Source organism: Tasmannia lanceolata, unplaced genomic scaffold (genome assembly GCF_043159265.1).
Source record: "Tasmannia lanceolata isolate RefF3 unplaced genomic scaffold, GAP_Taslan_0.1 ptg000007l, whole genome shotgun sequence".
Taxonomy (NCBI): Eukaryota; Viridiplantae; Streptophyta; class Magnoliopsida; order Canellales; family Winteraceae; genus Tasmannia; species Tasmannia lanceolata.
In genome coordinates, this window is record NW_027518684.1 from 20,782,719 (window position 1) to 20,926,897 (window position 144,179).

Here is a 144,179-nt window from a genome sequence, read left to right on the forward strand (position 1 = left end):
TCCCACTCGGCCACTCCCACCCTCTGTGCCCCTTTTCCTGGGATTCGATTTCTGAAGAACACAAGTGAACAGAGCCTACCGAAAAAAATTGGGGAAATATACAGGTACACCCCCTCAACTTTATGACACATTCAATGATAACCCTCTCTAGTTTCAATTTCACCAACGTGACTTTTCAATATGTATAAGGTAGACCCCCTCTTTTGAAACACAATCAATGCTAATTAAGATCTCATCTCTAGTTGGTCGACTAGAAAACCTTCTCTAGTCCGCCGACCAAAAACACGGTGGGCCTACATTGTTTGGATGATACAAAGAATTCATTTAATGGGCTAGGATATAGATGGGTGTGCCCAAAAATTCAGCTTCATAGGATAATCCTAACCCTTCGATCAGTGGACGGACTGTCGACTGAGGGCGTATTCTTTATACCCATTGAAAAGTTTAGGAGTGTAGTTGATGAGTTTGAAACTACAAGGTCATCGTTGAATGTGTCACAGAGTTGAGGCGTGTAACTGTATTTTTCGCAAAATTTGAGGGCCGACAAACATGGATTTATAGAATTTTTTTTTCAATAAAAATTAATTTGTCAACATTTTGAAAACTAAATCGAATATTCTCCATGGGAGTTATTTTTTCCAGTGATCGTGCCTGTTTGGTTGCCAAAATGCTGGAAGAATGATGGAGTAGTGGTGGGATTTGAATTCCCGGACACCGTTTGGTTGCATTTGAAAAAAAAAAAAAAACCTCTTTTTGACCGGGCGACGTGGGAACCTAAAGAAAATCTAATGCAATTCCTCTAAATCGTAGGTCTTTGGAAGGAAGATTAAGTTGAAACGACACCTCTACCAAAGATCTCCTTCGGCGATACACTAGCGAGAAAAGACGTTGCAAGGAGAGAGACAGGAAAGCTTGGAAAACAGCCGTTGTTGTTCTCTGAACTCACAATCGAGCTCGTCTTCCTTCCCCTCTTCAGCAAAGCTGGGAAAGAGAACCCCTACCGGGTAAGTTCGAATCATTTTTTTGCAATTTTTTCGCCACAAGGGTTGCGGAAATGGGGTTCACATTTGGGCAAACCGAAACCCTAGTTTATGAGTTTGTGTTCTTGAAAACCCTCACTCAAAATCCATGCAATCGATGGATGGAACATCTCCGAAACCCCATTTTTGAAACCCTTGTTTCTGAAATTGTGTTCTTCAAACCCTCTTAGGACATGCAATTTTGTTTATTTTCTCTGTTTTATGAGTTGAAAAGGGTAATTTGTTGGCTTTTTATCTATTGTCTCTATTAAACTGGGTTTCCTAGATGGAATAAACCCTCTTTTCGGTGCATGTTTTCCCTTTCACGTGAAGACTCGGCCATTTTTTGGGGGTTCTCCCTGAATAAACCCTCTTTTTGGTCCAGGTTTTTGAACTACTAGTAAAAGTGCACGTGCGTTGCACGTGGAACTACTACGGTATTTTACAACATATAACTGCAAAAAACAAGTTTATTTTACAATGTAAAGCTTCCATCTTCCCCAGCTGGTAGGCATTTAAACATTGATGGAGATAACTACATTCATAAGATGTGGCTGCAACAACTCCAAATTAGGCCATAAAATCTTGTTAAAGTGCAATGCAATCTTCTAGTTCTCAATTCCAATTTCGCGGTCCATGACGCTGCTTCTTTCCATTTAGGCAGCATCTGCTCCAAATGTTTTAACATCTTCAACTATTTTTATTCCATCATGTCATCCAGCAATGTCTGTCACCTTAAAAATTCATAATCCATATTAGAGAACACTAATAAAGAGAGAATACAATTATTAATTCACACCTGTGATTCCAAAAGAAAACTATAATCATCAATAGTTTTTGTTTCCAATCATATAGTAGGTACATCTTGGGACATCAGAACTGATCACAAGCACTTTCAATAGTTATAGTAGGTACATCTTGGGACATCAGAACTGATCACAAGCACTTTCACTACAACAGAGGACTGAATAAAATAGTTTATATGAATATTGTCCAAGAATTTTTCAGAAGATTGATAATTTTTTTTAAAAACATGTTTATTTTACAAAATAAAGCTTCAGTTCATCTGTTCCTTCTCACTGTCATGGGCCAACCACGCATTGAACAAAGACGGGATGACGAGTTAGCTTCTAAAGATTCAAGAAATAGCTGCATTCATAAGATATTCGTAAGATGCAGCTACAACAGCCCAAAAGCTACACACTCGGCTAGAAAACCATGTCAAAAGTGCAATGCAATCTTGTTCTATGGTCCAATTGCACAGTATGACTCGTCAGGCACCATTGGGAAGAAGAAAAAATCAGCTTTGTGTAAACCTCCTCCAGCCAATACTCTCAAACTAAATGTTGATGGTAAATGGCATCAATGGCATCATCATTTTTGTGTTTTCAGGGCCAATTGGTTTAACGAGACTCCACCGACTCAGGCTATCCATCTTGGCATAAGCATATTTAGGGAAGAGATGGAAGGTAGTAAAATAGAGGTGGAAAGTGATTCATCTAATGTAGGTTCAAGGTAAGATCGTAGGTCCCTGGAGATTATCTAGGTTTTTGGATGAAATTTCTACGATGTATGATGATGGGTTTATTTCTTTTATCCATATTCCTAGAAGTGCTAACGATCTTGCAGATCGATTGGCCAAATCTGAAGCGCTGCAGGATTCCTTGTATGTCGGGCAAACTTTGACGACGTGCATTTGTAATCTCGTCTCTATTAATATATCTATCTTTAGCTCAAAAAAAAGTAATAAAAAAAAAAAAACAGTCTACGACTGCGTTCAGAACTCCAACCTAGACAGCATTGATTGCAGCATCTACTTCAAATGTTTTCCATCTTCAACGGTTGACCTATACTCCATTGTGTCGTCGGAAATCTCTGTAACCTGAACGGCCGTATTCCATATTAGTGACCTTGAAAGGCCGTAATTCATATTTAGTGAATATTAATAAACAACGCATGCAAAATATGACACCATAAGCTATTTGAATTCCTTTAAGCTTCTCCAATAGACATGGCTCGTTAAGGTGCACCATACCCCAAACCTGTCGGCAGTAAGCATTAACTGTCTCGGGTATCCAATCAATTAATCCCCCAAACCAACCAAACCGGGGAAGGTTAAACAATAAAGGAACAAGTCTCTCTATTTTCTCTTTAGGGAGATTCAAAATATGAACATGGAATCAGATCATTGAAATATTCATTGGATCTAATTTGAATGAAACTTGATTGATCAGTTCCTTTTAATGATTCAATAAAATAAATGAGCTTCAATTATCCAATGGATGGCTTTGCTCTTTCTATCAATATATGAGCTTCAATTATCCAATGGATGGCTTTGCTCTTTATTGGCATGTAGCACATCGCATAATTTGATATCTATTAATCCAAAGGAAGGATACAATAACATGTTAATTTAGAAGCAGAACCTATAATGTCTTTCAGAAATTTACAAGAAACACATTACATCATTTGAGATCATCAAAACCAAAGGATCCAATAAGGAGTTAATTTAATAGTTGAACCTATAATGCCTTTTAGAAATTTAGCCGTCCATTTGACATGGTTCTCCTAACACAAAATTCTATAATTCTCCCCGAGATGTACACCAGGAAGATGAAGAGGGTGCTAAGGCGCCTGCCACTAGAATGGCATTTCATATTTCCCAGATTATAATTTTTTTCCTGTTACAGGAGGCCCTCCAGATTCTCTTGCACCAAACAATACCTGATTTTCAGTGATTCTGCTCTTAACCACGGCAGAGAACTAGTTAGTGTTGGCTTTCCTTGTCATGATCATGGATATTGCCATGGTGAGCCACTAGCATATTTCTATTTTCATCTTTTCTTTTTTATTTGCTTAACATTTCTGTTATCACATAAATACATGCTCGCTATTGGAAGCAACAAACATAGTGGTTGTTGGATGAGCAACTTGTATTATAGTGAATGAGGATTCATGGAATTTTTGTTGGGTCTTCATTTTTATGATGCGGGAGTGAATTTGAAAATATTCATGAGTGCCCATTGTTCACTTGTTTAAATACTATACCTACTACTGAGAGAGAGAGAGAGAGAGAGTTGGGCATCATAAATAATTAAATATATCCAAAAAAGCAATTATTTTACACCAAGTAATGAGTTACGGCACGTAAAAAGGTAACAAGAATACGTGCTGTATTTCCAATCAAATTTTTAAGGAAATAAATCTAAAGAAACCTTGAATTTTGCTAGAGTCTCACCTCTCTTTACCATTTCTCTAATTAAAGGCAGTTGATCCAATAGATCATTTTCAGGAGGCCACATTTCTCATAAGCTGCAAGTTAGACCAAAGTTAATAAGACTTGCACTTATCACTAACCTAAAAGATGAGAAACATAAATAATAACAGCAACAACATCAATAATAGTAAAAATAGATAGTAATAATCGGAGGCAAATGTTCAGAGTCACCCTCTAGATTCACATATTAAATGTATTTCTAGTTTTGATGATTCACCTTTTTCCAAAAATATTGACCCTGTGCAGAAATCAATTGTTGATTGCTATTATAAATGTAGGTACTAAAAATTGAAGATTCTTCGGACTTCTTCCATTAAGGCAGCATTGGATAACCATTATTATGGTTGGCAACTGACAATGCAATATTTCAGTCCAAGCAAGGCCTGTGGAACCATGCCAAATGTGCATAACTCATTATGATTGAAAGTGTTCAAGTTATTGGAGGCATATTTGAGCTTAAAACCAGTAAGATAGGGAAAGTGTATTTCAATTGTTCCAGGCTTCGACCAAAAAAGAAGGAATACAATAGATATTAAGCATGAAGCAACTTACCAACCAACCGAGTATTGCTGAATATTTTCCAAAGCCCTGACAATTCTCCTTGATAAAAGCATGTTGGTGAGCATGGGAGACTTTATTTTTCAGAACTGCCAGTAAATAATCCTCAGGTTAGGAAAATCACAGGATTTCATTTTGGAACTTGAGGGAACAAATTTGAAAAAAAAAGAAAGAAGAGACCCACAAAAGATTTCTGATTCCGTACCTGAAATTCTTTGATCTATATTGAACATATGCTTGGAAGAAGAAGCAAAGGAATTCTTTTTGAAACCAGTGGAGGAGAAGGTAATATCGGAAATGAGACACGGAGAAGGAAACAAAAGATATACCTAGGGTTCTTCTCGTCGAAGAGATATTGGGGCTAGGATTTCCAAGCAAAGAATCCGCCAAAGAGGAGAAAATGAACTGCACACAGATAAAAGAGGGTTTTTTTTTTCTGAAAAAGGGACGCGTGTTCTAGTGACGGAGAAACCAAGATAGGAAAAACACACAAGACATGCAATTGAAAACGCGTGGCCTGGAAAAGGAGATTACAAGTGGCGGTTTTTTGCATGCATCGAAGAAGAGTTGAAATGGCGAAAATGACCCGAAGAAATTGGATATACCGGGAAGAAATAGCAAAGCAGGGGCAGGTCATTACGGCAAAAGTTGGTTGACGAAATTTGAAGGTTTAGGCTTTTAGAATAGTAAGGATTTTTTGTTGTTTCCTGATGTTTTTCCTCCTCATTCTCTGCATACAATGGCCCAATTGATACGCTAACCAGCCCGTTTTTTAACAGTTTTTGGATCGTGCGTGGCGCCCACAACTGACTCCATCTGGCCCGTCCATTTGGTAGGCAAAGCATTCCAATTCGTGGATCGGCCTTCTGTGTTGCATCTGGGCCCCACACGGCACACTTCATATGAGCCGCCCATCTTATTTTGGCATGGGATCTTAGAAGGGTTCAGATGAACCATCGTACATGGGCCCCACTGTTATTTTATGTTTTGAATGGTTTTTGGGGTCTGATGACCGTTGGTATATTCAAAAGAAGGGTTGGAAAAATTAGAACCGTTGGTATCCTCAAATTCATCAAACCAAACACAGATGACTTTTTATTTTCAAGCAAACTCCCTCACAATTCCATGACAACCAAACAACACCAAAATTACACCTACGACTCATCTCCCCCTTAACCCCTATTCTTTCCTTCTCCCGATTGACTTCCCACTCCACTATTCTCCCGCGCACATTTGGAAACCAAAACCGGCCATAAAGGAATTTTCCATGGCAATTATTTTCCAAAATCTAAAATTCTTACTTTTGAAGGAAAATTGAGAAACTACCTAGGCATGGGAATTTTCCACGGAGTATTATTTTTCTTGGAAATTTTTTTACACCCAATGCATAGCATTGGCTGGACCCACCATTTTTACACCATGCATAGCACAGGTGGGGTCCGCCATTTTACAATTGATGTTCTGATGAAATGGGACCCATGCACCATCTCCACCTCAACCCCATGCATAGGGTGTGGCCCATCATTTTACACCTCATGTTTTGATGGGGCGGATCCCACCATCTCAACTAAGACCAAAACATAGGTGGGCCCACCATTTCCCGTTTTGATGGCGTTGGTCCCGCAATTTTACACCATGCATAGGGGTGTCAATGGATCCAGACGGTCTGATGGATCGTCCGAATCCGAACGTTAATGAACGGGATCTAAACATATGAATAGGATCCATAGGCATATTTCGAATCATCAAATATGGGATCCGAAAATTTTTGGATTGTGCATGGGCACACAACAGATGCCCATTGGATATTCACGATCCGAAATGGTTTTACAAAAATACCCTCCAAATTTTGTTAATGCTAACCCTTCTATGAAAGGTATTTTGGTAAAAACCTCTCTTATCAATTAATAAATCGGATGGGAATGCGATTTCACGAATTTAAGTCGTTTTATTTCACACTTTCACGAAGGAAAACAGAGCGGTTTGTTCTTTATGCATCATATTCTTTGATAATAGTTATACATTATATTTGTGTATATAATTTTGATCAGTTTTATTGTTTACAAGCGTTATTATACACATGGATTAAACATAGATAAAATTTTAATTTATTTGAAGAAAATGCATAGAGACACTAATAGTGGACTGCCATTCTATCTCTTTTTAAAAAAATTAATTGTTTACTTAGCTTAGTAGGACATAATAGGACACTCCGATGGACGGTCCGAATTAAAATGGATCGTGATCATGACGTGGAAAGTAGGATCCGAAGAACAATCCAACTCCGACCCGATCGATAAGGAATTTGAATGGATTGTGACTATAACATAGGTGGATCCGACCTGAAGTTGATCTGTTGACACCCTGACCATGCATAGAAGGGGCATGGAATGCCAGCCGCTATAAGTAGGATGCAACATTACAATGATCTGGACCGTTCATCTCGTCAGCTTTGATTACCAACTAGAGTATTACAGCTGCTAATGTGGCAATTCGATGAGCAAGACTTGGAATGTCCTTTTCTCAATTGCTCAGATTTTTTTTCAAGAAAAGGATACTGAAGCTATCACAATGTGCTCAAGGAATTGCACTTCAACTGTAAGACTGTAAATACTCAAATTGATTACATGTGATTGATTTCATAGGATTTACATATGGAAATTAAAAGCTTAAAGGCCACCTAGAGCCGGGTAGATTCCTTTCACTTTCTTCATGAATTTTTTCTAAAGGATTCATTTTAGCCGACCCCAACTAATTTGGGACAAAGGCTTTGTTGAGTTGAGTTGAAAGGCCAAAGGATGGAAGCCAAGTACAGATGAAAATCACACTAATTTACTGGGGATTAGAAGCCTGTAAGTAAACGATTCTGTTAGATTGGGAATGTTCAAACACCTACATTCAAAGAGATCCATTTGAAAACACAGAGTTCAAGGAATTGCTCATCTGTAAATACTCAATTCGTACATGTGACTTGATATGATTTGCCACATAATAAAAACGTATGTTACACCATGGTACACCAAAACAATATTTTCACAGAGTTACAGGAGGTCATGGTCTATGGAAAATGAAAGTCAGTGTGTTCTCTTCTTTTTAAAAACAGGATGCACATTTACATTAGTCTGTCTATTGTTGAATTATAGTCATTCATCCTCGTCCAAATAATGGGCATAGCAGAGAAGTTACTCCAGATCTTTAATTTAGGCAGCCGTAGTTTCTCCGCGGTTTCGGGATCCTCTTCTGATAGCGAAACCTCTCTACTCGATCCAACATGTTCTCCCATTCCTGCAAAATAGACAACAGTTGAAGGTAAATGGCAGAAAGAACAATTTCAAAACAGCAATAGAAAATTCAAAATATTGAAGTTGAGTGTGTTTAAAATATCAAGGATTGACTTGTAGAACTGATAATAGCACTTATATCTCTAGTTTTAATTTAGGCCACGTTTGGATACCAGCAAGATTTAGATTTGAATTTAGTTGATATTTTGAACTAGATCAGATCCTTAGAATTTCCAAATTAGTTACAACATTGCAAAAAATTCCGATTTTCAAATCTTTTCCTGCAAGACATTATTTGGAAATCAACGTTGTGGCAACTTCTGTCACCATCACTGCTCCTTGACGTTGCTTCGGCAGCAGCGAGACATCCCTCCCTCCCTCCCTCTCTCTCTCTCTCTCTCTCTCTCTCTCTTAAAACATGATCATGAAGATGATTGATGTGTTTTGTATCCAAAACTCAAATCCAAATCAAAATACAAATGCATGAAGAGAAGCTTTTTTTCTCACTTTCAAAACTTATGTCTTCCCCAAATCCTGCCCAACGCTTGAAGAGAAGCTTTTTTCTCCATTTTTTCAGCACTATCGCCTTCCAACACATTCTATGCTAGTTGGGCCTTCATCAAAGTACTGGATTCAAAAGAGGTACCATACTTTGGGTTTTATCTACCTTGTTTAGAATTTCTTTTATTATATTTTTTATCATTCAATTAAATATAAAGCCCAAGATGAGTTAGGGACTTACTATTTTTACATTTCATGAAAAATCATCCAAGAATATCACTATCGAAAGAGACCCACTTGATCTCCACCGTTTACAAAATTCAAGAAAAAGAAATTATATAATGGGTGGCAATACAAAGTCGTATTTAAAAAAAAAAAATGTGGTACGGTCACCGTAAGATGATCCAAACCGTCCATTTTGTGGGCCACAATGTAAATAGGTTGTGCCCCAAATAATATTCCCATAGGAAGATCCTAATTAACCATCTGATCTACAGGTGACTGCACATTATGGAAACTTCTATAGATTGGAAGGTTAGGAATTAGGATAATACGAGAAATTATATGAAGGCCGGCGGTATCAACACATAAAGGTGGTACGATAAAGGTACCACCCTTGATATTTGATCTATTGTTGGATCAAAATATCAAAGATGGGATGATGGGTACGTGTTCATAAGGCCTTTCATCATATAATTTTTCAGGATAATACTACGAAATGATTTTTGGTGTACCACCTTTATTTAAAGTGTGACCCGTCAAATTGACGGTTTGGATCATACTATGGTGTGGTCTGTACCGTACCTTTTTTAAAAACACGGGTTTGTACAGCCACTCATCATATAATTTACCTAGGATTTGCTTCGTGGATGGGTTGTTTCATGTGAGAGCAGCCACACATGCTCAGTTTTCAGCAGAATTTTGTCTTTATTCATATTGTGGCTGCTCTCGAATGCAACAGCCAAACCGCGAAATTCCTTTTTCCATGAACGCTAGCAAATCCCAATCTATCTAGATTTGTTTAAGATGATCGCTTGTAAGAAAAAACAACATATTTTTAGAGATTTGCTAAACAAATCAGGATCAGGATGATGATAAATTCGCACCCCCCTGTAGAATAATTCGCACCACTCGTAACAATGATTTTGACGTCAAAAGGCATTAGTCTGCCGCAATTCACGTTACCAGGGGTGCGAATTTATAATCTCCCACAAATTAAACCCCCAAACCCTAATTTTCCCGCCATTTGTTCTCAGCCCTTTTCTCAAGCAATGGCGACAACACCGAGGGTTTAAAATTTCACCGCCCCAAAAACAAAACAAATCTCGAAAACTCAGAAACCCTAATCCGATGGCGATGCAATTGGACTCTTCTTCCTTTCCCATCATCAAATCTGATAAATCCACCCATCTTTTTAATCTATATTTTCAATCTCTACAACCTCTTATTCCATTATTCGGATATTATTCCAAAGTTCTAGAATCAGTGTTTCAATTTTATCCGATTCTGTATATTCCGACTAATAAATGGAAGAAGAATGCCCATCACCACCATCAAAGGTGAGATTTTGTATTTCTCTCTCTCTCTCTCTCTTTTTTTATGTGTTTGATGAATTCGTTACTGTCTTTACTTAATTTTTTCGATTGACTGGATTTCTATGTAATATGTAGTTTTATTAGCTACTGAGAGGAATTAGGGTTTGAATTGTAAGATGGAGATGTTCTTAAATGGGTGGTACATCTGTTGTTTTATGATGATCTTCGAAACAAATTTTGTATATATGTTGATTTCATGTTTGTCTTTTCGTAATTTTTCTGAGATCCTTGAAATAGGTTAATGAGCTTGGGAAAAGCTGTAACTGAGCTGTACATTTCTTGAGGACTACAATTACTCTACCATTGCTCTACTACGTTGTAATAATTATAGCATTGCCATTTGAGTACATTATGACTGCAATCTTATTAGCTCTATCTATCAACTACTTATTCCTCTTTGATTGGTATTTTAATCTTCCCCGTTATTATTTATTAGTAAAGAGATAATTCCTTAGCTGCAGTCTCCGCTCATGGTATGCAGTGAAAACCTATTTGAATTGATGCAAATTTCCCAAGTAATAATTCTGTGGTCCAAAAGAGCAGTTGCTATGTGTACTTTCCTGGAATAAATTAATTTGGTCTTGTCAGCTTAAGTTTACACACTGTAATTTTTGTTTGTTTGAAGTGGATTATATTATGTGAATACTGCTTATACGCATTTGCACCTGTGTTTTTTGTAATTATTTTCATTATGTGGTGGTAATAGAATGGTGTTTTCTTTGTTTAAAGATATTCCACTTTTAGTTCCTAGTATCAGCGACTTGGAATCCTATAGTTTTAGGAGCTTGTGGGTTTGATTGATGATGTTTTGGGTTGATTTGGATTCTAAAACTATGGGTTTGGTTGATGATGTTTTGGGTTGATTTGGATTGTGGGTTGAGCGTAGGTTGGTGGAATCGGGGGTGGCTGGTTTTCTGGACCCACACTTGATGGTTACGTATCCGAGAGACCAGGAATACAAAACTTGAGCGAGATGGCTGGTTATTAGTTTCGCATCAACTGGTTTTGTTAGGGGACTACTGGGCTAGAGCGAGTCTAGAGCCAAGTTAAAGAGTTTTTAGATAATTTACAATTTAGTATTGATGTTGACGATAAAAGGCAGTAAATAATACTATCGCTTAGTGTGTACATGTACAGTGGTCTTCTTATTGTTGCCTTTTCTTTTATTATACTATGGCTACTCGACCTGTGCTTCTTTTATAATGTAAAACACGAAACTCACGTCATGCACTTAGCAGAGGATTCAGCAGCAGCCGGTTGACTTGGAAGGACCATATCGGCTTCTTTATTGTTCAAGTAAGGGTGATAAAGATGGTGTAATTCAGGAAATTGAGAGAGGGGTATCTCCAAATCTAGCAGATTATGATAAGAGAACAGCACTTCATTTGGCATCTTGTGAAGGTTGCACCGAAATTGTTAATTTGCTTATTGAGAAAGGAGCTGATGTCAACTCTGTAGATCGCTGGGGTCGCACTGTAAGTTTTTCAATGAATAAACTTTTTACTTTTTAACAATTTTAGCAGTGGTAAACTATTTCTTCAGGGATTCATATATAGTCTTGAGACATGCCTCTTCATTTTTGGATGTCTATCATTGATCTTATATGGAATATCTAGTCCCATAATGCATTATCTACTTCATCATAATAATTGGATCTCACCTGTTGAGAAAAACCGCCGGGCAATCCGATCCGATCGTGCGCAAATCAGACGGAAAAGATAAAATAAACGAACAAGCCACAAGATGAACACCGAGATTTTATGTGGTTCGGCCAAGCCTACTCCATGAGCGAGAAACACGATCTTCCACTATGAGAAAAACAATATACAAGGATTTCAATGGATTAAACTCAAACCCTTGCTTCTCAAACCCAAGACCGCACACAAGAGATAACCCGAGAGATAAACCTGAAAAAGAACACGAGAAAACCCCGAGATGAAAAACGTCTTCTCCCTTTCTCTCTCTTTTTCTTCTCTCTCCTTTGGCAGCCGACACACTAAAGACGTCTTGCTTTGCCACAACCCAAGAGAACAACACTTCTCTTTTTATAGTTTAGTTTTCCCCAAAAGCTAAAAATAGAAATCTCTATTTTTGCCTTTGCCTTTGCCTTCCCACCTAAACAACCACCGTGGGTGGGAAATAAGGCAACTTTCCCAACAATCTCCACCTTGGCTTATTTCCCAGCCACCTGAAAATTTTCCGTTAATGATGCCACCGGTCCGCTATCACAGCAAACCACCATTGGCCTTCCGAAATACCAGCTACACACCCTCGAATCACCTTGGTTCTGACTCCTCCCGATTCGATCAACACGGCCAATGCACATGTGTAGCTGCCAACCCGTTAACTCACCTAGTCAACCTTGGAGAGGGATCTCGATCCATCCTCCCCAACGCAGGTACCGTCATCCTCTCATGCTTGCCATCATTTTCCTTCAACGCCTTAACCAAGCCCTGTTGAACTAGGATGTCCTTCACCCTCATCTGTCATAGGGTGAAATTGCCCTTTCTGTCAAATCTGTCGCTGTTGAACTGGGTAGAACTCGATTTTACCGCCATCTCAGATTACTTCGCACTTCTCGGTGTAGTGCTCCACCTCGAACAAGAATCTTCTTTGACAGTCTTTCCACCCCAAAAAATTGCTCTAACTGCGATCCAATTACAACACCCACGATCACTCCACCTGGCCTCGACGATCGTTCAACCTGAGCTCTGATACCACTTGTTGAGAAAAACCGCTAGGCAATCTGATCCGATTGTGCACAAATTAGACGGAAAAGATAAAATAAACAAACAAGCCACAAGATGAACACCAAGATTTTACGTGGTTCAGCTAAGCCTACTCCACGGGCGAGAAACACGATCTTCCACTATGAGAAAAACAATATACAAGGATTAAAATGGATTAAACTCAAACCCAAAACCCTTTCCTTGCTTCTCAAACCCAAGATCGCACACAAGAGATAACCCGAGAGATAAACCCGAAAAAGAACACAAGAGAAAACCCCGAGATGAAAATCCTCTTCTCCCTTTCTCTCTCTTTTTCTTCTCTCTCCTTTGGCAGCCGACACACCAAAGACGTCTTGCTTCGCCGCAGCCCAAGAGAACAACACTTCTCTTTTTATAGTTTAGTTTTTCCCAAAAGCTAAAAATAGAAATCTTTATTTTTGCCTTTGCCTTCCCACCCAAACAACCACAGTGGGTGGGAAATAAGGCAACTTTCCCAACATTACCTTTTCTTTTATGGAACTAACCAAATTCCAACATCAACCAGTAAATAATCTAGCGTTTCTCATGTAGTTCAAGAAATCTCTAGCACTTTTTTTTTATTTCTTCATCAAAAAATTGTGCTAATGGCAATAGATCTTTCCAAGATAGTGATTAGTGATAATCTAAAGGGCTAGTTAATCCTCCTTCACTAAATCATGTCATTATTGTTACTGGTATGCACACATTGGCTTTGATTTTCATTTGGACCGAAGCAAGCATTGTTATAATTTTGTTTCCTTGAATCGTCTCATCTTCCTTTTCATTATTTTGTGTACACACTAATACACATTACACACACACTAGCATTCCTGGTCCATGCGATGCATGTCTGTAAAATAGTGGGCTCCACCTATGCAGGAGGGTGTAAAAAATTCCATGGAAAATAATATTCAAAGAAAAAAATCCAATAAGTCTAGTAGGTTTGCAATTTTCCTTGAAAAGAAGAAAAAAATTCTATTTTCGAAAACAATTTCCATGGAAATTGAGTTTACAAAATGCTGGAAAATTTATTTCCTACGGTTGAAACTTCTAATAAAAATTTTCATTGAAAAAATTTAAACGAAATTGTCCATTGAAAAAATTTCAATGAAATTGTCCATGGAAAAAATTTCCAATACAAATTTTCCATGGAAAAAATTTGCTATTAAAAAATGACTGACAATATAGCAAGAGAAATATTTATACAAAATAGTAATAGAAAGAAATGACTCCCAAGTCTACAAATATACAAAATAGTGAGAGAAATAATTATGACAAAAAGGAAAGGGGCTTTATTCATGGTATGGAACCAAGCAAGAATGTACAATAACTCTCACACTTGCAATTTGTGGATGACACAATGGATGGATTACACAAAAACCTAAAGGCTCTGTTTGGTTGCAAAAAGTAGGGAAGACGGCTGAGCATTTCTAGGAATATGAAATACCAAATGTTGTTTGGTTGTCATTTTTTAGCTCAAATCCCATTGAACTACTAGACATGGAAGAGACATCATTATTAGCTTTTTGCTTAGGTGGCGCCTATGTGGCGGGATTGTCCCCTCCCCTACTTTTCCAATGCCAAACCTTGTTTTTGGTAAATTTTAGAGGGGAGAAGAGTAGAATATGAAATGCCATGTGTAATCATTACTTTTTTCTCTCTTTCTCTCTCCTCTTTCTCTCTCTTCTACTATTTATTTTGTTAATGACACCCCTCCATTCTCCCACATGCTTTGACATCTAACCAAACACACTACCAAAATTCCCCAAAATTCCCTCTAATCTTCTCTAGACAAGTCTACACATATCCCACCCTTGTCACCTCCTTGTTAACTACTACTTCAACTAAAATCTCATCTAACCAAACAGAGCCAAAAAGAATTTTCAGGTGCTTTGAAATGGTGTCAGGGTTAAGTTTCCAAAAAAGCATGGTTGCAGGAATAAATATGCAGGCAATGGAGGTGGAGGAGACTCATGCCATGGCTATTGGCTGTAAAGGAGACACCTTGCCTATAAGCTACCTTGGCTTACCGCTGGGTTATGGCATCCTCCAAGCCTCTGTTTCTATGTGGGATCCGGTAGTAGAAAGAGTGGAAAAAAGCTGGCCACTTGAAAAAATCACAATCTATCTCTTGGGGGTAGAATTACTCTAATCAAGGTGGCCATGGCTTACCTGCTGGTCGATTACCTGTTGATGTGTAAAATCCCAATAAAGGTAGCGAAGATAGAAACTACAAAAGGACTTTCCATGGGAGGGAAGAGAGACAAATAGAAGATTGAAACACCTAATGTGGCACGAGAAGGTATGTAGACTAAAGTCACATGGTGGGCTTGGGATCGGCAATTAAGATTAGGGAACAAAGCCCTGATGGGGAAATGCCTATGGCGATTTGGAGAGGAGAAGGATGCCCTGTGGCCCTGCATTGTTGGGGACAAGTATGGGAGGGCGTAGGGGGATTGGGAGAGTAGGAAATCGATCACAGGTAAAATTGTCAGTCTTGCCCTGCTCCTTAGTCTCATTGAAACCCATTGAAACCCAATATCGTTCTCCTTCTTCTAGTGACCATAGAGTGTGTACCCCTAACACTACTGGTTCCTTTTTTGTTTGCTCCTTTTTTTACAAGCTGGCTAGTGCGGCTGGGTCTAGCAAGGCGCTTTCTAGGATTCAACATTCTTTGGCCCCTCCAAGGATCAAGACGTTTGCATGGACAGTGGCAAGTAAAAGAATCAACAAGTGCGAGTGTCTTAAAAAGAAGGAAGTTCCCCTTTGCCAACTTGTGTACCTTATGTATGAAAGAAGAAGAAATTTTGGATCATGTGCCACTTCATTGCCCATTATCACTCAGGATTTGGAGGTCAATCATTAAAAGCTTCAGAATGTCGTGGGTATTGATTTGGAGGTCAATCTAACAGGAAGACGGTATTGCATTGGAGCAATGGACTGTTTGGAGACATGGGAAAAACTATGTGGTGATTTGTGCCATATGCTTTGATATGGCACATTTGGAGAGAGAGAGAGAGAGAGAGAGAGAGAGAGAGAGAGAGAGAGAGAGAGTCATATTTTCGAAGAAAAGAAAAGAAAAGAGTGGGAATGATAATATTGGAGATTAAAATTGATCTCATTTCTTGGGGCACGGGGACCTCTTTACCTTATCTTTATACAGCATGAGGGACATTCTAAGAAATTGAAAAATAATCATTTTGGAAAGAGAGACAGGTAAAATTGACCCAAAATAGCGACTGCTCCAATTGGTTGGGTAAAATTCAATTTGATGGTAGCTCAAAAGGAAATTCGGGGCGAGCAGGGATTGGAGGATTGTTTTGTGACAATGAAGGGAGCATGCTCTTCTCCTTTTGCGGTCCAGCTGGTGTGTGCAATGCCAATGAGGCAGAGGCGACAACTCTCCTTTGGGGTTTGCGAGGGTACGCAAAAGTGCCGACTTCACGAACAATCATTGAAGGAGATTCTGCAAATGTCATGGCATGGGCCATCAAGAAAGTGCCCGGTCCGTGGTAGCCAATATTATTTCTGAAATCCGGGAGTTATGTCTAATTGTAAATCCAGAATTTTCCCATATGAGAAAATCCACAAATGATATTGCCGATTGTCTAGCTAAGAAGGGAGCGGATAGTGACCTGATGGAGAATGACACATTAGTAGGGAATCAGATCTGTCTGCAGCATTGAGCGACGTCTTGTTCCAATTTTGTACTATGGTTGCAACATATCAATGAAACTGTCACATTTTTTAAAACAAAATCTGACAAAATTACAAGAGATATGATTCAGGTAAAGGCAATTGTAAAATTATGCTAGACGAAGTTTATGACTTTTCTCTTTTCATATATACGAAGTTTACGTAGATTACTTCTGAGTGCTTCATGAAGGTCTGTAGGTGAGTTGAGTTCACATTAACATGCCTGGAGTTTTCTCGTTGGTCCTTGAATATTCATTTTCCTATGATTTGTGGACACAAACACGAGTGTCGCGCGTCGACACGAACACGGAGTGTTGGACACGGCAAACCCCCAAACTTTAGAAACGGAGACACGGCTAAAATAGAAAGTATATGTATATGGATTTGTGTGTCCAGTTTCAAACATGGATACGAGTTGTCTAAATGAGGTAAACACAATATTCAATAAAAAAAACAGAATGTCACACTTGAAACGGTATAAAAACATGTCCACATACCCATATGAAGTCTAACACTTCCAGCAATACAAGTAAAAGTGTCCAAAGGAGTGTCGACACCTGCGGACACGCGTGTCGTGTCGGACACAACAGGACACATGAGTCGTCAATAAATTTGAAGTGTAATTGCAAATGTGAAACTAATAAATTTATATGCCAAAATCAACAAGCACAACCCTAACGTCTCCCCACTATGTTGTTATTGTGGTTGACTGGTATGTAATCTTACCTACAGTATCTTTTAACTTTGACGGAAAAGACTGACTTGAACACCTTCCATGGCTTCTTTTAGTGAATTAAGACAATCATAGAAGGTTTTTATCTTTACTCATAACTTCACCCTTTCCAAGAGGGCAACAGTTAGCTTCTTTAGTTTTTTAAGCTTTGAAATTATTTCTCACTGTTCATGGTTGGACAAAAGCGTTGAGAAGTTTCTAAAATTTCTTTATGTTTTAGGAGGGGCATTTCTTTTGTTTTCAAATGAATATAGCTCTTACGCTCATACTTTTGAGACTAAAATTGGGTTCATAAAGTTATGCAAACAGTCATGATTTTGCAAAGCCATCTCAAATCCACGTGTCATTGGTAGGATTTCACCTATATATGTCTAACTTAGCAATTGACCAAAACTGTGCTTATCCAGAATGTTTAAGGAACAGCAGTATCATCATTTGTAAAAAATAATTCACATTCCTAAGCACTTAAAACTATTTCCAGCAAAAGGATGATTTCTGAGACATTTTTTTGGATTCATACAAAAAATAAGTGTTCATATAATTCTGGATTGAATATGTATGCTTTGACATTTTCTTCTTGAAAATTGGACTCTTCTAGCTTTTGACATATGTGTGCTTCTTCTTTTTTCTTGATTTTGGGATAGCTGTTTCCAACTTTGATATTTAATATTTAGTTTCTGCCTCCCAAAGATGTTGAAATTTTATGTTTATGCAAATATAAGTAGAGTAGACTGTAAACTGGATAGTAACACATAAATTTGCAGCCCTTATCAGATGCTCGCAGCTTTGGTCATGATGAGATTTGCAAGATATTGAGGGGCCGAGGTGGAACTGATCCGGTATTTCTTTCTTGAGGATTAAATATTAGAATATGTTGGATGGAAGTGTTTAATGTGGTTTAATATTTTGTGTGAGAAAGAAATGTTTCCTTTTGCCCATATGAAAATCTGCCCTTGCCTACTTTCTAAATGTTCAGTGTATTGATATTAGTCAAAGCTGATCATATATATATATATATATATATACAGAGAGAGAGAGAGAGAGAGAGAGAGAGAGAGAGAGAGAGAGAGAGAGAGAGAGAGAGAGAGAGAATAGAGTTCCTAAGGTGTCACCTCATATAGCTTATATGAGGTGGCGCTCACAAAACATAAATGGCCCTCACATTAGGAACTCTATTCTCATATATAAGCTATATGAGGTGACACCTTAGGAACTCTATTCTCATATATATATATATATGAGAGAACGGTTCCTACACACATGTGTAGATAAGTTATCTACACACTAGCTTAAAATACAATGGGGGCCACGTTATTTGGGTGATCCAAACCTTTCATTTTTAAGGCCCTCACATAGATAGGGTGTCCACAAAAAATCAGATCCATAGGATCATCCCAACCATTCGAACTGTGGAGGCAAAAATTGGACTAATTTGTGAAGGTTTAAAGACATCCATTTTACCTCCACAAATCGTAGGGTTGGGATGATCCTATGGATCTGATTTTTTGTAGACACCCTATCTATGTGAGGGCCTTTAAAATGGATGGCTTGGATCACTCAAACAATGTGGGCCCCCACTGTATTTTAAGCTAGTGTCTAGAGAACTCTCTACACATATGTATAGGAACCGTTTTCTCTCTCTCTCTCTCTCTCTCTCTATATATATATATATATATATATATATATATATATATATATATATATATATATATAAAATGAGGAAATGGTTTGTGAGCAGCTGCTTAGACAAGCTTATCTGAGCAGGAGCTCACAAACCATAGGGGGCACACATTTTTGGGGGGTCCAAAGCATTCATTTGGAAGGCCCTTCCATGGATAGGGTGTGTACCAAAAATCAGCACTATAGGATCATCCTAACCCTGCCATTTGTGGAGGGAAAAAATGGGCAGAAACATGGACACACAGTGTCTGTCCATTTTTCCCTCCACCTTTGATTGGGTTAGGATGATCCTATTGATCTGATTTTTGGTACACACCCTATCCATTGAAGGGCCTTCCAAACGGATGCTTTGGATCCCCCAAAAAATGTGGCCCCCTATGTTTTGTGAGCTCCTGCCAAGGTTTAAAATTTTGGTTTCAGTACCGGTTCGGACCCTGAAATTTTGAAATTTCGGTCGAAATCCGGTACCACAAAGAAAATGGTATTTTATTCAATATGGCCGAAATTTTGGTATAATATTAAAATAATAAAAAAAAACTGGTATTTTGTGTGAAATTTCGGAAAAAACGAAATTTCGGTTAGAAATTTAAAATAAATGACCGTTTCGGTTTTTGGTGGTTTCGGTGTCAGTCTCCACCGAAATCCTAAATTTTGGTCGAAATTTAAAACCATGGCTCCTGCTCATATAAGCTTATCTGATCAACTGCTCACAAACCATTTCCTCTCTCTCTCTCTATATATATATATATATAGAGTGAGAGAGAGAGAGAGAGAGAGAGAGAGAGAGAGAGAGAGAAACGGTTCCTACACATATGTGTAGAGAGTTCTCTACACACTAGCTTAAAATACAATGGGGGCTCACATTGTTTGGGTGATCCAAACCATTCATTTTAAAGGCCCTCACATAGATAGGGTGTCTACAAAAAATCAGATCCATAGGATCATCCAAACCCTACGATTTGTGGAGGTAAAATGGATGTCTTTAAACCTTCACAAATTAGCCCATTTTTTGCCTCCACAGTTCAAATGGTTAGGATGATCCTATGGATCTGATTTTTTATGGACACCCTATCTATGTGAGGGCCTTAAAAATGAATGGTTTGGATCACCCAAATAATGTGGCCCCCACTGTATTTTAAGCTAGTGTGTAGATAACTTATCTACACACATGTGTAGGAACCGTTTTCTCATATATATATATGAGGAAAAGGATTGTACGCTCGACCGTACCTAAGTTAGGTACGGTAGAGTGCCAAATCACATGGGTCCCCCATTTTTGGTGGGCATCTAAACCATTCATTTGCAAGGCCCCATCATAGATAGGGTGCATACCAAAAATCAGCACCATTGAATCATCCTAACCCCTCCAAAACTGGAGGTCAAAATGGCCAGATTCGTGGACAAACACTGTCTGTCCATTTTGGCCTCCACAAATGGATGGGTTAGGATGATCCTATGGAGCTGATTTTTGGTATGCACCCTATCTATGATGGGGCCTTGCAAATGAATGGTTTAGATGCTCACCAAAAATGTGGGACCCATGTGATTTGGCACTCTACCGTACCTAACTTTAGGTACGGTCAAGCGTACAATCTTATTCCTCATATATATATATATATATATATATATAGAGGAAACTGTTGGTGAGCTTAAGCTCACCAAACTTATGGTGAGCTAGCTTGCCCAATCACATGGGTCCCACATTTTGGGGAGTGATCCAAACCATTCATTTGCAAGGCCTTATCATAGATAGGGGGTGTACCAAAAATCAGCTCCATAGGATCATCCTAACCGCTCCATTTGTGGAGGACAAAAAGGGGCAGATTTGTGTCTATCCATTTTTGTCCTCCACAAATGGAGGGGTTAGGATGATCCTATGGAGCTGATTTTTGGTACACCCCCCATCTATGTAAGGGACTTTCAAATGAATGGTTTGGATCATCCTAACAAAGTGGGCCCCCATGTGATTGGGCAAGCTAGCTCACCATAAGTTTGGTGAGCTTAAGCTCACCAACAGTTTCCTCATATATATATATATATATATATATATATATATATATATATATATGGCTGCTCTATATACAGAAGGCATCATTCGCCGACCGGCTTTTGCATGAGAGAGCAGCCACCTCAGAGGAATTAAATGAATAAGACAAAATCTGAGCCTAAATGGCTGCTCTCTCATGCAACAGCTGGTCCAAAAAATGCCTTCTGCGATGGTCCGTAGCAAACACATGGGTCCCACATTTTTAGAGGAAAATGATAGGGAGTGAACCAAAATCAGCTCCATTGGATCATCCTAACCCCTCCAAAAGCGGAGGGCAAAAATGGGTAGATTTGTGGCAAACCGTGTCTGTCCATTTTGCCCTCCACTTTTGGATGGGTTAGGATGATTCTATGGAGCTGATTTTTTGTACACACCCTATCTATGTAAGGGCCTTTCAAATGAATGCTTTGGATCATCCTCACAATGTGAGCCCACATGTGTTTGGGTCCTCAAGCTCATATAAGCTATATGAGCTTCAAGCTGACAATCATTTTCCTCATATATATGGTGCACTCAAGCGCACCATTTGGTTCCAACGCTCAAGCGCACGAACATATTCCTATATATATATATAAATGAATGGGAGGCGTTATAACCACTTAAGCGCACCAAAAAAATGGTTCCTTTCTCTCTCTCTCTCTATATATATATATATGTATATATATATATATATGTATATATATATATATATATAGAGAGAGAGAGAGAGAGAGAGAGAGAGAGAGAGTGAAGCTACACCGCCGGCTTAAAATACAATGGGCCCACATTGTTTTGGTGATCCAAAGAATTCATTTGATTGGCCCTCACATAGATAGGGTGTCCACCAATAATCAGCTCCATAGGATCATCCCAACCCTTCAAACTGTGGAGGCAAAAATTGACAAATTTATGAAGGTTTTTACACGTTCATTTTTGCCTCCACAAATCGTAGGGTTGGGATGATCCTATGGAGCTGATTTTTGGTGGACACCCTATCTATATGAGGGCCAATCAAATGAATTCTTTGGATCACCAAAACAATGTGGGCCCATAGGATTATAAGCCGGCGGTGTAGCTTCACTTTCCTCATATATATATATATATATATATGAGGAAAAGGATTGTACGCTCGAGTGTACCTAACCTTAAGGTACGCTCGAGTGCCAAATCACATGGGTCCCACATTTTTTGTGGTCATCTAAACCATTCATTTGCAAGGCCCCATCATAGATAGGGTGTGTACCAAAAATCAGCTCCATTGAATCATCCTAACCCCTCCAAAACTGGAGGGCAAAATGGGCAAATTTGAGGACAAACAGTGTCTGTCCATTTTTACCTCCACAAATGGATGGGTTAGGATGATCCTATGGAGCTGATTTTTGGTACGGACCCTATCTATGATGGGGCCTTGCAAATGAATGATTTAGATGACCACAAAAAATGTGGGACCCATGTGATTTGGCACTCGAGCATACCTAAGGTTAGATACACTCAAGCGTACAATCATTTTCCTCTATATATATGGGATTTGAGCATATGAGAAAAGTGTTTCTAAGCACGTGCTTAGATAAACTTATCTAAGCACATGCTCAAAAACACATGTGGCCCACATTTTTTTTGGGAGATCCAAAGCATTCATTCGAAGGCCCTTCCATGGACAAGGTGTGTACCAAAAATCAGCCCTATAAGATCATCCTAACCCAATCAAAGTTGGAGTGGAAAATGGACAGACACTGTGTGTCCATGTTTCTGCCCATTTTCCCCTCCACAAATGGCAGGTTATCTACACACTAGCTTAAAATAAAGTGGAGGCCCACATTGTTTGGGTGATCCAAACCATTCATTTGATTGGCCCTCACATAGATAGGGTGTCCACAAAAAATCAGCTCCATAGGTTCATCCTAACCCTTCGAACCGTGGAGGCAAAATATGGACAGATTTGTGAAGGTTTATACACGTCCGTTTTACCTCCACAAATCATAGGGTTGGGATGATCCTATGGAGCTAATTTTTTATGGACACCCTATCTATGTGAGGGCCAATCAAATGAATCGTTTGGATCATCCAAACAATATGCCCTCCACTGTATTTTAAGCTAGTGTGTAGATAACTCATCTACACCTGTGTAGAAACCGTTTTCTCAATATATATATATATATATATATATATATATATATATATATATATATATATATACACATTCAGAGATTTCAATATGCATGTATTGTATATAGTGGCACTTTCGTAAAGATAGTTATGTATATATTGATTGTGTAATTAGCGTGTCTGATACAAAAAAATGACCTTTGGAATAGTCTCTCACAGTGCGACTTTTGATGGATCCTCAAAGGAGAAGAGTCAAAATAGGCCAAAAGGGGTCTGGTTGATGATGCCATATGTTAGAAGTGGGGTCCATATGCCATGGTTTGAGTTGAAAATAAAAATGGGTTGTCTTTCTTAATTCTCTAGAATTGTGGTAAATTTTAATTAATTTTAGGAGCTGATTTGAGTTGTTTTTAGCTGGTACCAACTTGGAAATTGTGTGGGTTGTTTGGAGACACCACTTTCTAATTGATGGGAGACTCATAATCAACTTAGGTAGGGGTGCAACTCGGGTTGGGCTAGACCGGGTTGAGGCCAACCCTAACCCAACCTGCTTCTAAATTTCTCAACCCTAACCCAACCCATCTACCAAAATCGGGTTGGGTTGATGGGTTGGTTCGGGTTCGCCTTGAGCAAAACAGAAAAATACAATAACCCAAAGAAAATAAAGATAAAATTCGAGGACGAAGGTCGGGTTCGGGTTGCTAAGGCCTCCACCCTAACCCAACCCAAAATTATATTGGGTTGGCTTTTCCTAACCCTAACCCAACCCAACCCGAGCCAATATCAGGTTGAACCCGTCGCGTTTGGGTTGAGCCCGACCCAAGTTGCACCCCTAAACTTAGGAAAGATTCTTTTGGGACTGTGTTAGAAGTAGGAAGAGTCTAGAATAGAGGTTTGATTGCTTGAGGAATAAGTTAGGGTTTTAGAATCTTGTATGCATGCGATGTAAAGACATTTTTTGGGGAGTTCTTTATGATTGTGTTGGTAGCTTTTATTTTTTTCTTTGCTTCATTTCACATTGAAAGCAACACTAATTAACGCTCTATTTTTTTCTCCTTTGTTTAGTTACTATTGGGGTTTTTTTTTTTTTTTTTTCGAATGACAACAGATATATTAATGAAAAATAAGACTGAGATGGTCTATACAGAAAGAGAAAAGCGCACAGAGAAAAAATAAAAAAGCAAATAACGAGAGAGATTCAAGGGGGCAAGGAGTCAAACAATTCTAACAAGTCCTTATCCACTCCCTCCTTAGCAAGACTATCGGCGACTCCATATGCTGATCTCCTGACATGGTGAAATATAAAAGATGATGAACCCGTCCAATCATGAATCTCGTCGAAAAAGCAGCAAACCTCCAAGTATGATGAAGGGAGCCACTAAGCCACCGGATAACATTAAGATTAAGAGAGTCCCCTTCTACCGCAACTTTTTTCAGGCATTCTTTATCTAATAGTTTAATTCCTTGTTGCACTGCACACACCTCTGCCTCACTTGCATCCGCATTGCCAATAGGACCCGCAAAAACCCAAAGAAACTCCCCTGCCTCATTTCTTAGAACACCCCCAATACTGGCAGGATTCCCCAAACTAGGTCCATCAAAATCAAGCTTCAAAAAGCCATGAGAGGGGCGGCTCCCAAATCTGCACCAACTTCTACTTTTGCTCCAAACTAAGACAAATCTCCTTCCACCCGTTCCATAGGTCAAAAGCTGATACAAATTTAAAACAAGTAATGATTCTAACCCAAGGTATGGTCAGAGCAACCACCTTAAAGTAGAAATAAGATGAACTCTTTGCATGGTTCTCGAATACTCTAGCATTCCTTTCTTTCCACCGTACTCTTATTATAGCTAAGAAATATACTTTCCAAAGAATTATACCTTTCTTTTTCCATGATACCTGTGACTACCCAAAAAATAGATCTAAAAAGCTTCACAGGGAAGATCCACTCAATCCTGAATCTGCCAGTTTACTCCACACATCCCTAGCTATGCGGCAATGCATGGACAAATGATCCACCGTCTCCCCTGCCTCAGTATAATGCGTGCAATGATCAATAATCAGGATCTCCCTTGTACACAAGAAATCAACTGTCTTAAAAAAGAGCCGCCCATCCAAAAATTCTGATCCCTGGAACTTATTCATGATTATTTTCTTCATGAATTTGGTGTAAGAGGAAATTCTGATTCCTGGAACTTATTCATGATTGCCGAGGATGTATTTATGGTGGAACAAGGATCACTCAAGTTTGAGAACCTAAGCCACTGTAAGGATGTTTTGTGTGTGTGTGCGCGTGTGCGCCTGCCCGCCACTAGTAATCCTAAGGCACACCCCTTAGGTTTATCAAGAGCATTACACCAATGATTGATCCTCAATCCAAACGCAATCAAGGGGCTTTTCTTTATTCATTCATCATCTATAAATATGTCCATAGGCCAACATAAGCCATACATTAAATCTAGAGGGTTCTTACATTGCCTGGACAAAATAGGAAACTCAAGCAAATCCTACGACTAAGTTTTGCCTTAAATTTTAGGTATCTATTTAGATTGAAAAGGGAAACTGACCTAAACTTTGACATTTGGAAAAGGAAACTAATCCTAGGACTTTGACTCTTATTAATGTCAGATACGACTAAACTAGAAACCCCCTATTACAAGGCTCTTTGACTTCTAAAATGACTTCCAAAATAGAAATTAACCTTTAAGTCACTCTTTCACATGGACTCTAAAAAGAAATTAACCTTTAAGTCAATCTAAAATGAAAACTGAACAAGATTTCCTTTTAGAGAATAAAGATGTATTTAAAGATACTATAATAAAGAGATATCTAGAGAAAGAGAGAGAGAGAGATAAACTTCTTTAAATGCCTCCTTCTGTTCCGAATTGGAATATATATATATATATATATATATATAGAGAGAGAGAGAGAGAGAGAGAGAGAGAGGAAAGTGAAGCTACACCGCCGGTGTAGCTAACTTAGCTACACCGCCGGCTTAAAATACAATGGGCCCACATTGTTTTGGTGATCCAAAGAATTCATTTGATTGGCCCTCACATAGATAGGGTGTCCACCAAAAATCAGCTCCATAGGATCATCCCAACCCTTCAAACTGTGGAGGCAAAAATGGACAAATTTGTGAAGATTTTTACACGTTCATTTTTGCCTCCACAAATCGTAGGGTTGGGATGATCATATGGAGCTAATTTTTGGTGGACACCCTATCTATGTGAGGGCCAATCAAATGAATTCTTTGGATCACCAAAACAATGTGGGCCCATTGTGTTTTAAGCCGGCGGTGTAGCTAAGTTAGCTACACCGGCGGTGTAGCTTCACTTTCGTCATATATATATATATATATATGAGTTAAGTGAAGCTACACAAACGTGTAGCTAACTTAGCTACACCGACGGCTTAAAATACAGTGGGCCCCACATTGTTTGGATGATGTAAACCATTCATTTGATAGACCCTCACATTGATAGGGTGTGCCCAAAAAATCAGCTCCATAGGATCATCCCCACCCTTCAAACCGTGGAGGCAAAAATGGAAAGATTTGTGAAGGTTTTTACGCGTCCATTTTTGCCTCCACAAATCGTAGGTTGGGATGATCCTATAGAGCTGATTTTTTGGGCACACCCTATCTATATGAGGGCCCATCAAATGAATGGTTTGCATCATCCAAACAATGTGGGGCCCACTGTATTTTAAGCCGTCGGTGTAAGCTAAGTTAGCTACACGTATGTGTAGCTTCACTTAACTCTCTATATGCCCCACATTGTTTGGATGATGCAAACCATTCATTTGATGGGCCCTCATATAGATAGGGTGTGCCCAAAGAATCAGCTCTATTGGATGATCTCAACCCTTCAAACTGTGGAGGCAAAAATGGACAGATTTGTGAAGGTTTTTACACGTCCATTTTTGCCTCCACAAATCGTAAGGTTGGGATGATCCAATGGAGCTGATTTTTTGGGCACACCCTATCTATGTGAGGGCCCATCAAATGAATGGTTTGCATCACCCAAACAATGTGGGGCTCACTGTATTTTAAGCCGTTCTAAGTTAGCTACACGTATGTGTAGCTACACTTTTCTCACATATATATATATATATATATATATATATATATATATATAGAGAGAGAGAGAGAGAGAGAGAGAGAGAGAGAGATAAATATGATATGGGAAAAAAAATCCACTTGGTTTCCAACTTGGTGCAAACCAAAGTCATTGTTCCCCTTGGTTCCCACAACCAAAAAGTTATTCCAGGGGTCTCCAGGAAGATAAAAAAAATACGGGATTGGATAAAGAATTATGTACAAAAAAATATGAGATCTCGTTTAGAAGGAATTGCATATATAGAGATTTATAAAAAAATCGACCTGATCCAGGTCATAATCTATATTGCCCTAACGCTTCAAAACTTCCATCAAATGAATCCCCACCCACACACACACACACACACACACTTCTCTCTCTCTCTTAGGGGTGCAACTCGGGTTGGGTCGGGTTGAGGCCAACCCGAGGAACCCATTTTTCCAACCTAACCCGATTTCCAACCCGGCTGGGCTCAACCCGACCCAACCCGAATTGCAATTTCGTCAACCCGACCCAACCCGATTTCCAATTCGGGTTGGATCGGGTCGGGTTGACCCGCCCATCATGCACATGTTTTTTTTGTGGGCCTCACTTTTTCTTTTTTTTGGCTCACATTCCTAACAGGTATCCACCATATAAAAACTCTTTGTAACTGAAGGATAAATTTATGTTGAAATTTAAGCACATTTCTAGCTTCATAAGGATAAATTTATGTTGGAATATTCACATGTTTGCCGTTTTAACTTTTAAAATTTTATACATATGGGAATACTTGTCGGGTTTCGGGTCAGGTCGGGTCGGGTTGCCCGACACCCCACCCGATTTCCAATTCGGGACCCAACCCGATTTTTAAAAAAGCTTAACCCGAGCCAACCCAAATTCGGGTTCAACCCGTCGGGTTCGGGTTCAACCCGACCCGAGTTGCACCCCTACTCTCTCTCTTACCTATGAAAACCCATTAATGGTGGAATCTTTGCTTGCTACAATTTGATCACGGCCACACAAGCAAATGTCAACTTTTCCCTCCAATTGTATAGGGTTTTAGGAGAGAGGGTGGGGGGTCCAATGTCACAAGTGGGGGCAATAATGGCAGAGTTCTGAAACGTGCATGGGGTGTGTGTAAGGTCCAGGGGTGTTCACGGCAAGGTGTTGCCTTGAACATGGGGATTCCGGACTGAATCCCTCCAAAAAGAGAGGCTGGTGGTGCACTTTGCCTGCGAGATGTGACTATCTGTAGACGGCGATTCGAATAATCTAGTTAGTCAAAATAGAAGTGCAATGCTTCTGTTGGTGGACAAAAAGATCGTGTTCTTTTGTCCACCGAGAATGAATTGGTTCCTCACAGCATAAGCGGTGCTGTAGCTATGGTGAATCTAACGACATTCCCAATCCATTTTTGATATCTCCCTCTGCCTCCACTCACCTTTAGTCATTAGGGCGAGTCCGGGTGGCATGTGCCTTACCCAACTTTGAAGGTGCACGGTGCCTGGTGCAATTTCTTTGTCCTCTTCAGATTGTGGATGGTCCCGATCGCCCTTAAGTTAAGAAGTGCTCGACCTATATAGGCTCATCGATCCTACCTTTAAGCATATGTCAAGCAAGATGGTGGATGACTTGGCAAAGGAGCATGGAAAGAAACAAGCCTAATATCAGTAATTCTTTCCCATTATAATATGATGTGTTTCTACAAAGAGCCGTCTTTTTCTGTTTATGTTCTTTCTAACCTTGAAAGTTGATTAATTTGGAAAGTAGTCTTTTTGGGATGTGATAGTAACTTATTATAGTTGTCCGGGTTTAGTTTTGAAATGTAAGGACTAGGGAGTTCCATTTTCGTAGCTTTATCAGTTTAAAAGTTTGCTGAGTTTTGTGGACAGGAAATGTTCTTAGTATTTTATTTTCTACCAAATAAAGTAGGAAGGAGGTGTGTTTTGGGTTGATGAAGAAACCATTGTCTGTTTTAGATTGGAAAGTTAAGGTTTATAGAGTTCTAGTGATTTTTGGTACTACATATATAATGCAACAATCAATGACATAAGTTATGTTTTCTGAGTTTCTTGTTTTCTTTTCAACACTAATTTTCCGATATTTTGAGACTGCTATAGGCTACATGCTTCTTTTTCTAGTTTTTCCATTACATTTCAAAGGGTATTTCAGTATCCATAAACCAATCCTACATAAAAATTTGACTTACTATTTGGTTGATTCCAGTAGTAATTTTCGATTTTTTTTCTTGCAAGTATAGTGTGCTGTGTATTCCATCCATTTGTTTTGCATCATTTATCCTCTTTGATCTCATGTTTTCACTACTCTATTTTTGCTTTGCACAGCTTTGGAATTATGTAAGCATTTTGACCTACAAAATTTTCTAGATCAATGGCTGATATTCAGTGGATGGTCTATATTATATTCTGGGCTGATGGTTTTATTTGACAGCTAATTCCCAATTTGATTCAAGTGGGTTTCCTTCATGTTAAATTGTTTTCATATTCTACCAATTACAATGTCTTTTGCATCTTATTGAATTAGAGGTGCCAAAACTTCTTGTATTGTTCATTTGTTCCCTTCATAGATTAAATAGCTTACATCCTTTTGATTTTGATAGGTTGGGCTTGACTCCCAGAACCCATGCTGTGAAATTGATCACACTGAGGTGGACATGGACGAAGCAACTCTTATTGGAGAAGTAATTCATCTTGTTTTCAAGTTCTCATGCCAAACTTAATTTTTTAATGAACCATAGAAGCAAAAATAGAAATTTGTTTTAGAAACTATCCCTAATACAGTTCTGATTCTACTTGGAAACTGGTTGGAATACATAATGTTTCTTTCAGGTGTGTTGCCGGTTGCTCTCCATTTCTTTTTATTAAAATCACAGATTCTTTTTTACTTATTAAAAGCTTACTAGGGTTTATGTATCCTTATTTCCCATATGGAGATCATATTGACTAAAAGCAAATTTCCTTAGTGATTCTTTGATTTTTGTAGTATTGATATGAACAAAGAAGCATTTTTTGTCGTCTAGTAAAACCCATCGTGTTATAAGTTGGAACTTGGCAATAACAAAAGAGAGTCATTCATCAAGGGCGTGGGTGGGTTTTGAGGTTTTTTTTTTGTGGGGCAACCTCTACCCCTCATGTAATTATTTTTTCTTTTTCCTTTTCCGTACCTTTATAATAAATTCCTATCTTTCAAAAAAAAGAAAGATATTGACTTCTTTCAAGTTTGAGCTACTCATGCACGTGCTGCTGATTATTGCATATACATTTAGAACATTAACATGTGATTGCTGTCAGACCTTGAGATGTAAAAGGAAGTAAAACCAAAGGTTGATGAAGATAATGTATATTGGGTATATTCATAGCAGATTATTATGTTAATTGGGGATTTGTATCCCTGATGTCCTGGTTTGGACTCTGGATCCCTTAGCTAGGAGTAGTTTCTTTTACAGGTGGTAGGTTATATTTGATGAGAATTTGTTTCTTCTTCATATAATGAATTTCCTCTCATTCATAAAATAAAATAATACCAATGGTGTAATTGGAAGTGTGCTACAGCATCTAGAGGCAAGGGCTTACTAGTGGGGGGCCATGCCAAATGTCATTCGAAAAGGAGATTGTAGACCCATTTTCCAGTATCAGGCCCACATGCTTAAGGAATTTGATTCTATATATGAGGAACCTTTTCTGAACATGAGACCCATTTTGGACAGGATTTGTATAAATGTCAATACGGCCATTTGGGAGGTACTTGGAGGTCATTTGGAAATTCCAATGTGATGGGAATTTTCAGTTAGAATTCTCCAGAGATCATGGAACAATTTATTTTCAAGTTAGAAATGTCTGATCTTTATCAAATACTTCCATTCATCTCTCTCTCTCTCTCTCTCTCTCTCTCTCTCTCTCTCTCTCTCTCTCTCTCTCTCACACACACACACACACACACACACACACACACACACACACACACACAACTGTATAATTCTTCTTATTGGTTATTTGTGTTAAGCTAAATTATTTAATGTGGACAGGGATCGTATGGTGAAGTTTATTTAGTGAGATGGCGAGGTACAGAAGTTGCTGCAAAAACCATTCGTTCTTCTATCGCATCAGATAACAGGGTGAAGTGAGTTGTATTGTCTTCTGATTCAAAGCTATTAAGCTTGCTTTACTTTAATCACCATGACTTGTGTGTGTTGAACTAGTGATATTTGCTTCTTTTTGTATCGGTTTTGAGGGTTTCTGTTGGGCTTCAATAGTCATGCAATTAGGATGTTAAGAATGTAAGCTCTGTTACTAATTTGAAGAAATGAAAAAAAAAAAAAACCAGCTCAGACATTCACGGTGATAAAATATATTTGAGAATCTGATCTTAGTCTTAGCTCCCAATAGCAACAATAATCAGTGACAACTTGGGATCACTGTTTGACTTGCCTGAGTTATTGAAAGTTTGACCCTGTCAATCATTGACTCACTCGAGTCAACTCCTTTTTACCTTGGGTTCTCATCCGAGTCCGAGTTAATGCACTGGTTGGGATTAATTTGTGAAGTTGGCACATTTGTTCCTGCTAGTGATCTTAGCTAAGGTGTTCAGCATCAAGTGTTGCTGCTTTGTTATAAAAATATGCTAGAAAGTTTCTCTCAGGACCGTCTCAAATATATCATACATATGGATTTGATGAACAGCTTCCTCAGTGATGGTAATAAAAAGGATAATTTATTCCCATGGTAACCCATAATATTTTCTTTCATCTTATAATCTGTGATCATATTCTACTTTATATGTCATTGTGCCTGATCTTTTAGACCTACAGACGTACCTTCAAGAAGGAGCTTGGACTATGGCAAGGGCTCCGCCATCCTAATATAGTTCAATTTCTTGGTGTCTTAACACATTCTGATCGGTTGATCTTCCTCACCGAGTATCTTTGCAATGTGAGTGTCTTGACTATTTACCATGATACGAGGTATTCAAAGTTCATTTTTTTATTTCTGTTTTCCTCTGGACTGTAGGGAAGTTTGTATGATATCCTCAGAAAGAAAGGAAGACTTGATTCTGTCACGGCTGTTGCTTATGCTTTAGATATTGCGAGGTAAAGATATGCCTAGCTTAGCTTGTTCCTATTTTTCTTCTTCTATTTCTCATCTCTTCCGCTTTTGTTGGTGTTGCTTGACCATCTAGGTCTTGGGGTTTCACCATTCTTTTAATATATAATCGTCATTCCAAAAAAGATTAATTCCATTTCAAGCATATATATATATATATATGAGGAAAATGATTGTGAGCTTGAAGCTCATATAGCTTATATGAGCTTGAGGGCCCAAACACATGGGTCCCACATTTTTTGTGGTGATCCAAACCATTCATTTGCAAGGCCCCATCATAGATAGGGTGTGTACCAAAAACCAGCTCCATTGGATCATCCTATCCCCTCCAAAAGCGGAGGGCAAAAATGGGCAGATTTGTGGCAAATGGTGTCTGTCCATTTTGCCCTCCACTTTTGGATGGGTTAGGATGATCCTATGGAGCCGATTTTTTGTACACACCCTATCTATGTAAGGGCCTTTCAAATGAATGCTTTGGATCATCCTAACAATGTGGGCCCACATGTGTTTGGGCCCTCAAGCTCATATAAGCTATATGAGCTTCAAGCTCACAATCATATTTTTACCAGTTCAATATTTTTAACATTATAGTTCTTTTTAACAAATATAGGGTTATTTTTATCTTTGCCTTGGTTTCCTTGTACTTTGTGATTCTTTATCAGTATATACATTTACACCATTTTTTTAATAAAAAAGTTGGCCAGACTGCATCCTGAATTTTTTTAATCTCTACTCAACTCAACTAAGCCTTTGTCCCAAACTAGTTGGGGTCGGCTAATGAATCCTTTAGAAAGTTTTCACGAAGAAGTTGAAAGGATCTACCCTGCTCAAATTGACAAAGTCTACTCCTAACACTAGTTGGGTTCGTCTACATGCATCCTGAATTTTTTTGATATTTCTGAATAAATGTCGCTCCCACTACTACTGCTGCTACTACACACATATCATCTTGGAGCTTATTATCTTGCTTCCATGTCCCTCATATCCAGTAGTCCAAACTTAGTACCGAAAAGTAATGAGAGCTTCATATATTTCAAACTCAGTATTTTCTATTACATCCACAATTCTTATACTAGTGAAAGTCAGACCACTAGTGATGTGTGCATTTCTTTGCAAACTCTGCAGGGGCATGAATTATCTTCACCAGCATAAACCACATGCCATCATACACAGGGATCTCACCCCACGGTACTGCAACAAGAAGCCCCATACTATAATTTACATGTGACAAGTTTTAAGTTTCGATTTTTGTAAGCTTTTTTTTTTCATCCTAACATCGTTCTTCTATTTGTTTTACGTCCTACATCCTAAACAGAAATGTCCTACAAGATGAAGCAGGGCGCCTTAAGGTTACAGATTTTGGTTTAAGTAAGATAGCACAGGAGAAAGATTCATTTGGTTATAAAATGACGGGAGGAACTGGTTCATGTGAGTTTTTTCATCTCAAAGCTGCATTCAAATTTTGGTTTTGTGTAATTTGTAAATTTTTGTGATTTATCTTTGCATTTGGCAGATCGTTACATGGCACCTGAGGTTTATCGTCGAGAATCATATGGAAAGAGTGTTGATGTCTTCTCTTTTGCCTTAATAGTACACGAGGTATATCAAATTCTAAGATAAATAGAACAGTTGTTTTATATCCTTGGTCGACTGTTCTTAATAGTGATTAAACATTTCCTTACAATCGATGAATGATATTGAGATTATTACTTGTCGCTGAATCATTTTTTCCATTCAACCACACAGTTAGAGTATCTTTATGGTTCTTAGAAATGACCAGAATATACCCATTTTTGTTTGCGTTTTACACTCACTGTGGGTATAAAAGCTGTTCCAAACATAACAGTGGCATGGATTTGTGCACTATTGTTGCAGATGTTCCAAGGGGGGCCCTCAAACAGATGCGAATCACCAGAAGCTGTAGCAGACAGGCGTGCTTATGAAGATTCTCGACCATCTCTCTCCTCATTTGTCTATCCAGAATCTGTCAAGAAGTACGTAGCTGCAATATTTTAAGTCATTTTTTCGTCATTCTTGAACTTGCAATACGACTAAATGTATTGTGTTCCTAAACAGATCAATTGCCCACATGACTACATTGTAAATATGCACTCATTCCCCTTCAATGGCTCTCTTCCATGTTATATAGCATATGAAATGGTGTTCATTTTCATGTTGGATAATGGTTGACACATTTCGCTTGATTTGTTACCTTTTCACTTTTCAAGGAATATATTTTTTCACACATTCACATAGCTTAGATGTCTGTTTGCCAAAACAAAATTTATTCTGTGTTGAGTAGTACCGAAGCATCCAGGGAACCCAAATTTTTATTTATTATCAGACATTTTCATGAAAATTTTATTACCCATTTGCTTCAGGCTTCTTCGAGAGTGCTGGCACAAGAATCCAGAGTGTAGACCATCGTTTGAAGACATTATCACGGCATTGGAGCTCATCCAAGAACAGCTAAAGAGCAAGAAATCCATTGGGGTATGCTGTGGCTGTGTTATTTTGTGACCATCTATCAGAGGGTATATCATATTTTGTTCTCCTATATATATATTTTTTATTTCTCTATTTTTTTTTTCTGTTATTGGTAAATCCTTTCTTATGTTGCTACAACAAAATTTATTCTGCCAATCTATTGCAAAAAGTCCATAATATCGATCGAATGTGAACACATTGGCAAGGGGACAATTGTTATGGCTGACATGATTCTTATTTTCTTCTAGTACTGAACTTGGAGAAAAATATATGGTTAATCTAGATTGAAAAGGGAAAGAAAAATCTTAGATAAAGAAGAATGATCTTGTGAGAAACAGGTATCAAATGCCTGCATTGCTTCTTCTTTTTTCAATTTTTTTGCACATAATGCAATATGTCGGCCCCGCCGACGAATCACAATCATAGGCGATGAGATTTGTGTGCACCAAATTGGTTCACTTAGATGGTAATCTTATGCGACTCTCTGGCTGAGATCATCCTTAGCGCAAAAACCTAAACCTTAAGGCAAATCGTCCGTGCGACTTTCTGCACCAAATTGGTTCACAGTCAGCAGCCACATCATGAATAAAGACAAAATCTGTTGAGAAGTGAGCCTATCTGGCTGATCTCTCATGCAACAGGCGTTCCGTGAAATGGGGATTTGCTAGGGACCATCGCACAGGGCATTTCGCAGATTGCCTTTTGCACGAGAGCAACCACATCATGACTAATGACAAAATCTGTTAAAAAGTGAGCCTCTGTGGCTGCTCTCTCATGCAACATGTGTTCCGCAAAATGCCTTTTGCCATGGTCCCTAGTAGATCCCATTACTGGACTAGGCAATAGAGTGGGATACTCAGTTTTGAAAATCACCCTGCAGAACCCCTACTGTACCTGTATACATGTACAGTCCATTTCAGCCGTAAATTTAGTGGGCCATTACCAAACAGATGAGATTTCCCCCGAAAGCATGACCATTAATTTTTTGCATGCCTTGATTGGGCGGATGTAAACCGAGCAGATTCCACTATACTTGATGCCACGGCCTGGCATCCTCAAGAATTTCCCAAAGAAAAAAAATGCACTTTTCTTCAACTTTAAAAGCATTAAACCTCTTTCTATCAAACAAGTTTCAGAGGTAATAATTGCATGTCTTGTGGCGCAACATCAATGTCCCCTCCTTGTTCTTTCCAAGCAAAATTTCTCTAAAAACAAGGAATTTGGCTTGGAAAATGATGCCTCTCCCTCTCTCTCCCTCTCTCTCTCTCTCATGGAAATGACACCCCCTCCCACTGCTCTACGAGGTTGGCAACCGGTGACAAACATTTGATTTACCTAGAATTTACCTTGTAAAATAGTGATAAGTAGTGTTTGGTTGCCAACCTCGTATTGGTAGCTAGTGTCATTTGAGAGAGAGAGAGAGAGAGAGAGAGAGAGAGAGAGAGAGTCATTCTCAAGGAAACCACGTAAAATTCCACCTTTTTGTGGTTTTTGGCTTGGCTTTTCTAGGGAGGTGATAGGGGTGATACATAAGTAGACATGCAATAATTAACTAGGAGACATCCCCTAGTAGTCTTCAAGGATTTCAATGCTATTTGGCAACCAAACAGGGGGTGGGTTTTGCTGACGATGCACCTAAAATGCCAAGCAAAACCCTCGAGTCCTCCCGGCTTTTGTGCAACCAAACACACCCACCCTTACCGTACGAGCATTTCGATGCTCAACGAACCCAACAATCTCCAGAAATTCAGGGCCCGTTCTGCAACATTTCCCATTCTCTGAATTTCGGAGTGGGCTAAATGGCGGAACAGAATCACCCAAAGAGAGTCCATTTAGCTTCGAGATTTCAGCTCCCTCTGCAGATTTTGAGAAACAGGCGCAGAGGGTCGAGTTTGCCAGACACCAATCTCTCCCTTTTTTTCACATTCTCCGGACAGAAAAAAGCACAAAAGCGCTACAGAAAATAGTTACAGAAAAAAGCACAAAAGCCCTACGGAAAATAGTTACTGAACACACCCTCAGTACCACGCCGAACCTCACAACACATACATAGAAACTTTAAACATATATGTTGTTGCCTATAGACCCAGAATCCATCAGCTTAAACCAGGTTTAACATATAAATCAAGATCTGAAATGCATGAAAATACGCGAGAGTAAAATCACACACCATTATTGAGTACATAGCCAAATCACCAGGGTTTATTCTCAATATTTCATCGGAAGTAATCAAATTTATTTTTCTTCTGAGGTGTAATGAAATACCCCGCAAATCTTTCCTTCAATGATCCTAAAATCAAAAGTTTCTATGAAGCAAATAGAACAACATAATGCAACACAACTATTTCTACGAAGTTTCAGGCACTAGACATTGAGTTCTTCAATAAGTAATACACAGAACATTGTTCCAAGAAGAGGTCCAAATTCTATTGGCGCAGACTTCAAAGGCATGAAAAACCTGAAATAATTAGCTTTTGAGCAATTGATCATACATAATTTCTATTACCTGAAAACCCATTACTCTTCAACAGATGTCTCTCACTCTCCTTCATTCAGTATAGGAACGATTAGTGGATTCAGCTGCGCAAGATATACTATTGCCCACCTAAAAATGCAGGAAAGAAGAACTCAGTAACAGAATTTTAGTCTTCATATTAAGAACAGGAGAAAAGAAGTTCAGAAATCAAAATTTGATTGCAAAGGTCTAATTCACTGACTGAACCAAACATATGTTTTATAATTCTTTATAAATTAAAATCATTTTTAAATAATTTCTCATGTATCTAATTTATATAGGTTTATCTTTTTAAAATTTAAATTTAACTTATAAGTAACAAATATAATGAATATTTACAGCTATTAAATAAATAAGATCGTGGACAAATTGGCCATATCCTAAAATTCCATATTAAGTTTTTTCAAAAATTTTAATATTTGATGGCATTCTATGAGGTAAATGTATGATATGTAAAGCAACCACACTAATGATGTTGATAAGTTATATAGAGCAACCATTCTATGCAGTAAATCTTGTCTTTGGAGATTTGTTATGGTCGATGAGATTCAGGACTGTGTGGAGGGTAATCCAGTTCGTTTCCAGCATGAGAGAGAGAGAGAAAGAGAGAGAGAGGCTAACAAAGATGTTGATAGGTTAGCCCACATGGGAGTTGGTGGGACCCAGATGGAATTTTTTTATTTTCATCCTCTGTGACCCTTTCTTGTATTGGTTTCTTATTTTGTTTGTCAGTTGTTCCTTGTATTGATCGCCTCGGTCGCGAGGCTTTCCCCTTGTAGAGGCCTCCTTTTTTAATGTAATGTTCAACCATGCAAATAAAATGTAATGTTCTACCATTCAAATCAATAAATAAATTAGTCCTATATTTTGTCTGTGACCTAAATTTTCCTAACCATTCCAATCCTTTCTCCCTTGATTAATATTCCATGTTTCCAACATGAGTCTAAATCCTTTACATGATCTGATTTTTTTTTTCTAGTTCCATCATAGGACTTTATGCATTAATCTGAGCCATGTTTTCTATTCCCTCTGTATTTTAGTTTAATTTCTGTTAGCCATAGTTATCGCTTCCTCATGAAGTAAACCCAAACCTATTCATAAAGCCTAATCCAATCTTTTTGTTAGCCCTACATAAATCTCCTATATCAAATTGGCATCAGAACCTAGGTTCAGCACCATGCCTACAAGAAGTGAGAACTTATAAGGGAAAGTTGACAGATCTGTAAAGAGGTGAACTCATCTAAATTTCAGAAAAGATGAGAGATTATAAGCTTTGGAAGGTGGAAGAACTAGGACTCCACGCCAGAATGTAAACCCAATAGCTACGAGCAAGGAGGATCAAATTGCTAGGTTGGAAATGATGATGAAGTAGAGGGGACACATGAATATCGTAGAGCACATTCTTGTAATTAATGACGGTGAGGAAGATTAGTTGTGCAGTAGTATTTTCCAAATACAAGTCAAGTGTGAGGAGGTGTGCATGGTGATTGTTGATAACGAGAGCAATTCTAATATGATATCCAAGGCCTTTGTTGAGAAGGTACAACTATCGATGGAGAAGCATCCACGACCTTACAATGTGACACTGATTAATGATCATGTTCTGACTGTGGATCAGCAATGAATAGTTCCTATTGAGATGGGCCCCCATAAGGATTCAATCCGGTGTGATGTCATTCTAATGCGAATCATACATGTTCTTTCGGGGAGACCATGGGTATATGACCGAGATGCTACTCTTCGAGGTAAGAGTAATACTCGTGCTTTCATTTTCAAGGGAAATATATCATTCTTAATCCATTGTACGTTGGAGTTTAAAATGTCAAGAAATGTGTATTTTGGACAATGAATTGAAGAAACTTTGCAACGTGCTTATCATGATGCAGTTTGAGGATGAATGCAAAGAACAAGATGTCATAGTTGCACTAGAGGTAGATGATAATATCATTGAAGAGAAGCCAACTCTTCCTCATGAGGTGCAAGAGGTTCTTTCAAAATTTCCTGACTTAGCATCTGATGAGTTGCGAGAAGAGCTACCAGCAATACGTAACATACAACACACTATCAATCTTGCACCAGGATCCATATTGCCTAACTTACTGGCCTACCATATGAATCCAAATGAAGATGCATACATAGGAGACTTGTTGCAAAAGGGTTTCATCTGCGAGATTCTTAGGCCACGCGTAGTGCCAGCTTTTCTGATGCCAAAGAAAGATGGATCATGGAGGATGTGTGTTGACAGCCTAATGATTAACAAGAATACAAGATACCCATCATGTACTAATTTCCTATTCCTCGCTTTGATGACATGTTAGACATACTTTCGGGGTCCACTTATTTCAAGATCTAATCAATCATGATGGTTTTAAAATCTCAGTCGAATAACAAAGGATCTTGATTCTAATATATAATCACATGGCTTTCACAGAGCTGACTCAATCTTCATTCAAGTTTCTTCAAATTTCTCAGTCTTTGATTCTTGATCTGTTACTCCAATCTGTGACCTGAATTTTGTCTTTTCTACTTCTTCACATTTATTCACTCCTATATTTTTTATATAACCTGAATTTCCCACCCATTCCAATCCCTTCTTTCCTCCCTGTTTTTTGCATGAGCCTAAATCCTTCACCTGATCTGAAATTTCTTTTCAGTTCTATCATAGGACTTTATCCATTAATCTGAATGTTGTTTCTATTCCCTCGGTGTTTTTATTTTTTGTTAGTCATAAATGCACACCCAACTAGGATGCGGACTTGGTAAATAGAAAATATCTTAGCAGATATTCCTTTTTGCATGTCCACATGAAGATAACTGCATCATTCACTTAGAAGGCAGTCCTGCATACAAGTAACCTACTTAAAAGAAGAATAATTTGGCATCTTCGAAATGAACACTCCATTAGTATTGGGGCAGATCCACAGAGTGCCCTAGAGGAGCAACACAATGGGAAATGATTGCATCTACTGCTAGCAATCATCGTAAAAATGAAATTATAATGGACTATATTGATGGGAGCAAGCTCTTGGAATCATTAGAAACTGAAGAAAGTCTTTGATGACCTATGAAGCCTAATCACATCAGCAAACATTAGTCAAATTGTGTGCCATGATGTTATTATATGGGCCCCTTCACACTCGGGTAAATACTCAGTCAAAACAGTATACGGAACAAGTAATACTAACACTAAAAGGCACAATGAAAAAGTGATTGCTTGGAAGATGGTAGGGCTAACTTGTAAAAGTAAATCGAATCCAAAAATGACTTGAACGGATTCAATTGAGACATTGCTTGAAGTCTTGAAAGAATGGGCTCACGGTATAAGCGAAAAGCACATAATAAAACATCCTCTTCCATATAGTTTGTACTAAATGTCTTTCATAGGTTGCTATTTGCTAATAAGATAAGCAATAGACAGAATGATACATTATTGCATTCTTTTCCATCTAAGGTACGGCCAAAAGGTTTATTAAAAGATTGAACACTAAAAGAATCTATCAATACAATATTTTAATCTACAATATCCAAATCGCATAACAAAATCTTGTTTAGATTGAGGCCAAGTTATGTAACATGTAGCTCAGGCATATATTAATTGTACAAAACAACTTATTAATAGAAAAAGCATCCTTTCAGAGGGAAATGGTTCATGGATCAAGTTTTTCATGACATCATGCATTGCTCTTCAATTAAATATTTCATTATAAACAATGGACCTGATTTTGTAAAAGAATAGTCTTTGAAAAGCATTATAGCTATCCAAGGATACTTGAGTTGGCAGTCAGCAAAGAAACATAGACAAGAGTAATGTCATGCGAGAACCTTGTAAACATAGAACGGCTTCCAAAAGAGTTCAAACTTCAAATTTAAGATGTTACAAAACGTCTATAATTTCTATGCCAAGTAACTATATGCAAAGGCGATGAGGACTTACATCATCCAACAGCAAACTGTTGCCGTAATAACCAATGTTAGGTGCAACCTGCAACAGAGAATGCATTAACCATTAGAGATTTGCTAATGAAGATAGATTTTTTTTTCGAAAGGTAACAATTTTAATTAAGAGAAACAGAACAGAAACAAATCTGTCATAGGGACGAGACGTCCCATACAATAGTTACAGCAGAACCCACACAAAAGAAACCCTCCAAAAACTGCCCACCCTCCAAGCCCTTAATTCACCTCCCTCACGTCCTGAATAACAATCTCCAACCCTTCCTTTGCCACTCCATCTTTTGCCAACTTATCAGCAAGTTCATTTGCTGATCTCTTCGTATGATGGAAGTCAGGTCCAATTTCAGAACTAGATCCCTAGTCCAGTTTCAAATGAATGCTTTGGATCATCCTAACAAAGTGGGCCCACATGTGATTGGGCACTCGAGTGTATCATAAGCTTGGTACACTCGAGCGTACAATCATTTTCCTCATATATATATGAGGAAATGGTTTGTGAGCAGTAGAGCTCACAAACCATAGGGGGTCCACATTTTGGGGGTGATCCTAAGCATTCATTTGGAAGGCCCCATCATAGATGGGGTGTGTACCAAAAATCAGTTCCATTGGATCATCCTAACCCTTCCATTTGGGTGTGTGTGTGTGTGGGTGTGGGGGGGGGGGTGGGGGGGAGGGGGATTTGTGGACAAACAGTATCTGTCCATTTTTCCCTCCACAAATGGACACCCTAGGATGATCCAATGGAGCTGATTTTTGGTACACACCCCATCCATGATGAGGCCTTCCAAATGAATGCTTAGATAAGCTTATCTGAGCAGCTGCTCACAAACCATTTCCTATATATATATATATATATATATATATATATATATATATATAGAGAGAGAGAGAGAGAGAGACAGAGAGACAGAGAGAGAGAGAGAGAGGTGTTCCTGCGTTGTAGCGCGTTTATAACGCTCCCATTGGTTCGGTTAAGGGGTCCCACTTTACGGGCCCACAAAAAATTGACGAATGGGAGGCGTTATAGCGCACTACAGCGCAGGAACACTTTCCTATATATATATATATATATATATATATATATATATATATATGTATATATATATATATATATATATGTATATATATATATATATATAGGCGAAATTCTATCTGAGGTAGAGTTTTTATATAGGGCATCTCCCATGTTGTTTGACTCATCCAAGCCATTTCCATAGAAGCTGACATAGATAGGTTGTTCCTAAGAAACCATCTCCATAGGATCCTCCTAACCGTTCGATCTGTAGAGGCACAAAATGGACCATTTTGCAGACGTCCATTTTAAACCTCCACAAATCAATGGTTACCATGATCCTATGAAGATGATTTCTTAAGTACACCTTATCTGCCTCAGAAATTCTATCTGAGCTTGAGCTCAGATACCATTTACTATATATATATATATAGGAAATTGTTCCTGCTAACGTTAGCAGGTAAGCTTACCTACTAACGTTAGCGTAAAACAAGGTGGGCCAACATTGTTGGGGGGATCCAAAGCATTCATTTGGAAGGCCCTTTCATGGATAGGGTGTGCACAAAAAATCAGCTCCATTGGATCATCTTAGGGTGTCCATTTGTGGAGTGAAAAAATGGGCAGATTAGTGGACAAACAGTATCTGTCCATTTTCACGCCCACAAATGAACATCCTATGATGATCCAATGAAGCTGATTTTTGGTACACACCCCATCCATGATGAGACCTTTTGAAATGAATGCTTAGGATCAGCCCAACAATGTGGCCCAACCTTGTTTTACGCTAACGTTAGCAGGAACCCTTTCCTCATATATATATATATATATATGAGAAAACTGTTGGTGAGCTTAAGCGCACCATTTTTTTGGTGTGCTTCAGTTGTCATAACGCCTCCCATTGGTGCGCTTGTGCGGGACCCAGCAGGACCCAAACATTTAAACGAATGGGACGCGTTATAACAACTTAAGCGCACCAAAAAAATGGTGAGCAGCGCACCAACAGTTTTCTCTCTCTCTCTCTCTCTCTCTCTATATATATATATATATATATATATATATATATATATATATATATATATATATATATATATATATATATATATATATATAGAGAGAGAGAGAGAGAGAGAGATCACGAACATTCATTCAACACTTGAGATAGAGGGAGAGCACAAGTATCCGATCAACACTCGAAAGAAACAAATAGTTAATGTCTCCCAGATCACAAAATGATAAAATGAGGATGATAGTCTCCGTATCTGTTGTTTCAATCACCACCATTTTCATTGGCAACAACAAAATTGGATCCAATAACATCAAATATACAATTCCTAAGCTGCACTAAAAAAATACTATAGGGTGTGTTTGGTTGCACCAAAGTCACGGAGACTTAAAAGGGTTTTGCTTGGCATTTGGGTGCCATGCAAGCAAAATTCCCCATTTGGTTGCCAAGATAGCATTGAACTCCTTGGAGAGTCCTTGGATGTCTCCTGAGTAATTATTGCATGTCTGGTTATGTGGCAATCTTGCCCTTCCTTATAACATCCAAGCCAAAATTCACAAACCAATGCATTCGTCATTTCAGGATTCTGGTACCAGAATCTAATTCATGGATCTGATTGTAGTTCGAATAACAGAGAACCCATCACCATAAAACCCTTATGTGTTAATCTACTTATTTTCTAACATTCAACAATTTGTAAAATACAAACAAAATTAGAGAAAAGTAATCGAATTAAAAACACGCACACACAAGGAAAGGAAGAAGATCAACGTACAGATTAACCGAGGGGCCTCTGTTGCAGCACAATCTTGAAAAGAGAGAGGCCACGACGCCTGCCAAGATGAAAATTAGGGTTGTTACCCAGAAACCCATGACTGATTCGATCTCGTCCTCCAAGCAACAAATCTAGGGTTTCTGGTTCGAAATTTGGGGATCGAGAACTAAATTTAGTAAGGGATCGAAACCCTAAGCGCCTGAGGATCTGCAAAATGAAAGATTTCAGTTCTGAATCTTCGAAATTGTTGCTGTAACTTTGGGGAAAATGGAAAATCCTCGATCAGGGATCGAAATAAAAAAAAAAGAGACACTTATTTCGGAGGATTAAGAAGCCAAAAAAGAAAGGGATGCTATATATGTTTCCCCCTTTTCTTCCTCAGAGCAGCCTCCTCTAGAGCACTTACGAGTTATGAGTTCTGACTACTTTTTTACACTAAAGGAGTAAAGGGGGTGGCCCTGGGAAGAAAAGGGAGAGACTATATCATTTACCAAAAGAAAGCCCACTTTTATTGGAGCGCACTCATGCCTCGATTCACGTGATCATATCCGTTGATCCGATAAGTCAGTCAAATTCAGAACATCTTGATCGGATGATCTAGGCTCTTGATGCATTAAGCCTGGTTTAGGGTTTCGTCAAGAAAAGTAAAGCTATTGAAAAATGACGAATGCTAGATTCACAGACGCACTTTCAGAAAAGGGAGCAAAGGGGACCCCTATTGGTCAACTTCCATTAAAGACAGTCAAGACCTTTATTTTTTGTGCCATCTTTAGTGGAAGTTGACCAATGGGGGCGCCCTTTGCTCCCTTTTTTGCAAGGGCGCTTGTAAATCTAGCATTCCTCTTGAACTAGCATTCCTCTTGAAAAATATATGCTTAACGGTTCTTAAGACTTTCAAATAGTCTTGCTTAGATATTAGGGATTTGCTAGCATCCATCGCAGATGGCATTTCGTGGATTGGCTGTTGCATGTGAGAGCAGCCACATCGGCTCACTTTTCGGCAGATTTTATCTTCATTCATGATGTGGCTGCTCTCACGTGCAACAGCCAATCATTCATGATGTGGCTGCTCTCACGTGCAACAGCCAATCAGCGAAATGCCTTCTGCGATCGACACTAGCAAATCCCTGGATATTAAACAAGTTTTAATTATGGTGTGTGGCCGTATAGTCCAACATATTGAACAGCCCACACTATAGGATGATCCAAAATGCCCATTTGTCGAGCCACAACATAAATAGGCTGTCTCCCAAGAATCATTTCCATAGGATGATCATCATCGTCACCCTCCGATCTATAGAGGGACCGCAAATAATGGAAAATTCTATATGTCGAATGATTAGAATCATCCGATGGAAATGAACCTGTTTACTGTGCTCCCCTAGCAAACGGTGCCCACCCACCAAATTGACGGTCTGGATCATCCTATGGAGTGGGCAGTACAATTTCTTTGGGGAAAAATACAAATACACCCCCTCAACTATGGCCAAATTCCACTCTAACCCTATGGTATTGAAGGTACAAAAGACACCCCTCAACTTTCTGACATTTTTAAGTAGACCCCCTCCGTTGGCAGTCTGTTAGTTTAACCTGTCGGAATGACTAAACTAACCATGGTTAATATTTTGAGGACATAAATACCCTTGTCACTGGTTTTGCAGAGGGATTAGGGTTACACCATTTCCCACCGTCGTCGTCGCCACCTCCGACCACCGTCGTCGTCGCCATCTCCGGCATCCGCCGTCACCTCCATCACAGACAATCAATCCCCACTCCATGGCTACATCAAACCCCACATTTTAAGAAGAAAAATATTGATAAAAACAAAACAAAAAAATCTAAAATATTAGGGTTTCTGTGCAAAGCATGATAATGATGTGAATGAAGACAAATAAAACCCCTACATCGAGGTTTTGAGCTGATAAATAAACAAGGGTTTGAATCAAACCCTAATTTCCAGTTGATTTTTTGTTGGGCAAGATGAGGGCATTATAGTCATTTCTTCCTATCCATCCACTCCATCACATTAAAAAAATCAACGGATAGTTTTAGAGGTGTCATTGTTAACTTCGAAACCATGGGGTTAGAAGTGGAATTTGGCCATAGTTGAGGGGGTTATCTGTATTGTTCCCTATTTTTTGAAAAGTATTGGACTGTACAGCCACATGCATAGTTTGGTGACAGATACGAGGGTATTGTCTGTAGAAGAGTAAAAAGGCGATGGGTTTATTTTTGTTATTATTATTATTATTATTTTGAATGGTAGAGGTGATGGGTTATATTAGCGCTTTAAACATTCTCCCCTATTAATTATGATGGAGATTTTTTGCATAGTTAAAAAGTCAAGACATATTTGCAAATTGAAGCGGGCAACACTGCTTGAGGAGGTGGAGATTTTTTTGCATAAAGGTGATAGGTTATTTGCTGGGCATTGATTTAGGCTTTCATATCGTGGTGGGGATTTTTTGTAGAGATTTTCTCTTCGCCATATTAATGGTGGTGGAGATTTTTGTAGAGCCTTTCTTCTTTAGACTTTCCTATTAATGACAATGGATATCTTTGCAAACTTTCCTCTTCAGACTTTCCGATTAGTGGCGGTGGAGATTTTTTACACAGACTTTCTTGGTAAAGATCTTTTGCAAATATTATTTTCGATTTTTGGCAGTGGAGACTGACAAAAGACGATAATAACAAAAAAAACGAAGATAAAGATTCTTTTCTTTTGGGAAATGATATCAGCGCAACCATGTTTCAATAAGAGGAATGCTAGACTCACAGGAGCCCTTGCAAAAAACAAGGGAAAGGGTGCCCTCATTGGTCAAAACTGCTTTATGGCAGTTATGACCATGATTTTCTATGCATCCTAAATTGGTTTTGACCAAGGGGGGCGCCCTTTCCCTGTTTTTTTGCAAGGGCTCCGTGAGTCTAGCATTCCTCGTTTTAATAATTGCTCAAACTCAAGTTGTCTTTTCTTTTCTAATTGAATTGTGGGAACTTTTTGAGAACTGTAATAATTTTTGTCATCTATTTAAATGATAAAAGATAAGATGGACTAGTGCAATTATTTAAACATGGTTGTACTGATATCATTCCCCTTTCTTTTTTCATGATAACCAATTCCTCCTTTTTTATCTTTTATTTTTCTTTTTCTACATCTTTTCCTTGATTTTTTCAACTGAGAAACGCAAATGAACATAGACATCTTAAAAGTGGCATGGATGAGATCTTGTACAACATCATAAGTGACCCGCATGCTCCCATACACCCCATTTATAAGATAAAGAACTACAAAGATAACTGGTTTAGATTTTGTTGGGAACCCTGAATGGATTAAGGATCTGGATCATTTCAGGCAAACTCTGGTCCTGAGCATTGGATGACAATGAAACATATTTTCAAGTACTTAGGAGAACCAAGCATTATTGTCTTGTGTATGGTAGAGATGACTTGGTCATTTCTGGCTATTCCGATTCGGACTTTCAGTTTGATGTCGATGGCATGAAGTCCTACTTGGGTTTTGTGTTCACTTTGGGCAATGGGGCAATGTGCTGGAGGAGTTGCAACCAAGAAACCACAGTGGACTCCACAACTTAGGCGGAAGGAGGCAGTATGACTACTCAAGTTCTTGGATGAACCGGGTGTTGTTCCCTTTGCCGAGAGGCCCATTGCGTTATATTGTGACAACTCTGGGGTTGTAGCGCAGGCAAAGGAACTTCGATCTCACTAGAAGTCAAAGCATGTCTTCTGGAAATATCATGTGATACGTGAGATCATCAATAGACGAGACGTAGCCGTTGAATAAGCAGGTCGAGTATGTTAGGTACAAGACCAACATACATTGGGAAAAAGCTGGCCAGCAAGATTACAGATTGGGACCACCAGTGAAAAATGATCCAAACCGTTCATCATACGGGTGGTCCCACAACAACAAACCCCTAAGGGCATTTTCGTCATTTCATCTACTCTGCAGAACTGTTGCAGCAAAGCCACAATAAACCAAAATTTGGCCATCTCTGAGTCCGTCGAGTCCAAACAAAGTCCTCCCCGACAAAGGCCAAAACCCTCTCTCTAATTTATACTCACCATTTCTTCATCGATTCATGGCGGAACGAGCTATGAATTCTAATTCTTCTTCTTCCAGATCTACTGGTTTGTATCATTGTTAATCCATCCTCTTTCTTCTCACATCTCTTCGAATTTCGCTCTCTCGTTTTTTATTTCTTCTGTTCTTGATTCGAACGATTTGTTCTCTTTGTTTCAAATTTCTTTCGGTTCGAAACCCTAGGTGGTTAGATTTTGGAGAATAGAAGACAGATTTCTCACGCGCATTAGGGTTTTTGCTTGAATTTCACTTGTTTTTTAAGGTATTTGGTTGTTTTAGATCTGGAACAGTAAATTAGGGCAAAATCCGACTCTTCTTTGTTTTTTCCGTCAGTAATTATAGTTCGAATCTTTTGAATCTCTCCTCTCTCATCCGACCGAAAAATTTCGGTTTCGGTGGCATGTCACGTTCTTGGTAGCAAAAATAGCGAAAACGGTGTTTATAGGGTTTTTTTTTTTTTTTTTCTGCGTGCAGTGTCGAAACTGTGACACTTTCTTCGTAGAAAAAACGAATACGATAGTCTCATTACACTGATAGATTGTAGAGATAGTGAAGTGTAATTGCATGCAAAATTGGAGTCGATTTCACGGTTTTGGTAGCAAAAAACGGTGCTTTTAGGGTTTTTTTAGACTCATTACACTGATAGATTGAAGAAATAGCATAGTGTAATTTTATGCAAAAAATGGAATCCTTATGGAAGCTCATGTATTTACTCGAACCTGCCTCTGTAACCCTAATCTTGACGGCGGTGGCCGTGACTTTTGCATCGGCGTCAAGAGCATTAAATTACGGAAAAGAAATGGAGAGAAACCGCGATTTCTCTGAAGCATCCATTACTTTAGATAGGTCGCAAGCACTCATGATCCCGCTCGCGAGCTCCTGTAGCCTTCTTTTGATGTTCTATCTCTTTTCATCAGTCTCCCAACTCATAACCGCCTTTACCGCCATTGCCTCTGCTTCATCCATCTTTTTCTGCCTCTCACCTTATGTCACATACTTCAAATCACAATTTGGGTTGATGGACCCTTTTGTATCCCGCTGTTGTTCGAAATCGTTTACTCGAACTCAAGGAATTTTGCTTTTGGTTAGTGTGGGAACCGTGTTTGCGTGGCTTGTTTCTGGGCATTGGGTGTTGAACAATGTGTTGGGTATTTCGATATGTATTGCATTTGTTAGCCATGTGCGACTCCCGAACATTAAGATCTGTTCTTTGCTTCTCGTTTGCTTGTTCGTTTATGATATATTCTGGGTTTTTTTCTCGGAGAGATTTTTCGGTGCGAACGTTATGGTTTCGGTTGCAACTCAGCAGGCTTCTAATCCTGTTCACACAGTAGCAAACAGTTTAAGCCTTCCGGGGCTGCAGCTGATCACGAAGAAGCTTGAGCTCCCGGTGAAGCTCGTTTTCCCGAGGAATTTGATGGGTGGAATGGTTCCTGGAAGCAATGCCAGGCAATTCATGATGCTTGGTCTCGGCGATATGGTATGCTGTTCTCTTATGCAGTAATTATTCCTCAGCTCTTAAAATCTTTGAAGATTGTATGTGTTATTGCTGGCCATGTTGTAATGTCGTCTTATATTTATAGCTGCATTTAGTTTTCCATATATGGGTTGCATGCATCTGAACAACGACAATGTTTTAGAAGGCAATAAATAGTATCTTTGTCGGGAGGATAAATACAAAGTGTGAATAATTAAAGTACTCCAATGGGGTATGATATGCCACCAGGTTGGCTTGGGCAAGTAGATCCTCGTTAGTTGACAGTAGTGACAACTGTACAACCTATGTATGACCTGCATTTTATAGCGCACACATGTCAACAGTGTTATAATCACCCCGAACATTTATGTCCTGTTGTTTCCCCTGTCGTGTCTCTAGCATGTTAGTGTACAACATGCACACGTGCACATATGCATCAATGCTGGAGTTATTTTTTGGATTGATAATATGGATTTTTCTGTCTGGGCTACGTGCACTATTACATATTGTATATCTGAAAATGTATATCAAGGAAAGCTTCTCTTCCTCATGGTGAATTTTGGTTGTAAACTATATGTGTACATCATTTTCAAAAAAAGCTGTGCGCGCGCGCGCGTGTATTCCTTTTGAAAGTTTGATTTGGTGTCAAGTATATTTTTTGTTGAATACCTTTTCAACTATCCATTTACACCATTGAGATCATGTTCATTGATTGAATGTCCGTAACATGTAGTTGTCGCCTTTAGTATATTAAACTTGTCACCTCATGAAAATTTTAGTCATAAAACACATTTTTTGCATGAATAATATGTTCACGTTTATTGCGTGCCATTTTTTTGGAAGAATGCATCATGTGCCATTTTCTTGTATGGATAAAGACACAGATATGGGAGTGGAAACATGACTCCACATCTTTTGAAAGACAAGGCATACAAGTATGGGTATCCTATACCATAAGTAGTTTACATAATATAAATAAAAACTTGAAAGCTTAACTCAATTCAACTTAGAAAAATAAATAAATAATGTATTGGCTATAGCATAAAAAGACTTGCAAACTCAAAATCACAGCTGGAAAACTGGCCGATTTACCATTTTTCTCTCGCCGAGTAAAAAGGCCATGAGTCCACATCTTTTCAAAGACATGGCACACAAGTATGGGTATCCTATACCATAAGCAGTTTACATAATATAAATAAAAACTTGAAAGCTTAACTCGATTCAACTTAGAAAAATAAATAAATAATGTATTGGCTATAGCATAAAAAAGACTTGCAAAGTCAAAATCACAGCTGGAAAACTGGCCGATTTACCATTTTTCTCTCGCCGAGTAAAAAGGCCATGACTCCACATCTTTTCAAAGACAAGGCATACAAGTATGGGTATTCTATACCATAAGTAGTTGACATCAACTCAACTCAACTCAACAAAGCCTTTGTCCCAAACTAGTTGGGGTCGGCTAAATGAATCCTTTAGAAAAAATTCATGAAGAAGGTAAAAGGAATCTACCCGGCTCTAATCCCGGTTCTAGTTGGGTTCTTCTACGTGGATCATTTTCTTCCATTCTATCCTATCCAAGGTCATGTTATCTGTTATGTTCCTAGCTATCAAGTCTTTCCTCACTGTTTCTACACAAGTTGTTTTCAGTCTGCCCCTACCTCTTTTTACTTCATCAATTTGGCACGAGTCGCCTCTTCTCAGCGGAGCATCCAAAGGGCTACGTTGGACATGTCCAAACCATCTTTAGCTGTGCTCTCTCATCTTCTCCTCAATTGGTGCCACCCCCACCTTTTTACAAATGTCTTCATTTTTAATTCTATCTAACCTTGTGTGGCCGCACATCCGTCTAAGCATTCGCATCTTTGCTACGCTCATCTTATGCTCATGTTGCTTCTTGGTGGCCCAACATTCTGAGCCGTACAGCATGGCTGGCCTCACAATTGTCTTATAAAACTTTCCCTTCAATTTGGTAGGGATTTTACGGTCGCACAGAACTCCTGAGGCAAGCTTCCACTTCAACCAACCTGCTCTTATTCTATGGTTAACATCCTCTTCAATCTCTCCTTCCTTATGTAGAATTGAACCAAGATAGCGAAAGATATCCCTCTTAGAATTGAACCATAAGTAGTTTACATAATATAAATAAAAACTTGAAAGCTTCACTCGATTCAACTTAGAAAAATAAATCAATAATGTATTGGCTATAGCATAAAAAAGACTTGCAAACTCAAAATCACAGCTGGAAAACTGGCCAATTTACCATTTTTCTCTCGCCGAGTAAAAAGGCGGTGTGACTTGTTCTGCTAGGAATATAAAAGAATGATAACTTGTCTGAGTTTTGGCATGACTCAATGACTTGTACCATATTAGGAAAAAGTTTTTCTGAGTCAAAACTTCTATGATTATCAAATAATGAATAAAGTTTTTGCCAAATCAGCCTAGTTGGCTCGCCACATGTGTGACTCATATGGGTTGAAAAGTCAACTAAATCATTAGAAGTTAATCATGGTCATATTTTTATCAGTACAATTTTTTTGAATGGTATTATTTTTTATTCGCTATAGGAGGTAATAAAATTAATGTTTTCTTTGTGTATTTCCTTTTCTTTGCTGATTTTTTGTTATTTATATGCAATTTTCATATTTTCAAAAATTTTAACCGAAAACTTGACTTGTCAAAGCACCACGTCGGCTGCCAGATTCCAAATTTAGGCCCTAATATATTTTTTAATTTTCATATTTACCATGTATTTGACACAAAAAACTTGAATAGTTAATTCGATGTGTCAGCTTGCCATAGTTAATATTTAGGCTCCGATCGAGTCAGGTATGAGTCCTACTCCTGAGTTTCTCTACGTTGTTTAGTTGGAAATATTCATATTAATGAAGAGCCATGATAGTTAATTCGATGCGAGTGCCATATATTTTAGCACGATAGCTATTTTTTTGAATGGTAAGCTTGATAGCGAAATTGACAATGACAAAAATTCATGATGTTTCTAGTAGTGTATCAAATCAGGCATGATATTTTGGGCGGGTACAAGTATATAGGTATCATGGCTTGTTTGTTGTGTCTGATGATTGCCTTTGCATGCTCTTTTGAAATTAGACTTATGTAGACTAAGCCTCACTTAGCAGGACCTGAAGCATTATTTTCAATGTCTTGAGAAATTGGGAGTTGCAAACTTGCAATGGATAGAGAAGGTTTTCCTTAATAAGGAGTTTCTCAAATTTCTAATTGAATTTGGCCGTTTTGATTTTCTAGGCAATTCCTGGCATGCTTTTAGCTTTGGTACTCTGTTTCGATTATCGAAAGAGTAGGGATTCTGTCAGTCCTATGGATGCATCTTCCTTCAAAGGGCACAAATATGTGTGGTATGCACTTTCTGGGTATGCCATTGGAATGGTTACTGCTCTAGCAGCCGGGATATTGACCCACTCTCCTCAACCCGCTCTTCTTTATCTGGTATGTTTCCAACAATGTATGAGATGCTCAACTTCGTTTGTGTTTGTCTGACTATTTCAGTTTTTGCTTAGATAATATTCAAATCAAATTCTTGATATGTAGCTTGATGAATCTCACGTAGACTAGCATTTAACTTATATTGCTTTGGTCTAATCATCATTTTTGTACGAATCTTCAATCAAGACCATTTTAAAATCAACAATCTTATTCACAAATCAAAATTTACACGAATGATAGCAACTAAAAACATGAACTTAGTAACTTACTGTATCAAATGCACTCTAATTATTTAGAATCTAAAGTACTGATATTTTAATAGATAACAAATAATGAAAAAAGGCATCAAATTAACTAACAACTAAATAGATAAAAACTAAAAAAGTAAAAAGTACTTGGAGAGCACTTCTTCTTTCCATCAATGACCATGCAGGTGCCGAATTCTCCCTTGGTCCCGTCATATAAATCTTCAGTGTCCTTGTTCAACAACCTATCCATTCACTGGTAGAGTCTATCTTTTACCTCATCAACATTGGAGAAGCCATCTGAGTATCTTAGCCGAGGATTTAGGTAGTAGCCAAGTACAAGTAATGGGCAATGCTACTCAACTCAACTCAACTAAGCCTTTGTCCCAAACTAGTTGGTCCCAAACTAGTTGGGGTCGGCTAATGAATCCTTTAGAAAATTTTCATGAAGAAGGCGAAAGGATCTACCTCGCTCATCAAATTGACTAAGTCTAATCTTGACACTAGTTGGGTTCGTCTACGTGGACTACATGGATCATTTTCTTCCATTCTCTCCTATCCAAGGTCATGTTTATGTTCCCATCCATCAAGTCTTTCCTCACTGTTTCTGCCCAAGTTGGTTTCGGTCTACCCCTGCCTCTTTTTACTCCATCAACTTGGCACGAGTCACTTCTTCTCATTGGAGCATCCAAAGGCCTACTTTGGATATGCCCAAACCATCTTAAGCGGTGCTCTCTCATCTTCTCCTCAATTGGTGCCACCCCCACCTTTTTACGGATGTGTTCATTTTTAATTCTATCTAATCTTGTGTGGCCGCACATTCATCTTAAGCATTTGCATCTCCGCTACACACATCTTATGCACATGCTGCTTTTTGGTGGCCCAACATTCTGAGCCGTACAGCATGGCTAGCCTCACATGTCTTATAAAACTTTCCCTTCAACTTGGTAGTGGGCATTGCTAATTAACATTTTTGTCTATCGCCCGTCTATCTTCATCTAAATAGGAAGATAATTTCTTTTGGTTCCCATACTGTTAAACATAATATTTTCCTTAGCTGAATCCATCAGCTCATAAATAAATCTCACAGTAGGCTCTCCTCCGAATCCACCTCTCGAAGGACACTAATAAATGGAAATTGTCTTAATGCAAAAGGCTAGATGTTGCCAAAAAGGTTGGGTCAAACAATACTGTTGAACGTGCCTTTATGCCCTCAACCTTTTTGGCATAAGCACTCTTAGTAAAAGTCTTAGAGGAAAATAATGATACGAGAGATTGCTTCTGCTTATACAAATACAAGCTCTGCAAAGAGCGATAGGCCATGCCAAATCTAGTAGCTGCAGGACGGCGACACTCGCGCTTCTTTGTATAGGTTCTCATCAAGCTAAACCCTGATGGATGCCCATAAGCAAACTTTGTTATTTGCCTAGAATTTTGATTGCTCTCGGTGTGCGCTTTCAACTTAGTATGTTCTATAGCATCAAGTCAATGCAGCGAGCAATACAGGCATTCCATCAAGTCAATGCAGCGAGGAATATAAGTATTCCAATATAATTTCATCATTTTCTCCATTAACTTCTTCCCTGCATTGACATAACTAGAATGGATATCAGTGATAACTTGCACTACATTCCCCTCTCTAATGTTTTGTATCCATGATATGCCAACATTGGTCGTGATCGACACAAAATCCAGCAAGAATCACATTGTTACAAAATTGTACATTTCGGTTATTTTGGTCTGATGTTGGTAACATTTTGGTTGACATGACTGAAAAGTTACAAATGTAGTTTAGAAACTCCAAAATGTTGACATGGAAAGGGCGACATATGTCGGGACCGAGATAAGGTCCAACTAGAATCACATTGTTACAAGATGGCAGTTGAAATTTCAGTTATTTTGGCCTTATGTTATTAATATTTTGTTCGACATGACCTAAAAGGTACAAATGTAGTTCAGAAACTCCGAAATATTGATATGGAAAGGGTCAACCTAATTGAAATAATCAACAAAGTGTGCCTTTGATTAAAGAACTTGTGAAAGAAGTCGACATGGACATGGTTTTAAATTTCGGTTTCAGTGCTGGTTTCGGACCTCACCTCACCGAAATTTTGGCCGAAATCCGTCGGAATTTAAAAAAAAATATTTTACTTATTACGAATCTCGGTAATTTCGGTTGAAATTTTGGGAAATTAATAAAAAGAAGGGAAAATTACATTTACACCCCTCTAGTTTCTGACACATTCAACTCTAACCCTGACTTTCAAAACGTGACAAGTACACCCCCTAAGGTTTCAAAACGTGACAAGTACACCCCCTTTGTCAAGAATCCGTCAGTTTAAACTGACGGAAAGACTGAAACTAACCATGGTTAATATTTTGAGGACAGAAATACCCTCATATGCAGAGGGATTAGGGTTATACCATTTCCCACCGCTGCCGTCGCACCTCCGACCACCGCCACCTTCGCCATCTCTGGCCACCGCCGCTACCTCCACCACTGACAATGAAATGCCACCCCATGGCTACATCAAACCCACATTTCAAGAAAAAAGTATTGATAAAAACAAAAAAAGCCCTAAAATATTAGGGTTTATGTGCAAATCATGATAATGGTGTGAATGAAGAGAAATAAAACTCCTAAATCGAGGGTTTATGTTGATAAATAAATAAGGGTTTGAATCAAACCCTAATTTTCAAATTTTCAGTTGGGGAAGACGAGGGCATTTTGGTCATTTTTGCCTCGCCGTCTACTCTGTCACGTTAAGGGGTGTACATGTCACGTTAAGGGGTTAGAGTTGAATGTGTCAGAAACTAGAGGGGGTGTAAATGTAATTTTCCCTAAAAACAAATAAAAAAATCGAGATTTTTTGGTCAAATTTCCTAAAATTTCGGACGAAATTTCTGTCGAAATAAAGTCCTGTTTCGGGCACTCGTGATTTCGGTTTTCGGTCTCGACCGAAACCCAAATTTCGGATTTCGGTCGAACTTTAAAACAATGGACATGGATTCCTCGTGCAAAATGTTGACATTTTGCATGCACTATTTCAAAAAGGGGGAAAAATAAGAGGGGGAGGGGGATTCCATTCTATAAACTATGTCCCTGTGAGGTTCGCTATCTTCATCATGAAATTCAAAATCGCGAGGGAGTTGTTGTTCCTATTGAGGAGGTTTAGAATCATGAGGCGGCTTGAAATCTTCTCCATGAACTTTGTATTGTCGTCATCTTCACCGTTGGTTAGGTAAGACGAAATGCCAAGATTTTAAGCCTTAATTCCTTAGGTTATAAATAATAGCTTTATAACTTACCTTAATAGTTAGTATAAATATTAAGAGAAAACGGTTCCTACACATATGTGTAGATAAATTATCTACACACTAGCTTAAAATACATTGGGGGCCACATTATTTGGGTGATCCAAACCGGTCATTTTTAAGGCCCTCACATAGATAGGGTGTCCACAAAAAATCAGATCCATAGGATCATCCTAACCATTCGAACTGTGGAGGCAAAAAATGGACTAATTTGTGAAGGTTTAAAGACATCCATTTTACCTCCACAAATCGTAGGGTTGGGATGATCCTATGGATCTGATTTTTTGTAGACACCCTATCTATGTGAGGGCCTTTAAAATGGATGGCTTGGATCACCCAAACAATGTGGGCCCCCACTGTATTTTAAGCTAGTGTGTAGAGAACTCTCTACACATATGTGTAGGAACCGTTTTCTCAAATATTAAATATTATTTATATATTCTTACCTAAACCCAAACCCTATTACAAATATCGTTCTCGGGAAGGAAAAATCTCGGAATATATATATTTTTTTAATTTTTTTCGGGTTTATATTGGGAAAAAACGACAAAAATTAAATTATTTAAAAAATATATAAAATGTAACAAAAAACATAAAATAAAAATATTGTAAAAATGACAGGATACTATCGTGATAATATCACGATATTTTATGATAAAAACGCAAATATCACTATATTTTTAAAATCTCTGGATTTTTTCAGGATTTAGTCTTTTTATCAAAATGTTGCCATAAAAACGCGATATTTTGAAAATATCGGAGATATTTGTGACATAGCCCAAAACCCTATTTCATATTCCCTTATTCCCATAAACTAGGGTAACATATTTAATGAAAATATAAGGGAAATGATATTGGCACTGCACTATTTTAATAAGATGCACGAAGCATCTTGTTGTTTCGTACCAAAAAAAAGTATCTTGTCGTTTAGTATTTAAAGAGCTTGTAAGAGTTTTTGAGAACTGTAATATCCTTCTGACAGCTCTTTCTTTAAATACAAAACGACAAGATGCTTCGCGCATCTTAATAAAACTTTGCATTGTTGATATCATTTCCCAAATGTAAATACTTAGCTAAACCCAAAACCTTACTTATTTAATGGAACTATAAATACTTAGTTGACCCCATAACCCTAATTCCCTATTCCTTAAAATGACTCCCAAAAGTTGGTTTTAAGATCAAGACCATCATTTTCCAAAAAAAAAGAAGATCAAGGCCGTAGACTTTGTTGAGTCGGTTTTAGCCGACCCCAACTAGTTTGGGACAAAGGGTTTGTTGAGTTGAGTTGAGTTGAAGGCCATAGACCTATGCATACTAAGAACTGAAACTTGATTGTTTCAATTTGAATATTGGAAAGGTTAAGCAGACAAGGAAACAACGGAAGGTTTGTATTTCTCTGGCCAATAGCGAAAGGATGCCACAAGAATGTTCGGAACAAGTGTTATCAACAAAGGAATTGATTGCTTCCTCTTGAGATTGAAAAGGTGGACGATCACCTTCACGATTGAATCTTATGCAGGCTACAATGGGTCCAATGCAAATCCTAATCGATTTGGCATAGGGTGATCAAGTGCTTGGTTCACACGGTCGAGTACACGGTTTACGCGATCATAACTCGGGGAGCCAAAGAACTTTTGACTGTATTTGTAGGGAAAAACTCGGACTTGGACAAGAACTCGCCCAAGGTAAAAGGGAGTCAACTCTGGCTAGTCAACGCTGGTGCAGGAAGTTTTGAAACTATGTTCTTAATAGTCAACATTGGGTCGCACAGGGGACATAAGAACCTTTGATCTAATGGATCTTCATGAGGAATCCCATTTGGTCCAGGTTCCATTTCAGACAGACGTCACATTTGTAAGACAAGGCTGATAAAAATTAATGCTTTAGCTTCTCTTGTTTGTACGCTAAACAAGGGCTATAGATCAAGGGCTCAGGTTCATCTAATCAAGGTGAAGCCAACAACAGTGGGCCGAACTCGTGTTGTTGGCTAGATCAACTAACCCAATCACATCTGGCACTTATAGGACTCTAGAGTGTTCTTTAGAAATCATCCTACTCTCTCTCTCTCTCTCTCTCTCTCTCATGCAGCCACCTGGTGTTATATCTCTTAAACTCCCTTGAAATCACTCTGTTACCTCCCTCATACACACTTGACGGCATGTCGTCCACTAAACTCTCTTGAAATCTCTCTCATTACCTCTCGTTCACACACACATTCAACACTTAGTCTCCCACTAAATTCCTGTAAAACCCTTCCTCCCTCTCTCTATAAAGGATACATTTTATTTCTCCTCGAAGTCTCCAGCTAATCACTCTCTTTCCCTCCACTTTTGGACACATCTCTTTCTTTCTCTAATCATTTCCCCTCTCAATTTCTCTTGCTTTTGAAATGAATTAAATTCCCTCTTACATTTAAGGGCGTGTTCGGCAACCATTATCAAAATGGTTTCTGCCATTTTTCTAAGAGCAGAGAATGAGAAGGGCAACAGAATGCCTAAAAGGCCGTTTGGTAAACAAGGCCAGCAAGCCTGTTTCTGTAATTTTTCATTTTTTTTTGAATGGTGACAAATTCATTAAAAGAGAAAAAGGAAGACCGAGATGTAGGATTTGATGAGATTTTTTTCCTGCCATTCTGTTTTTTTTCATCTTCACGTAAATGATGGGATTTGATGAGATTTTGCGGACCGACTCGGAGTCGCTTCAATAGATTCTCATCAGTCCATTGCTCCAAGATTTTGCAGGAGAGGATAAGAAGCCTTGCAGATCATGTCTTAAGTCTCTCTCTCTCTCTCTCTCTCTCTCTCTCTCTCTCACACACACACACACACACACACACACACTCACACACACACACACGCACACGCACACGCACACACATGCATGCGCACACACGTACATGTCAACACAAACCCACTCAATGTTTAGTCTCCCGCTAAATGGCTACAAAAATCTCTCCTATTGCCTTCTCCCCTCTTTGCATGAGATGTTATCTTCTCTCCCTAAGATATCCCTCTAACCACTCTCTCTCATGCACCTACACACAAGTCAAGCTCTCTCTCTCTCTCTTTGTTTTTTGTAATCTCTCCACACAGGCACAAAGACAAATGATTTAGCTTTCTTTCCTTCTCGCTCTATTTCCCAACATCTCTTCACTCATGAACACACATCTCTTTATTTCTCTTGTTGACTTAAATTTCCTCTCTTTCCCACATTTATGTCTTTTTTTAATTACTTCTCTCTAATAACCCGCTTTACAGGTTTAAGGCTAAAGTCTTTCCTTGTTCTCTCTTTTTCTCCATTTTAGAATGTGTTTAAATTGTTTTAACTCCCATGATCCTTTCTCTCTCGTTCTCTTTCTGTCTCTCTCTGAAATCCAATTAGATTTGTAACATAACATAAATGTTTCCTTCTCTTTAGAGATGCATAATTATGGGACTTTTAATTAACAAGAGATTTTAGAGAGAGAGAACCATGAGAGAGAGAGAGAGAGCTGGTCAAAAGGGGACTTAATTAAAGAGAAGGCTTTTTTTGGGAATGGATGGTAAAAAATGTGAGGGCGAAAGATTCCTTTATTTTTTTCCTTTATAATTGTATAGATAATATCAGGACTCCCTTGTTTGTATTTACTCACTCTATTTTAATTGTCTGAATGACTATTGATAGCTTTTTTGGGAATAGTTACAGCCAAGGAAAAATCTGTCAGATAAAGAGAGGACCTGTGTGACCGCCCCTAACTAGAGGGTTGTATTTGCCTATCCAAAGTTCTGATGTAAATAGAGTAAATGTCTTGGATATTCAAGCTTCCCACCGAGATACAACTAGCGATAGTTGGATTAGAAACTGTTGAAGTAAACTCTAACAGCTTAAGCTTTTGGAGTGAGTGGTTGTTTCACATGGTATCGGAGCTATTGCCTCAGGGAAGGTCCTGGGTTCAAAACCCAACAATTCCTTTATATTAAAAATCCACGTGTATGGCAACCGAAAAAAGAGGGGCCACATGTGTGTGTGTGTGTGTGTGTGTGTGTGTGTGTGAGAGAGAGAGAGAGAGAGAGAGAGAGAGAGAGAGAGAGAGAGAGAGAGAGAGAGGTTGAAGTATAAATGATTAAGGGCCGTGTTTGTTTTAGATTATAACAACCGATGGTGGAGTCCCCAGCCGATTAGTTAGTGCAACTTTCGGTCCAATAATTAGTTTCGGCCTATGAATTGTGGACACGGACACGAGTGTCGTGTGTTGACACAGACACGGAGTGTTGGACACGGGAAACCCCTAAACTTTAGAAACAGGGACACGGCTAAAATAGAAAGTATATGTAATCATGATTTGTGGATATGGATTCGTGTGTCCAGTTTCGACATGGATACGAGTTGTCTAAATCAAGGTTGCCAAGGCGGGAATCGAAAGCGGGATTCGAAAGCGGGAATCAAAGGCTCCTGGGATGGTGGGAACCGGGAATCGTGGGTTTGCCAGAGAGTCGACGGGGATTCGCAAGGGATTCGTCGGGGAATCGTCGGGGATTCGTCGGGGAATCGCTGAGAGTCGTGGGGAGTTGGGATTCGCTGGGGATTCGCAGGGAATCGCCTGGGAATCGGGGTTCCTATAAAGTGGGAATCGGGGTTTCCCAAAATTGAGAATCGGGGTTCCCAAAATTGGGAATCGGGGTTCCCCAGAATCGGGGATTCGAATCGAATCACGATTCGGATTCGCGATTCGGGGATTCGCGAATCCCCAACTCTGGGTACGAATCCTGCTTCCTTGGTCTAAATGAGGTAAACACAATATTCAATAAAAAAACAGAATGTCACACTTGACACGGTACAAAAACATGTCCACACACCCACATTAAGTCTAACACTTCTAGCAATACAAGTAAATGTGTCCAAAGGAGTGTCGACACGTCTGGGCACGCGCGTTGTGTCGGACACGTGAGTCGGCAATAAATTCGAAGTGTCGGCCAAATCATAGGTTTGGGCCTAAATAAGACCAAATCTAACAGCTTAAGCTTCTTTTGGAGTGCTTGGTTGTTTCACAGAAACATGCTCTTGGTTGAATTACAACATGCTGAAGCCTGATATTAATGTGCAACCCTATTTTTAACAACCCAATGTAGCATCTACTAAATGTAGTGTAGAACAATGGCGCATTGGAAAGTGCAACTTGGGTTCGTTTTTGGGAATTCGAGTTGAGCTGTTACCATAAAATCGGGTCGGGTTCGGGTTGATTCCAATTCCCTTTTTTTTAGCAAAAGCTTAACCCGACACGACCCAAGTTGCATGCCTAATTGGAATCAACTTATTCATGTGTTATTATCTTAATGATTTTGTGAATGCAGGTGCCTTCGACTTTAGGGCCTGTTATCTTCATCTCGTGGATTAGAAATGAACTCATGGAACTATGGGAAGGGCCGATGCCAAACTCAAGCGATAAGGCTCACTTAATGGAAGTTTGAGGTATCTCCCCCCTTCCTGTATTTGCAACCCAATCTATCCTGTAAATTCCTTTTGGGTAAATCCTACTTATTGAAGCTGCAGAACAGTTACACTTAATCTATAGAATCTTTTTAACTTCTCCTGACATTTGACCATGTTGCATTGCATTTTGAGCTTCGTCGTCACATAATGAATGCAAGCATCACTCTCATGTATGTCTTGGGCTGTTTTTAACTTTTCAGGATAAAAGTAATACTACCTACTTAAAATTGTTATTTTGTTTTCCTGATTTTTTGTAGCTTTTCGTGCTCGCCACGCTCACGCCCTCTCAAGTTTCTCCCTCTCCTGTCCATCTCTCACAAGTCACAACTGCCCCCATATATATTTCATGGAATATTTTTTCAAGGTTGCCAAACATGGCCTAAAAGAAATTAAAAGAGAGAGTAGTTTGGGTAACCTCATAAAAGCTTGAAGAGATTAGTCACACTTAATCATGTTCCTTATTTAATTTGATAGGCAAATAATGATTTTATAAGCACAAAGTCAGTTGACCTATATAGAAGCCAAAGTTACCTTGTTCGACATCCGGACGATATAAATTATAGCATTTGTCTTCAACCTTACTAATATGATCAAGGTCAGGGTCGTAGAAATTCATGGATTTATCCATTAGCTGAATCCCACCAAGGTAACATGCCTTTTTAGTTCCTAATGAAGCGGACTTTCCGCTTCCCATCGGAGGACTACCCGAGCAGTATGTCTGACCACCCCATGCAATCGAGGAAGAGTTCTCAGCTAAGTTCTTGAAGAGTTCCTTTGGCCAAATCCCAACTCTTCAGTTGTTTACCATATCAACCACCAATTTCCTCTTTTTAAATCCTATTATCATGCAGTAACATTAATATTCAAAAGTGTAAGAAACACATTTGATGTTTAGCTGAAACAATAATGGTAAGATGTTGAGAAAATCCGCCTTGCAAATCCGATCCAATCGTGCACAAATAAACAGAAACATGAAAAGAAACACAAACCGCAATATGAACACCGAGATTTTACATGGTTCGGCTAAGATGACTACGTGCATGAGCAATAATATGAAACCCACAAACCTGCAACCCTTTCCCTTGATTTTCAACCAAGACAGTACATAGGAGAGTAACCTGAGAAAAATCCAAGAAAAAACCAAAGAAGAAAGCCTCCTCTCTCATTTTTCTCTCTTTCTCTATCCCTTATTATCTCAAGCCCCACGAGAAACCTATGGTCGGTTTTCTCTCACGGGGCCACTCTTTCCTCAACATTTCTTGTCATTGGAGAAGAAGAATTATATATATCCTTTAGTTTTCTAAAAACCTAAAAAACAGAGAGTTTCCTGTTTTGCTTCTCATGAAAATGGAAACCAAGCATAGGAAACAAGCCAACTTTCCCAACATAAGAGAATGGATACATACTAAGTTTTACTTGATTTCGGCCGACGAAACCGACATTTAAAACCTTGCCAGAAATCCCATTTGATATTTTGGTACAAATCATGCAAAGTTTTCATGGTTTGGATTCAAGAACACATGAGCAAAATCTTCTTTATAAATACTTACATGAAAACCTCAACACCACTCTGCATGTCATCATAAACCAGTATTTCGAAACTTGAACTTGATCGGGAACTTGGCAAAGGTAAAAATGAGTCGATGCGATTGGCGCTGCCAAATTTTGATTAAATTGGGCACGTAACATGAGTTTTGATTGACATAGTAGGAAGAAGACATGCTCAAACTTGAGAATTTGGCTATGGTGAATGCAATTTGATCACGGCGAAAGTTTGAAAGGGAAGGGGAAATAAAAGAAGAGAGATCGTCTCCCTCTGATGAAAACCCTTGAATCCGGAGGATAAAGAAACCACCATTCAATTTTCATTCAGTGGGAAAACTTCCTCAACACTTAAGTCCATTATTTATAGAGAGAACTTATATGGTGCCCGACCGTCAAAACCTAAAGGGCGGGGAGAGAGAACCATCTCTCCCTTGATTTTTAATCCAAGAGAAACCCCCTTTTTTGACTTTTCCTTGGTTCAGTTCTCAAGGCAGCAGGTTTTGTCTATATGCGCCCTTTATGTTTTGACGGTCGGGCATCATATAAATTCTCATTTATAGAGATTGAATTTTCTTTCCTAACTTGACTGAAACCATGTCTTTTCAAACCTAACTAGGACTAGGACTCCTATCTTAACAGGAATTCTAATTACAACTCACACTAACTACCAACTAACTACCAAACTAAGAGACCTAAAGATGTAAGGAACGTCCTACATCAGATTCCACTAAGGCTAATCGATAAATGACTGAATTAGTGTTTAAGCAGTGTTTTTAACAATGCTTGGATGTAAGACTATGAGATGGAGATAGTTCGTACCATTATTAAATGGCCCTTAACTAGCACTTGAAAATTTTCCTTAGATGTATTGACAACAAAGGAGTTTAATTTTTTTTAACCTTTCTTACGTGGAGATGGATGAAAGATTGGTCTCCATCGTAGGTAGAAACGGGTAGAACCATGCCAAGGGTTATCATTTGGCTAACTTGTACAAACCCTGGGCATCCAATATTGTAGCAACCTCTTCCGTGGAAAGCATCTATCTGTTGGTGAACAGAACAAATAATTAGTTACTCGATTAGCGAGACTAAATCATGGGCTAAGAGGTTTTTTTAAGTGCTTTGTTCTTCAACCCGGCGGTCGGAAGTTCAATCCCAGCTTACTTATAAAAAAAGGGGGTTTTGCAAGCTTACAGTCCAGAATGTATACAGTCGAGTTTTACTGTCCCCGAAAAGTGATGTCTGTATCTGCAAGATCCAATAAGATTTCAAATATATGGATTTTTACGCTGCAAAAAAATAAAATAAAAAGAAAAAGAATCGAGTCTAGTCGTTTGAAGAGTAGATAAAAACTCTAATAATTTTATCCTGTGTTACAAATTTAAAACATATTTGGAAAAAACACCAAGAGCTGACATCCTTGACAAGAATAAAACCTCCTACAACTGTAGCCCATACTTTAATTTTCTTATTGGAAAAAATCCAATTATCTCCTCTCAATATCATCCTATTTTTTCTAGATTAAAAAACCCATTTTCATTTATTCTGTGCCCAATTTCTCTGTAATGTAACACAAAATTGGTCTATATTGGCAAATAAGATTATTTTATGGTAATTAAAAAAAGATTATTTTATGTAAGTTTTATTTGCAAATGGGACACTAATTAAAGCCACATTGGCAGCCATTGACTAAGATACCTATTTAACTATTGTAACATGTATACCATTCAAAAAAAGAAAACACTATTGCAACATGTTTCACATCATATATATGAGAAATTACGCTATATGCATATAAATATTATTTCCAAGGGATTTGCTAGGAAATTTTGCGGAAAGCCATTTTGTGGCTCACTTTTGCAGGAGAGAATAGCCACGTCAAATGCATTAAATAAATAAGACAGAGTGAGCCTGTGTAGCTGTTCTCTCCTGCAAAGTGAGCTGCAAAGTGCTTTTCCTGAAATTGCTTAGAAAATCCCTATTTACAAATAGTATTTAGGAGAATCCAAAGTGGTCCAAATTATTCATAACAGTCGAGCTCATAGACTGTTTAGTGTCATAACTGAAACACAATCCCTGAGACCCTTGTTTTGGTAATTACACACCCCTTTCTTCCTCTTAGACACATTTACATGCTCCTGCAACATATTTGGAATTGTAAAAACGAAAAAAAGAAGCATTCTTATATAAAGTGGTGTAATCAATGTGTAAACAAGCAGAAATTTGATATAATTTAAGGTAAGTTGTGTTTCAATGAACTGGTATACATTAGAACATGTTTTAAACAGAGTCTGATAGAGGTAAGAGATGGCTTACCATCCACCCTGCTTGAATACTTTCTTGTTGGTTCCGCAGCCAAGTAGTAACCATGCTGTATTGGCCGGCTGAAATATTTAGTCCCCACGTATTGAGGTATAATCCTGTTCCATAATATGTGTCGCCGTCTGTTCGTAGATATACGTTCGAGGAAAGTAATAGTTATCAGTATTCAATTTTTTTATATAGTTATGTGCTAATGCATTAAAAACACAATGTGCTAATGCATTAAAAACACAATAGAAAAAGAGAGAGGAACGCCGGGGTTTTTAGAGGCTTTAGTAAAAATCCCTCGTTACCTACTCATTAAGGTGATAGCACTGACAATCTCCTGGGTTAGAGCACTGCCCAATTTTGATTCGTGTTGGCGTATCACTTGTGATGGGGTTGGTCTGAGGTATGCATGAGTAATGGGCAGAGGCTGACTGTTACACAGGCATGGGACCCATCTATGAGGGGCTATTTTAAGTTGAACTTTGATGGTTCAGGCTGGGGGAATCCCGGGCCGACTTGGAGTAGGTGGTCTCCTTCGTGACCATAGTGGTGCAATGAGTTGGGCTTTCTAAAGCCCCATTGTGATTGCAAACCCCAATGAGACGGGATCAGAGCGGTTCATCAAGGAATAAGGTTGATTGACACCAACAATCTTGATAGTTGAAGGTGACTCCTTTAATGTTATAAAATGGTTAAAGGAAAGTCTTTCCATCCTTACCGGTTTGCACAATGGATTGATGAGATTTTGGATTGAGGGGTGGGATCCTCCCTCTCTTTTCATCAAGTGAGAAGATTGGTTAATAGCGAGGCCTATCGTCTAGTTAGGGAGGGAGTCTCTAGCGAGGCCTTGGAAATTTTTAATTTCCTCCCATTGATGGGTTTATGTTTGGGTCTGATGATCTGCATGAGCTGAAAAAGATGAAACCATAATAAGAATCAATTTGATGAAAAATGACTTACATGAGCTAAACTTGGGTCTGATGATTTGGGTTGAGGCATATTAGAACGATTTTTCATCCCAATATTTGAGAGATTTTGCCCTAATTAGGTCTTCCTTTTGAGTCCTCCGGATGGGAACTATTCCTGTTGGGCACCCTCCATTCTTCAGCCCTATTTGCAATTGTTTGTCAACTGATCATGCTCCATCTCTAATTATTTCTTTGGGAAAGGACTTGGGTCTCATTTGTATATAAGAAAACTTCCCATCACTAATGCAAAAATAGAAAGAGCAAAGAGTACCTTCGAGTGAGTTGCTCTCCTTACCATACATCTATTTTTCCTAGAATTGTTTTTTTTTTTGAAAAGTGACTATTTTCCTAGAATTGTTATCCTCTTTTTTTTTTTCATGTTTTTCTGTTTTTTCAATGATATTTTAAGTGGTAAGACTACACAAAAACTAATATACGCCAGTAAAAAGAAATGTTGTGAAAACCATACATCGTGGGTATGATAGAAGCCTGCCCGCGAACAAACAAAGGAAAAGCACAAAGGAAAAACACAAGAGATCTACATGGTTTTAAGGCAACTGAAGAGCTTCACTATACACGGAGATTAAAAGGTACATGATACCAAAAATGTCTATGATCAAGAACTTATATAAAAATCCAAGTTTAATATCAGTGAATTAATTTCACTCAAACATGGAAGCTATGCGATTTTCACATGATGAAAAAACCTTCAATTTGTACTTCAAGGGCGCTGCCCCAATCACCTGGCCTCGTCTTACGTTATTTAGGGACTATTTGTGCTCACATCATAGGAGCTGTAGGAATATGCATGGGATATAATGTGAGACGTAATTACATATAAAATGGAAAAAATCTCCCATAAATAAAGTTCTTACCACACCTGAACCTTGTGATTCTTAAGCAATGGATGATCTAAAGCAGGTTGCTTGTTGATATCAACACAATCATAGATATCACCATGTTCCGTCTGCAAAAACCGATAATCTCCATTAAATCCCCCATTATCTTTTTTTTTTCTTTTTTCTTTGCTATAGCTAGTTTGGCAACTACAAATTGCTACCTCAAAATTTTGAAGAAATCAGTTGAGCTAAGAGATGAGTTACGAAAAAAATAAAATAAAATAAAGAGAGTAGTGGTGATGTTCATGGAGAAAGTATTATTTTTTCAGTAACTCTAGCAGATTTTTTTGTGTATGAAATGCCCAAATTCAAAATTTTCCACATTTTCCCCTTTTGAGATCTTTGTTAGAATACGTAAGATCTAACCATTAGATTGGGTGTAGATTTGCCGTTGGATCATCATGATGGCCAACTTGGTAGCCGAATGAGGAAGGCCTATTGAATCCAATGACTGAATACTAGAATCCGGTGACCGGATATTGGTGACTGAGGTCACGTTTGTTCGGCAACCATTCAAGGGAGGATTTTCCGGTATGGGGAATGGAAAATACGAACGGTTTGGATCATCCTATGAAGTGGGCCCCACAGTACTTTTTGAAAATATTAGGCTTCACCTGCATACACCATATAAAATCTACCTTCTGAAAAGATACTGATATCTTTAGACTGCCTGTATAGTCCACTATTTTTCTGCTTTAACCCTTGTTTTGATTACCAGTGGATTAGAGCCTGTGACCCCCCCAAACTAGAGGGATGCCCTTTGTATATGCTGATCCAAAGTTGTGATGTAAATAGAGTAACATTTGTCCTGGATATTCAAGCTTCAGACAGATATGCAACTAGTGATAGTTGGATTAAAAACATGCTCTTGGTTGAATTACAATACGGCGAAGTCTGAGATTAAGCGCAACACTATCTTGAACTCTCAAATGTAGCATCTACAAAATGTAAAGTTTAGAACAATGGCATTGGAATTAGGGGTGCAACTCGGGCCCCCTTTTTGGGAATTTGAGTTGAGCTTTTACCCTAAAATTGGTTTAGGTTCGCGTTGATTCCAATTCATTTTTTAGCAAAAGCTAAACCTGACCCGACCCAAGTTGCACACCTAATTGGAATCAAATCATTCATGTTTTATTATCTTAATGATTTTGTGAATGCAGGTGCCTTCGACTTTGGGGCCTGCTATCTTCATCTCGTGGATTAGAAACAAACTCATGGAACTATGGGAAGGGCCGAGGCCAAACTCAAGCGATAAGGCTCACTTAATGGAAGTTTGAGGTATCCCCTCCCTTTCTGTATTTGCAACCCAAGGTATCCTGTAAATTCCTTTTGGGTAAATCCTACTTATTGAAGCTGCAGAACAGTTACACTTAATTTATAAAAACTTTTTAACTTCTCCTGACATTTGACCATGTTGCATTGCATTTTGAGCTTCTCTATTGCATAATGAATGGAAACTTCATTCTCAGGTATTACTTTGGGAGGTTTTTAGATTTTCAGGTTATTTTTTTCTTCTTCTTCTTCTTCCTTTTTTTTTATTTTTTTATTTATTATTATTATTTTTTTTGGGGGGGGGGGTGTGTATCATTACTACAAATCTAGGCTACTGATATTTGCACCACCATGTTTTGATAATTGCACTAATCTTTGACTGCTGTTTAAATTATAAAAGATGTATTTTGTTTCTTAAATGGCTTCTGAGAGCCTTTTGGGAGTTGTAATGACCTTTGATTGCTGGTTAAATAATAAAAAAAGGATGAGTTAGTGGAGTTATCAAAACATGGTAGTGCCAATATCAGTAGCCTAAATATATTCCATATATATAATGGGAAAGCTTGGGTGCCCGAGGTCATTTTAAACCTTATAAATGTGTAGTTTGCTTTATCTTTTAAAAATCTTTTAAATATCCACACATGTAAATTTCTCTATAACTATTAAGGCTATGTTTGGCCGCAATGAATTTTTTTTTCTCTCATGGAATATTAGTTTATCCAGTGGTGGGAGGTAGGGGGGCAAGAGGGTGGAGGGAGAGAATCGAGAGGGCTTGAGTAACGAGATGATCCAAAGTGGCTGAAAAACAGGGAAAAGAAAATTCTCAAGGCCATGTTTGGCAACCATTTTTTTTTTTCACGTTGACTGGTGAGAGAGGGGTAGGACGGGTGGAAGGAGAGACTTGAGAATACGCGAATGAGTAGTGGTTGAGAATGGCTAAAAAAGGCCGACGGTTATGTTATGGGCGACGAAGCGCGTTGTGGTGCAGCACGATGTAGCGGAATCGGTCTCTTTGTTGTTTCCTTGTTTTTCAGACTTTTTTCCACCCTGTCCTCTCCTCCCTCACCATTGGGTAAGCTAATATTCCAAGAAAAAATTTCATGTTAGCCAAACATGCCCTTATAATAGGTTTTTTTCCCCCCTATTTTTCAACCACTTTGGATTCATTTTATAGAAGAGTCGCAAAGTTTACGGCGGGTTGCCAACCTGACGCCAACCCTCGTCCTTTATCCTGGCATCAGGTTGGCACCCAGCCGTAAACTTTGCAACTCTTCTATGAAATGAATCCAAAGTGGTTGAACAATAGGAAAAAAAAATGATCCTCGTAGGACAGAATGGAAGAAAATGATCCACGTAGAAGAACCCAACTAGAGCTAGGATTAGAGCCGGGTAGATTCCTTCTTCATGAAATTTTTCTAAAGGATTCATTTAGCCGACCCCAACTAGTTTGGGACAAAGGCTTTGTTGAGTTGAGTTGAGTTGAGTTTCAGCCACTATGGATCATCTCCTTACGACCTCTCAATTTTTTCCTATACAACATGGACTGTAAAAATGGTAAAATTGTCTCCTTTCAAACTAGTGCATGAATGCAGAGTTCTTTCATAAAGATGAATTGATTTTTCTGTCATAAAGATGAATTTATTTTAATCAAAGTACAGTAGAGAGAAAATCCCATGTCGTCAATCCAGTCTGAAATGAGATCATGGCCAACTCTAAAGCCAATTAAAGATTGCCTGTAGAATTCAATGACTGAGTAAGGCTAATTTACTGATTTCCATTACAGTCTTACCATGATTATAACATTAAAAAAAAAGTCCCACCATGATTATGATCCTAGCCCTCAATCCCAATGTGGTCTCTTAGGGCATTTACTTAGAATTTGCAGTCTTTTTTTTTTTTTTTTGGTGAAGATAGAAAGATATATTAGATACTAAAACTTCCCTACACAGGGTTTTTTATTTACTGCATCTATCAAAAAGCTTAAAGATGTTTTGTGGCTCCAGGAGCCAAGAACTACAACATTTGATACTGGGAGCCTGCCATTTGGGTACAAGGATTTTATAGTCCAAGATTGTAAATGTTAGTGTGATGTCAATGTTAGCCATTCCATATGATGACATTTTTAGATTTTATTGTTTTTTCATTGTTTGATTACAAATGATAAACATTAACATGAACTACTCCACTTCAAGTTTTACTACAGGACTATCAATTTATAATGATTTTTTGGTAGGTAAGCTGGTATTGAGCCTCCAACCTCCATCCAACTAAGCCTAATCACGCCATTTACCCGTAAATTATGGAAACAAATATATCCGTAGAAAAAAATATATTCTGCAATAGATGTTTTTCTTGCAATCCAAACAAGGCCAGAGGGAAATTGAAATGAGAGAGTAGTTTGGGGAGTCACATTACAAGCTTGAGGAGATGGGTCACAATCATGTACTCTTTATTTAGTTTGATGGGCACATCAAACTTTTCTAGCTTTAGGAGGTGAGTTACACTTAAAACAATGTTCCTTATTTAGTTTGATATGGGCACATCTTACATTTATGTATAGCAATCAGGTCCCCCTATATAGAACCCAAAGTCACCTTTTATGCGATACGCCTTACTTATTTGATAGCAATTCTCATCAACCTTACGAACATGATTTTCAGGGTCGTAGTAGATTAGATTCCCATTCATGACCTGAATCCCAGCAAGGTAACATCCATCTGTGAATCCACTTCCCATTGGAGGCAATGGTTTATTGAGTGGGCCGTAGGTCTGCCCACCCCACGCAATCGACGAAGAGTTGTCTGCTAAGCTCTCAAAGAGATCATTTGGCCAATATCCCACCTGCTGTTCGTTTGTTCCCCAACTCAACCACCAATTTCCACCGCTGCTCAAATCCTATTTCCATGCGATTAACATTACAATTCCAAACTATAAGAAACCCATTTTATATGAATCATTAGATTATGCTTTAGATATGAATTCTCTAAATTAAAGTACATCATTCAGTAAGAGATCAGGGTTTTTAGGAATTTTTACATTTGATGTTTAGCTAAAACAATAATATTAAGATCAAGGAAAGATACTAATAGGGAAGTAATATTTTCGCCCGCTTTCTTAACATTTATACCCCGAGGTAGAGATATAGTCATTTTCAGGAAGAGAAGCAAGGGTCAGACCATGCCCATGTAGCCAGATGAGACATTCAAAATAAAGAAAGAAAGAAAGAAACAAGGGTGGGTGAAAATGCTCAAAAGTGGGTGCAAATCTGAATTATTCGCACTCAAAGTAGTAATAAATTAAGGGAAAACACTCCTAAAATGGGATCCTGTTCTGAAAATAAAGACCTGAGTGAAAATGACTGATGATTTGGTCATTTTCACATGATTTTTTTTCCATTTCTGGGGATTCATGCTCTCTTTTTGGTTTTCTTGCCCGCATGCATGCACACTATATAGAGTGCTAGTTCAAAAAAAAAAAAAAACAGATTTCCCAAACTTGGAATAAACGAGAATCACATTCGACGCATGGATGGGAGAAATCAGAGAACCTAACTACTCTAAAAAATAGTAGTAAGGAAAATGATGTGGGAACTTTCCATGTCATTGTAAACTAGTATTTTTAAACTCGAACTTGGTTAAGAACTCGACCAAGGTAAAAAGGAGTCGACGCATGCAAGTCAATGATCGGCATTGCTTTTTCATCACCATGGGAGAGTAAAAGAAGTTTTGATCAACTGAGTAGGTAAAAACACGGACTTAGATGAGAATTTGGCCATGGTAAATGGGAGTCAACTCAGGTGAGCCAAAATGGACTCGAGAAAATTTTAAGCAGTGTTTTAAACAATGCATTGACTAAGAAAATATAGAGATAATTCATACTATTATGGCTCAATCCTACTTCTATAAATGACCCTTTAAAAAGCATTTGAAGTTTTTCAATGTGTTGAGAAGTGATGAGTTTGATTTCTTTTACCTTGGTGACGTAAAGAAAGATATCAGTTTGGGTTCCATTGTAGGTAGAAACTGGTAGAACCATGCCAAGGGGTATCATTTGGCTAACTTGTACAAACCCTGGGCATATAGTATTGTAGCAACCTGTTCCGTGGAAAGCATCTTTCTGGTCACCAACAGAACAAATAATTAGTTAGTCGATTAGCGAGATTAAAGAACGGGCTAAGAGGTTTTTTAAGCTTACAGTCCAGAATGTAAACAGTCGAGTTTTACTGTCTCCGAATAGTGCTGGTTGTACCTGCGAGATCCAATAAGAATTCAAATATATGCAATTCTAAGCTATAAAAATGAGTCTAGTGATTTAAAGTGTAAATAAAAACTTAAAAAATTTAGTCCTATACTACAAATTGAGGCATCTTTTGTCTTCTTTCACGAGATGGCTGGTCTTACATGCAACAGACCATTTGCGAAATGCCTTTTGCGATAATAAGCTATCTGAGCAGCTGCGCATGAACACCTCTCTCTCTCTCTCTCTCTCTCTCTCTCTATATATATATATATATATATATATATATATATATAGAGAGAGAGAGAGAGAGAGAGAGAGAGAGAGAGAGAGAGAGAGAGAGAGAGAGAGAGAGAGAGATTTTATATGGTACCAGATCAGGCGTGCTCGTGCAAGATAGATGTAAGAGATAGCTTACCATCCATCCTGCTTGAATACTTTCTTGTTGGTTCCGAACCCAAGTAGTGACCATGCTGTATTGGTCATCTGAAATATCTAGGGCCCAAGTATTCATGTATAATCTTGTTCCATAATACACTTCCTCGGTTGTTCTGAAGAATGCATTCTAGGAAAATAACAGATATCAGCACTCAATTTTTTATATGATTATGGGTTAAATAATGCATTAAAAAAACAAGAAGAATGGGAGAGTGAGGGGGGATTTCTCCTCCCAATATTTGATAAGAATCAATTTGATGAAACATTACTTACATGACCTAAACGGGGGTCACTTGATGTGGGTTGAGGCATATTGGAAGATTTTGCCCTAATTAGGTCTTCCTTTTGAGTCCTCCGAATAGGAACTGTTCCTGTTGGGCACCCTCCATCCTTAAGCCCTATTTGCAGTTGTTTGCCAACTGATGATGCCCCATCTCTAATCGTTTCTTTGGGAAATGAATTGGGTCTCATCTGTGTATAGTAAGAGCAGAAGAGTACCTTAGAGTAAGTTGCTTTCCTTACAATACATTTTTTTTTTCTTTCTTTCTAGGATTGTTATCCTTTTCCTTATATGTTTCTCTTTTTCAATGATATTTTAGCAGAGGTTGGTAAAACTACACATCAAAGTAGTGAGCTATGACCAATAGCCAAAATAATATACACAAGAAAGTAAATAATGTGAGCAAAGAAATAAAACAAAAAGAACACAATCGAGTACACAAAAGATTTACGTGGTTCGTCATGTTATGTTCTACGTCCATAGGCGAAGGCAACTGAAGAGCTTGACCATACATTAAGATTAAAATTCAAAAGTACAAGGTACACAAAATATGTATGGAAAAAGGTACATGATACACAAAACATCTATGAAAAAACCTTCAGTTTGTGCTTCCATTATTTAGGGGCTCTCTATGAGCCCACATCATAGGAAACCATAGAAATATGCATGGAATATAATTCGAGACATAATGCAAGGGGAATGATATATTCGCGCCTTTTTCTTTCCCATAATTAAATATAATATGATGAACACAAATTCTCCCATAAGTAATTACCATACCTGAACCTTGTGATTCTTAAGCAGTGGATGATCAAAGCGGGTTGCTTGTTGATGTCAACACAATCAAAGATATCACCATCTTCTGTCTGCAAAAACCGATAATCTCCGTTAATTCTCCCATTATTATTTTTTCCTTTTTTTTCTTCTTTCCTTCGCTAGTAAAGCCAGAACAAATTGCACCTCAACTTTTTGCAGCAATCAGTCGAGAATAGGATTTTTTTTTTCTTTTTGTTGACATAGGGTATCCCCACCCCAATTTTTAGGGCGGGACTATTCCCTACGGATGCACAGAATCATGTTAGAGATAGTGCCCTTTAACAATGAAATTTTGTCTATTTCATATATGACGAATTTTGAGTGGGTCCCATGCAAAAAAAAAGTCCAAGGTGGCATTCCCAATGTGATGTGAATTGATTTACTTTGGTTTGTGTCTTTTTGGAGAATAAATAGAAAGAAGTTTCCTATAAAGAGAGAAAAATATAAAAGAGAATAAAGTGAAGATCTTTTAGGAGATCTTTTTGCAACCAACAACAAGTAACCCACAATTTCCAAAGCTTGGGCAAGCTATAAGTCCAAGTTTTTCTTTAAAAAGGAATCACATTGTTTTGGTTTCTATTTTTCAAAAAGCTAATTGACTAGTTTTCCTTTTTCAAGGGATTGTGGGAGATATTTTTGGTCTTGTCTTAAAGATAGAAACAACACAATATATATGAGAAATATGGGATGATTGTTTATGTGTGAAACACTTGGAAAAATGTCCATAGCTCTCTCTCTCTCTCTCTCTCTCTCTCTCTCTCTCCTAGTTTGATGAAAACTAATCAAAGCTCCATCAACGAAGTTTGTTTATCCCATTCAATATTCTGATTTAGATCAGAATATAAGTGAGAACAATAGTTGTTCTTCAACCCTTTGCGTGAAACAAAGGATCCCATCAGATCAACTTGTGGGTTCGTGGTGTTTGGAACCTTCACGAACGTTCGGGGAGCAGATCAAGCGGACGGATTTTCATCTCAACTCAAAGAAAGGTATTTTGCTCATTACATGTCTTTTATTTTATCATGGTTTAGGGCAAAGTCGTTAAAATTTTGTTCTACGCGATTTTATTCCGCTGAACGTTGTGATTTTGCCCGGGTGTTTACAACCCTTCTAACAAATCACCCGTAAACCACGCGCATCAAGTAAAGGCCATGGAGATTCGAACTTGCTTCAATGGGGAGCATACCCATGACTTTAAGCCAAAGAGCCACACCCTTACGTTTTCTTTTTTTCATTAACATTGTTGGAGATGTTATTATGTGAAATGTCCTCGTAAAAGTAAAATTTTGCTATATTTTTCTTTTTGAAATCTTATCATTTTTCTTCTTCTTCTTCTTCCTGATTTTCTCTTCATTCTCACAACAAAGGAGATAAAAACCCAAATAAATTTTATACCTGAATGGTCTTGATTGCTGGTTTATTGAGAAGCTTGAGTTGTCTCTCCAACTCCAAATCTTCTTCTACAGACAGACCTCTTCCTCCTTCCACTCCACGGCTGCTTAAAACAAGAACAAATGAAAGAACAACTACGAATGTCATGCGCTTGAAACCCAAAACATGATCAAAACCATCTCCAAAAGCCATGTTTACGGCCAAGTTTTCTCCTTCCCTTCAATCCATGACATAGCAGTAGCCACTCATATATAACCTGAACTCTCTAAAAATGGTAAAATTGTCTTCGTTCAAACTAATGAATGAATGCAGAGATTTGCCATAAAGATGAACTTATCTTTATCTTCTTATATTTGGAAGGAGTAAAGCTAATAAAGGAAATATATTAGAGAGAAAATTCAAGGCATTTGTCACATATGGTTGTTAGGTTCTTGTTCCAGCTCTCTAGTATTTAAAAGCTTCACAAAAATTACGATGGCCAACTTGGCAGCCAAATAAGGAAGGTTTGTAGAATCCAATGGCTGAATTAAAGAGCCCAGTGAATGTTGTTGAAGTATAAATGATTAAATAACACCAAGTCTATTGGCTTAAGCTTTTGGAGCAATTGGTTATTTCACATGGTATCATATCAACATATTCTCGGTCCAAAACTCAACTCCTTGATATTAAAAATTCACGTGTACATCCAAACCCAAAAGAGGGGCCACCTATGTCACGTGTAGGACCAACCCAAAAAAGAGGGGCCACATGTGCCACATGTAGGGCAAACCCATAAAAGAGAGGCTACACGTGAGGGGGAGTGTTGAAGTATAAATGATTAAATAACACCAACTCTAACAGATTAAGCTTTTGGAGCAATTGGTGTTAGAGTATAAAAGAATAAATAACGCTTTCTCCAACAGCTTAAGCTTTTGGAGTAACTACTTGTTTCACATGGTATCAAAGCAAAGGTCCTGAGTTCAAGCCTTCCTGGTGTCAAAAATCCACATGCAATGGTCAACTCAAAAATGGGGCCACATGTGCTACGTGTAGGCCAGCCCAAAGAAAGAGAGGGGCCACACGTGAGGGGGAGTGTTATAGTATAAAAGAAATAACAAATAACGCGGTTGTTTCACAAGTGGGTGGACCGTAAGACTGCACACCCCGTGCAATCTTCATAGTTTACTTTGCTAATTAAGCTCTGTAAGAGGGTCTCTGGCTAATATCCCACCAATTCATTTGTTCCCAACGTCAACCACTAATTTTCCCTTGCTCAAATCCTATTTTCTTGCAATAAAATTACAATGAAGCTATGTTTCATTTGACTTAAAATAGGCGTAAAATGAATTTTACACCCATTTTTAAGTGGAAAAAGGCTTAAAATTTGTTTTACACCCACCGATTTTACATCGAGAAAAATGGAGCCTAAGAACGTTAAGCAGCACATTCGATATTTAGGCATGACAATAATAAAAAAAGCTAGAATAAATATGTTGGTTGCATTCGAAGACCTTTCACGTAAGGGGTTATGCGGAGCACGACATGCTCAAGTACTTGGTTGATGTGATTGAGTACCCAGTTAATGTGTTCCTATTTAGGGAGAGTCAAAGAAGTTTTGATTGACTTTGTAGGGCAAAATGCAAACTCGAACAATAACATGGCCAAAGTAAAAAAGGAGTCGACTCGAGGGTGTCCACTATGACGTGGGGGAGTTTTGAAACTAAGAGTTCAACACATGGATCCGACTAGCCGGTTTCTCCCGTTTCCGCTTCACGCAAGGCCGATAAAGTGAAAAATGAGACTTTACGAAGCGACTTCATGACAAAATGAGAAGCCTTGCCGAACACACCCTAAGGCCCCATGTGTTTTGTATTTTGAGACATAGTTTTTAATTTCTCCGCAACAACCGGAATGTTTTCATTTCCATCTACATTGAAACGAAATCTCAATGAATTCCTTCTACGTCATTATTTCCGTCGAAATTCCTGAAATTCAATCAAAAATCATGAAATGGTCACAACGGCAAAAATTGAAAAGATGTTATCATTTTCAATGCATTTCATTTCATTAATGTAGAATGTGATATTTGGTAGACAACATCATTGAACTTCACAACAAAGTAACCGTATCTTATGCATGGGATGTCAGAACGACGTGGGACCATTAGTACTTTGTAACTCTATGTGGTATTGACATAGAGTTGGGGTTAGAGGAGAGGATGGCCATTATATTATCTTATTCTCATTACGTGTACTGCAACGCATGTCACTAGGTGTTTGATGTGATTAAGCCATTATGAATGGCTCTCTTGCTTATGAGATGGTTTCTAATTAATTATGTATTTGTGCTTATTTTAACATTTCCCAAAGTCTCATCTTAGAATTTCATCATTTGCATATGTTTCCATACGTTTCCATGATTTTATAAGATTTCCACATAAACTGAAATGTTTCTGTTTCCATGCTGACAGAAATAAAAATCGAAACAAAAGTTTAAAACCTTATTTTGAGAATCGACTTCGAGTCCAAAACTGAATCTTGGAAAATTTGAAAGTTTGGTTTGCATTGTAAAGTCAACTTTGGACACAAATCAATTCTACAACTCCAACAACAATATGTTTATTTTTGGATAACAAGAGTTCAAATTTGCGTTTTCCATTGGGCCACCTTTTGTAGCCAGAGTTTCCTCCGATGCGTATTGGCTGGCCAAAAATTGATGCAAGCCTCTCCTAGGCTTCTTGGGCTAAGGATCGGGGGAGTGATAGACACACACTCAATCGCTCAATAATTCGGAAACGGGAAAACAGATTTGTGCAAGTTCAGTAAAATGAGCATATCTCCTTCGATATAGGTCAGAATGACCTGATTCCAAAGCCAAAATTTCAAGGACTCACAAATCTAAAACTTTGACGAAGAAAGTTTTCTTAGAAAAGCACTGTAAGGTACTCGAAAGTATGCTAGAAGTAGGCTGTCTAGCAAAGATTAAATTCAGGGTATAGATAACAACCTCAATGCCTACTCTTCAAGGTTGCCAAGGAAGGTAGGTAACATCAATTCTTCTAGATTGATGGTTGCAACTCTTCAATTATGCAAACGATAGGGAAAGCTCGTACACTTCAAGGAAAGAGTGAAGCTCTTCTAGGTTTCAAGGATGAACTTTTCAAGGTTCAAGGGAAATGCTCTAGGCAAATTTTCATTCAATATTCAACTTCCAAACTTCATTACAGATGTTTGCTGGAATTTTATAGAGAAAATACAATAGAAAAGACGTTCAAGGTAGCCTACTAACTATTTTAGGGGCTTACATACATTATTAATAGCTTAGGAACTCAAAACACATTGACTAGTCAAAGACCTACAGACATTTTGGGCCATTTATCATATAATTTTGTCTGGAAAATAGTAAGAATAAGACCGATGGGAGGAACCAACATTTAGAATGCGTCCCGCGTGCAAAAAAAAAAAAATGACATTTTGGGCGAGTTTCCTAAAACAAAGGGGTAGTGATATTTACGCCCCTTTTGATCACTAGGGGACACCCAATGTCAGTGTATGTGGCTATCAAACTCATTGGATTCTTCTAACGTCAAGTACATTAGCCCCCCTTTAGTCATTGATGCATTGGCGCTGGGTGTCCCTAGTGATCAAAAGGGGCGTAAATATCACTCCCCAAACAAAGGAACAGTTGTATGTCACTTGTGATGTGGTGGCAATAACTGATTTGTTCGGTTTCCTCCTTGTTTGTAAAACGGGGTCTCCCTAGCGCTACTCTATTGTATTTACATCTTTATACATTAATATGTATGATGCCATATGATGGCTTTTTCAAAATTTCTTGTTTTTCCGTTCTTTAATTTCAAATGATAAAATTAACTAGCCTGTTTAGGTAATATGTATGATCCCACAAATGTAACATGCCTGTTTAGGTCCTAATTAAATTAGCGGACTCTCCGCTGCCCATCGGAGGCCCACGTGGCCCGGGCCCGTAAGTCTGCCCACCCCATTCAATTGAAGTAGAGTTCTCAACTAAGCTCTTGAAGAGTTCGTTTGGCCAATTTCCCACCTCTTCCAATGTGTTGTCCAACCAGAACCACCAATTTACTACATCAATATCCTATTATCATGCAATAACATACAACAATTCAATAGTTTAAGAAACTCATTTGATGTTTAGCTAAAGCAAATAAGGGCACATAGACAACAGTGCTTGCTGCCTAGCTTCTTCTCCTCTTCTGAGGTAGTCAGGCTCATAGACCACAGTGTTAGCTATTATTTTGCTGCTCTTTTGATTTATTGGCTTTTGTATTGCTGGGAGCTTGTTTCCTGTTTGCTGGCCTTTGAGCCTCCTTAACTCTTGTACATTTCCTTATTTTAATGCATCTAGTCGGGGTCTTGCCTAACCCTAATTACTTACCAAAAAAAAAAAAAAGCAAATAAGGGAAATGATATCAGCACAACCATATTTTAATAATTGCTCAAACCCAACTTGTCTTTTCTTTTTTAATTGGCTTTTAAGAGCTTTTCGGAACTGTCTGTAATAACATTTGAAAGCTCTTTAAATAATATCAAACCATGGTTGTGCTGATATATCATTTTCCAACAATAATAGTAAGAGAAATTAAGAACTAAGATTTATATGGTGGACGGCCGTGCATGCACGTGCAGCCCAAATATACAATGAGGCCCATACTGTTTGGGTGATCTAAACCATTCATTTCAAAGGAGGAAAAGACAACATGGGAAGCATAACTACAACACGACCCCGTTTGGGAGAATCTGACCCTTTTAATGTGATAATGACAGCCCTCAATTTTATGCATTATATCTATTGCTTTCAATGGTCTTTGATTCCCTCACTTCTTCCCTCAACTACCAAACCAATTTATATACTTGACAGTGCTTACTACGTGCAATTAATGACACTATTATTGCATGGAAATCAATTTCAAATAGGCCTCAGTATAAAAAATAAAAATGTGGTAAATGACCAAAATACCCTTACCGCTAAGATTTTAAATAAATTTCACATCAACTTAGCCTACCACCTGCCATCTCACACAACAAACACCTACCTGGGTCTCTCCATCCGGCCAAATGTGCATAGGAGGAAAAAGTGATTTGTCGCCATTGAAAAACCGAACTAATATCTATCTGTATTATGCCCTGTTTGTTTGGGATTATGACAACTGATTGTCACCCCCTACTACCATGGGGCTCAAAATCATTTAGGCCCTGTTCATTTTAGATTGTGACAAACGATTTTGAGCCCCAAACCAATTATTAGACACATAATTAAACATAATTCTGAGTACAATAATTGGTTTGGGGCTTATAATCCATTGTACTAATCTTTAACGAACATGGCCTTGATTTTGAGCCCAATAATCGGATTGGGCGGTGACAATCGGTTACCACAATCTCAAACTAACAGGTCCTTAGTTTTACAATTGGCGGATGGTAGACCACCTTTTGCCTTGGACTTTTCTCCAACACCGGAGGGAGATTGCTATGTTTTGTTATCCCCAAAATAGGGGTATGTTGGTCATTTTGGTAGATATTAAATTTATCCCTGCCCCACATTTGGTGCTCCCTCTCTTTGTCTACGGACAGGGACTTCCCAAACAGCCCCCCCGCAGTACTGCCATATGTACTAAAGAAGGGATATGGTCATCATTTTATCAAGGATATATATGTTATTTGGTCATAAAAAGTCGGGGTGCAACTTGGTGTTGGGTCAGGTTGAGGTTAACCCTAAACCAACCCGCCTCCAAATCTGGTCGGGTTGGGTTTGGGTTGAGTCGGTTGAGTTCAGGTTCATCTAGGGTCAAATAGAAAAATACAAGAAAAAAAAGTATAATCCTAGAAAATCATGAGATAATTAGACAACGGAGGTCGGGTTCATGTCGGGTTGCCAAGGTCTCAACCTGAGCACAACCGAAATTAAATCGGGTTGGCATTTCCCAAACCTAACCCAACCCAACTTGAGAAAATGCCAACCCAACCCGAACCAAAATCGGGTTGAACCCGTCGGGTTCGGGTTGAGCCCGACCCAAGTTGCACCCCATTAAAAAGATGGTCATTAATCTTTCGTTGGGTAGGTGGCTCAATGGGGAGAGCTGTTACGAAGCTCCTTCAATGGTGCGTGTACCGTAGGCAACGCCAGCCTTCAAAATCATGCAAGAAATTAATATTAAACCCTCCCATCCACTATTCACCATCAGTCCATTGTATATCGCATAGACACCATTTTATTTGTGTATATACAGATTATTACAGTCAATTGTAAGTGCCAAACCTATTATTGGACTCAAAATTACGTTTACATTTGAGTCCAATAACCAGTTCAGCACTCACAATCGGTTCTCATAATCTTAACCGAACAGGGCCTAAGTGTAAATATCAACCGGAATAATTGATTCTTTCCCATTTGATGAAATTCATTTTGAAAAATCAGACCCTTTACGGATCATATAAATTGCAATCAATTCGGGATTTTCTGAAAAATATTTTCCCCCATATTTGTCTCATACGTCAAAGCAGCATATAAATTCGGGATTTTCTGAAAAATAATTTCCCACATATCTCTCCCCAGATTTTATATGGTGTAAGCCCTAATATCCATTATTTTCAAAAAGTACTGTACAATGATCCAAACCGTCCATTTGATGCGCCACAAGTTGAGTAAGTTGTGGTCCAACAATCATTTCCATAGGATGATCCCAACCCTCCAATCTATAAGGTTCCATAATATGCAGTTCCTCTATAGATTGGAGGGCTAGGATCATCCTATGTAAATACTTTTTTTGCTTACAACCTACTTGGGTTGTGTGTGGCCCATCAAATGGACAGTTTGGATGATCCTATGGTGTGACTTTTACAGTACTATTTAAAAAATACTGGACTACACGAGCTTACACCAAATTTTATGGTGCACTGCAGCACGTGCGGCACCAAAAAACAGTGTGGCCCACATTATTTAGGTAATCCAAACCATACATTTGTTGGGCCCTTACATTGACAGGGTGTGCCCAGATAATCTTCTTCATAGGATGGTCTTAACCCTCCGATTTATGGTGTGCCCAAATGGACATCACGTCATAGAAATCTCCATAGATAGAAGGGTTAGGACCATCCTATGGAAAAGATTTTTTGGGCACACCCTATCGAGTCGGGGCCCAATAAATGAATGGTTTGGATCACCCTAGTAATGTGGCCCCACTGTTTGTTTTGGCTGCATGTGCATGCACGGCTATGCACCTGACCGTATATAAATGGGTGCTATAGTCTTTAAAAATTAACCAAAAAATGTTGGTTGTTTCCAAAACCCTTATAAATGTTATTTTTAAAGACAAAGGGAATTCAAGGACGAAAATGCCCCTTTATACCCTTTAGCATTTGTTTTATTTTTTCCATTTACCTTTTACCTTCATCAAGCATATATACGAGGAAGATGGTTTGCTGGCGAAATGTTCTCTTCTCCGGCGAACTGTTCTCTTCTTTTCTAAAGTAGGTACAAGCTCTCTCTCTCTCTCTCATTGTTGAAGGGAAGTAATTGAATAAATTAGGGTTGCTTTATTTTATAAATTTATCTTCCATTACAGTTAGGGTTTCCCTCTTGCTGTTGAAAAATGGTTTGGAGCTGTCTCTCCCTCTCAATCTTGAAGACAAAAAACGTAGTTGAAGCCAAAAATAGTTACTCGAAGCGAAAACAGTTTAATCGAAGCGAAATAGTTACTGGAGCTTCCAAATTGCATTTGCAAAAGAAAACTTGTGGTGGTTTTTTGCTTCAAATGCACAAAATTGGACACATCGGCCTTCTTCCTTTTCAAATCTTTCTCAAAAAGAGTTTCGAGATCTCTCCCTCTTCTTCTCGATGCAAAAACAGGTAGTCGATGGGAAAACAAGTTATTCGAAGCTAAAAAAAACTTGGTCGAAGCCAAAAATTGCTTGGTTGAAACTAAAAATGTGTTTCCAGTAACATTCGTAGTTGTGTTTTTTGCTTTGACTAAATTTTTTAGGCTTCGAATAACTGTTTTCTCCTTCTTGACTAAAAGATAGGTACTCGAAGCGAAAGAAGGTTATTCGAAGCCAAAAAATACTTGGTTGAAACCAAAAATTGCTTGGTCGAAGCCAAAAATGTGTTTTCAGTAACATTCGTAGTTGTATTTTTCGCTTCGACTAAATTTTTTAGGCTTCGAATAACTGTTTTTCTCCTTCTCGACGCAAAAACATGTACTCGAAGCAAAAATAGGTTATTCGAAGCCAAAAATGTGTTTCCAGTAACATTCACATTCGTGTTTTTTGCTGCGACTAATTTTTTAAGCTTCGAATAACATTTTTTCTCCTTCTCGACGCAAAAACAACTACTCGAAGCAAAAAAAGGTTATTCGAAGCCAAAAATGTGTTTCGAGTAACATTCGCCGTTGTGTTGTTTGGCTTCGACCAAGCAATTTTTAGCTTCCACAAATATTTTTTCTGCTTGGACTACCACCTGATTGGCTTCAACTAACTGTTTTTTGGTTTGACTAAGACGTTTTGGCTTCGACTAAAATGTTGAATTCAAGTAACATGTTCCAGTAACATTCGGAACTCTTTTTTCATTAGCCACAGTAACACAACAAAGATAATGAGATTTTGGATATTTGGATAAGGAAAAAGAAAATGAGAAAGGGGCGTCTCTAGAGAACTCCTTCTACCCTCTTAGGACAAATGAGCATCTGCTGCCGGAGAAATGAAGATGTTTCGCCGGAGAAGAAAGCTTCTCTCGTCGGAAAATTAGGCCGTTTCACACAAAATGGGTCAGAGTAAAACCTAGAAAGAAAGTGTAAAACCTGGAAGAAAAAGTAAAAGAGTAAAACTGTAAAACAAAGAAAAGAAAGATTCAAGTAAGCTGAGGGGTATTTTTATTCTAAAAGATCATTCTTTTAATAAAATAGCATTCTGTAGAGTTTTTTCAAAAGTCAACATTTTCTCGGTCATTTTTTCAATTTTGCAGCATCCAACAGTAATTTACCGTATATAAATTTATATGGCTTATTCCATATAAAAACTCTTCTTTTTCAATTCCCAAAGTCAAAATAGCAAAAAATAAAAAAATTTATATGATGAGACTTTAGAGTAATCAGTGGGTCCCAAATCTTCCTAAATCTTTAAACGGTCTCTCTTCTCTGCACATTCATGGCGGAATTCGTTAAGTCTTCAAATGGGTCATTTTAAAACACTATAACTCAACCAATTGCAAGATTTTCAGGCCTTGATTCAAAACCCTTAAACCAACGGTGACGATTTCTGTTTTTCAAAGGACAAGGAAATGGGTTTCTTGAAGAAGCTTTTGGAGAAAAGGTTGCAGAGAGGAAAAAGAAATTTTAGAGAGGGAGGAGTTTCAAATAGTCAGTAAGAGTATAGACGTTCGAATTCAAAAAACTGAAGAGAAAGAGAAGAAAAGGGGGACCGTTGCTTTTCTCTAACGGTTAGTTTTTTCAAATATCATTTCTTCAGCTTTTGGACTTAGAAACCATTTGTGGATTACTTTATAGTTTACAATGATCTCTTTTTGCAGAAATCAGAAATTTATGAATTGGGTTTTGAGGATAGATACCCAAAAAAGGGCTTCTTATAATTTTCCTTTTCCTTTTTATTTTTTTCTGAACTTTTGACTTTTTTGCATTTTTGTGTTTGAATCTCTCTCTCTCTCTCTCTCTCTCTCTCTCTCTCTCATATTGCGAGTTGCAATTTTTTTAGTACTTTTGGTTTTTATCAGGTTGAAGAGCATTAGAGTTTTGTTCTTCTTGGGGGTCTTTCTTTGGTATGTTGTTCCTCTTGATTTGCAATTGTAATGGCTACTGATATTGGCACTGCAATGTTTTGATAAATGCACTAAATCACCTTGTCTTTTCTTTTTTAATTGGGTTTTTGGAGCTTTTTGGGAATGGCTATAACCCCTGGCAGCTGGTTTAATAATAAGAGTAGATAAGTTAGTGAGATTATCAAAACATGGCAGTGCCAATATCAGTTGCCTTTTTTCAAGAATTTTCTGTATTTAGGATATCCAATTTCACATGCATTTCTAAAACTCCACTGTTCTCTTAATTGATCATCAATTTCAAAAGTTTTTTGTGTAACCAATTAACTGTAAATAGCATTGGACTTATGATTTATGGCCTTCTCAAATAACATCTTTAACTGATTTCATTACTCCAGCAAAATTTGTAACAGTTTCAATTCCTAACCTCATAATGTATCTTCAGCCCATGAATTCTCAAACATTGTAATTTCTAATAATTTGCAGGTTTGATAAGAGGAACCCGATTTCTCAAATTTGAAATGGACAACTTTTTGAATTCTAGTGAAAATTGTGAGTTGGATTACCATCCATCATCTGAAGATCAGACTGAGGAATCGTTTACTGATACCGGGTGCTCAAGATTAAGTAGTGATTCATATGGATACAGCCGAACGAGCTCTGAAACCTCGGCTTCTTCGGAGCCTAACAATTCGAACAGTGGTTCTGATGAACTCCCTCCTTTGGGCTGGCCTGTTGCCAAATCAGAGGCTCACAGTCATGCAATTCTTGCTACATCAGAAATGAAAAAGAATACCCTTGTTCTGGACGAGAAATCCGATGATCAAGATGCAATTGATTCAGGTCAGTTGTGTTCTTAAGTCTTAAAACAAAGTATGTTTTTTAACCAGTTTAAGTCCTTACAAAATAAAGCTCACTCTTATGGGACTCTGTGTTTTGGAACTTTCAGAGCTTGAAATAATGAAGGAAAGATTTTCAAAGCTGTTATTGGGTGAAGACATGTCTGGAAGTGGGAAAGGCGTCTGCACAGCAGTCGCAATTTCAAATTCCATTACAAACCTCTATGGTATGATTCTGTATAAGAACAAAGAGAAAAAATTGGGTGTTTTGTTACTATGCCTTTTAGTTTTTTGCATACACTTGCATTTACAGCTCTTATAACTGGTTCTTCATGCCAAAGAACAGCATAATTCTCAATTCCATAGAAGCAATATTATAAATTTTAAAAAAATCCCAATTTTCTTGAAGAGTATGAAATCTAAACCAATGCTTTTAAATTTCGACCGAAACATGTTGAAATATTTCTATTTGGGCCGCTATCGAAACGAAATCTACTTGGTTCGGAAAAATACCAGATTTCGCCCTGAATTTCGACATAAACCCTGGCAAAAATCAACTACACTTGCAGAAAAGAGAAGAACAACGGGATTCCTTTAAAATATTTCTAAAAATGCGACAAAAAATAAAAAGAAAACTCAGCGGCGAAGAATCTTACCTGGATTTCTGCCTTGATTTTGTACCGAAATGTTTTCATGATTTTAAAAGATTTCAGCAGAAATTACGTACCGAAACCGAAATGTTTCCATTTCGATGATGACCGTAACTGAAACCGAAACTGAAATTTAAAACATTTACACATGCCTTTCCATCTCTTATATCTGGTTCTTCATGCCAAAGAGCAGCATAACTCTCCATTTCAGGAATTAAGAAAATCCCAGTTTTCTTGAAGGTTATGGAATTTCAGAACAACATTATGAAATTTAAGAAAAACCCATTTCTCCCTCTCAATTCTGTTTTTGTTTCTGCAGCTACAGTTTTTGGTCAGTTTTGGAGATTGGAACCTCTACCTCCTCATAAGAAGTCAATGTGGAGGAGAGAAATGGATTGCCTTTTATCTGTATGTGAGTACATAGTTGAGTTCTTCCCCTCTTGTTCCCAAAACTTCCAAGATGGAACCACTTTAGAGGTGAGAATCTGCAGTTTTGTGAATAGGTTTTCATGAATATTTAAGATCAATTTTTCTTGCCTCTAACATACACTTATCATTTTTCAGGTGATGACGAGCAGACCCAGATTGGATATTTACATCAACCTTCCTGCACTACAAAAGTTGGACACTATGCTGCTTGTAAGATCTCGTTCTTCAATCAAAATGTCCATGTCATTGCTTTGATTAGTACTGGCTAAGTAAGCACCTAACTTTCCTTCTACAGGAAATATTTGAGGGCTTTAGCAAAACAGAATTCTGGTATGTAGACCAAGGAAATCTGTCTTCAAATACGAATAATTCGGGGTCATTTCGGCGGGTCATTCACCGGAAAGAGGAAAAATGGTGGTTGCCGGTGCCTTGTGTTCCTCCGTGTGGCCTTTCTGAGATGTCAAGGAAACAATTGCAGCACAAACGTGATTGTGCAAACCAAATTCTGAAAGCAGCCTTGGCTATTAACAGTAGTATTCTTGCTGAGATGGTAGTACCAGAAACTTACTTGGCAGCTCTTCCAAAGGTGAGATATCCCTTCCATTATATGTATATGCTTCAATGAGCTGCTACACTCAATACACAAAGGAAATTGGAATCCTTTTGTCGTCATGATTAACATAATTCTATAGCTCTTTTCCCAACTGGGGCATCCATTCCTATTAAATTATGTTTGTCATGTAAATCTCACAAACTAGTACTCTAGAATCAATTTTTTCAATGACAGAATAACATGATTCTATTACAAAAAAAGAAAAGAATGATTCTTAGAAATGAGTTCAAAAACATGATTCCAATTTTAGAAGCATTCCAGAGAATAACAATTGATTCTGGCTTCCAGAATGAGAATCATGGGAATTGTTAAAGAACGCAACCTACCTTCAATGTTTTTTTTTATAAAATTTATATACACAATCACCAACATTTACCAACGATTTTAGGGACTTGGGTTCGACTCTTTTTGGATCTATCAGGAAAATATTTCACCCAGTAAATTTTTCTTGTTTTCAGAGTGGAAGAGTGAGCCTAGGGGACTCAATTCACCGTTACATTTCGACCACAGAACAGTTCTCCCCCAATTATCTTCTCGATTGTCTCAACATAACATCCGAACATGAAGCTCTCGAGATTGCAGATCGCATTGAGGCTTCCATGTATATATGGAGGCGTAAAGCATGCACTAATAATTCGAAATCTTCATGGGATATGGTCAAAGACTTGATGGCTGATGGAGATAAAAATGGGACTCTTGCTTGCAGAGCTGAGAGTTTGTTGTTATGTTTGAAGCAAAGGTACCCTGAATTGTCACAGACAACCCTGGACACATGCAAGATCCAGTATAATAAGGTAAATATCAAAATGGTCTTGTAGTATTTATGCGAATCTATTGAAATTTCTACAATAAAAGTTTGAGGTTTATAGGTATTTTTTTTAATTAACAAACTACTGGCCAGACCTTGCATTTACTTCTTTGTTCCTCTCTTAGTATCTTCAACATCATTCCCATTGCCTTTAATTTGTCCACATAGTTTGTCTAATGAAGTCAAGACAATTGAGGATTTAGATTTTGAAGCTTGATTGAAGACACAGGAGGAGGAAGAAAAGGTTTTGGTCTGTTTCAAACAGTGTCTCAACACCTCAGAAATGGTGAATTTGGTCCAAAATTCAAGAGTATATGTTTATGAAAATTTGAAATTATCCAAAATAACCCCCTAAATGTACACAGAACATTCATAAATTTAGGCCATGTTGGGCTGACATGAAAAGTTTTTTTCTGGAATTGTAGTTTATCAAGTGGCAAGAGAGGGCTAGGGGGGTGGAGAAGGAGAGACTAAAGAGGGTATGAGTGAGGAGATGATGAGAAAAGGCTGAAAAGCAAGGAAAAAAGAAACTCTAATCAAAATACAATTTATTTTCTCCTGCATTTTAGTCATGTTATCTCTAGTTTCTTCATCTCCCACCCTCCCTAGCCCTCTCACCACCTGATAAAATAATATTTCATGGAAAGAAATTTACATGGTTGCCAAATATGGCCTTAAGGAAGTCATCAAAGAATATGGTATTTGTGCCAATTGTGATCCTACCTTGCAAGATATTGAATTTTTTAAGTCTTTTATTGGAATTGTATTTGTATTTTGTGTGTGTGTGTGTGGTCATATTTGTGCCCATTTGTTTGTAACATTCATTGTTTCTTGCAGGATGTTGGGCAAGCAATATTAGAGAGCTACTCAAGAGTGTTGGAAGGTTTAGCATTTAACATTGTAGCTTGGATTGATGACGTACTTTACGTGGATGGATCCGTGAAAAAATCCAATCATAGGAAGTAAAACTTGCTCTCAACTCCAAAGTTCATGCAGGAGCCCATTCTGTTCATCGGCCTCGTTGACATTCCAACAAGTTTTGCCAACTGATGAACTGATTCTACGCAAGGAATCAATCTTATTGATCTCAAAAATGAAATCTGTATGAATCATATGAACTGTTATATGTTGTCATATTGACAAAGTGCTGAGAAACAATTTAAAAGTTCTCACCTTTCAAGTTTAGATACTAACAACTTGGATGAGAGTTGCAGTTGGGTAACAGGCACACTCACTCGGGTAACAGGCACACTAACTCTCTGTAGTTCTTGGATGTTCCAAATTGTGTAAGAATAGGTGGACAAAGGATGTTTCTTAAATTTTCACTCCAGTGTTCTTTACATGATGATAAAATTGGCAGTAGTAATATGTTCTCATTTCTTTATTGATAATTTAGGCATTTCACTAATTCTTGGATGTTTTACAATGAGCCTAATGAGGGGTTAAATAGAAAACTCAAAGGAAAAACATGGAAAGATTAGCCTCGATTGTGGAAATAGATAATGATGGAAACATACTAATCTAACCTAATTACTAATTTAATCAAGCTGCTTAATCTAGCTAGATTACCTCATTCAACCCACTTGCCTAATCCACCACCGAGACGATCCAGAGACGATCCAACGGTGAATCTCAACCCAATCCAAGGTCTCACATATTCTAATATTTATCATTGACCTTTGGGTCTTGGATCAGAAGCCAATGTCTCACATATTCTAACATTTGTCATCGATCTTTGGATCTTGGATCAGAAGCCAATAACCCAATCCAATGTCTTACATATTCTAGCATGTATCATTGATCTTTAGATCTTGGATCAAAAGCCAACAGTACAAGGATCTTTCATCCGAACAATGTGGACCTCCTATGTTAGTGAGGTCCTATGTTAGTGAGGTCCAGCTCATATAAGCTTATATGAGCTCTAGCTCACAAACATTTTCCCCTTTTTCTTAGATCATTTAAAGATCGGTGAAACAAAAAATCAAATGTTTATACTATAATATTTGACAATTTAAAGGGCGTGGATTGTTAAATGCATAGGAATTCTAAGTATGCACTTTCTTAAAAGGCATTTATTAGGCCCCACTTTTTACCTCAATTACGTGATCGGATCCATTGATCCGAACAGAAACTATGTAGCCAGACAAATAGATTTGAGATCGCTTTGATAGGATGATTCTAGGCCATTGATCCATCATCGACCCTTGATCTAGCTAAATATCTGAGAAAGAGAGAGGAGGGGTGAAAAATGGGTTGTGCACAATTGCCTAAACACAATTATACAATGGGGGCCATCCTATTTGGATGATCTAAACCATTCATTTTTTATCCTCAGCCTAGATCAATCACGCCCCAAAAACCTTCTCATAGATGACTCTAACCCTCCAATATAATCAATGTAAAATGGATGGCTCAGAAACCTCCACTAATCAAAGTTTAAAAGCTGGTGTCATAGAAGCCTCCACTAATCAAAGGGTTAGATCATCCCATGGAGAAGATTTTTGGGGCAAAACCTATCCTCGAAAAATGGATGGTTTAGATCATCCAAACCATATATAATCAATAGAAGCCTCCACTAATCAAAGGGTTAGATCATCCCATGGAGAAGATTTTTGGGGCAAAACCTATCCTCGAAAAATGGATGGTTTAGATCATCCAAACCATATATAATCAATAGAAGCCTCCACTAATCAAAGGGTTAGATCATCCCATGGAGAAGATTTTTGGGGCAAAACCTATCCTCGAAAAATGGATGGTTTAGATCATCCAAACCGACTAGGCCCTCTCACAAGGCAATTTACGATTATGCCCTTAATATTATAGTAAATTATAAATATCCACCTTCCTTTTGCTTCACTTAAGACAAAAATCTTGTCGATCATTAGAGTAGCCCAGCAGTTTGCACTTTGCACTTTGCATGACCCTTTTAGAAAAAGAAAAGCCCCCCAACAGTTTGGAGGAATGCTTCCCGACCTCACCGTATAGTGGGTCCACCTTTGATTGATCTGATCCCTCCATTTAAAAGACTTGGCTTTGGGTCCACCTCTGATTGATCTGAACCCTCCATTTGACAGACTTGGCATTGGATCTCCTACGGCCCAAAAATACACCACTTAAGTAATCCAAACATCCAATAACTTACAATTTTTTTCCTTCAAATCTGGAGAATTTATATGATGGGTGGCCGTGAAAACACGTGAATTCTAAAAAAAGTAGGTATGGCCCACTTTTTTTGATGATCCAAACCGTTCATCTATAGGTTGTGGCCAAAAAATCATTTCCATAGGATGATCCTAACCCTCCGATCTGTAGAAGATTTCATAAATGATTTTTAGAAATCTCCATATTCAGATCAGTTCAGATCGGAGGGTTAGGATCATCCTATAGAAATGATTTTTTGGGCACAACCTATTTATGTTATGCCCAAACAGATGAACGGTTTGGATCATTAAAAAAAAGTGGGCCGTACCTACTTTTTTAGACTTCACGTGTTTTCACGGCCACCCATCATATAAATTCTCTAAAATCTGAACTGTTGCCTTATGTAGCTTTTGGCCCTCATCTTTAATGCCAAAAATATTAAATTAGTCAACGTTAACATTAGTCTATCAAATGGACGGTTCAGATCAATCAAAGCGGGGTCGGGCCCACTGAAGCATCTCTTAACAGAGATGGGCCCATTGCGAGAATAAAAGCAGTAAAGTGCCTGGACATGATGATTGGCGTGTGGCGGTAGAATCTTTAGAAAAAAAAAACACATTTAATCAGACAGCACTCAAACCTTCCTTACAACTAAAGCATTAATTTTTTAATTAGGCCACTCTTTACCCAAACCCCTTTTTATTAATGATTTTTCTACCAAGTAAGATTACGCTCGCTACGTGTCAGCACAAGAATGGAGGGTACTCTAGCGTTTTAAGAAAATAAAGAATTTCATTTTGAGAGATAACGTGAACTGCGGCAGACTTTTATTCTTCTAAAGTTTTTTGAAGTCAAATTCACGTTATTATCAGGGGTGCGAATCATCTACAGAGGGGTGGGGTGGGGTGCGAATAAATCATCACCCTTCATTTTTTTAGCAACGAATTATAAGCAGAAGCTGAACAACAACAACAACCCCCAACCGCCCCTTTGCAGAGAGCGACATTTCTTCCGAAATTTTTCCCATTTTCTAAGCGATACGCTTTTGCTTCAGATCTCCTCTTCTCCTCTTTTTCTAGGGTTAAATCTTCCCCAGATCTTCCTATTCATGAATACTTTTCACAAATAAAGTGCAAAAGATCATCATTCCCAGGATTTTTTTCTCGATCTCTGCTCTTTGATTTGAGATCAGTTTGATTCGTTTTCTCGATTGAGAGATCTCGCGTTTCTGGATTCAGATCGATTGGATTCGTTTTCTTTGTTTTTGTTTCTGTTTTTGTTGTTGATTCAGATAAGAATGGTGGTTTCTGGGCCTTTGACTCCTGGGCAGGTATGAGATTTTATTCTTTTTTTGTGCATTTTGGATGAATTGATAGTTTTTAGGGTTAGAATCTTTTCTTATTTTGTGATATTGATTTGTTTTTGTTAAATGTATGAGATTTTTGTCTGGGATTGTAGCTGGATTACTTGCTATGATGTGGTTGGTTGATTTTTGTGACAGTCTGTTTGATCTTTCGTCGTTTTGGATTATATTGTGATATTGAACATTGGATTTCTTTTTCTAAGTTCTATTATGGACGATTCGTTGCTTTTATTCCTTGTTTGTTTTTGGATGATTTTATTTAAGGATTTTAGAGTATCGTTTTAGGCGTTAGGGTATTAGTATCAATCACATTTTTAGTATCTAAATAGTAATACACAATGTGTTTGTGTTTGTGTGTGTGTGAGGGTTTGATTCTTCTCACTACTGTCTCCTCTTTTCTTTTGTCCTTTTTCCTCTATCTTCTTCTTTTGCTTATAGTCCCAATACACAACCACTAATTTGCTATAAGAGTGTACTCTATGGTTTGATCATTCTTCTTCTTTTCTATATCTTCTTCTCTATATCCGTATTTTTCTTCTTCTTTTTTCCCTTTGTACACACCAAAAGAGGGGTTGTGTGAGATTGGAAGTATCATGTGAATTTTTCTTCAATCATGCAATCATAAAAGGGATTTTGGGGTGACTTCGGTGAAGATGTTGTTCGTGGTGGCATTTTATGGTCCCGTGGCATTTCTGATCGCAAAATATTTGTACAATCGCAATTCTTGTTTCAACAGTCATTGTCGCAAATTCATAGTAATCCTAAAATTCTACTCTTACTAGATGTCTTTTGTAGACTCTAGTGTGCATCTATGTCTGAGTCTGGTGTTCTCATTGTTGGGGTCTTGGGGATCGATTTGCCTGGGCTGTTATGAGGGATTAACATGTCATTGCTCCCCAACGGCCCAGGTTAAAATCCACAAACAGGAATGACGACCAGTTCGAATTACCAAGAAGGTTGTAGAAGACACCACAATTAGAGGTGCTGAAAACATTGCCCCTCAAGATATTAAACTGAAAAATTATGATTCAATATTAGAGGACAGCGAAGAAGAGGGCCCATAAATGGAGTAACCCAATGTATCACACTGTGAATTACAGGAAAAATGGCAATGAAAGGATAGGAGGAGTGGAGTCACCCTCCCAAGCAGGTCTTGAGGGGGAAACTAAGGGTTACTGAGCTAGCTGATTATCTTACTTAGCACTCATCCATTGACTATTGAGCAATTTGAACTCTTAGATTTTGGATCTCCCTCTCTAATGTGTTCTGAGTTACAGATGGTGTCGTTTTTTTTTTTTTTTGAATGATAGCAAGCTTCATTCATAGGCAAAAGGGACGACTGAGGGAGTCAACCCAAAGAGTACAAAAAAATCCAACATAGAAAAAAGAATAGAAGAAAATACAACATGAGCCCTGAATCAAGAGGCAGAAAATCAAACAACTCCAAAGTTCAAACCCTGCTCTCCTGACCTTTCCCTAGCTAGACGAGCTGCAATACTATTGTTTGATCTTCTGATAGCCATGAAAACAATTGATGAACCATCAATTCTATCATGGATCTCATTAAAGAACTGAGCGAATCTCCAAGGGGGGACTGAAGATCATCTAAGCCAACGGATGGCATTGAGGGTATCACCCTCCACTGTCACACGGTTCAGGCACTACTTTTCCAGACGAATAATCCCCTGGCGCCTTGTGCCCTTGAATGTAACATCTTTCTCTTTTATCTAATAAACCGGTGGGGTCCCTGCCAAACCGGGTTGCCTACCCAAAAAAAAGGAGTATGGTATTAACTGCGGCGGCGGTTTTGGTGGTGGTCATTTTGGATGTGGTAGAGGTGGTTATGGTGGTAGATGTGGACGTACTGAGTCTGGGGGAGACTGCAATAGAAGTTGTGGACCTCAGAGCTATACTCATTGTAGTCGTGAGGGTGACACGACAGGTTCCCGACTGATCGAGGTACGCACACAATGACTTTATTTTCATCAGTTTATCCTGTTAGTTCTGGTTTGCCACAAGGTAGTGCTACTCGAAATGAGATCCTCGTAGAAAGAATTTACATTTTAGGTAGGGTAGAGGAGGAAGCAAACTTTGATAGAGAGATGTCTAGCTAGAGAGAGAACATGTCTTTTTCAGACAAGAATGAATCGCTGCAGTAGATAGTAGAGTTTGAGCTGGGTTGCTCCGATAGAGATTTAGCCATTATCCGAATGAAGGATGATTTTAGTAGACAATCTGAATTGGGAGCACCAGAGGATTTGGTTGGAAAAAGATATTAATAGAATAGAGGAGGATCTACTTATCGTGGTTGGCAAAACTTCGGGTTTGTCATTTGTAAGTGATGGAAAAAGAGATCAGGGGGACTTTTCTGAGATCTGAACTTATAGACAGCCATGTGAAAGACCCCCTCGAGCAAACGAGAAATGAAAGTTCAAGAAGAATGATTCATGAGATGGTGTGCTTTCAATTGTCAGTAAATTATGACGAATCTTCTTTCGGCGAACGAAGTGGAAATTCTACGTCGGAAAGTAGTGGAAGCAGGAAGACGGGTAGGGCTCTCCAACTTGTTGTTGTTCAATGATCTTTATGTGGGACGTGCAGGGTTTGGGCTACCTAGAAAATGTTTCTCATGCTAAGGAGGTGATTAGGGACATGGGGTAGAGAGGCAATTTTGCTTTCTCTTCTCTCGACTTTGTGGGAACGGATGGTGGTATCCTGATTGCCTAGGATGGCTTTTATTTTTCATTGGTAAATGAACACACTGGCATCTTATCGGTGTCGATGTTGCTTAAGATGAACCTTAACGGCTCTTGGTGGATTTTCTCGAGTGTGTATGGGCCCTTAATATGGCTGAACATAGGGGATTCTTGGAGGAACTTGAGGTGTTCATGGGACGATGGAGTGAGCCTTAGTGTACTGGAGGAGACTTTAATGTGATTAGATTGAGGACAGAGTTAGAAGCGAAAGAATATCACCAAGAATGCTTGTCTTCTTGAACTTTGTTAGCATTAATGCTTTAGTGGACCTTCCTTTGATTGGTGCTCACTTTACGTGGGCTAGGAATTAGGGTAGAAGCAGACTGGACCGCTTTCTTGTATGTCACTAATGGATTTCTCTTTTCCATAGTGCTTGACAAGGTGCCGTGGCCAAATTGATTTCTAACCATTGTCCAATTAGATTGGACGGGTGGACGGAGTCCTGGGGTCTGTGTCCTTTCAGGTTTGAGCATGCCTGGTTGGAGGAGCCGAAGATGAAAGAGAGGCTTATTGATTAGTGGAAGGGTGCTCAAGCTTCCGACTAACTGACATGAAAATAGACCAAAAGCTGAGATATGTCAAAGATAAGCTCATGAAGCTGTTAGAGTGGCCAAGTCACCCTAAAAAAAGCAGATTTACTTAAGTTTATCAAATATATAGATGAGAAAGAAGAAGGTCCTTTTTCTCGAAGGAGGACACGAGATAGGACGGGATTTTATGAAGAATACAATAGGGTGATTTTAAAATAACAATTGTTCTGGAACAAAGGTTTTGAACCAAATGGCTTAAAGAGGAAGATGAGAAGGCCTCTTATTTTCATGAAATTGCCAGTGTTGGAAGAAGAGGCAGGAGAATCCAATCGATGTTGATATGGGATATCAGAAGTGAAGATAAGGATGCCATCATCGGTGAGTTTTTTATTTTTACAAATATCTGTGTTCCACAAGGGGAAATCATTTCCCTACCCCCCCGAATGGGATTTTCTTCGATCAGCTTGACCAAGTGGACAGTGATTGGAGGCAGAATTCAGTGAAGAGGAAATTATGGTTAGTCTTTTTTTCCTGAAAGGTGATATTGCCCAAGTCCAAACAATTCCGATCTTTTTTTTTTCAGGTGTGCTGGGAGACGGTGAAAGTGGACTTGATGTCTTTATTCGAGGCCTCTTATGGCAACATGTCACTAGACAAAATTATCGTGGCTACTTTATTGCGTTAATGCTGAAGACAAAAGGGGCAACTAAAATACGTGATTATGATGGGTTGTGTGTACAAACTGTTGCCCAAGGTCTCAAGAGACGAGATGAAGAAAGTTCTTAGTAAACATTTTTTGCACAATCAAAGTGCTTTCATTCAAGGGAGACACATCATCGATGGTGCTTTGATCGTTAGTGAGCCAGTGCATTGTTATAATTGTGATGCAATTAAAGGTGTGGTCTGCAAATTTTAAATGGAGATAGCATATGACAGAGTTGAATGGGGTAGCTTAGATTACATGATGTGGAGGATTGGTTTTCGCAATGGATGGCTGTATTGAATGTGCAGATGCATCTTGTCTGCTTGGTTTTCTCTTTTTTTTGGGTAGGTAAGCTGGGATTGAACCTTTGACCTCAAGGTCGATGAACGCCGTCTTTACCAATAGAGCTAGAGGCCTAGCCCCTAGTTTTGTGTTCTTTGTTGATGGGTTGCTTCATGGTTTCTTTAAATCCACATGCGGTCGTCGTCAGGGAAATCTGCTATCTTCATTTCTTTTCACCCTGACGGCAAAGGCTATAAGTACAATGTCAGAGAAGGCAAGGATTTGTCTTCTCATTAAAGGCTTTAAATTGGGAGAGCCAGGAACGGTTACTCATTTACAGTAGTTGATGACACATTGGATTTTAGTAGTGCCGAGGCTGATAAAATCAAGAATCTGTAAGCGGTTATCCGAAGTTATGACGTGGTGATTGGCCAGAGAACTAACTCCCGCAAATCAGTTTTGATGGGCATTAATCTCGGTGAGGAAGATAGTGAGAGATGTGCCTATATTGTAAGGGTCAGCCCCCTTTTAGACATTTGAGGCTGCTTTTATGTGGCGGGCTAAGAAACAAATGTGGGATCCTATAATAGAAATACTGGATAAATGTTTCTCTACCTAAAAGAGGATTATGTTGTCTCTGGGAGGCAGAATCACGTTGATCAATTCAGTTCTATTGAACCTCCCCACTTATTACATATCTCAGTTCAAATGTCAATTTGGGGTCCTCAGCTAATAGAACAACTCCAGTGTAATTTTTTTTGGGGCTGACTTAGATGATAAGAGGAGATTCCATCTGGTCAATTGGAAGGAGGTGTGCTGGCCTAAAAAAAATTGGGGGTTGAACATCTGGAACGTAAAAAGTCATGAATAGAGCATTGTTTGGCAAGTGGTTGTGGCGGTTTGGGAAGATAGGATTTCATCTGTGGACGAAGGGGACTGAGGAGAAAAATGGAGTGAGCTTTGGAGGCTGATACTCGCTCGATAACTACAGGATCACCAGTGTAACAATGGGGAGAGATATTCTTACTTTAAAGATCTCCTTTCTAACGTGAGTTTGATATAGAGTGACTAAAGGAGATAAAATTCCTATGATTTACCCGACACTTCGAATTTATTGCTGAGACGCGTGTCCTGCCGTGTCTGACACACCACGCCACGCGTGTCCACACGTGTTGACACTCCTTTCGACACTTTTAAATGTACTACTATAAGATAAGTGCCAGACTTTATGTGGGATGTTTGTGTACCGTGTCAAGTGTGACATTCTGTTTTATTATTGAATGTCGTGTTTACCTCTTATTATTAACTCTTCTCTTCTTTAACTAATATTTGTTGTTATATCCCCTCCCATACACCTAAAACCCTGAACAAACTCTTATTCCAATACTTTATTCATTGTATCCTATTGGTCTCCCTTTCTCGCTGCATATTGGAGACTAAAGAGGATATGTTAAATTAATGAGTGTGTTGTTATTTATTTATTTATCTCCTGTTTGTTTTAGATTATAGCTGATTAATTCTAAGATTTATATGTTTGTTAAGTGCACATTTGGCTACCATGAATTTCTTTTCATGATAAATCGGAATCTCCAAGTGGAGATAAGGATGACATCTCTACAAATCAGGAAACAAAATCCCGGCGACTAGTGTCTCCGGGCGCTAAAAGTCTGGAAAAGGTCATCCCGATTTTGAGTAGAGTTTTTTTGTTCCTAATTTTTAGCCACATCGACGCTAGGTTCCGGGATCTTGTTTCCGGTTTTGTAGCGATCTCACCCTCACCTCCACTTGGAGATTCCAATTTATCATGAAAAGAAATTCATGGCAGCCAAACGTGCCCTAAATGAATACCATATTTATATTGTTGCAATTTATGATACATCTAGGATCTAGCCCTCCCCAGACCCCGCAGTGGCGGGAGCCTCGCGCACTGGGCCGCCCTTTTTTTTAATAAGTAATTTTATATGTATGGTATGAGCGTGTCACCATTTCTAGATATTTAGGAGTTGTCATGTCAAGACACCTCATATCTTTGTGTACGAATCATGATCATATATACTTTCTTTTTTAACCGTGTCCCCGTTTCAAAATTTTTGGGGTTTGCCATGTCCGACACTCTGTGTCCTTGTCGACCTGCGACACTCGTGTCCGTGTCCACAAATCATCAGTTCTGATGTGATCCATTGTGCAAAGAGGCTCCACTGAAAGACATGTTTCTTGACCTATTCTTGGTGTCCTAGAAGAGAGATATTAATGTTACAGATTCCTTTGACAGAGAGGATAGAAGATTGAATTTCACAGAAACTTCTTTAATATGGAAATAGAGAGGGTTTCATTGTTCTTGGAAACATTGGATTCGGTTTTTATCATACAAGAGGGTAATAATAAGAGGATTTGGAAGTGAGCTTGTGATGGGACAATGTATTTAACCAACAACAAATATTATTCGGAGGAATTCTGCTTCGCCAAGAGTATGTGCTTTTGGATGGACTACGTACCTTAACAAGATTCTGATGGTTGATCATCTTTGTAGCTGCTGTGTCATCATCGTCGACCATTGCACCCTTTGCATAGGGGTGGGAAAATCAGTCGATCATATTTTCATCCATTGCAGGTTCACGAAAGTGATCTAGTATTATATTCCGAGGTTATTAGGCATTCTTGGGATTTCCCAAATAATTTTAACGTTCTTATTGACGGGTGGAACTTTGTCCCATGGCCTATGAGGAGTCGTACACCCGCCTTTCTTGCTGTAATTTGTGAAGGAAAGTAATATACGTTTCTTCAAAGGACAATTGTTAGAAATTCATATCCAATTTACCAATAGGTCCTTCCGATGATTATCCATTGGGCTTAAGTTCTCCCTAGTTTAATGGAATTTCGAAAGCTACCTTGAGGCGATCCTGTGTAGAGGTTTGCACAAGCAAACTCGTTGTTCAAGCCCCAACTCCTCGATGGTCCACTCTTTCTATTTGTCGGATCAAGTTGAGCTTTGATGGTTCTAGTATGGGGAACCCGGGCCCAGCAGGAATGGAAGGTTGCAGAAACCAAGTGTGTTTTCTCTGGACCTATAGGTGAAAAGGATGCTAATTAGGCTGAAATGCAAGCTTTAAGGTGGATCTGAGGGACTTCAACAAGCTAATAGTTGAAGGACACTCGTTGAAGATTATCAAATGGATGATCCATGGGGATCATTGCTTGTTGAAGATTTGATGATGCTATAGAAGAGATCTTGGATTGTGTTGAGTGTCACCAGATGGTGTTTCAACACGCTAGACACTTGGCTAATAGTGAATAAGATCGACGGTGTTTCAACACATTAGATGCTCGGCTAATAGCGAATCAGATCAACTAGCTCACAGTTGCGTGGGATTGCCAATTTCAGAGTTCTATTTTCTTCCTCGGGGCCTTGTTTTTGTTGGTTTTTATATTTGTTGTATCTCGAATTCTGGACCATCTCGGTCTCCTGGGCTATGCCTTAATAAAACCGTTACTGCACCACTCAAAAAAATGTGACAGGAAACTACTAGAGCCAGGGTGATGACAAACATGGAGTATATAAGAACATTTGACAAGATGAACCACTATATCTTGTCTCAACTTGAAAATGATATGCGAGATTCACTTTGTATATGGCTGGTCATAGGGAGTGTCATGCGATGAGTTTAGGCAGCAAAAGGAATTGCTTATACTAATTACGTGGACTACTATAACATAAAAACAATAGCAAGGTTAGTAAAGCTAAGGAGTCATAATAATGATTTTCAAGACTTCAGAGTTTCGAAATGGAGATAATAATAGTTCTTATTTTTGGCTATTTTAGTTTTCCTTTTGCATTCATGGTACTTGTGCGGACTTTGCAAATATGTGAACATGCTGGCGTACTTATTCACCTTTGCAAATGTGTAAACATGCTGGCCTCTCTAGTTAACATAGGTTTCGCTGTGATCGTTGATATTCTCTAGTATAGTTTTGAACTATGAAACAATGCGATTTTGATTCGGAAAGGAGACACTAGTTCTTATTTTGTATGGTAATTGTTGTTTGCATATATGGTTCTTCATCCTTAGGAAATATGTGAGCATGTTGGGCTCTTTAGTTGAATCAAGATGGCATTTCGATGCTTGATATTGGGCTCTCTAGTTGAATCAAGGTGGCATTTTGATGCTTGATATTCTTTGTACACTTTGATCTTGTGGAAGTGGCTGTTTTAGAGCCTCATGGTTGAAATGGTATGGATTCTTAAGATTGATCTATAAGGAACTGATGGATGTCTCTGAGTTAGCATGGCTTTTTCTTTGCTTTGGCAAGATTACAATGGCCTAGTTAACCACCTATAATGCCTAGTTTTACATATTATCACCTTTTAGCTCATATTTCCTTCCTACACGGCTACACCTTTCCGGTAAACACAACTTCGATGGTAAGAAATGAAGGTAGTTGGATTTATGGGTCCTAGGGGGTTTTGGTCATGTTAGGCTTGCATATCAATTGATGTTACAGATGCTTTAGCTATTGACGCAGAGGCCATTAAGCATGAATTTTGATTTTGCTTACCTTGCTTTGTTTTCTATCTCTTAGTGTGATTAGATGATGTAAGAGGGGACCGGATTTGTTTCATGTCCATTTCCATATAGAATTTTTGAATTATTTTTTATTTCCAATTTTGCATATGCATAGGGATCCAAACATGAGCTGGGCATTGTAACTAAAGTATACATTATCCAATCAAGAAGTTGAGTGGGACTCACATTGTTTGGGTGATCCAAACCATTCATTTGATGGGCCCTGACATAGATAGCGTGTGCCTAAAAAATCATCTCCATGGAGTCATCCTAACCCTTGATTTGTGGAGGTTCAAAATGGGCGGATGTGTAGAGGTTTAAAATCTGTCCATTTTAAACCTCCACAAATCAAGGGTTAGAATGATCCTATGGAGATGATTTTTTGGGCACACCCTATCTATGTCAGGGCCCATCAAATTAACGGTTTGGATCCCCCAACAACATGGGTCCCACTGTGTTTCTGCTCGATCGACCAGAAATATATTTGGGCCCTATGTTGTTTGGGTGATCCAAGTGATTCATTTAATGTTTATTCATAAATATATTGGTTATTTTTCATGATTCCATTTGGGAATATGATACCTCTAACTGGCTTACTTTTATGCACACATACGCTTATTCATAAATATGTTTGTGCATACGCACAATGTTTTTTTATTTTTATTTTGGAAAAGTAACAAATTTATCAAGGGAAATGTTATCAGCACTACCATCGCACTCCCCACTTTATTAAAAAGTACGGTATGGCCTGCACCATAGGATGATCCAAACCGTCCATTAGATGGGCCACAGCCTAAATAGGTTGTCCCCCAAAAATCATTTCCATAGGTTGATCCTAACCCTCCGACCTGTAGAGGGTTAGGATCAACCCTCTAAGATTCAGTCCTTCTATAGATCGGAGGGTTAGGATCAACCTATATATATTTTTTGATAGGTAAAAAATCTGCTAAAATTGTTATGTAATGGGGCATTCGGAGAATTGAACTCGGGACCTCTCGCACCCTAAGCGAGAATCATTTCCATAGGCTTAGGATCAACCTATGGAAATGATTTTTGGGGCACAACCTATTTAGGCTGTGGCCCATCATCTAATAGACGGTTTGGATCATCCTATGGTGCGGGCCATACCTTACTTTTTAGTAAAGTGAGGAGTGCGATCATAAAAAATGGTAGTGCTGATAACATTTCCCTTTATCAACACTGTAATCGTATTACATCGCAGGGACAAGGTGCCCCACTGGTGTAACAGCCACTACATCATCCCTTGATACATATTCATTCCAACCCAAGAGACCCAATTTGATAAATTTTCCAGCCCTAAAGATGTAGTCCTTCATTGCCCCTTCAATCACCTCTCACCTCCATTTCGGGTTCCATCTGAAAAATGACAATATTTTCTCTTTCCACACCTTCTTTTGCTAAATTGTCGTCTCCTTCATTGGTGGACCGACGCTTATGTTGGAATTTTGGGGATATGGATGTATCTAGATCCCTGATTTCCGACATGATATCCTCTAGTGCCCAAGGACCTACTGACTTATTAGTAGCCTACAATTTTGCATTTGATGAATATCCTTCAATGATCAATTGATCACTTCCATGATTTGTAAACCACCTCAATCCCTATGGTAATGCCCACGCTTCTGCTTCATTTGAATTGCAATGCCCCATCGGTCCGGAGTATGAAAGGAGAGTAGATCCGCTTTAGTCCATGAATAAGACACCAATCCCCCCGCTCGTCCTGGGTTCCCTTTAGAGCTTCCATCAAAGTTCAATTTAATCCGGCTGTTAGGTGGGGGGGGCTCCACCTTGGCGCTTCGATTTGCTTCTTCTTTTCATGAATGGTGGTTTTGTAGTTTCTTAAAATCTCCCCGAAGCTGTAACTTGGTCCGTCCTTCCCAATGCTACTCCAAGCTATAATACAGCGTTAATGTCAAATACTATTCTCCCCCAGCTACTCTTTACATCTCTGAATATGCGATTGTTTCTTTCCTTCCAGAGGTGCCATATCAACACATAAGGTACAAATTTCCACATGGCTCTACCAACCTCTCCAAACGGCACCGAACTCCTTTCAAGAGTAGTCATTTTAATTGACTTTTGGAGTGCCCACTGAACGCCAAAGCTGCTTATTACTCTCATAGTCCAAATGAGAAGGGACTATGAACTAGAAGGTGGTCCAGCGTCTCCTCACTGCAGCAACAGAAGATACACTGACTAGCCTTCTGTACTTTCTTCTTTTTAGCCGGTCACACGTGTTTATTCTCTTTCTGACTACCATCCAAGAGAAATCCACCACCCTAGGTGGGGCCACTGCTTTCCATATCCTTATGCAGTGAGAGACTTCCCTATTCAGAGATGCTAACCTATAGAAAAGAAAAAAAACATCGCATTGAAAGAGAACCAGCAGGGTCTGGAATCCAAACCCTACGATCCTCAACAAAGGGTGAGAAATAGAATGAATAAAATCTGTATAAACTAAATCATTAAACAAATGAATAACGGAAACTGTGGTTAAACGCACATATAGGGCCCTTAGTCTTTCACAAGCTAGATTGGTGAGTGCTTATTATACCTTTTCTACTATGATGCCAAGCCCATTTTGGATTGGCTTTACACATATCATTTTATGAGCACTTTTGATGTTTTCCCATATCCGTTTATTGTTTATTGGCTCATTGGATCCTGAGATAAGTTTTGATGTGATTTTGATGTGCAAATCACTTGATGCCATATACAAATGAGTTTGATTTTTTCCGTGTTGCATCTTGTCATGTTCTTGTTTCTTGAAATCAAAATCTGTATGTTATCTTCATCAAGTTTAATTTTTTGTTCCATTTCAGGTTTCATTTTTGCTTGGAATTGCCCCCATCTTTATTGCATGGATATATTCTGAGATACTAGAATATAAGAAATCTTCATCTCCTTCCAAAGTGTAAGTTCCTTATTAATATTGAGAGTGTGTACCTTCTTTGAGATTACTTTAGTCATTATTTTTATTAAATGAGCTATGACATGTAACTGAACTATCATTTTTTTTATTAAATGAGCTATGACATGTAACTGAACTATCATTTCTATTATGATATAATGAACCAGATTTCACCATTCAAAATATATATGAGGAAAGTGTAGTTACTCGATCGAGTAGCTAACTTAGCTACTTTGTCGGCTTAAAATACGGTGGGCCCACATTGTTTGGGTGATCCAAACCATTCATTTGATAGGCCCTCACATAGATAGAGTGTGCCCAAAAAATCAGCTCCATTGGATCATCCCAACCCTTCAAACTGTAGAGGCAAAAATGGACAGATTTGTGAAGGTTTATACACTTCCATTTTTCCCTCCACAAATCGTAGGGTTGGGATGATCCTATGGAGCTGATTTTTTGGGCACACCCTATCTTTGTGAGGGCCCATCAAATGAATGATTTGCATCACCCAAACAATGTGGGCCCCCACTGTATTTTAAGCCGACGGAGTAGCTAATTTAGCTACTCGATCGTGTAGCTACACTTTCCTCAATATATATATATATATATATATATATATATATATATATATATATATATATATATATATATATATGAGAGAGAGAGAGAGAGAGAGAGAGAGAGAGAGAGAGAGAGAGAGAGAGAGAGAGTAAAGTATGTGCAGCTGCACGGTTAAGTTATTTGTGCATGGGTGTAAAAATCAGCCCCATTGGTTCATTACGTTGGGATCCAAAGCATTCATTTGGAAGGCCCTTCCATGGATAGGGTGTGTACCAAAAATCAGCCCTATATGATCATCCTAACCCAATCAAAGTTAGAGGGGAAAATGGACAGACACTGTTTCTGCCCATTTTTCCCTCCACAAATGGCGGGGTTAGGATGATCCTATAGGGCTGATTTTTGGTACGCACCCTATCCATGGATGGGCCTTCCAAATGAATGCTTTGGATCCCCAAGTAATGAACCAATAGGGCTGATTTTTACACCCATGCACAGATAGCTTATCTGTGCAGCTGCACATACTTTATTTTCTCATATATATATATATATATATATATATATATATATATATATATAGAGAGAGAGAGAGAGAGAGAGAGAGAGAGAGAGAGAGAGAGAGAGAGAGAGAGAGAGAGAGAGAGAGAGAGAGCTGGATTTAGGTTTCATTTTCATGATATTAGGTGGTGTTCACAGATGTATGACAAGTTTTTTTGAAATACTGGGGATAATCTTTTATAGAAGCTGATCAGAAGTTCAAGACCACCCATTAAGAAGAACAGGGGGCCTAGTCTGCTTTGTTTAGTTTAAAATTTTGGGGGTTCAATTGCTTCTTTTATAGGGAATTATGGTGTTTTTAAACTAAATTTTAGGATGAGTTTGTTAAAAGGGTAATTTTGAATATATAAAAGTGAAATGAAGAAATGGGCAGAGCTCCCCAGTGACGAGAGTTCGAATCCCCCTGTAGTAAACCCGATGCGCGTATCCATAGGGATTAGTCCCGTCCTAAAATGGGGTGGGGATACCCTATGTCATAAAAAATAAAAATGAAAGAAATGCTTAGAGAATGAGTTCTGTATGGGAGAGATATACAGGTTTTTTGTCGTTAGATTACAAATTATGCAATCTATCTATCTATATGTGCGTCAGTGCACGTGTGCATGTGTGCTTGTACATGTGTATATAATGGTCTAGTCTACCTGTATGAATACCTTCCACACTCCTTGAGCCGTGTGTCCATTGGACCATTACTGGCTTGATAACTAATTGACTATGGTGATCTGCACTGAAGGGATTTAAACTTTTGTTTGTCCATCCAAATGTTGTCAGGGAATGGTGTCTTGAGCAGCACTCATAACTGTTTGCCCTTTGGCATGAAATAATAAAATGCTCACTGTATCAGGCCACTGGCCTTTTTGAAAATAAAAGATAATAGGCTTCACTGTATTGTCCTGAACATAAGTATACCTACATTGAAAATTATGTTCTAAGTAAATTTTATCTTTTGAAATGGATTGTTCTAGGTAAATGGTTCCGTTTTACAGTGTTTTATATATGCAAAGCATTCAATTGGTCTAGTTTTTAGAGTGCATTTTAGCTACTTCAGCCACATTATCTTTGTCACTTATTCCCTCACCATTCTGAATGTATTTCTTGTGCTTGGCATTTTGAAGTTCCAGAACATGAAAATTTGATCTAAAAAAATTTATTTGGTTCATCTTCATAGTGCATCCACTGCCCTGATAGGCTGAAAGGAAATGAGGCCTTGCTGAGATTGTCTCTTATGCATATGTCAACTCAAACCTTTTATTTGGGGTAGATCATTGGTTCTCGCTGCTAACCGCACTGCTCGGACATTCGAGGAGGGTGTACCCCATCTCACGCTAGGGATCTAGTGGTAAATCTGCCCACATCTCCTGTCTAAGGTCGCATCTTTTTAGCTTCTTTCATATGGCATCCTTTCAGGACTCGATGGGAAGCTTCAATATGGGAGTTGTGATTGATGTCTCTCAGGGGTAAAAATGATGATGAGGGAGGCAATATTTGAATATTCTTGAGGGCCCCGGCTCTGATAAATTTTATCACACAGGACAGAGAGGGGAAACCTTTTTATACAGCACTGCCTAGGCCATTAACTAGGATCAGAACAGTTGTAAATCACTTAAATAAACATAATAATTGTGGCTAGAGAGATTTCTTGTGCCAAGAGATCTAGGTCCAAGAAATCTAGGTTGTGGAAGTTAGCCAACGTCCCTAGAAATCATCAATCTTGCAAAATAGTTGCTCCCTTCTTTCAAGAACATTCCCTACAGCTAGGAACTTAGGTATAGACTAACTAGAGGAGTTGATTGAGCGACCATTTTTATCAGGAACTTTCTTCTTTTCTGGTACCTTTCTTAGTTAGTGTTTAGTTTTTTCTGTTGTTTCTTCTTTAGATACGTATTCACGTCGCCTTGACCCTGGTTTCTTCTGTACTTTCGTTTCAATTGATCTAACCCTCAGCTGTTAAGTTTCACTGGGGAAAAAAAGGAATAGCGCTATTGTGAATTCATTGGGGTTAAGGCCTTTACTGGAACAAATATTTGCCAGGGTGCCAATGCAAGATATTTTACATTTCCTTTTTCTTATGTCATGAATCACTTGGCATCTGTCGCATCTGAATTCTTTTCTTGATTGACTGCATGCTTTCTAGTTTTCTCCTGTGCCCATATTTCCTAGTGCTTCGAAGTCCATGGACTCTATATCCTTCTGTCCATCTCACATTCTTTGCTTGGTAACAGTCATTCAGATATCAATCTTGTTGACTTGGGAAATGAGGCGATCAAGGAAGATGATCGAGCTATTTTGCTTGAAGGAGGGCTTACAAAATCAGTGTCCTCAAAATTTTTGAGTTCATCAATCAGAGCAAATCTAGTCAGGTCTTTTAGAACATTAGATGGTGCAATATTCTACTCTATTTTCTTCATAAGGCCATTTCTATAAACCCTTCTGAACTTTTTTTGCTTGTGATGGAAGTTTAGGTTTTTAACGATGGATGAGCCTTTCTTACTTGAAAATCGAGCTGCTCTAAGATCCATGTAAGTGATTCTTTTTCCATAGGTTTCAGTCTAATATGATTAGCAGATAATGGTTCTTTCTATTTTCTAAATATGACGGTGCAACGATGTGCAGGTCTGAATTTGGGGCGATCATGGTTTACTTCTACTTGTCTGATCGGACGAATCTGTTTTCAGACTCGAATAAGGTGCCTCTGTTTCTTCTTTGACTCATTCTTCTGAACTTTGTTTAGGACTGAAGAAACAAATCTTGAATATAATTACTGTAAATAATCTTGCCTAAAGCCTTACATTGCAACCTGCTGTTTCATATGACATGTAGATGCATAAATATAAGTGGCAATTGGAAAAAGTTTGGGTGTTTTCTTAGTAGCCCCTTTATGCATACAGCTTTATTCTAGTGATCCGAGCCCCCTTCTTGCTTTTTGCAGATCAACCAATTTAATTAAAGGAAATGTTACAAGTCTTCCTTCTTTCTTTATATAATTTTAATTGTTGATGTTTTGCCTTCCCGTGTGGCTTATTGAATAGCGTGATCACTTCTCTTTGTGCATAAATAGTTACATTGTTTTCTTAAGAATTCTAAGATACAAAGGGCTTCTTGATACTGAGTTGAAGGTAATTGGATATGCTGATAGGGTCAAATCCTATGCATATCTGTGCAGAACTTTCGAGACATAAACACTTTGAAGGCTAAGTTGTCTCCCTTGGGGAGGGAACAGACTGCTCTATGAGGTAGTCTCATTGTTAGCTACAAAGCCAGTTGTGTGGATCTTTAATGGAAGTTCTCATCCAAGAGATGGTAGTTGGTCTGGGTCATGTTGTCCAAAATTGGCATGAGGAGGAAGTCGGTAGTGTCTCAGGGTTGGAGTTGTTTGAGGTTGTGTTTACTAGGAGACAAGTTTCAAATGGCTGTCATCTGTCTTCTTTTGCATTTACTTTGGAGCTTAAATTCCCTTCAACATTGGCTTTTCTTGTTTGATTTGATGATTTGAGAGCTTATATATATGGGTCCCACAAAAACATGGGTCCCACATTTTTTGAGGTGATCCAAAGCATTCATTTAGAAGGACTTTACATAGATAGGGTGTGTACCAAAAATAGGTCCATAGGATAATCCTAACCCATCCAAAAATAGAGGGGAAAATGGACAGACACTATAGGGGACAAATGTGCCCATTTTTGCCCTCCACTTTTGGAGGGGTTAGGATGATCCAATGGACCTGATTTTTGGTACACACCCTATCTATGATTTGGCCTTGCACATGAATGGTTTGGATCACCACAAAAAATGTGGGACCCATGTGTTTTGGCATTCTACCTCATTTAGCGTAAATGAGCTCTACCTCATTTACAGTAAGCCCTATATATATATATATATATATATATATATATATAGTTCAATTCCAAATAGCTGATCGGTTCAGAATGTATCAACAGAAATTTGCAATTGCTTGTTAACAAGCAAGCACATGACTGCTTCAGAAGAAGTATGTGGAATAGTCTTTGGATGATAGAAACACTAAGAGTATGAGCACCTCTGGTGAAGATTTTTTTCTCCATCTAAAATGCTGTTATGTTCGACATCTAAAATATCTAGTTGGAACATGTTGGAAGCATTAAACAAACCACTTGATGACATAAGCAAGACATGTCAGTTCCGCGTCATTCCGGCTGCCATATTGAAGAATACCTAATGTTGAAAGGTAGATCCTTAGTTTCTAGAGTGGGAAGCAAGTGTGAGAAGCGACGTAGGAAGCGAGGTGTTTAGAAAAGAGAAAATATGGGAAGCATAAGTTCTAAAGAAAATTAAGAGAAAATGTGTGGGAAGCGGCATTAGAAGTCAACATGAAGCATGTAGTAAGCCTCATTTGAAGCGAACAAGAAGTACATAGAAAGAGCAGCATTGTAGTAGGTTAGGGAGGAAGGGTTAATATAAGGCCTCATTTGAAGTGAACAAGTACATAGAAAGAGTAACATTATAGTAGGTTAGGGAGGAAGGGTTATATAGGTAATGATTGCACGTATACTTTTAGGAATTTACAGCTTCGCGTATTTTTTTCATGCATATTTAATGTTAAGTTTTTGGGAAAAAAATGCTCATAATTTCCATCTCAAGTTTGAAATGCACTCTTGTTTTAAATATGATCCTTTTTTTTAATGGTTTTAAATATGAGCCGTTAGCATTATATAAAAGAAAGAAAATATTCTTTTAGGAAGAAATAATCACCTACATAGGAAGTGAACCCTTGATTGCTTCAATCATTGACTCACCCAAATCGACACCCTTTTGTTATGGCTGATCTCATTTGAATTTAAGTTTTGAAGCACTGGTGAAAACATGCCCCTGTTTTACCAAGGATCCCCTCCTCCTTTTAAAGTTATTTTATTTAATGTTTAAAACCTAAACTGAGTCCCCTTCTTTTCCTATGGATTTATTAGGTAAATTTAGGTATATTATGTAGGTAAATTTACCTATATTAAGTATAATTGTGTAGGTATATTATTATGTTATGTTATTTAGGTGCATAATTAATATATGTAATTCATATATTTTTTTAGTTATGCATATAATTAGCCTATATTTTAAATGATATATTGAACTATATTTATTAGAAATTTGCTAGGTCTAAATGTGCCTGGGAAGGGGCGTGGGCAAAAAGATCTTTTACTTGTCAGTCGTGCATGTGGCTTTGCACGAGTGAACTTTCACCAGTTGAAACTTGTTTCTCCATCATCGACTGAAAGACTGAAACCCTAAGGTCTATATCTGCAAGAGAGGGTGTAGGGTGTAGGGGTGCAATTTGGGTCAGGTGGGCTTGAGCTTTTCTAAAAAATGAATGGGAATCAACCCAAACCCGACTCAATTTTATGGTAAAAGCTCAACAAAAATTCCTAAAATTTGACCCAAGTTGCACCTTTATTACAGGGCTGCTGCAGTCTGCAACATTGATGATGACAGCGGTGACCATATCTTCTTTTTTTTTGAAAGACATTGCTGACCATAATCTTAATCCACCTTCTCCTCTAATGAAGCAAAAGCAGCAGATGCAGATGAAATCCATATTTGCATATTTCGCTGTTTCTGTTTGAATCGATAACAGATTGAATGTGCTTCTCATACAAAATCAGAACCGCTCAACTCATCACTTCAGGAATCTGAAATGAGGATCTTTCTTCCACACACAAAAAATCGTCCTTTCTCTGATCAAAACCTTAAAGGAAACCATAACAAACCCGTTTCTTCGATTAGTTCCAGATTGAATCTGATTCTCAGCTTCTAGATTCTTTGGAAATTGCTGGTTGTTTCCTGTTTCAATCCAAAATTTTCAGATTTAGAACCGTGCCGATAATCCTAATTTCTGCATTTCTGGGAAATGGAACCAAAGAAATGGTTACTGATGGTGATTGCAAGAACTTGGTTGAACGTTGCATTCGTCAAGTACCAGGGGAAATGCCGTGATGATGATATCTAATGTTCTAGTAAATAAATTCAGGAAAAAAAACTCCAATGCAATTTAGTTCAACACCAATTACTACTCACCTTCAACCGTCTTCAAACACCACTAAGAGAGAAAACAAAGGCCAACAACATGAATTGATTGTTAAAACATATTTAATACATTATTTACTGCCTCAGTGAACTTTCTTCCAACCACCTCGTTGTTTTACTTTTTGTTTCCACCATATGGATAGTTACACATACTTCCAAAAAAAATGTGTTTATGTTTTCCATGCAAAAAAGGAATACTGAGTCATGTCAGAACCTGGATGACTTCACTAGTTAAACGGCACCATTGAATGGCTCTTTGGGGCAAGGATTAGGGTTAAACATGAAGGAAAGAATATAATGCTGAAGAGGTGCAAATTGGGATTTAGGTATGAGAAAAGGCTGTCTCAGCTCTCTCATACCTTTTCTTCTGTTTTAGCAGCATTGCAGGATGCAGCTGTATTGGACACAGCCACTCCCATAATAGATGGTGCGTGGAATTGGGTGTTCTGCACGTGTAATCAAAGATAAGAGCATCCATGAAATACTTCCTGTTGTTCAATCTCAGTTATTTATATGACTTCTATTTTATCTGAAGACAAACTATTGCTGCAATTCCTCAAATATGTAAATGATGTTTTTTCTCAATTTAGTGTCACATTTTATAAAAATGTCTTACATGTAAATGCTCTGACAGGAATTATTTACTTGAAAACATTTTTTCCATTATACTACTTTAAAGCTCGTATTATAAAACTTATATTCACATTGATAATCTGTGATTATTCGTTGACAGAACTACAGCCGCGACCTTTTCCTTTTTCTCTACATCATGCTCATCATAGTTTCAGCAATGACTTCTTTGAAGAAGCACCAAGATAAGTCAGCGTTCTCTGGGAAATCCTTACTTTATCTTAATCGGCATCAAACTGAGGAGTGGAGAGGATGGATGCAGGTAAACTACTCTTTTACCAGCACCTTTTGATGGATTTAATATCATTCTCTTTGTATGATTTGGTATTTCTGCTTTATCATTTTATAATTGGTGGGAGGTCTATGTGCTGGGAATGGTTCTGATTGTAGTTGTAACGACCCAAAACCAGATCGGGTCGCTACTAGCAAAAGAAACAACTAAAAATACAATATATATTTTTTAAAACATAAGAGAGAATTAGCTACTGCAAACCATCTATTAATTCTTATTCATTTAATCAATGCCAATTACATCATGTTCTAAAAAAAACACTACTACTAATATCATAAACCAAAATCCAGGGAATTGAAATATCAAACTATAGTCTCGCATAAAGGAAATCATCTATGGGATACGACGAAAAAAAAAAGATACGACGAACTCGTCATCCCCTAAAAAAAAACTCTATGAACTCTCCCCATCCTATGCTGCTTTATTATGTTTCTTCATTTGCGAAAGCTCCCTCTTCCTCTCCTACAAAACCTGTAGGGGAAACAGAGTGAGAGCAAGCTCATCAAGCGGCTCGCAAAGTAAGAGTAAACAAGAGAATTGAATTTACATTAGAATTTCTTATGAATCATGAATTAGCATTTCAGGATAGTAATATATAGAAAGATGAGAACAATAATATGAATGAGCTAGAAAAACCTAAAATAGGCATAAAAAAGACGTCATGGGGAGAATGGTCGGTGCCGGAGTTAGAAAAGGCCGGTGCCGGGAAAATGTCGATGGTGCCGGAGTTAGAAAAGGAGAATGGTCGGTGGATTGGCAGTGTTGTAGTTGTTCATATCACAATTTTAGATGGAGGAAAAAGTGTAGAATATGTTTGCAGGGTAAACTAGCTCTATCTCCTCTCCATCATCAATCCGGAGTAAGGAAATCATTCAACAATGGGTTTTCCTCAAAAACAAAGAATGATCTTGATGGTTGGTTGTGCTCTCCTTGCAAATATTTTAACTTTATATGGCGGGAAAAATGTCGATGGTGCTATCGGTCTGAACCAAGGTTGCCAGGGCGGGATTCGAAATCGGGATTCGATTCGGGAATCGAAAGCGGGATTCAAAGGTTCCGGGGACGGTTGGGAGCGGGATTCGATTTTTGGCCGGAGAGTCGTCGGGGATTAGCCGGGGATTCGTCGGAGAGTCGTCGGAGAGCGATAAAAAATAATAAAAGATAAAATTTAAGGAAAAATACCTAAAAATCAAAATCTAAGCATTCAACTGTACACCATTAAACATAAACATGATTCTCCAAATACTGAAATTATAACAGTTTTTCTTCATTCAGGAGCCAGGAGGCCAGGAGTCCAGGACTCCACCATTAAACAAAAAATTCAGTTTCCAAAAAGCGAAATATCAAAATTATTACAGAATTTCTCCAGTATTTTCAAATAAAAAGAATTAAAGTTAGGCTTTTCTCTTTCCCTTCGAATAAGCATGATCAGCTCGTCCTCTTCCTTCTCCTCTTCCTTCTACATTTTCTGTAAATGAAAAGTTTAAATAAATGAATTAATATTTATAAGACTAATATCTTCACTGGGAAATTGCAAGTGTTAAAGATTTTGTACCTCCCATTGTACGTTCTCCACGCCCCAGGAAACTAGTAATACGACCTTGAGTGTTGGATGGTCGTCCAATTTCAAGTTCCGAGCTACTGACCACTCTTGGAGTCCCAGATCCTGCAGCTTCGTCATTGTCATCTAAGTCACGAATAGTGAGTGAAGGACTTGAAAGTAATGACTGAGATGACGCACAAAATGTAGAAGGTCTAAGGAAATCATCATCGAGATCCTGCCATCGCATATCCTCCATTCTGATAGAGGAGTCATCCATAAGTGGGAGCTCTGGGTTGATGTCCCATTTTCTATTTGGTCCTTCTTTGTATGCAGCCGCATTAAATCTAAATAATAGATTCGAAATTAAATAAATAATCTGACATAAATAATAATAAAAAATTATTGCATGCAAAAACGAAACAAACTTTAAACCTGGATAGGAGTCGAAGATTTGAGTGGATGTACACAAGAGTATCAGCACGATGTGAATTTAAGCGATTACGCTTTACATTGTGAATGAAGCTATTCGTGCTCCATACTCTCTCTGCAGAAGATGTGCTGATAGGCTGTGAGAGAATTTTGATGGCCACTGACTGTAACTCTGGTACATGACTTCCATGAAAGTTCCACCATTTGGTCACACACACATTGGGATCTTTCGCATCCTCCCTGGCAAATTTACTGGAAAACCTTCCAACCCTTCCTATGAAATCATATAACTGACGTCTAATCGTACCACTCATCTCATCATCAGGGGAGAGATCCATAATGGCTTCATATACAGCATCCATGATTTCAGGGTCTTTATCTGAAAATAAAATTGAATAATCGATCAGTCGAAAACATAAATGAAGATAAATACAATTACATTATGAAAATTCACAATATGAGAAACAATTACATACCTGGGGTGACTCGTTTACCACCGCTTGGTGCTGGAATATTGAGATATGCAGGTCATAATATTTTGGAGTGAGTACATGAGCCAAGGCATGCATTCGAACATTCATCTTCCCCCATCGTCCCACCACAATACCATGAATATGATTGTACATGTCAGGCACATCTTTCAAGTTATCTTTTATTTGTCCTAACATATTGTCCATGCCTTCGTACACGTCTGATATCAGACAGCCTTCCTGTTTAGTGAACTTAATCATTTTATAGATGGGCTCTGTAATTAATAATGCCAATTTTATGTTCGTCCAAAATTCATCAGAGACTACACAAGTAGTTGTCATCTCGCCCCTCTCTGTCATCACTTTGTCGGTGCAAGCATTCAACCAATCTTTCCAAGCATCTGTTAATACTGTCATCTGCAACGCCTCCCTTACATCAAGAAGTCTCTTAAGTGTAGTATAATGAGTTGCAAATCTAGTCTTCGCAACTTTCAGCAACTCAAACTTCGAATTGCTTCTAAATATAGCAAGAGCCTGCAAATGATTGGTAATATATTTGACGACATCCTTGCAGGAACGGTAAGTCTCTCCAATCCAACCTAGGTGTTTATGCTTGGTCAAGTCTTTGAATATCAGATTTAATGTGTGAACCACATAAGGAGACCAAAATATGTGGGGATAAACTTTATTAACCTCTGTCCCAGCAAGCTTGCAATTGGCTGCATTATCTGTCAGCACTTGCACAACATTAAAAGGCCCTACTTCTTCAATGGCATCCAACAAAAACTTTGCAATGTTTTTCCCTGATTTCTCCACGGCAGAAAAGTCGTGCGCATAGAGAAACATTGAACCGAACATATTCGATGCCATTACATTAATCAGGGCTTTGTTCTTCACGTTTGTCCATCCATCAGAGACAATAGAAAGCCCATGTTCAGGCCATTTTTCTCTCACAACACCTAGATCTTTTGTTACATTCTCTTTCTCATGGTCCAATAAAGTTATTCTTGCTTTCTCATAAGAAGGCAACTTGTATCCAGGCACAAAATTGGCGGCAGTTATCATCTCTTGAAAATATGGAGATCGGAGGACGTTAAAGGGAATCCCATTGGCGGCAAAAAATCGTAGCACTTTATGATCAACATCGTCTCTATCCTTTGCTCTAAAAGACTTGCCAAGTGGTGATTCACCAACCTTACTTGAAGAAGTCGCACCGGAGCTGGAAGACTTGCCAAGCATGTCTAACCGTGATTTCTTCAGTGGCAGTCTCCCAGGTAAATTCTCTGCTCTTTGGACTTGGCTTCTGATGTGCTCTTGTAATTGTTTGTCTTTTGCAACTGCACTGCAATATGCTATTCCTTGACCTTGACCTCTTGGTGCTTTCACAGTGTAAACCTTCTTACAGTGCTTACATTTCCACTTTTTGGTTCCCCCATGTCCTTCGCCAGCTTTCTTTCCTTTGACTACGTGTGACCATAAAACTGTCGCTGACCTTGTGTTCGGAGCCAACACTATGTCCTCGTCATAATCTTCTTCCACATATTCTTCATCATAGTTGTATTCTAGGTCCCCTTCAAAAACTATGTCATCATCACCTACACCTTGGCCTTGAAATTCTTGGTCGACAGTCTCGTCCATCTTTCCTCAATTGCCTCCTGACAAAATCAAATTGTAAAATATTTGAATAGTATGATAGATATTTTCTACTGTGAGTGTCTTACATGCATGCATGCAAGGGTATGCAGCGGTAGGCTCAGGGTTGGGTTTCCATGGGAATTCCCGAGGGTATTCACTATTTTGCAGGGGGTAGGGTGAGAGTTGGGTTTCCCGTGGCGCAGTGTCGAATCCATTGGATTTATATCTAATAGACCGTCTTACGTGGGAATTCCCGAGGGTATTCACTATTTTGCAGGGGTAGGGTGAGGGTTGGGTTTCCCGTGGCGCAGTGTCGAATCTATTGGATTTATATCCAACAGACCGTCTTACGTGGGAATTCCCGAGGGTATTCACTATTTTGCAGGGGTAGGGTGAGGGTTGGGTTTCCCGTGGCGCAGTGTCGAATCTATTGGATTTATATCCAACAGACCGTCTTACGTGGGAATTCCCGAGGGTATTCACTATTTTGCAGGGGTAGGGTGAGGGTTGGGTTTCCCGTGGCGCAGTGTCGAATCCATTGGATTTATATCCAACAGACCGTCTTACGTGGGAATTCCCGAGGGTATTCACTATTTTGCAGGGGTAGGGTGAGGGTTGGGTTTCCCGTGACGCATTGTCGAATCCATTGGATTTATATCCAACTACCATTACATAAGCCCTATTTGAGAATACAAAATAGTAATCAACTAATTAACTATTACATAGATCTGAATATCTTATAACCGTTCAGCAAAATACATCATCAAAATACATCACTTGACTGTGCCTCACCAGTCCCATACCATTCCCAAAAATAGTTGTTCACCTCTCCAGGGGTGGGGTTGTTCTGAACGACAACGATGGTTCGCCGATTCCAGTCTCTATCAATCGCATTCACTGTCCTCTTCTTCAAGGATTGAGGACGAATGGAGTCTGGTACCGAAACATCCATCATCGCTATGTGATGTTGGGCTCCAAAGTACTGTCGGAGGATCCGAAGAGGCAAGTAAAAGGAAGCGCTCTGGAAACCCATTATCCGAACGCACTTCTGACCAGAAGTCTCGAGGACTGCAGAGGAAATGGGAGCCCATGGGAGAGTCCACTCAATGTCCTTACTTTCGCGACCCTTAAGCCATATAGCCCAACTGTCGTGATCATCGAATGAAACCAACACCTCCCGAGTATTAAAACTCCTCGTCCAGGCTCGTCTTGGCAAAGGTGGTGGAGCCAAAATTCGTAATTTCTCCACTAGCCAAACCTAAATAAAAAAAAGTTAGAAACAATAATTATCCATAACCAAGTACATCATTCAAGCATTTTTAATAAATCATCCAATACTTACATAAAGAATGACGGAACTTCCCAAGAAGTCAGATCCAGTAGATCGGCGAGCACTATCTAGGCTATAAAAAAGTTCCGCTAAGACAATAGGAGCTAGATTTGCACCTTGGCGAATTTGATCAACCAAGTCTACAAAATATAATGGAATCAAGTTTGATGACTCTGATCGGCCCGGAAAGAGAAACATTGGATAAGCACATAATGCTAATGCATTTTCACGGCAACGACGATACTCCATATCCAGTTCTCTACTTGGTAAAAAGACTTGTACTAGCTTATGCACGAAGATACTACTTGCCTGACGGTAGTGACCTAGGGACTTATGTGGCACGCCAATCAGACGGCTCAATGCCTTATCATATCCTTCCTTAAAGGAAGGCTTGAACATGGGACCATCAGGAGAAATGCGGAGCATCATGCAAATATCTTCATGAGTCGGATAAAGCTCTTGCATTCCAAAATGAAACACATGCAAATCTAGATCCCAACAACTGAATGCGGCACAAATCAAACCCCAATCGACACAGACAGTGGCAATATTGCGTAAGCTGCAGAGGCCCACCGTGCCAAGATTAACTCCTTCCACTTGATGCAACCCATTGATCCATGCCAGTAAACCATTGTTGAAGACTTCAGCCATTCCGCTCGCCATCACTCATAAAATCCCCACGTAGGCTCGTTATGTAGTCTCGTACTATTATCGAATGACAAATGATAAACAATATCTTATTAGCTCAAAAGATAGGCTAATAAGATAGGCCCACCGTAAGTCAGAGAGAAATTGAGTTTGTACAACTACAACTACAATGCTACAATCAGCACATTCAATTTGAGTCGGACACAAAAAATCAACAATTCAGCACATTCAATCATAAACAATATTTGATAAAAATATTTTTGCACAATGCTACAATCAGCTCATTCAATCTAAATAATATTCAATTTTGAACTCAAACTCAATTCTCAAATTCTAAAATTAATTGGGCCTAAATGTAATTTTGAATCAGTAAACACTTTTGGAATCAAAATTCACATCTCATCTAAGGAATATCAATTTGCAACACCTTTAGTGCCACTAACAAGATCATCCATCAGCCCCCTATTTAGCCAAGTATAGTTTTTTTCAAAAAGGTTTCAAAAAGGACAGTGGGGCAACTTCTAAGGATGATCCAAAGACCAAAGTTGCAAAGTCCAAAGTCCAAACCAAATGAATGGTTTGGATCATCCTATCAAGTGGGCTCCACTGTACTTTTGAAAAATCACTTAGTTGTGCAATATTAAAACATGGTAGTGCTAAACTGCTAACATCAGTAGCCAAAAGCCACTGCCAAACCCAAAGTTATCAGCACTACTGTATTTTGATGCGGGCACTCCTTAGTCCTTAGTCCTCACTTTATTAAAAATTTAAAAGTATGGTATGGCCTGCACTACAGGATGATCCAAACCGTCCATTAGATGGGCCACGACCTAAATAGGTTGGGCCCCAAAAATCATTTCCATAGGTTGATCACTTGATCCTAACCCTCCGATCTATAGAGGGTTAGGATCAACTCTCAAACATTCAGATCGGAGGGTTTGAGAGTTGATCCTAACCCTCACCCTCTAATCTATAGAGGGTTAGGATCAACCTATGGAAATGATTTTTGGGGCAAAAAAACTTTTTTAGGCCGTGGCCCATCTAATGGACGGTTTGGATTATCCTGTGGTGCGGGCCATGCCATACTTTTTAATAAAAATACAAAAATTCAAAAATCGTGGATTATCCAAAGTTCCAAACCGTGAGGATTATCCACGGTTTGGATTATCCTGTGGTGCGGGCCATGCCGTGAGGAGTGCCCTCATCAAAAATTCAAAAATCAAAATACATCCCACATGAGTCAACCGACCATTTCACAGAAACTGTGTGAGAATGGTTTCTCACAGAAACCATTCCCACACAGAAAACCCATCCCTTTTTTTTAGTTTTTTCAAAAAAAATATATAATACATACATTTCCTTCTTCTTCTTCTTCTTCTTCTTCTTGTCGGCGGGAATCGCGGTGAGAGAGAGGGGCGGCAGTGAGAGAGGAAAGGGGGAGATGGGCGGCTGTGAGGAGGAGGAGAAGAGGGTTTTTTTTTTTTTTTTTTCGTTTTTTAGGGTTTTATTAGCTTTTATAGGTTTTAAAATGAAATTACAAAAATAACCCCACTCAAAATATCACCCTTACTGTTAAAAATAGGCTATAAATGTAATTTCACGTCAAAAAGTTGGGATTCGCGATTCCCATCACTAAAAGACCGGATTTGATCTTATGGGAATCGCGGTTTTAAATTATGTGATTCCCGAATCCAAATGACTAAAAACCGCAGATTTTATTTCCATAAAACGCGTATTTACCATTCCCGAATCGCGATTCCGGTGGAAACAGAATCACGATTCCCAAATTACGATTCGCGATTTCGATGGAATGGATTCGGGTTCAGAATCGGGGAATCGAATATAATTACGATTCCGATTCGCGATTCGGGGAATCGAGAATCCCCAACTCCAGGTGCGAATCCTGCTTCTCTGGTCTGAACACCCATCTAAATGGGTTGTCCGTGATAGTTTCAAGTCGGATCCGTTGGAGAAAGTGGAGGCGGATAATCGATCGCCTGATTGAGGTAAAGTTTCTTTTCTTAAGGGTAGTGGGAGCTCGGCCTTTTCCATTTTCGGCAAGGAAGTGCTTACTCGCATGGATTCCCTAAAAGCTTGTTTAGTTGGAAAAACCGAATGGCAATTTCCGATCCCTGAAGGCCCTTTGGTCCTAGGCACAAAAAGAAGGGGACTCTCCCTCCCTGCTTTGCCCTTGTACTCTTGCGGAGGATTCAGTTCTTTTAATGTTCGAATTTGAATCCAGGTATCTAAAATCCTAGACTTGGGACCTAAAGCCCTTGGAAATCAATTAATTTCTCTCCTACCATGGAATAAGGATTTTATTCAAGGGGAAGAAACCCTCTGGTTCAATTTTTATGGTATCCCTTTACATGTTTGGGCTGTCTCAACAGTGGAAGCCCGAGGAAGCTTATTTGGAAAAGTTCTGGAAACCAATATGGAAGGTAATAATATGCACTGTATGAGCTTTGTATGAGCTAAAATTTTGGCCCTTGGTGGCGTTTCAATAGTTCCTGTGTCAATATTAGAGTTCTTGATAAGGTTTATGCAATTGTGATTGATATTCAGAGACATCAATATACTAAAAATGGCGATTCACAACCCAGTAGTTCTTCGGGTTTTTCTGTTCCGTATGCCTCTCTGCCGGGAGGGGATTCACCGCCGATTGGGGTGTCCGTGCTGCTTGTGGGTAAGCTTCTTGTTGATTCAAATTTCAAATTTACAGGTAGCGTCTATAAGGGCTCTGAAAAAATCCAGGTGGATCCCGTACTGACAAGCCTGGGTCAGAGGAGCAAGAGCTTTGACTATATTGCCCCTAGGAAAAAAGTTGCTTGGACGGATTTTTCTGGAAAAGGTCCTCTTGATAGGACCCTCGGAACCTCTGTTTGTCCTTTATCTAAGGCCGACATTTCCACTCCTAGACGCAAAAGAGATTTTTTGGGCACATACTCCAGGTCGGATGGTCTTCTATTAAAAATTAGGAAAGTGATTAATTTTCGAGATGGGAGAAGGTATGATGGCACAAAAGAGGTGACTAATCGGCTCCGGTCACACAAGAGTACTATGATGCACCGCTGAATGCTGTTCTGGATTTGATTCCGGGCCCTAGGAGGCGTGGGGTGTTCAAGATCCTAAAGTCGTTGGCCAAAAGAAAGGGGATTTGATTGGTCTGGTGGCTTAGTCCACATGGGCCAGGGAGATGTTTTCTTTTGAAAATCTAATTGGAAGTCTCGAAGTTCTAGGACCTGTAAAAATATTACTTGGGAAGATGTTTTGGTTTTTTTGGGAAGGGATGGCTTGCTTGAATATAGCAAATAGCAGTAATAAGCATTAATTCCTTAGATATCTCTGGAAACCTGGGATAGCAGTAGCTAAGCTCTCAAGATCCTTGTAGAAATGGATCATTTAGACCCCCAGGAATCTTCTTGCGCTGGAAGTCGAAAGCAAAACCTCTTCATGGAAATTATGGTGTTGAACACGATTCTTCAAAAGATAAGAGGAGTGTCATATGTTGATGAGTTAGCAGTAGCTAATGGCTTCAACGCTAGGCATGGAAATCGGCCAGATCGGCCTGAGGATAGGTTGACTCGGAATAGAGTATGGCTTGCCTCTAGGGAGTTGGCAATTTCTGTTTTGGAAGGTGAAATCGCATCTCGATCTTCCCCTGGATTCATGGGCAGGCCTTTGGGAGCCGAAGATGAGTGCTTGCCGATTTCCCTTCTCCAAAGCTTCCTTGATGAGCTTTGAAAATGTTCGTATTGACTATTGAGGGTAATGAGTGATAGTTCGTGCTAGGGCGATGATGTTGCAGACATGGATCTTCAATGTAATTTATCTATGTGAGAATGCTTGCAAGTTACTGCTTAATGGATGGTGAGACTAAAAGTGAACATGGAGAGAACATGTTCTAAGACGTCCCTGTTTAATCTTCTTGGATTCATCGGCTGAGAAGGGGTATATGAGGGTTTAGGAGTCTTTGGTAAGGCTGGGGGGTGGAGGGGGTTATTCGTGGCTTGATTTTGAAGAATTATCGGACCTTTTTGTTTAGGGATATAATCCTGCTCTTTATCTGTTGACTCTATGTAATGTTTGTAGGGACTTCTGGTCCCCACTGTGATTTTCATAGATTCAATAAAACTGTCATCTTTTAAAAAAAATATAATATGAATGAACAATGTAAAAGAGAATAACACATCTACGTGCATATGTGTGTGCAACAAGTGTTGTAAGGCGGTTACCCCCAAGGTCATACGGCATTTCACACCCCTTTTCTTTTTCTCATTTTCTTTTCCGGTTCATTTCATAGTACATATAAATATATCGGTCGTCAACCTTGACCGCAAACCACCCGCCTATAAGTAGGGCCCTCTTTAGGATTTTTCATCAGGATCACAGTTATCTGCCCATCCACTTCGGGGTTTTTCCCATCAATATCCATTGCCAACCCAATGCCGTACGCTCTCCTCAGGCTTGGCTTTTGACATCTCGTCCAAGGTTGGCCGCTTTGCCTCCCTCCCGTTCCTACATGCTATGCACACAACATGTAATGTAAATCATACGTACCTCTTCTCTCTCTCTATCATGAGGAATTAATTTGCACCTGTCAATGGTTAGCCATCCATTTCCCACATGGTATCAATCAATATATTTAATGGTTCTATAAGAATATGTCTAAACAGGAGGCAAGAACATCATCATAACGAAACAATACTGTAATCAATGTTTTGAAAATCGGAATCAAATCGTAAATCGAAATCAGGGTCGAATCGTATCGGATTGTAAATCGTATCGTAAAACGTTAGATTCATTCAAAAATATTAAAAAAATATGTATAATAAAGATTACAAATAAATTAAAGAAAAAAAAGCCAATTATTCATTTTTCATCAAATTCATTAATTCAAACAAAAACTACCATGATTAGCATTCAATATCGTAATACGAATTGTTTGCTGACAAACTTGACACATACTAATCATCTAATTCTCATCCAAACCATGCATCTTGGTTAATAATCTTTAAAAAAAGACAAGATCATATCAATTCTCAAAGTCTCAAACATCAAATGACAAATATTAATCATAAAAGACGGGAATTGATGTTGTCCTTAATATGGTAGTCTCCCACTTCGACTCCTACCTCGATGTGAGTAATGCCCTCAACAAATGCTTTGTGCTCGGCTGGTTCGATTCGTTCGAAGTCCTACTCCTCCTCTGTCTTCTTCCTTCTAATGAGAGGGATTTCAAAGGCTTCTTGTAATGTAGAAAGGAAATGAGGTCTTTTGCAAGAAAGACATATTTTCTTTTATACAAAACTTAATTTGGATAAATCACATAAATCGTATGAATCATACGAATTATGATCGAATCGTAAGATTCAATAAAAAATCATAAGATTCATACAAATTAAGATTCAATCATGGGATTCAAATCGTTTTGCCTAAGAATCGTAAATCGAACCGTAAATCGTAAGATTTTCAAAACAATGATTGTAATATCAAAACTATTATTGTACGAGTGAAGCTACCACTTGCCTTAGTGTTTTGAACGCGAAAAGAGATGAAAGTCTCGAAGTATCTAAGCGAAAATCAACCTGAAATGATTACATAGTCATGATGTTATTTAGGTTACCTACAAATCATTGTTTCTTCTAAGTTATTTAGGATTTATTATTCTCCTCAAGTTTCTATCCGTTTTTCAGTCATTATATACCTTTAGAATTACATTAGGATTACTTTTAAGGTAACTCCACTTACATACATATAACTACCGTGCAAAGAGTTTCTTTATATAGTTTTAGCATAAGAAAACTTCACCTATTGCACCAAAATAACACTTTTAGGTGCTGATTTTCAAAAGCATTATGGTTCCTACACTATGCAAGTCAAACGCATATTATGACTTGATTAAATACATCTTTTTAACACTATCCAACTCACACAATCTGATTTTTAAAGAAAATAGCAATCGAGACTTTTATCTTCCTCTTAAAAGTTAGATTTTTAAGAAAACAACATCCATGTTACACACAGGGACCGATTTTTACGAAAACAGTTGTATTATGGCTCATTTATCATACGTACAAGCTTATTTTTCCACAAAGATATCCTAATATATTATAAAAATTACATACAAGATGCTGTTTTTTGAAAAAACACACTCCTTGGTGGCCAAAAGATCACACGCATGGGCTGTTTTTATGAAAAACAGTGCCTTGCCTTATAAATTATATGAATTGATTTTGCAAGAAAACATTACCTTAGTGTATATAATTCACACGCATAGTGCTGTTTTTGTGAAAACAGTTTATCTATTGCATATAAATTACGTATACAAAATCTGATCTGTGGAAAACAGATTTTATTCAATATGAAGATCGTAAATATGTGCTGATTTTTCATGAAAACAGCCACCTAGTGAAATACACGCATACACACACACGGACGATATTTACTAAGAATTTGTTACAGTAAAGACCCTAGTGGGGTCGGTCTTTACACACTTGAATGGACTGTTTCTCCATCCGGATTTCCCTCTCGAAAGCATCTTACTACATCCCATTTATTGCATTGCTTGTTCGCAGAGTGAACCCTGTTTGGTTATCACCTCCCATTTAAGGTAATAATGTCATGAAAGATTTAGAAAGGTAAATTTTGGAAAATGATGAAAGCACCCCTGGGGCCTCTTTGTTTGCCGCTAAAAATTATTTGCACACAATCTTATATGCATGTAGTCTTAACATTATTACATCGAAGACAACATTGTCAAAGATGCTCACCCTTTCTGTTTCACACAATACCAACACACATAAATATGCAGATAATTTAGCCTTCAGGGGTAGACTGGGTTTTCTGCTATTTCTTCCAATGTTGGAAGCATACGTATGATTATTCATCATTACTTGATTTTTTCCATGTTGTGCCATATGTTGTGTAACATGCAATCATATCAATGCTTCAGTATTCTTCTATGTTAAATCTGAATTTCTTGAATAGGCTTATGTTTTCTGTAGCTTATATGATTATTCTTCTTCTCAAGCCATCCACCCATTCATCAGTGTTGGTCAAGGTTTTTTCTACTCAACTCAACACAACTAAGCTTTTGTCCCAAACTAGTTGGGGTCGGCTAATGAATCCTTTATAAAGTTTTCATGAAGAAGGTGAAAGAGTCTACCCGACTCAAATTGACTAAGTCTAATCCTGACACTAGTTGGGTTCGTATACATGGATCATTTTCTTCCATTCTATCCCATCCAAGGTCATGTGGGTCCACTGTATTATTTTGGATTTACTTGCGTTAGGTGCGGAGATATCGGTCTAGGAACCTCTATAGATCAGAGGGTCGGGATTATCCTATGGAGATGATTTTTGAGGAGTGGCCTAAAAAAGGAGAGAGAGAGAGAGTGGGGGGGTTATAGGAAATTCCATCCATATTTTACTGTATGATATGAATTGTTTCAATATTTCATCCATAAATTACTGTATAATATGAATTGTATCGTTGCCTAGCCTGCATTGGGGACTTTCTGTGATTAAGAGTTCCTTTCCTTTTGTGTTTCCCTCAGGTCTTATTTTTGATGTACCACTACTTCGCTGCAACAGAGATATATAATGCAATTCGAGTGTTCATTGCCTGTTATGTCTGGATGACAGGATTTGGGAACTTCTCATATTATTACATTCGAAAGGATTTTAGCCTTGGACGTTTTGCTCAGGTTCCATCATGATTGTTTCATCCCATCACTGTTTTTACAATCAGAAGTGATATGTATTCTGATTTATCTTTCTTTCTCTGACCAATCTAAAAGATATATATTTCTTGTCTTTCAAATGTAGATGATGTGGCGGCTAAATTTCTTGGTGACTATTACCTGCATTGTCCTTAATAATGACTACATGCTGTACTATATTTGTCCCATGCACACACTTTTCACTCTTATGGTGTATGGAGCACTCGGAATCTTCAACAAGTATAATGAGAATGGGTCAGTGATGGCTTTGAAGATCATCATGTGTTTTTTGGTGGTTATCTTCGTTTGGGAAGTTCCTGGAGTTTTTGAAATTCTCTGGAGTCCTTTGACATTCCTACTAGGTTAGTCACCTAATTAGCTTCATTATGCTTCATCCAGTGCACTGTAGGGCTATTGGCTAATTTACAACCATAATAATGCTCTCGGATGCAGGGTACACTGATCCAGCTTCAAAACGAGATTTTCCTCGCTTGCATGAATGGCATTTCAGATCAGGACTCGATCGCTATATCTGGATCATTGGAATGATATATGCCTACTATCATCCTACTGTAATTTCTTGCACACCTTTTGTGTAGTTTGATCAGCCACACTCATTATGGTTCTAGCGTACCGTGTGATTGATGAAGTTGCTTTCCGGGTGTAAAGGTTGCTGAACTTTTGAAGCCTTTTTTTGTCGTAGGTTGAGAGGTGGATGGAGAAATTAGAAGAATCTGAAACCAAGCGGAGGTTGTCAATTAAAACAACCATTGTGGCGCTTTCATTAGTGGTAAGTTGCATGGTTTTTGTCGGTGATGTCTCTATTAACGTGATCAATTATCTCCTGTGTATCAATAACTTTACCTCTTTCCAATCTCTAGGAATTGTCTGGTTTAATTCTTCTTATTCGTGTAGGCTGGTTATATGTGGTATGAACATATTTACAAGCTGGACAAGGTTACATACAATAAGTTCCATCCTTACACATCATGGATTCCCATAACGTGCGTATGGGGGAGTTTTTATTGTGTAGTAGTAGTTTTTGTTGTAGTTCTAATCTAATATGCTATTTATAACTTGCCTCTGTTTCATTTGTTCTCCAGTGTTTACATCTGCTTGCGAAATTTTACACAACAGCTTCGTAATTTTTCTTTGACACTCTTTGCGTAAGTGCCATCCACATGATTGATTTTTGTTCCCCTTTCAAGCTCCAAAGCTTTTGGTTGACCAACATTTGCAGTGTTCTCCATTTTTAATGGCTCTCTGTTTTTAGGTGGCTTGGCAAGATAACACTGGAAACCTACATTTCCCAGATCCATATCTGGCTGAGGTTTGTGAACTTCCACTGCACCTCTCTAATTGTTTCAGTTCATATCCGGTGCCGTACAGTTATTTAGTTCCGTGTGTAATTAACTAGGTTTGAGACTGACAGAAGAACATGTCTGAGTCTGCTCGAAAAAACATAATTGATTTTGCCCCCCTGCTTCCATTTCATTTGTTTCTGAAAATTTTCCCTATCGTAGCTAATGGATTGGCTTTTTTTCTAAATGAACTGTCAATCTCCCACTTAGTAAACCTGTTTCTATCAGACTATCAGAGCTTCAAAATGGCAATCTAAGAAGAGAAATTGAATCTGCTCTGTCATGCATATACTTCTAGGTTCTGTAAGGGCATGTGTTGGCAACCGTGAAAAATTATTTCATAGAATATTCGTGGGCCCAACTGTTAAATAGGAGCTGAGAAGGAAGGAGAGACTTATTTCATGGAATATTCATGGGCCCAACTGTTAAATAGGAGCTGAGAGGGAAGGAGAGAGTTCAGGGGGCATGAGTGGAAGGAGCATGGAGATTTTATGAGAAATCCCTAAAAACAGTAAAAAAAACCCTACTTTAAATTGAGTATTTTTCCTGTTTTTCGGGGGCTTTTCATGTTCTCTCATTCCCACCCTTTCAAAGTCTCTCTTTCTCTGCCCATCCTTCACAACAACTGGCCCCACTAATATTCCATAGAATTTTTTTTACCTTTTCAATGGTTGCCAAACTTGCCCTAAATCTCTACATTGTATCCTTTTGTATGTCCAATGGTTATAGTTTGCCTCGCGATGTTTTAATTTATCCATAGACTTTTTTAGAGTACATCAGCGTTGCCACATCTGACAGCGGTACATCCATAAGGCTTTTACTCGGTATTTCTGGAAATTGTTGTGTCCAAGTCTCCAAGTTCAAAATGCTGTCCTTACAAATTTTAAAAATATGTTTTTGAATTTTCTCCTCATGAATCCGCAGGTCAAACATGCCCAATGGACAGCCTAAGTGGCTCCTTTGTCTCATTCCAGATTATCCGATGCTCAACTTCCTGCTTACAACTGCCATTTATCTCCATGTAAGTGTACCACATCTTGACCCTTAAAAACGTCTGAAGGAAAAAAAAAGTATTCTTATTTCAGCACATAGTTGTGCCACTTTTACTTGCTCCTCAGTCCCAGTGTTTTGCATTTCCAGATATCCTACAGGCTCTTCACGCTGACAAGTTCGCTGAAATCTCTCTTCATTCCCAGTAAAGATAACAAGCGTCTGTTGTACAATTTAATAGCTGGAGCTGCTATTTCCCTCTGCTTGTATTTTATTTCATTGATTCTTCTTCAGATTCCTCTACTTGGGGTGAGCTTTCTAACTTCTGTTAGTATCAGAAACTTAAGAAACTGCTCAAGCTGAACTTAGGCCCTGTTTGTTTTGGAGTTTGAGAACCGATTGTGGGTCCAAAAGTGACTATTAGACTCAAATTTGTGTTTAATTTTAAGTCCAATAATCTTTCTGGACTCACAATCGGTTCTCAAAATCTAAAACTAACAGGCCCGTAATCTTTCTTTATCATATGAAATAATCAACTGTTACGTTTCCACAGGCCTGATGGATTGAGATCCCTTGATGGTTTCAAGGTGATTTGTTTGATGAAAACCGAAAAATTTCCGGTTCCAGTTAATAAGTGGATCGGAGCTGAAGGTTTTGTTTGAGAATCAGGCTTATGACGCTAGCGTTATAATTTTATTTTGAAGAAAAGTGTATCCAAATATCTTGAATTGTGCTTTTGTATCTGGCGCAAATCTATGGAGGAAGAGGGAAAGGATATGTTGAGCAGAATAGTAGTATGGACAGAAAGGAGAGGAGATTCATGGAGGGGAGGTAAATTTGTTTTTTTGCGTTCTTCTTGAAGATGGCCATTTATCTTTGTTCATTTTTTTCAGCTGGTAAGAAGCTGATGGCAATGGAGGCCGTTGATATGATTCATGTGGTAGCAAATAAATTCAACACTCAAAATCTATTCTCTTCTTCTGTCTCATTCTTGTGGTGTAAAATAATAAATGTCTTTTTTATAGGAAAGCTGGGGTTGAACCAAAGAACCCCCAAGGATGGGCAAGATTGGCAAACATGAAAAAAAGAAAATAATTCCATGGAGTAGTTGTTTACCTAGACCATGTTTGGGAGCAATAAAAAAAATTCCGTGGAATATTAGTTTATCCACTGCTGGGAGATGAGCAAGGAGGATGGGAGGAAATAATTAAGAGTGCATGAGTGAGAAGAGGGTGAGCAAGTGGCTAAACATGGGCATAGAGGGCTAGTGAGAGAGAGATTTGAGGGTGAGGTAAGATGGGGCCAGAAATCAGAGGAAAAAAAAATCCTTGTTTAGAATTAAGTTTTTATTTTCGCCCACTCTCCTCACTCGCCACCTCAACTCTCTCGTTCTCCATAGCCTCTCACATTAGGGAAATCAGGATTCGCCATTTTTTTTCTTTTTTTATGCATTTTCCGTTAGATTAGACGAACCATCTTTTTTTAAGACAAAATTAACTTGTTTCTTAACAAATGGGTGGGAACTCAAGGCTGAAACTCGGTTCTTCCAAAAAAAAATAATTCTTGGGACTTTTGTGGAACAAAAAACTTCCTGGAAAATTGGTGGTGGGAAAAAAAAAAACTCTCTGGAAGTATCCCGGTAAAATAAAAATCCCATGTTTGGTTGACCGGACTATGATGGGACAAAAATTCCCGGTAAAATAAAAATTTAATAATCTTTAGTGAAACAGCCTACCCCTCGTATAATAACAACACCCATTCTAGTTTTTAGTTAAAATTCTTTCTTTTTGGAGATTTTCACTAATGTTGGATGATTTACTAGGGCTGCAACTCGAGCCGGGTTTTACCCGACCCGCATCGACCCTACCTGAAAATAGCCTGGGTTGGGTTCAGGTTTCATGGGTTTCGGGTCGAGCCGGGTTGAGCATTCAAAAGCCCGCATGAATCTCGGGTCGAGCCGGGTTTAAAGGGTCCCGACCCGAGTTACATAAGTTATAGTGTGTACATTTTTTTTCTATTGTTAGTTAAAAGTTAAAAGTGAAAACCCACACCCCACTGTTATTGTATGTGAGTGTAATTTCTGCTTCTATGAGTTGAGTTGATTCAAGTGTTTGATTCAGCATCGTTTGATTGTAATTACAACATTGTTTGATTCAAGTGTAATTACATCATTGTTTGATTCAAGTGTAATGTGAGTGTAATTTCTGCTTCTATGAGTTGAGTTGCCTTGCCAAACAAGAATTTTTCTTAAAAAATTGCGTCAACGTGAAAAAACCCGACCCGACCCGAGATTTATCATGGGTAGGGCCGGGTTTGGGAATCGTGGGTTTTCCGAAAAAAAACCCGACCCGACCCGACCTGAGATATTTCTCGGGTTGGGTTGGGTTCTCCAAAACCCGACCCGCCCGACCCGAGTTGCAGCCATATGATTTACAATAGAGCTCAAGGTGTGCTTATATTGAGCACATACATGATTTTTTGAAATGGATTGAGCACATACATGATAAACATAGAAAGAGATCAAGCAGACTATGGAAAGAGATAATGGAATATTCTAATCTAATCTACTTACTAATTAAATCTAGCTGCCTATTCTAGTGGGTTGCCTCATTAACCAACTTGCCTAATCTCCCACAAGAAGATCTAACAATGAGATCTACACTTAATCCAACGGTGGATTTCACATATTCTAACATGCCCCCTCAAACGTATATGGATTGAAAATCGATATACATTTGATTACAATAAAAATCCCCAATATGAAAAATAAAAACCTTCACTTGAAATTCCCATAGGAAAATAGAATCCTATGATTTGAGCACGCTGATGAATTTTGATGATGAATATCCCTTGATGTTATAATATCCTAATGTTGTTGATGAAACACCGCTTGTTGATATGCCGCCAAGAGGGCTTATAAAAGCCAATGGATCATAGATCCTAGAGAAGACTCAAGCCTCGATGGGCGAGTAATAATGAGTCATTACGGACCAATGCCGGAATGGGCAAGAAATGGTGGGTCACTATGGACCGACGCCGGAATGGGCAAGAAAAGGGTGGGTCACTATGGACCGATGCCGGAATGGGTAAGAAATGGTGGGTCATTATGGACCGATGCCAGAATTGGCAAGAAAAGGGTCACTATGGACCAATGCCAGAATGCGCAAGAAATGGGTCACTATGGACCAATGTTGATATGGGCAAGAAATGGGTCCTTATGGACCAATGCCGGAATGGGCAAGAAATGGGTCACGATGGACCAATGTCGGACCATGGATAAATGTCGGAATGGGCAACAAAGAAGAGAAAAAAAAGAAGAAATTGGTGGCAATTAATGGCTTGCGGCAAATACGAAAGTGTGCAAAAGAAAAATTAGGACATTGGAAGGAATTTTTTTTATTTTTTATTTTTATCAAGAGGATGTATGCATATCAAATATGGGGGTATGCATTTTTCGCATATGATAAGGCAAGAGAGAAGTAGAAAAAGAAAAGGAATTGGAATAGGTGCCACTATCAAAATCATATGGATTGGAACAAGGTAAATGATAAGGGAAGGGGGTGCCATCACCAAATCAAGGTTTATTGCATAAAATCTGTGAGTGAAAATACCAGCCGTCAAACGACTCAAACCCACTCATTTCTGTGGGAAGTTACAAATTATTTTTTTAGCATCTAAATGATTTCTATCCCCTTCTCTTTTCACATGCATCATATCATCATTTCTCAAAAAAAAAATTTGAGGGTTTGCAATGATGGTGGCGGGGAAAGATGGACTTGAAGGAAGAGATTATGCCATGAGAGGCAGTCCTATCAATTGTTTCCCCCTTTTTTTTTTTTTTGCAACACTCGGCCCTCTAAGACAGAGAATAGGTGGGCATGCTCTTCTGGGTTTGGGATTCAAAGAAGAATTGTTCAGGCCAACAAGGGCTGATGGTATTTTGGGATGCAGGATAAAATAAAGAAATAAAGCAATGATTGAATTAAAGTTAAAGAAAAATCAATGAGATCGAACGAGACCGGGCGGATGGCCGACGGCTATAGTGGCCGTCCGCCGGAGAACGAAATCAACACTATTGTGGTCAGGTCCAGATTGGATCTTCTTGCTTTGATACCATGAAGAATTTAGGAGATTTTCACTAATGTTGGATTGAGATCCCTTGATGGTTTCAAGGTGATTTGTTTGATGAAAACCGAAAAATTTCCGGTTCCAGTTAATAAGCGGATTGGAGCTGAAGGTTTTGTTTGAGAATCAGGCTTATGACGCTAGCGTTATAATTTTATTTTGAAGAAAAGTGTATCCAAATATCTTGAATTGTGCTTTTGTATCTGGCGCAAATCTATGGAGGAAGAGGGAAAGGATATGTTGAGCAGAATAGTAGTATGGACAGAAAGGAGAGGAGATTCATGGAGGGGAGGTAAATTTGTTTTTTTGCGTTCTTCTTGAAGATGGCCATTTATCTTTGTTCATTTTTTTCAGCTGGTAAGAAGCTGATGGCAATGGAGGCCGTTGATATGATTCATGTGGTAGCAAATAAATTCAACACTCAAAATCTATTCTCTTCTTCTGTCTCATTCTTGTGGTGTAAAATAATAAATGTCTTTTTTATAGGAAAGCTGGGGTTGAACCAAAGAACCCCCAAGGATGGGCAAGATTGGCAAACATGAAAAAAAAATTAAAAAATTCCATGGAGTAGTTGTTTACCTAGACCATGTTTGGGAGCAATAAAAAAAAATCCGTGGAATATTAGTTTATCCACTGCTGGGAGATGAGCAAGGAGGATGGGAGGAAATAATTAAGAGTGCATGAGTGAGAAGAGGGTGAGCAAGTGGCTAAACAAACATGGGCATAGAGGGCTAGTGAGAGAGAGAGAGATTTGAGGGTGAGGTAACATGGGGCCAGAAATCAGAGGAAAAAAAAATCCTTGTTTAGAATTAAGTTTTTATTTTCGCCCACTCTCCTCACTCGCCACCTCAACTCTCTTGTTCTCCATCGCCTCTCACATTAGGGAAATCAGGATTCGCCATTTTGATTACTGAATCTAAGGTAACAATTTAAGGAAAGCCACTATGCTCTTCTCTCACATTGGGTAAATCAGGATTCTCCATTTTGATTCTCACTTGAATCTATGGAGACAATTCAAGGAAAATGGAGGATCTTTTTTTTCTTTTTTTTATGCATTTTCTGTTAGATTAGACGAACCATCTTTTTTTAAGACAAAATCGACTTGTTTCTTAACAAATGGGTGGGAACTCAAGGCTGAAACTCAGTTCTTCCAAAAAAAAAAATTCTTGGGACTTTTGTGGAACAAAAAACTTCCTGGAAGATTGGTGGTGGGAAAAAAAAACTCTCTGGAAGTATCCCGGTAAAATAAAAATCCCATGTTTGGTTGACCGGACTATGATGGGAAAAAAATTCCCGGTAAAATAAAAATTTAATAATCTTTAGTGAAACAGCCTACCCCTCGTATAATAACAACACCCATTCTAGTTTTTAGTTAAAATTCTTTCTTTTTTGGAGATTTTCACTAATGTTGGATGATTTACTAGGGCTGCAACTCGAGCCGGGTTTTAGCTGACCCGCATCGACCCGACCTGAAAATAGCTTGGGTTGGGTTCAGGTTTCATGGGTTTCGGGTCGAGCCGGGTTCAGCATTCAAAAGCCCGCATGAATCTCGGGTCGAGCCTGGTTTGAAGGGTCCCGACCCGAGTTACATAAGTTATAGTGTGTACATTTTTTTTCTATTGTTAGTTAAAAGTTAAAAGTGAAAACCCACACCCCACTGTTATTGTATGTGAGTGTAGTTGATTCAAGTGTTTGATTCAGCATTGTTTGATTGTAATTACAACATTGTTGATTACAGCATTGTTTGATTCAAGTGTAATTACATCATTGTTTGATTCAAGTGTAATGTGAGTGTAATTTCTGCTTCTATGAGTTGAGTTGCCTTGCCAAACAAGAATTTTCCTTAAAAAATTGCGTCAACGTGAAAAAACCCGACCCGACCCGAGATTTATCATGGGTAGGGCCGGGTTTGGGAATCGTGGGTTTTCTGAAAAAAAACCCGACCCGACCCGACCTGAGATATTTCTCGGGTTGGGTTGGGTTCTCCAAAACCCGACCCGCCCGACCCGAGTTGCAGCCATATGATTTACAATAGAGCTCTAGGTGTGCTTATATTGAGCACATACATGATTTTTTGAAATGGATTGAGCACATACATGATAAACATAGAAAGAGATCAAGCAGACTATGGAAAGAGATAATGATGGAATATTCTAATCTAATCTACTTACTAATTAAATCTAGCTGCCTATTCTAGTGGGTTGCCTCATTAACCAACTTGCCTAATCTCCCACAAGAAGATCTAACAGTGAGATCTACACTTAATCCAACGGTGGATTTCACATATTCTAACATGCCCCCCCAAACGTATATGGATTGAAAATCGATATACATTTGATTACAATAAAAATCCCCAATATGAAAAATAAAAACCTTCACTTGAAATTCCCATAGGAAAATAGAATCCTATGATTTGAGCACGCTGATGAATTTTGATGATGAATATCCCTTGATGTTATAATATCCTAATGTTGTTGATGAAACGCCGCTTGTTGATATGCCGCCAAGAGGGCTTATAAAAGCCAATGGATCATAGATCCTAGAGAAGACTCAAGCCTCGATGGGCGAGTAATAATGAGTCACTACGGACCAATGCCGGAATGGGCAAGAAATGGTGGGTCACTATGGACCGACGCCGGAATGGGCAAGAAAAGGGTGGGTCACTATGGACTGATGCCAGAATGGGTAAGAAATGGTGGGTCATTATGGACCGATGCCAGAATTGGCAAGAAAAGGGTCACTATGGACCAATGCCAGAATGCGCAAGAAATGGGTCACTATGTACCAATGTTGATATGGGCAAGAAATGGGTCCTTATGGACCAATGCCGGAATGGGCAAGAAATAGGTCACGATGGACCAATGTCGGACCATGGACAAATGTCAGAATGGGCAACAAAGAAGAGTAAAAAAAAAGAAGAAATTGGTGGCAATTAATGGCTTGCGGCAAATACGAAAGTGTGCAAAAGAAAAATTGGGACATTGGAAGGAATTTTTTTTATTTTTTATTTTTATCAAGAGGATGTATGCATATCAAATATGGGGGTATGCATTTTTTGCATATGATAAGGCAAGAGAGAAGTAGAAAAAGAAAAGGAATTGGAATAGGTGCCACTATCAAAATCATATGGATTGGAACAAGGTAAATGATAAGGGAAGGGGGTGCCATCACCAAATCAAGGTTTATTGCATAAAATCTGTGAGTGAAAATACCGGCCGTCAAACGACTCAAACCCACTCATTTCTGTGGGAAGTTACAAATTATTTTTTTAGCATCTAAATGATTTCTATCCCCTTCTCTTTTCACATGCATCATATCATCATTTCTCAAAAAAAAAATTGAGGGTTTGCAATGATGGTGGCGGGGAAAGATGGACTTGAAGGAAGAGATTATGCCATGAGAGGCAGTCCTATCAATTGTTTCCCCCTTTTTTTTTTTTTTTTTTTTTGCAACACTCGGCCCTCTAAGACAGAGAATAGGTGGGCATGCTCTTCTGGGTTTGGGATTCAAAGAAAAATTGTTGAGGGCAACAAGGGCTGATGGTGTTTTGGGATGCAGGAGAAAATAAAGAAATAAAGCAATGATTGAATTAAAGTTAAAGAAAAATCAATGAGATCGAACGAGACCGGGCGGATGGCCGACGGCTATAGCGGCCGTCCGCCTGAGAACGAAATCAACACTGCCGTCGGCCGTCCGCCGGAGAACGAAATCAACACTATTGTGGTCAGGTCCGGATTGGATCTTCTTGCTTTGATACCATGAAGAATTTTGGAGATTTTCACTAATGTTGGATGATTTACAATAGAGCTCAAGGTGTGCTTATATTGAGCACATACATGATAAACATAGAAAGAGATCAAGCAGACTATGGAAAGAGATAATGATGGAATATTGTAATCTAATCTACTTAAGCGTCTTTGTTCGAAAAATATGCTTTAATCGCTTTGGTGGAGAGAGAGAGAGAGAGAGAGAGAGAGAGAGGATCCTCCTTGCCATATTTCATGAATGGATCACTCATCCACGAAATATTTCGTGATCCCAAAAAATTTCAACACATCTGTTTCATGACCATATGCTGGATTGGATTGTAAGAAAAACATTTCAATGGAAAAAATTCTATTTAAAAATTTCCCTTTCCACTATTTAGAGTAAAACAACATGATATTTTAGTTAATTTAGAGGGATATGATCATAAATATAAGACCCCTCTCATTAAAAATTAGGTGGTTCAATTTATTTTTTTGTTGATTTGAAAATTTTATAAAATTTTACATTCCAAACTATTCAATTTCTTGCAATCCAAACAGGGTTGGTTCAGTGGCTTTATTTTCTAGATATGCATGTCATTGCAGTTTAATCACATTCTGCTATTTTACTTACTGTACTTGTAGTAGAGCCGTGTGTTGCATGGGAACGGAAAAAAAAAAAAAAAAAAAAAAAAACAAAGAATCAAAGGAAGCGAATGAACAATATATCTTCATACAAAAAGCATTATAAATTTCCTACATATACAAACTTCCAAAAGTTACTATAACCTCGATTTATGAAATATTATACTTTCAAAAAATGAAGATTATCTTATACAAATACAGCGAAAAGGAAAAATGTCAACAGAAGGTTTCATCCAAAAAAGCGATGGAGTCCTGAAAAATACTCGAAGATCTTGGAGTCACTATCATAAGAAAATCCAAAAGAAGTTTTGGACTCAAAATTGGTACTCAAAATCCAACTCAAACGGGGGCCCAAGGAGTGCAATCATCAAAATAAAGGAGTCTTGATATTAACTTCTTAGATATCTAAAAAAATAGAAGCCCGCATTACCACTTGTGTTGGTCATTTTCAAAACAAAGAAGACACACTATATGGTCTTAGCTGGCATTAAGAAGGGACATCGAATTGATAAGATAAAGATTTTAGGTATTCTTTGAGGAACCCTAAAGGGAGAATGATGTATAAAGTTCCTACAACGCAAAATTGTCTTATACTACTAAATTACATTGCAGAGCCATCACTAAAATAGTAGATAATATAAAAATTAGGCGTTAAATATTGTTCAAAATAGAGGATTGTACTTAGTTTCGGCTTGAGAGAGAGGATTTGCTTATTGGGGGAGAGAGGATTGTATTGATTTATCGTGAAATATCAGCAAGAATGGCCAAAATCATATGGAACATGAACTGCCTTCATTTCACATAATACCCTCACCAAATGATAGCCATTAGTGTGCCAAATTTTAAAGAAAATATAGCCGCATTAAACATTTAAAAAACTGAGCAGAAAATATTTGCTCTGCTAAAATCAAATACTATTTTGTAAGAACCTTGCTACCTTGGTATAAATTATATTTTGTAAGTAACATTGTGAACATAATGTGATTGCATTTAACTATTTATAAAGATTTGAGAAGAAAATAATTGCACTTAAATATTGTATATCTTTTTTGCCACAATGTTACCATATGCTGGAAAGCCACTCCTCTTTGGGCAGCAAAGGGATGCGAAAGAACACCCAAAATGATACCTAATCTTAAATGCCCTTCTTTTAGTAAAATGAAACTAAAAAAATCCCCAAGCCGAAAGGGTGATACTAACAAAACACCCAAAGGAAGGATATAGAATACCCAAAAAAGGAAAAGGAAAAGCTATCTTTTTAGTCTCTTCTTATTACCACTCACTCTTTTCACCTACGTTTTTCTACAGATGGGTGTTGCTTTTACTGATAAATCCTGAATATATAAAAGACAAAAAAATTGATGTGATTGCTAGAATAAAGGTTCAACTATGAAAAAAAAAGAATTTTGACGTCTGCTTTATAAAAATGTCAAAAGAAAATAGACCACAAATAAAAATAGACATATTCATTCACTTTCTATAACTAATACATTAACAATAAAACTTGAAAAGAAGAAACTCACTAGAGATCAACTCACTTGTATAGAGGTTTTAAAGCTGTCCATATACCAATGAGAACAATCATTAGAAAATTAACAACCACGTATATACAATGAGCAAATTCATCTTCCAAAACACACTGGTTCAATATATGCAACTGATGAAAATCAACCAAGAGCTAAGAAACAACAAAAGGTGAGGTTAACCAAGAAATCAGCCCATGTGTGCCTCTTCAGAAAATTGTCTTCATGAATGGAATTCTGTTTTTTCATACTGGTTTCTGCAATGAGCCACAAAATCAAAAGGGAGAAAACATAATAGATGAAAAATTGGGAGAAAATATTTTTGCCCTTTTGGAAAGCCTTATTAGTGGTGGGTCATCGAGGTCATCGCCGAAGTCTTGGTGAAAGCTATCGAAAAAAGAAAAGTTCATTCTTACGTCGGGCGGGAGGAAGCAGAGACCATCGATTTTTTTTATGACGGAAAAGCAGACCTTCCAATTCCAACTTCTTAAAACCAAAACTGACCAACCCCCAAAATCCAGATCTACATATCAATTTCCAATCCGCATATCTCTTTAAATCATAAAAAAGGTAAAAAAATAAAATAAACACAAAATCTTTACAAAATCCAATAACAGTAGACACACATGAAGGTACAGATAAATAGCATGAAAAGATTAGAATTCTATCATAAGGTCGGACTTATAAGGTCCGGCACCTACTGTATCTAATGATGGTTTTCGATTTTACATGGTTCTTGTTGATGATATTTCTCGTTTCACTTGGCTATACCCTTTAGTCCATAAAAGTGATGTACTTAAATGCTTTATTCATTTTAAACGAAATGTTGAACTCGTTCTCCAAAAGCCAATACGAGCTTTTCAGTGTGATGGTGGAGGGGAGTACACTGGGAAAATTTTCACTTCTTTTCTAGACTCTTTTGGCATTGCTCATCGCAGGTATTGTCCTTTCACACCCCAACAAAACGGTGTGGCTGAGCGCAAACATCGTCACATTGTAGAAATGGGACTTACCTTATTGCATCAAGCCAACCTCCCTCCCACAGTCCTTTTGGGTCGAAGCATTCCAAGCTAGTGTCTATCTCATTAATCGGTTACCAACTTCAGTTCTTGGAGGAATTTCTACCTATGAGAAACTTTTTGGCAAACCACCCTCATATGATCATCTTCGTACGTTCGGGTGTGCTTGTTATCCCTAACTTGTTCCCTATAACAAAACTAAGATGGATTTTAAAACTCGCCAATGTATATTCCTTGGTTATGGGGCTCACCACAAAGGATACAAGTGCCTTGATCCCACAACTGGGCGCCTGTATATATCCCGTCATGTTGCATTTGATGAAACTAAATTTCCCTTTTCAGTTCCTTTCTCCTCGTCCATTCCACCGACCAACAACACCACTATTCTTCAATGGTTTCCACCGCTTGGCCCACTCCATAGTCCATCCTCTCCTTCCAACCCTGTGCCTGCCACAGCTCCTTCATTATCACCCATTGATTCTGCTTCCTTCGACTCATTGTCTCAGGTGGTTCCCTCTGAACCTCTCCCCACTGCAGATCAAGAAGGTCTGCCCAAAGCCTCCCTTCCTGATCCCCTACCTGAACCTCCCACTGGACTGGCTCCACCTTCCCACGGTTCCACTCACCCAATGATAACAAGATTGAAAGATGGAATTAGAAAACCTAAGGCTCTCCTTGCTACCAAGCATCCTATTCCACTTTGCTTCACCTACTTTCCCCTTCCACCGATCCCACTTGTTTCTCACAAGCTGTTAAAGATTCCCATTGGCGTTTAGCTATGCAAGATGAATTCAATGCCCTAATAAAGAATCAAACATGGGTTCTTGTTCCCCCACCAAACCGGGCCAATCTTGTCGGATGTAAATGGGTTTACAAAACCAAATGCAATGCTGACGGTTCTGAGGAACGATACAAAGCTCGCTTAGCGGCAACGGGATTTCACCAACAGCATGGATTAGATTTTGAGGATACTTCCAGTCCAGTGGTTAAGGCTCCCACCATTCGCCTAATCCTTGCACTTGCATGCTCCCACCAATGGTCACTCCGTCAACTCGATGTACATAATGCATTTCTCCATGGAACCCTTCAAGAAGAGGTCTATATGCAACAACCGCCAAGATTTGTCGACTCCATACACCCTGATTATGTATGTCGCCTACGAAAAGCAATCTATGGCCTAAAACAGGCCACACGAGCTTGGTTCCAACGTTTCAGCTCAGTTTTGCGTGAGCATGGATTTTTTTGTAGTCGCTCTGATCCTTCTCTATTCACCAGACATACATTGACTGGCTGTATCTTCTAACTTCTATATGTTGATGATATGATCATCACGGGTAATGAAACAGGTATCACCACTTTGATAAACTTCTTGGCCTTAAACTTCAATATGAAAGATCTGTGCTCTCTACACTTCTTTCTTGGGATGGAGGTCACCCGCTCTCCCTCTACACTTGTGTTGTCCCAAAAGAAATATGCATTGGATCTTCTACAACGAACTTCAATGCTTGGTGCTAAACCAGTTGCAACACCTATGGCCTCAGGAACTAAACTATCGACATTGGAAGGGGAACTTCTCCCAGATCCTACCACATATCGCAGCATTGTCGGTGCATTACAATATTTAACCATGACCCGACCTGATCTTTCTTACGTAGTAAATCAGGTTTGCCAGTTTATGCATCAACCAACCACGTCCACATGGACGCAGTTAAGCGCATCTTGCGTTATCTTAAGGGTACTATTGGTCATGGACTTTTCTTTCGGGCCTCTCCCTCTACGGCCATGATTGCTTATTCTGATGCGGATTGGGCAGGATGTCCTGGTAATCGTCGCTCTACATCCGGTAGTTGTATCTATCTTGGTCCTAATCTCATACTTTGGAGCTCTCGTAAACAACCCACTGTCTCCCGTTCGTCAGCGGAGGCGGAATACCGAGCTCTTGCCACTACTACTACCGACTTATGTTGGTTGCAATATCTACTGCGTGACATAGGTCTCTTTATCAAGCACCCTCCGCTACTATACTGTGACAATGTGAGTGCTACTTATCTTGTTGCCAATCCTGTCTTACATGCCCGAACCAAGCATATCGAAGTTGATTATCACTTTGTTAGAGAGCGGGCTGCTCGTGGGGCTCTTAGAGTGCTTTTCGTCAATAGTGCCGATCAACTAGCCGATAGTTTTACAAAGGGTTTGTCCATCAAACGGTTTCAATGGCTACGTGACAAGCTGAACGTCTCTACCGCCCCGTCCAGCTTGCGGGAGGGTGTTAACGTATCTCCTTCAAGATAACCACGACATACCTTCTATATAGTCAAGGCATCATGACATCATGCTGAATCATGAAATCTTCCATTCTGCAGCAGCCCAAGAAGGAAGATATCTTCAACATAAGAAGATAAGGATTGATGATGTCACCCTTGACTAGCCAAAGAAGGAATGCCTTTCCAATTAATGCCATGTTGGGAAAGAGAATATTTTATTCATTCTTTGTATTTTATGTTCTTCCTTATATTGATTGATTGTAATCATGAAATCCTACTGTCATGAGATATGACATGTTGTACTCTTCCATGTATAGAACACCCCATTCATTATAAATATAGAGTGGCAATCCAACGAATGGATATGCAAACATTTGTCTTAATCTTTTGTTTTCAAATCGCACACGGGTTCTCTTCCAAAATAATGAGTACATTATATAGCCATTTCTCCCTCTAAAAACCCTGATGTATCTTGTTAGAGGAATTAGGTCAAGCAAAAGGTTGATTGAAGCATTACACCCAAGGTATTTAGTTTGGAATACCAAGTTTGTAGCCTCCAGCCCCAATATATAGTGATACACTAGGGTTAATGACAGGTAATGGACTCTAGCCCATGTAGGCCCACTACACCGGTCCATTATCTTATTGGGCTTATATTAGAACATATATGGGTTATATTATATACCCAACAATCTCCTCCTATGTTCTACATATAGCACAATCCTCTATAAAAGTGATTAAATACTTTCGACCACCGCTAGTAGTGAAACTTTTAAAGTCACAGAGATCAGAATATATTAACTCAGGAAGTTGTGTTTCTAAAAACCAAACGAAAATGTTTTCTAGTGATCTTGGTT

At 38.5% G+C, this 144,179-nt stretch overlaps 6 protein-coding genes, 1 long non-coding RNA gene and 1 pseudogene across 15 annotated transcripts; 4 read left to right on the forward strand and 4 right to left on the reverse strand.

The window, feature by feature from the left end:
* Nucleotides 1-1,405: 1,405 nt before the first annotated feature.
* Nucleotides 1,406-5,536, reverse strand: LOC143882256 (uncharacterized). 4 transcript variants are annotated; one of them, XR_013252149.1, is made up of 6 exons: nt 5,060-5,536; nt 4,849-4,943; nt 4,514-4,679; nt 4,258-4,331; nt 2,810-2,901; nt 1,406-1,746 (listed from the first exon to the last, which is right to left on the reverse strand). It is a non-coding gene; the product is annotated as an uncharacterized LOC143882256 (long non-coding RNA). The 4 variants fall into 4 exon arrangements; XR_013252146.1 differs by having other exon boundaries at nt 1,406-1,753; nt 5,060-5,535; XR_013252147.1 differs by lacking the exon at nt 1,406-1,746 and adding an exon at nt 1,841-2,729.
* A 4,177-nt stretch (nt 5,537-9,713) lies between these two features.
* On the forward strand, nt 9,714-35,146 carry LOC143881133 (serine/threonine-protein kinase 12-like). Of its 4 annotated transcripts, XM_077384129.1 has the most exons (12): nt 9,714-10,195; nt 11,470-11,706; nt 18,172-18,246; nt 29,923-30,003; nt 31,348-31,442; nt 32,131-32,251; nt 32,330-32,409; nt 33,548-33,610; nt 33,738-33,850; nt 33,936-34,021; nt 34,298-34,416; nt 34,804-35,146. In XM_077384129.1, exons 1-12 carry the CDS (start codon nt 10,163-10,165, stop codon nt 34,940-34,942), a joined length of 1,242 nt encoding a protein of 413 aa, XP_077240244.1. In that variant the 5' UTR covers nt 9,714-10,162; the 3' UTR covers nt 34,943-35,146. The 4 variants fall into 4 exon arrangements, with proteins under 4 accessions (XP_077240244.1, XP_077240246.1, XP_077240245.1 ...); XM_077384131.1 differs by lacking the exon at nt 29,923-30,003; XM_077384130.1 differs by lacking the exon at nt 18,172-18,246.
* Nucleotides 35,147-37,093: 1,947 nt separating this feature from the next.
* LOC143881134 (V-type proton ATPase subunit e1-like) lies at nt 37,094-44,579 on the reverse strand. Its single transcript, XM_077384133.1, has 3 exons — nt 44,169-44,579; nt 41,359-41,406; nt 37,094-37,514 (listed from the first exon to the last, which is right to left on the reverse strand). Exons 1-3 carry the CDS (start codon nt 44,264-44,266, stop codon nt 37,448-37,450), a joined length of 213 nt encoding a protein of 70 aa, XP_077240248.1. The 5' UTR covers nt 44,267-44,579; the 3' UTR covers nt 37,094-37,447.
* Nucleotides 44,580-48,169: 3,590 nt separating this feature from the next.
* Nucleotides 48,170-69,361, forward strand: SPPL1 (SIGNAL PEPTIDE PEPTIDASE-LIKE 1). Of its 2 annotated transcripts, XM_077385761.1 has the most exons (4): nt 48,178-49,750; nt 53,012-53,212; nt 62,100-62,217; nt 69,120-69,361. In XM_077385761.1, exons 1-3 carry the CDS (start codon nt 48,944-48,946, stop codon nt 62,214-62,216), a joined length of 1,125 nt encoding a protein of 374 aa, XP_077241876.1. In that variant the 5' UTR covers nt 48,178-48,943; the 3' UTR covers nt 62,217; nt 69,120-69,361. The 2 variants fall into 2 exon arrangements, with proteins under 2 accessions (XP_077241877.1, XP_077241876.1); XM_077385762.1 differs by lacking the exon at nt 53,012-53,212 and having other exon boundaries at nt 48,170-49,750.
* Nucleotides 69,362-71,605: 2,244 nt separating this feature from the next.
* Nucleotides 71,606-75,138, reverse strand: LOC143881135 (protein neprosin-like). Its single transcript, XM_077384134.1, has 6 exons — nt 74,966-75,138; nt 74,179-74,376; nt 73,886-74,032; nt 73,426-73,479; nt 73,204-73,347; nt 71,606-72,126 (listed from the first exon to the last, which is right to left on the reverse strand). The coding sequence occupies exons 2-6, from the start codon at nt 74,374-74,376 to the stop codon at nt 71,782-71,784; spliced, it is 888 nt and encodes a 295-aa protein (XP_077240249.1). The 5' UTR covers nt 74,966-75,138; the 3' UTR covers nt 71,606-71,781.
* Nucleotides 75,139-85,495: 10,357 nt separating this feature from the next.
* LOC143880657 (rop guanine nucleotide exchange factor 3-like) lies at nt 85,496-90,562 on the forward strand (annotated as a pseudogene). The gene is made up of 8 exons (XR_013251772.1): nt 85,496-85,840; nt 86,660-87,016; nt 87,123-87,239; nt 87,982-88,139; nt 88,227-88,301; nt 88,387-88,677; nt 89,163-89,498; nt 90,350-90,562. The product of XR_013251772.1 is annotated as a rop guanine nucleotide exchange factor 3-like (transcript).
* A 3,043-nt stretch (nt 90,563-93,605) lies between these two features.
* Nucleotides 93,606-130,844, forward strand: LOC143882258 (protein REDUCED WALL ACETYLATION 3-like). The gene is made up of 16 exons (XM_077385763.1): nt 93,606-93,983; nt 105,693-105,784; nt 109,120-109,257; nt 109,360-109,416; nt 109,511-109,583; nt 113,682-113,840; nt 127,485-127,634; nt 127,756-128,011; nt 128,103-128,221; nt 128,353-128,439; nt 128,565-128,653; nt 128,753-128,815; nt 128,923-128,979; nt 129,935-130,031; nt 130,151-130,309; nt 130,554-130,844. The coding sequence occupies exons 1-16, from the start codon at nt 93,951-93,953 to the stop codon at nt 130,557-130,559; spliced, it is 1,635 nt and encodes a 544-aa protein (XP_077241878.1). The 5' UTR covers nt 93,606-93,950; the 3' UTR covers nt 130,560-130,844.
* On the reverse strand, nt 115,166-116,363 carry LOC143881136 (uncharacterized). Its single transcript, XM_077384135.1, has 4 exons — nt 116,319-116,363; nt 115,846-116,221; nt 115,426-115,757; nt 115,166-115,338 (listed from the first exon to the last, which is right to left on the reverse strand). Exons 2-4 carry the CDS (start codon nt 116,202-116,204, stop codon nt 115,265-115,267), a joined length of 765 nt encoding a protein of 254 aa, XP_077240250.1. The 5' UTR covers nt 116,205-116,221; nt 116,319-116,363; the 3' UTR covers nt 115,166-115,264.
* Nucleotides 130,845-144,179: the final 13,335 nt, after the last annotated feature.

What these genes read in the sequence shown, in the direction of transcription:
- LOC143881133 (XM_077384129.1), top strand. Translation starts at nt 10,163, where the DNA reads ATGGAAGAAGAATGCCCATCACCACCATCAAAG. An exon ending in GCCGAGGTGGAACTGATCCG is followed by an intron (nt 18,247 to 29,922) that starts GTATTTCTTTCT and finishes TGATTTTGATAG; the next exon opens with GTTGGGCTTGACTCCCAGAA. An exon ending in GACGGGAGGAACTGGTTCAT is followed by an intron (nt 33,851 to 33,935) that starts GTGAGTTTTTTC and finishes TGCATTTGGCAG; the next exon opens with ATCGTTACATGGCACCTGAG.
- LOC143881134 (XM_077384133.1), bottom strand. Translation starts at nt 44,266, where the DNA reads ATGGGTTTCTGGGTAACAACCCTAATTTTCATCTTGGCAGGCGTCGTG. An exon ending in AGAGGCCCCTCGGTTAATCT is followed by an intron (nt 41,407 to 44,168) that starts GTACGTTGATCT and finishes TCTCTGTTGCAG; the next exon opens with GTTGCACCTAACATTGGTTA. An exon ending in ACAGTTTGCTGTTGGATGAT is followed by an intron (nt 37,515 to 41,358) that starts GTAAGTCCTCAT and finishes CTGCATTTTTAG; the next exon opens with GTGGGCAATAGTATATCTTG.
- SPPL1 (XM_077385761.1), top strand. Translation starts at nt 48,944, where the DNA reads ATGCAAAAAATGGAATCCTTATGGAAGCTCATGTATTTACTCGAACCT. An exon ending in TGCTTGGTCTCGGCGATATG is followed by an intron (nt 49,751 to 53,011) that starts GTATGCTGTTCT and finishes TTGATTTTCTAG; the next exon opens with GCAATTCCTGGCATGCTTTT. An exon ending in AACCCGCTCTTCTTTATCTG is followed by an intron (nt 53,213 to 62,099) that starts GTATGTTTCCAA and finishes TTGTGAATGCAG; the next exon opens with GTGCCTTCGACTTTAGGGCC.
- LOC143881135 (XM_077384134.1), bottom strand. Translation starts at nt 74,376, where the DNA reads ATGAGACCCAATTCATTTCCCAAAGAAACGATTAGAGATGGGGCATCA. An exon ending in GTGACCCCCGTTTAGGTCAT is followed by an intron (nt 74,033 to 74,178) that starts GTAAGTAATGTT and finishes TTATTTTCCTAG; the next exon opens with AATGCATTCTTCAGAACAAC. An exon ending in GTATTCAAGCAGGATGGATG is followed by an intron (nt 73,480 to 73,885) that starts GTAAGCTATCTC and finishes TGGATCTCGCAG; the next exon opens with GTACAACCAGCACTATTCGG.
- LOC143882258 (XM_077385763.1), top strand. Translation starts at nt 93,951, where the DNA reads ATGGTGGTTTCTGGGCCTTTGACTCCTGGGCAG. An exon ending in CGAGCTGCTCTAAGATCCAT is followed by an intron (nt 109,417 to 109,510) that starts GTAAGTGATTCT and finishes AACGATGTGCAG; the next exon opens with GTCTGAATTTGGGGCGATCA. An exon ending in ACATCATGGATTCCCATAAC is followed by an intron (nt 128,654 to 128,752) that starts GTGCGTATGGGG and finishes TTTGTTCTCCAG; the next exon opens with TGTTTACATCTGCTTGCGAA.
- LOC143881136 (XM_077384135.1), bottom strand. Translation starts at nt 116,204, where the DNA reads ATGGATGCTGTATATGAAGCCATTATGGATCTCTCCCCTGATGATGAG. An exon ending in AATCTTCGACTCCTATCCAG is followed by an intron (nt 115,758 to 115,845) that starts GTTTAAAGTTTG and finishes TCTATTATTTAG; the next exon opens with ATTTAATGCGGCTGCATACA. An exon ending in TGGAGAACGTACAATGGGAG is followed by an intron (nt 115,339 to 115,425) that starts GTACAAAATCTT and finishes TTTCATTTACAG; the next exon opens with AAAATGTAGAAGGAAGAGGA.